The sequence below is a fragment of the Lepisma saccharinum genome, chromosome 1, assembly GCF_977018435.1.
Source record: "Lepisma saccharinum chromosome 1, izLepSacc3.1, whole genome shotgun sequence".
Classification (NCBI taxonomy): Eukaryota; Metazoa; Arthropoda; class Insecta; order Zygentoma; family Lepismatidae; genus Lepisma; species Lepisma saccharinum.
Window position 1 is genome coordinate 122,098,729 of NC_139229.1, and position 144,179 is coordinate 122,242,907.

At 37.4% G+C, this 144,179-nt stretch overlaps 4 protein-coding genes across 6 annotated transcripts; 3 read left to right on the forward strand and 1 right to left on the reverse strand.

Annotated features, from left to right (window-relative positions):
* The first annotated feature begins 12,342 nt into the window (after positions 1-12,342).
* Positions 12,343-37,524, forward strand: LOC145987671 (uncharacterized). Its single transcript, XM_083122204.1, has 8 exons — positions 12,343-12,482; positions 22,538-22,660; positions 27,453-27,704; positions 29,276-29,403; positions 31,166-31,332; positions 32,201-32,280; positions 32,985-33,232; positions 36,705-37,524. The coding sequence occupies exons 2-8, from the start codon at positions 22,538-22,540 to the stop codon at positions 37,093-37,095; spliced, it is 1,389 nt and encodes a 462-aa protein (XP_082978330.1). The 5' UTR covers positions 12,343-12,482; the 3' UTR covers positions 37,096-37,524.
* Positions 37,525-49,602: 12,078 nt separating this feature from the next.
* Positions 49,603-89,144, reverse strand: LOC146000477 (2',5'-phosphodiesterase 12). 3 transcript variants are annotated; one of them, XM_083138155.1, is made up of 10 exons: positions 88,869-89,144; positions 86,784-86,815; positions 77,167-78,044; positions 74,722-74,861; positions 70,739-70,901; positions 69,638-69,770; positions 69,013-69,168; positions 55,961-56,081; positions 53,650-53,801; positions 49,603-49,847 (listed from the first exon to the last, which is right to left on the reverse strand). In XM_083138155.1, exons 3-10 carry the CDS (start codon positions 77,967-77,969, stop codon positions 49,713-49,715), a joined length of 1,803 nt encoding a protein of 600 aa, XP_082994281.1. In that variant the 5' UTR covers positions 77,970-78,044; positions 86,784-86,815; positions 88,869-89,144; the 3' UTR covers positions 49,603-49,712. The 3 variants fall into 3 exon arrangements, with proteins under 3 accessions (XP_082994281.1, XP_082994290.1, XP_082994301.1); XM_083138164.1 differs by lacking the exons at positions 86,784-86,815; positions 88,869-89,144 and adding an exon at positions 86,893-87,015; XM_083138175.1 differs by lacking the exons at positions 86,784-86,815; positions 88,869-89,144 and adding an exon at positions 82,281-82,367.
* Positions 89,145-93,276: 4,132 nt separating this feature from the next.
* Positions 93,277-93,762, forward strand: LOC145985434 (zinc finger MYM-type protein 1-like). Its single transcript, XM_083119475.1, has one exon. It carries the CDS (start codon positions 93,277-93,279, stop codon positions 93,760-93,762), a length of 486 nt encoding a protein of 161 aa, XP_082975601.1.
* Positions 93,763-94,383: 621 nt separating this feature from the next.
* On the forward strand, positions 94,384-95,118 carry LOC145985439 (uncharacterized). Its single transcript, XM_083119489.1, has one exon. It carries the CDS (start codon positions 94,384-94,386, stop codon positions 95,116-95,118), a length of 735 nt encoding a protein of 244 aa, XP_082975615.1.
* Positions 95,119-144,179: the final 49,061 nt, after the last annotated feature.

Consider the following 144,179-nt stretch of genomic DNA (forward strand, 5'->3'; position numbering starts at 1 on the left):
ATTCTTCTTTCGTCTGTTCCAGTTCTCTCTAGGTCATTTCTCACAGTCAGTTTTCGTAATTTGAGGTATTTTTGGTTCCGTTCACCTCAACTATTGGGACTCTTAGTGTTTAGCTCTTCCTTTTTGCTAGGAAAACCGATAACGAATTTTATAAAGAAACTGCGTTTCGGTTTTAAAAAATAGACTTTCTGTTGATTGGAATTTTTCAAGTGATGCCCTTCATGGAGCCGCTCTAGGGGTTCACCCATCTTCTAATAAATGGAGGGTAAAGGCGACCAGAGCATGTTGCTGATCACCGACTTATACAAAGATAATTCAAGGTAACTTTAGACATGTATGATAAATTGTTGCATAATGAAAATTATAATATTCTTATTGTTTCAAACATGGAGGTTATGAGTAGAACCCGTGGAGCATACCGCTGTTACGTACTAAACGCAGATCCAACGCGTTTTCCTTGGAACCTTCTACCCTTCCGTGTCTATGATTGAATTCCGATAGTCAAGAGATCAGCTATCGTGACGACGGAACCAAAACCACACGCATCTTTCAGGAACCTTGTTTTTAGAAATAACATTTCTTCCAACAGGAGTGAAATCAAAATGAGGCTTCCAGATTTTCACCAACATGTGAAGGAATACTTTAAAAATTGCGAGGCATTAAATATTCCAGCGTGTTCTTGTCCTTCCCCATCAGAATTTCAAAGGCGGTCGCTTGTCTCCTGTTTGCCACATCCGGAAGTCTTCTGGGGATTCGCGTCCTTCTCTTGATCAAGTGTTGACTCCTTCCACCTTACAATCTCGAAAATACTTCGTGCTTTGCATTAAACCATGAAGCTGCAAAATAATGGAATTTACCTCAAAATGATTCCACGAAGCAACAGCCTTTGTACTATTATTTTAAAACTGTGAACTACTTACATTTATCCAATGATCTTTTGTATGAAACACATGTTCTTCTTTAGGCCTAATCTCAATAAAAATAATACCTAAGGTAGGTAAGCTTCTAGGGCAATTTACAAAATCTCCAATGAGAGATAAATTTATGAAATTTTAAGAAATAACTCCTATAACCAATTAACAACATGTACCATATAAATATTTTGTAAAATTGCTTGTAACTTTTTTTAAAAAAAGAACTACAAAACCGTTACATCTGTTCACAAGGTGGCCCATGGGTACTACGACAGGAAGAGATGGTAAACTTATGTTGCTGTTGCAAACAGAAAGTTAGTTCATTCCGGAATTGTAAAATAATCATTTTATGGAAATATGTTATGTAGAATTCCAGATTTTCACAAACTTCCCCCATCACCACCCAAACCCCACATACATTCACAGGGCTTTATTTCCGGTGGTACGCTGTACCCGTACCTTTTTATAGGTGATCAGTTACTTATGACAATACCACAATATTTTGAGTAGTTCTTGTGATAAACACAAGAACAAACCAACTGGGAGGGAAAAAAAAAAAACACTTTACCTACTTACACGTTATGTATATTACCCGCCCCTCAACACACAGAGAGAGAGAGAGAGAGAGAGAGAAAGAGAGAGAGTGAGAATTTTTTTTAAAAAACATGTCCATGTCAGAACCTACCGATTTTTTTTTCTGGACACACCATGACGTGTTTTAACTTTATACTAACCAACTGTTGATAGTAGATACTTAGCGTTATTGAATACTAACTTCTAACGTTCTGCGCCTTTACTTGTGCAGCATAGGTTCGCTTATACAGATCTTACTATTGCGAACATAAGTGTTGCGGAAATGTATTTCGCGTTACAAGCACAACCACGTACCCAAGATTTGCGTCCGCACATTTCCAAGTTCAACTTCCAATGCGTACAAAATTTAAACACACGGCACGCCATGCCAACGGAGACGTAACTAAAGCAGAGGCTTTTATTGATTAAACATATTTTTTGTGTCTGGTTATTTCACGTCGCTATTCCAACTCAGGTTAAAAGTGGCGATGGGAATGAATGACGATTTTAATTAAACACTTATGCCTATACCGGGACTCAAACTCAGAATTGAAGATTATTATTGTTGTTGTTGATTTGCATTATTTTACTTATCTTTTTGTACCACTTTTGGATAATTTGCAAAGATGGGGATGAGTGATGACATGATGAAATTGATGATTGAATACTCACAAAGAACACGCATGCCCAGGCCGAGATTCGAACCTGGGACCCCTGCCGTCGTAGCGCGCTGTGATAACCAGCCGTCGTAGCGCGCTGTGATAACCACTCCGCCACGTAGATCGGCTCGATAAGCTCCAGTATGTGTAGAGATGGCATAAAGGGGCAAGTTAGACAGTTTCAAATATAACACATTATGATTTGGGGGCGTTATGGTGGTGGTGACGGATTTTCGAGACCCCAATATGTTACGCATAAAGTACGGGCAAAATTTTAATTTTGGTTGAATACCCCATCGTCTAAAATGAGCATCCAACATTTTACTCTGTGTGGAGAGAGAGAGAGAGAGAGAGAGAGAGAGAGAGAGAGAGAGAGAGAGAGAGAGAGAGAGAGAGAGAGAGAGAGAGAGAAATTAAGCATTTTAAGAGATTACATGGAATACCAGAACTATGAAAACATCTGGTCATATGATAAATCTACCAACTAGTAGCTGAAGACTTCTTATGTAGACAGAAGTCTGTCCTGTAATTTGAGGAGTTTTAAAGTTAACTCTATGCACAGAAAAGCTAATCAGGACTGGATCTACAGTTTAAAGTGGGATTCGAACCGCTATGTGCCTCCACCGGAAATCAAATCCGAGACCCTCTAATTGCAAAGCGACGACGTTACCACTACAGTAGGCACAGTGTCCTGTAATGAAAAACTTCCATTCTTTTGTTCCAAGTAATTGCGGAAAAGTTCAGGACTCACTGTCCCCTCAAATACATCACTGGTAATGCTTATTAACAAACACTCAATCAACGATGGAGATTCGAATTTCTATGATGACTTTCTTTGTCTCAGAAGAAGTCTGCAAAAAAGCATTCTAATATTAGGCTGTAGTGCAGACAAATGCTGGCGAGGTACCAGTTTTTTGCAGCTGTATCCGCCCGCATTATTGTCAACTTGAACTCGCACCTATGCAATTACAATTTCACACTTCTAGATAAGTAAGTTATGTCATTTCAGTAAAATGTCATGAATTAGAAGGGGTTTAGGTTGCGACACTCCGGACTGTTAATAGTAGAGGAAACGAACGGGGAAAAAGGGCCTAACCGGAAATAATTGCAACACAAATGTTTTTTGTGCCACATTGTGCGGAATGGTATAGCGAATAATATATTAAAAATCCGCCATCCAAATGTTTGAGGAAAATCTGCCATCTTGGAAAATGACGGCCAAAATTCAACTTAAATATTAAAAAAAAATCTCGAAAACGGTGCATTGTAGACAAAACGTGAAGATAACCAAAATAAAAGTACAGAAAATTTTCTAAATTATGATTTTTGTTTGATAGAGCTACCATAAATCTTAATTGAATTAGAAACATTCAAATGTTTTCTTTAATTTTTAGAATTAGCGTAAAAGTTGGTTTCTGACACAAAAACAGCAAATATGTAAGAAACTATGTAATTTACGTCCTAAAGTCACTGAATCAAATTCATAGCTTATGATTTCCTCTAGAGATTGGGTTTTGATTCGTGCCTTTAGAGTCAGGGGTTGAGGAGATATGGAGTCTAATGCAGAGTCATATGTTTCCCTAAATTTACGTTTTCCATTTCATATGATATTGGTTGATTGATTTGATTGATTTTACTTCGCTTTTTGTGCCACTTTTGGCTAATTTGCGAAGATGGGAACGAGTGGTGATATGATGAAATTGATGAATGGACACTCATAAACATCCATGCCCAGGTCGGGATTCGAATCAGGGACACCTGGCGTTGTAGTGCGATTGTGATATTGGTGAGAACGTAATACATTGGTTTCTGCAGTGTTTCGTTCACGTGGCGTTTGCTACTTACATGTTGTTTTTGTTGTTCAAAAATGTATGCACACAGTAACGGCGATTAGGTGTCTTAACTTAATAAGAGGGGAGGGGTGGGGTGGGGGAGGAGGTGCAAGGATAGTTTACTTTCCACTGACTACAATTAGAAAGAATCGTGTTGAAAATGAAATTCAGACAGATGATTTTTGGCTCAAATCTACTGGTAGACAAGGCTTAGAATTAAAGAGACCATAGTGCGGGGATAAAAAGTGTGTATAGGGGGAGGGGACTGCTCCCCATGCCCCATCCCTAATCGTCGCCACTGTCAATACATTGAACTAATATGATACGGTAAAATACGGTTCTTAAACGGTCACTTTGCCTTAGAGTCCATTTCAGAATTTTTCGTAGATACCTGGTGCTAACATGTTAAATTTCATCTTTTCCTCTACATACAGACTTGCAATTATAGTAGAGCCAGCGTATTTTCGGAACAGCTACGAGATCTTTCACTTCGCCAGTCAGCGAGCCAAAAATTCCACTCGTGAATGCGACGACGTAGCAAGTTGCGCAGAAAGAATGCTCAGAAATCACTTGTGCGTGTAAAGTCGATGTGATAGGATCGGGTGTTTGAGTTTTGCGTTCTTGCCGAGCCATTGTTGTTTTCTACAAATCTTTTGTTGAAGACAGGGTAGAAGTGGTATTTTGAATTACGTTTCACGTGAAGAATATGCCTCCTACACACTCCAAAATATATCGTAGGACACTTCAGGGACAAACGCGTGAAGTTGTCGCGAACGTATTGAAATTTATGCAGGAGGAAGCCGACCAAAAGGATCTGAAGTTGCCTCTGAAGAAAGTGATGGACCGTGTTTGTGCTGCGACTGGTGTCTCTGTAAATACAATAAAATCAATTAAATAGGAGAGTTCACAGGTTAATGCGGGAACATCCTCGTCATATAGCACGCCACGTAGAAATAAAAATCGACCGCGACCATGTACAAATATTGACGATTTCGATATGTGCGTTGTTCGAAGGACAATAAACTAATTTTACACCACAGACAAACAAGTGCCTACAGTAAAATCTGTGCTCGCTAAATTAAAGACTTCAACAGGGTTTAAAGGGCAGGCGTCTAGTTTGTTAAAGATTTTTAGAAAACTCGGGCTCAGGTGGAAGAAAGTGCAGAGTAATAGGCGCATACTTATTGAAAGAAATGATATTCGCAATGCGAGAATAAGTTATCTGCGTGCAATTTGTAGATATCGAAGGGAAGAGCGTCTTACTATTTATTCCGACGAAACATACATTCATAGCTCTCACACAACCTCCAAAGCATGGTGTGACGACACTGTTCTTCATTAGTATGCGACGTTTTTATTAAAATTATACTAAGCTTTATAAAATGATGAAATGGTAAATGAGAACACGAACACGAGCATCTTTCTTTGCAACACATCGATCAGAAAGCTTCAGAAACATGGATTTTCTCAATACGTTTGCACATGTACTTCGCCCCCTTTTAAAAGTAGCGCGTTTTCAGCTATGTTAATAATCATTAAAGGAATGCCTCAATAGAGTCAATACCATTATGACTCACGGCATCCGAAGATCGAGTACCAGGCAGGGATTGAAATTTGCGGTAATTATCGTAAGATATAATGTGTATTTCAGATCTCATTTATTAAGCGCCATTTAATGGAATTATAAGTAATAAAATAATCCGTAATAGAGGCCTCTGGGCCTGCTCTTATCTCTTATGAGTCTTCTATACTGTGGATATTCATATATTCAATAAGTATATATTTATTATTTATGTAATAAATATATAAATATAACAATAAAATAAAATAAGCTATTTAATAATAATTACTATATATATATAGGGGGGAAGAGATTGTGAAAACTGGTTGATGGATTTGAAAACCACACACCCCGCTCCAAAATAAGTTCCGACGTCCCTGCATATGAAATGGAACACGTAAATTTAGGGAAACACATGACTCTGCATTAAACCCCATATCTTCTCACCCCTGACTCTAAAGGCACGAATCAAAAACCAATCTCTAGAGGAAATCATAAGCTATGAATTTGATTCAGTGACTTTAGGACGTAAATTACATAGTTTCTTACATATTTGCTGTTTTTGTGTCAGAAACCAACTTTTACGCTAATTCTAAAAATTAAAGAAAATATTTAAATGTTTCTAATTCAATTAAGATTTATAGTAGCTCTATCAAACAAAAAACATAAGTTAGCAAATTTTCTGTTCTTTCATTTTGGTTATCTTCACGTTTTGTCTACAATGCACCGTTTTCGAGATATTCATTTTTTTTAATATTTAAGTTGAATTTTGGCCGCCATTTTCCAAGATGGCGGATTTTCCCAAAACATTTGGTTGGCGGATTTTTAATAAATTATTAACTATACCATTCCGCACAATGTGGCACAAAAAACATTTGTGTTGCAATTATTTCCGGGTGAAACCGTATATTTCCTCTACTATAAGTGGAATGTGAATGTGAAAGACTAAAATAAAAAGAAGTGGCATAAAATATGCATATCAGTATTAAAAACAGTACTGACAATGATAGAAATGCTGCCTCGAGTTATATTATTCTTTTTTGTTTCTTCTTCTTTTGGAATATTTTAAAACTGAATCAATTATGTTTTCCTGCACAGAAGTGGAATATATATATGTCTCAAAAACACCTCCAACCATTTTATTTAAATTGACATTTGTGTACCTCTGTCATTTATACTGAATGGAACATTTGGTTTCCTTGCTTATTGTTTTATATGATCAAAGACGAATTAAATAACTTTTCCCGTAAGCTTCGAGACCAAAACACCAAGTTTTCCAGTTTGATAGCTATGCTAACTACTGACCATGCATGCATTGGAAGTAAGTGACTAATTAGGCGTCAATTTGTAACCTATATTTTACTGATGATCATTTGTCATCTCCAAAGAAGAATTCATTGATTGATTTGCTTTATTTTACTTCGCTTTTTGTGACACTTTTGGCTAATTTGCGAAGATGGGGATGAGTGATGACATGATGAAATTGATGAATTGACCCTAACAAACATCCATGCCCAGGCCGGGATTGGAACCCGGGACCCCTGGCGTCGTAGCCCGACGTGCTAACCACTCCGCCACGGGGGCCGGCTGCAAAGATGAAGGCGGAAAGTAAGGAACGCACCTGTAACGAAATGGAATGAAAACTAGTATTTACGGAGTTACAGGATGTTTTAGACTGACTTCATGTATAGCGAACAAAATTACGTTGCCCGCGAACTAAACGCAGACATTTATTTCCGAAAGAGAAGAAAGAGGATCTAAGGAAGAAGTCATGAAGAAACTCGACCATTAATAGTCGAATTGATTAGTGTTCGTGATTTTTAAGTGGTGCGTTATTACAAGCTAGCTTGGTGTATATTAAACAAGAAAAGACGACCTCTGAAGGTTGACAGTAGGATAATATAAAAGGAATTCGGTCCTAAAGAATTTATATAAATCAGATACTGATTTCCAATTGAAGGACTCGGGTGTAAAACATGGTAAGTGACATTTTGTTGATTTCTGAGTTCATTAAGAAAGAAGATTATTAGAAGCTATCCTGTAGATAAATTGTTGTGTTTACCGATTTCAGAAGGCTTCACTGAGTCCAATGCAAATTGTATGATAGGGCAATTTCACTCGAAAATTGAAAGATGGCACATTTTACTTTGTAACTCAAAAATAACCAAAATGTCACTTACCATGTTTTACACCCGAACCCTTCAATTATTGTTTGCAACAACCATTATTCCTTTCTCAATAATAGAAACAGAAATCTGACTAAACCTGCGTACATGATCATCTTTGTAAACCACAAGCGCCAGGAATTAGGCCTTTGACATTTTTCTCTAAATTAAAGAAAAATCAAGTCCCTTCACTGGCGTTTTCGTTCAAACGCAAATGTAACAAAAATCGGTTAAAAAAACAACAACCAACTACTATTGTTACAAATTGTACCAGTATCATGACATTCAGGTTCATGTTTTGGTAAAATTCTACGAACACTTAACTGTACAGAATCTCTCCAAAGACCTTCCAATTCCTTTGAACAACCTTGACCCCATTCTAACATTTATATTGACTAGGCCCACAGACAGATGAAATTGTATAGCTTAAATTTATCATGAACGTTGACTTCATTTCGCTTCAAGCTTTTATGAATACTATACTAACCAAAAATATTATGAAAAATGTATAGTCTTTACCTCACCTCCAACAAGTATATTCAGGGGGTAAACTTAATTCCCCATTCTAATGTTCAGCGCTTTCCTGAAGCACATAGTAGTTAGGATCGCACTTTAAATTTTAGGGCCATAAAGTGGGCTTGAAATGAACTTCCTTCTAATGTCGAATGCACGCTGGTCAAATCTGGAAGCGACCCAACGAATGCCATGTCCTTGTGATCAAATCAAAATTAAGATTGATTTGTTCTTTTTCACTTTACTTTTCTGCTAGTTTTGGTCAATGGTGTAGATAACGAATGGCGATAGGATGAAATTGATGAAAGCACAATCACAAACACACATTGACAGGACACAATATAAACATCATAGAGGATTATAATGGATGTGAGTCCAGACGCAAAATGCAGTCCAGTTCAGGTTATACTATAGCCAGTGGCGTAGCATGGGCATTTCGGGTGGGAACGCCAAGTCCGAAGGAAAGGTCGGCCCTTTTTTGGTTAATAATTTACTTATGGAATTAGTCGCCACAGGTGTTGTTTATTTGCCTGAGGTCAGCTGGGTTTGCAATAAAGTATCATCATCCATGCAGTTTTTAGCTAGAAAATTAGATATCTCACTATGCAACAAATGTTTTGAACTCTGGTGTTTTATACCTTTCGGCATGACACAAATCATTATAAAACCTACCTGAATCACAAGCCTCTGGACAACAGTAGACGTCATTGTTGTGAATGATCCAACTAATGATTGATTTGGTTTATTTTACTTCGCTTTTCTACCACTTTTGGTTAATCGCGAATATGAATATGAGTGATGATGATATTGATGAAGGGACACACACAAAGAACACCCGTGCTCACCCCGGGATTCTAATCAGGGGCCTCTGTCGTCTTGGCGCGCTGTGCAAAACACTCTGACACGGAGGTGGGCGAATGATCCAACTATCGTACACTCTACTGACGTAACAGTGCCGATTAGTAATTCAGACCACTGTTTATTACATCTTGAGAATGTTGATAAACATTTTAAAATAATTTTGTCCAGAGACCATTCGATGTTAAGAGTTTTCAAATGAATGCTAAACATTTCCATTGACACAATATTAAGCAGTTACATAATAACGAAAAAATAATAACCCGCAAAACTATTATTTTTTTTTATTAAGTGGTAGAGCAGCAACAGGCTGAACTTCTACCACGAGGACTTCAGCAACTTATTTGACAAAAACTGTGTTGATCTTTTAGTTTGTAATGCACATCGCTGTTCGTGCGATAAATTATACAATGCAGTGGCCATTAAGAAGTGCTATATTTCAGTTTGGTAAAGTTACGTCAGTCAATATTGCGTATTGTAGCAACACATAGCACGAGTGGCACGAGCGCGAAGAACCGGGTAGGAATTCTTCCGCTGTCGTCTGCTTCAGAAGGCAGGAATGGTCACGTGAACCAATCACGTAGCCCACTGCTCCATACGCGGGCGTAAGAGAGAGAATTTGGGCGCGTGCTGTACAGATCCAAGCTTTCCCTTCAGATAGACAGCAAGGAATATAGGGTCCTGTACGCCGAACCTGCTCGGCGTCCAGCCAGGAAAGGCATTGAAAAAAATGCTAGAACGAGTGTTGTTAGTGGAGCGTTGCAAGCGGATCGCGAGAAATAGCTATTATAATGCCATGAAGGTCAGACATATGTGAAATTAGTCAAGATTTACTTTATATTTACAGCATTTACGCATTTTTTAAATATTAAATCTGGGAACGCCGGGCGTACGGGCGTACTATAACGCTACGCCACTGACTATAGCATACCTTGGTCCCGGATCAGAATCCCCACCTGGGCATGGGTGTTCCTTGAGAGTGTCCTTTCAGCAATTCCACCCAATCATCGCTCATCCCCACCGTTGCGATTAGCCAAAGTGGAAGATAAGCGACTTAAATAACAAGAACACAAATACAAAATTAAGAATCGGTTTCAAACATACAATTCTTAGTCAGTGTATTCACATTTCTTTAGTATTTGTCTCTTACGAACATCCCTAGTACTGACATATTGCGCATTTTGGCTATGTTTAAAAATAAATGTTCCACCATACCCTGGGCTTTGTCCATGTGTTCTTAAGTTCTGGAACATCACAACTGGATTAAAGAATTTTTTTGCAAAGAAATTGGCTCTTCGGGACTCGCGTTCAATTTGATTTCCCAGCGGAGCCTTTCCGCCACAACAACGCAGTAATTTGATCATCAGCATATTTCAAGACCCAACAGCATCAAAGGACTTCGAGGAAATTTTAGCTTACTTCAATCAGCAACGCTCCCTCGGAGACTTTGAAAATATTTTCAGCGGGACGAGAGAAAAACAGTTGGAGCTCAGTCAGTTAATAAAAGATTGGGTCGAATTATGGGGTTCATATAAATGTTGTTCTTATTTCTTCTTTTATTTCATATTGAGGATTATTCTAATGAGAATGAGATCAAACCATACCCAACCAAGAATATATGCATATCTATATAACAACCCCTGCCTGTCTACAAGTTGACACTAAGTTTGCTGTGTGTCTAATTGGCGGCAAGGTTAATATATCACTAGAATGTGAAACCATGGAAGATTCTTGAGAAAATACAGTATGAGACGACGGTGTCGCAATATGCAGATATTAAACATCAGAATGTGAAAAACAATCAAACGGTTCGACGGCAACTTTATGTTGCAAAACCATGCACAAGTAACAGGCTTTTGCGATTAGTCGAAACTCATGAAGTTATTTAATCAATTCATCAAATTACATTGCTTATCAGTTTGAAAGAACCTGACACCAGGGACTGTGCATTTGTGTACTTGTGTACTGAAGTGTGTTCCGTTGTCTGACATTTTTTCTATCTGCATATTGCAACACTAGCTCATAGATTTCGTATTAGTTTCATGGATAAATCCACCTACTACCGCCGTTACGGCATCGCGAAGAAAACAATCCATCTACCCTACCTCTATATTTATAATAAACCTGTATGTATATGTTAATTACTAGTGGAAACTATGTTGGTAGAACACAAATTCAGTTTGTCGCAGAGTGGGTATCGCAAAAAGTACTGACAACGACGCATCTTATTTTCTGTATTCCATAACATTCTGCTGGCTACCCAATACAATATGTAATTTTACACATGGTTCTTTAAGTGGAGCAATTATTCCAATTGTTCACTGACGGGAACTGTGAGACTGAACCTATGTGAGAAGCTAGAGTAACAGACTTTTTATACGGGCAACCTCATACAGATAAAAAAAAATTGAAGAAAAAGTAAGTATCCTATTTCTCGTTATTTAGCATTGATTGATTGATTGATTTGGTGTTTTAAGTCCACTTTGTGCACAGTAAGGCTAATCGGGACTGGACCTACAGTTTAAAGTGGGATCCGAATAACTTGTGCCTCCACCGGGAATCGAACCCGGAACCCCTTGATTACAAGGCGACGACGATACCACTGCGCCATCGGAGAGGCCCTATTTAGCATTGAAACGAAGATATAAAACTATATTTCTATCAGATTTTTTTTAAAATTCGTATGCATATGCACATATGTTAATTAACGAATAAGCATTAAAAAAAGGCATGTTTTTGTTGTCATAAGAGGTCATTTAAATATGAACGATATGAAAGTTCGTAATGAGAATTACGTGAAAGATGTGCAAGGGGAAAACTCATGTTCAGTTCAATAAATTTTCTAATCTATCTTCGTTTTGTGCAAGCAAGCATCGTGCTGGAAACCTGTATTTGACAATGTTAGTTAAGCGTTGGATACGTACATGACATTCAACAGCGTTATTATCTATCTTAACAGAAAATATTTTAACCTCAAAGCTGACCTACAGCCAAAAAGGTGTGCTTCTCTTCTTCAAAAATGATTCAGACTTTGTTATAAATCTTGTACGTATATTGTAGTTCAAGAAGATTCTGCAGGACTCGTTCGGTTGACTGTCATGCCATCTAGTGGAATGAGCGGAATTCATTAGGTGAGCACTGTGCACAACGAAAGCATTGGCGCTGCCAATGAACATGCTTCATCAGGTTGTGGCCTAAACTTAGTACATATATCTTAATCTGAAGAATAATTGACGGGGTTATTTCAATTGTAGTACGTTTATTTATAGCTAGTGGTTGCTGTAAAGGATTCTAAAGAGGTTGAATTTCTTTAAATTGTGATATGCAGTACTTTATGAAAACAAAATACAAAAGGGATTTATGGTCACTAGTCTGAACGTTATATTCTTCACTGGCAAATTGCAAAGGTCTGTTTTTTATTTCATTTATTGAACAAAGAAATGCCTTAGCTTCTTTTTAAGTGTTTGGTTAAAGCGAGATGTTCACATGTGTAAGATAGCTCTAACTTTCATCAAATGGGACGGGAATTATTTCCTTCATCGCGATATTATAACGTAATTTAGCGTTTATCGAGAACGAGTAACATCTGGGACATTCTTTTAAGATGCAATTCAACTAAAACAACATTAAGGCAAAATCTAACATGTAATTATGACGCATCATTCATCTGATGCAACAAAATAACAAAACGTCAGTTCGTTATGGGGGGAATTGATTCTTATTTCTTGTACAACGCAAGAACAAGATGTTACATGCGACAACAATCTACAGAATAATCGGAACTCACTTTAAAAGAGGTTTCGCATTTACACATTTTGATTTTTTAAGGTTCTTCACGGATTTTTATTTGGAAATTTTGATTTTCTCTAAATTTCGGTAGGGGCTGTAACCCCATCACCCACCCCTCCATGTACGTCAGTGTTAAATGAACATGTATTTTTTTGTGTGAACAATGAGAATTAACTAAAGAAAGTTCTTTGTTCGTTGTAAGCGCCTAATGTAGTATAGACAAAGGCTAGGCGGACAATAATACAGTCACCAGTCCACCTTCCCATTGTTTACCGTAGCTCGTTTGAATGTCTCTCTTTAAAATGTGTCACCTTGTTGACTAGACAATTATTCAAACGACAATAAGCTTAACTATTGTAAAATATTTTGTTGGTAAGAACAGCGAGACAATCGAAATGTGAAATATCGGGGACATTTATGCGGGGAAGAAGCCGGAAAAATTCCAACCAATTCCGGGAATCGAACCCGTGTGGTTCTCAGACGCTCTACCGACCAGACCACCGCAGCTCCTTGGATGAGTTCCATACTTTCATTATTTCAATTTATTTTAATATATTTTCTTGTTTTTATGGATTTTCTTCACCCTTAAAATGTCTCAGCTCGTTGACCAGACAATTATTTCGTAACAAAGAAACAAAAAAATGCTCCCAGGATTTGATAAAAATCGAATGACTAGAAATTAATTTCATTCTATTGCTTTCATAAATACTATATTTATGTAGATCTCTACTACTTAATAGTAGTAATTCAGCTAATTAATTAATTATGAGTATTATTATTTAATTAAAGTATAATACAACAATGGTAGTGTGAATATGGAGAAAGATTTAGAAATACCCCCCTTGATAGAATCCTGCGTACCCTACTGGTTCTCAGAATAAAATATGCTTTTTACATTGTGCATTGATGTGATTCGTCCAGTCCAATGTATCGTTAACAATCAACCCAAGATTTTTTGCTGACTTCTTACATGGGATGGTTACACTATAAATTTTAAGTTCAATTCGTTCAACAATAGATTTTTTTGAGATTGCTTCGTTCCAATTAGCATATACAGTGATTTTTCAGGTTTACCTTAAGTCCATTTGATGTACACCATGTGTAAATATTATTTAAATCGGTGTTGAGGGAGGAAATGTTACTTTCTAGGGCTGTACGTCTAGTCGAAAAATACAGTTGTGTATCATCTGCATAGAAATGTGGTGTGAAAAATTGTGTAGAGAGTGAAAAGGAGTGATCCTAAAATTGATCCTTGTGGAACCCCTGTTTTTAAAACTACAGCTTCGGAGATCTGCGAGGGTGAATTTTGAAGGAATGTTCTCTGTTTTCTATTAAGTAAATAAGATTCAAACCACCTTACGGCTACACATCAAATTTATAGTACTGGATTTTAACAAATCGTGTTGGGACTGTGTTGAAAGCTTTACTAGAATCCAGTAATACGAGAAGTGTAGAACTACGATAGTCAATTTCGCAAAGGATATCATCTGTAACTTTTGTTAACGCTGTTGCTGTGCTATGCCGTGCACGGAAACCAGACTGAACTGTAAGTAACAGTGGCGCAGGAACGGGGGAGGGGACAGGGGTACAATGTACCCCCTAAATTTTTGAAGGTGGGACTGTACCCCCTAAATCCGTAAATCTAATTGTACCCCTTGTACCCCCCTTAGATAATTTGACAGACGCAAGGTGCTACTGTTAAAATAACCTATTTTCAATTATCTCAATAAAAAAGTTTAAATTGTATATAACTTATAACCATTATTTTCCTTACCACAGAAATTGAAACCATTGTAAACTTATTTTACTACATTGTGCTTGCTATGATTTAGTTCATTGACCTGTGTTCTTGGAAACTTCTTTAAGGAGATGAAAATTGTTTGAAATGTGTGTGAAACAGTGGAATCAGGTAAAGTTTAGCCTACTCTCAGAAAATCACTCTCCATGTGAATGCTCTTTTTCTTAAGGGGGTAAACGTTCCTTAAGAAACGGTCGCGTCGATTCGAAGATAAGATATAAATCTTAGTCAGAAGAGTATATGACTGACCTCCTTTTCTTTTGAATTTTTCAAATGGAATTTTCCGAAACGAAATACTTACACAAACGAGACTAAAGACGACTGATCAACTTGGAGGGTACAATCTACTCCTGTACCTCACTCATAATTTTCATGTCTTTGTAAGAGGGTATTTAGAAAACTATACTTAAACCTATATACCTAGTATTAAGAGATTTGTTGAAAATACAGATGTTACTAAGACAAGAAAAATCTGTTTTCTCTCAAATTTCAAGACGAGAATGAAATGAATCTCTACAAAATCAAAGCGAGACGATACTTGATGTAAGAGACGATCTCTTTGGAAACTCAGGTTATCATGTTTGAAGAAATTGCTTAAAATAAATTTAAAATGCTATCTCGATTTCAGACATACCAAGTGTATCTATATCTAATTTAATTTTCAAATTAGCCGTGTATTTTATTTATTGTAATTGCAAAGTAAATCCAGTATTGACAATTGCAAGCCTGTGCTGCCCATTTTAGTCTATTCAGGATAAAATTCCGTATTTCGATGGTTCGCAGTGTCGAAACAAGATGTAAAGCAGAAAAACGTTATCAACTAAAGTTTTTGCTTTAATGAGATATTGTACGTTGTGAGAGTGGTAACACAATGTACATGTTGCTTATACTAAACATTTCGTGGGTCAGGACGAGACACCTCACCTTGTAACTAAGGGGTCCCACATGCACACACAGTGCTTTGGATTCCACTTTAAACTGTAGATCCAGTCCCGATTAGCCTATCTGAGCATGAAGTGAATCTAGAAAAAGTTTTATTAACTTCTGATCAGAAACCGAGACAAGAATAAGCACAAACAAGAACGAGAAGGACCTCACCACACAGGAGACGAAATGAGGCTGTGACAATTCTCGACACGTCTCATCGCGATATCATTCCTATGTGAAATGAAATGCTTCCTACACATTAAAACGGTGAGAGGGAGGAAGGAGGACTTATTTTTACCTATGTATTAGGTATACTTAGAATTAGACACTAATTGCTTAAAATCTAATTTGATATACAATGAAACACAAACACAACGCCATTTTAAGTTAAACCCTAAAGTCAAACTGTAAGAAAATCAGATGAATGTACGAGAGAAATCAGAATCACTGCAGGTTCTATGGTTTGCCAGTTTGCTTGTCAAGGTCACTGTGATGCTTGGACTTGATCCAACTTCTTGCAAATTTTTCTGCATGAAAACAATGCACTGGGGGTCTATTTATTGAAAGGAAAAGTAGGTTTAAAACTTCTAAATGATTTCTCTAATCAGTTAAGTTAGGTTTATTGCATTGAACCCGCTTTCACATTCAGTTGATTTTGGATTGGATTCACAAGGTCTTTGAGTGAGATGGGAATGTTTGATTGATTGATTTGGTTTATTTTACTTCGCATTTCTGCCACTTTTGGCTAATTACGAAGATGAGGATGAGTGATGATTATGATGAAATTGATGAAGAGACACTCATAAATAACACCCATGTCCAGGCCGGGATTCAAACCCTGAACCTCTGTCATCGTAGCCCGCGCTATGCTAACCACTCCGCCACGGAGGACGAAGAATTGGCATATCACCCTAAACCACACGCATGTACGTACATTCTACATTTAATACCACTACATATGAAAATAAACCTTGGCTGGCTCTTCATATTGTCCACCAAAGATTGAAATGAAAGAAACTTTCGAGCGTATGGTTTTCCTTGCTTGCTCCGAGATCTGAAGGATTTCGGTTTTGTATGTGTAATAATAGTACTTTCAGTGCTTGAACAGCGTCATTAGGTACAGCTAATTATATTACAAATAAATGCTTTGCCATGAATTTTTTAAAGATATTTTTATATGTAGGCATGGGACATTAAAATGATCTGAACTGAAGTGGAACTCTATAAGTATGATTTCTGTATTCAATAATATGGTTTCTATATCCAGTAGGTGGGAGATGATTATTCCTGATTGGAATGGCTCAAGATAGGGGGGGGGGGAGGAATCTTCCTCACACCCTTTAAATCGCAACCTGCATTAAAATGAATAGATGTATCTTTGTTCGCAGTTTTCACATTTCGAACTCCTGATTTTCCGTTCTATTAAATTCAAAATGAGCCCAGAAAAAGGTTCAGAGCTTTATATGTTCCGGAATTATTATCCGATCTTAAATTATCATAAATTCTAAGAAAAACAAAGAAATAAAAATTATTTGTTCAAATTTAGCATTAAATAACAGGAAATCCGTGTGTGCTGTTATAAAATGCAATATTTCCCATGCCTTCACATTATACAGGAATGGGAACCTGTATAATGTATATATGGGAGGCTGAATTTTGTACCCCCCCCCCCAAATGAAAAACGTCCCTGCGCCAGTGGTAAGTAACAAGTTGTTCGTGTCAACATAATATATTAGTTGTGAAAATCCAATTTTTTCTAGTACTTTAGAGAGTACTGGCAATAGGCTTATAGGCCTTAAGTCATCGAAAGAACTGATCTCCTGTTTCTTTTGAAGAGGCAAGACTCGCGCTTCTTTCCACTTTTCTGGGAATATACCTTTAGACCAGGGGCGGCCGGTCATAAGGACGATACGGACGCCGCACTGCCGTGTGCAACCGCAAGTGAACAAACATTACATTAACATTTATATGTTAGCTTTTACATTGTCTGAATTGCAAATATTCCATTGCTTATAGATCGTTGGTTAGTCGGTTCTGTATTCATTCTTCCGCGACAATTGCAAAGTTTGCACGCCACCGTGCGGGGGAATACGGAACTTCGAGAGAAATCTGGCGGGGCGCCGTCCTCCCACTTTACGAGACGTAGAGCATTCTCAGTCGCGGTCGCGAGGGGTAAAAGGCGAGGAAACTGAGGGAATAACACGCGCGGGATCTCTGGCTGGGAGGACGGAGGGTTTGTCGTCCGAAACCCACCCCCTAGGCAAAACTGGCTCTCTCTTCGGAGAACGGTAAACAATGAAGAGTTGCCAGAAGCAATGAAGTTAACGTAAGAAAGAAAATTACCAACCGTCGAAAAAAATTATTCTGTATTCCATAATCTAATTCGTTTATGACAAGAGTAGAGAAATAAATAACGCAATTTCCAACGAGGAAAGAAAATGTCGCTGACTGAAAAAGTACAGACTCTTGCATGATTTTTGTTATTTATCGTCGCTTTTTGCTATTTTTCGGTAATCACGACGATGAGGATGGGTGATGATGGTATAATGAAATTGATGGAGGGACACTCACAAAGAACACACATACCCATGCCGGGATTCGAACCCAGGAGCCCTGGCTTTGTAATCCGGTATGCTAGCCACGGATGTCGGCTATAGATTCTTGTTACACGCAAAATTATCGTGTAGCTATATGCGTTGTATTTTTTCTGAATTTAGTGAAAAGTACATTTGGATTACAATGATGTGGAGTACATCATGTAGATTTAAATACATGTTTTGATTAGCACCTTTGAAAAAATTCCTGATAATGTGACAAAGTTCTCCAATTTCTTTTCAAGGCGGATGTTAAATAAATTAAAAACTCGTCATTTAAACTCACCAAGAGTCACTACAGGAACCTGTAAATTACAAATTTCTTAAAATTTGGCAAAATTGTCTGGCAACCCCGAAACAATAAAACGACTCTTCGTTTTCCATGGAAAAGTGAAGTGAAGCTTTTTCGGTAGTTGTGCATTTGTCGCGATGAACAGTGTGGAGAAATTGTTGGTGCGAAGTTTTTCTACCAGAAGTCAGAAGTATGGATGAAAAAATAAACAAAAAATCTAGTCCGAATTTGAATCTAGAACAAGTGTCAAAGAAGGGAGGTCGTGAGTTCACTTGCAAATTTCGCGTTGAAGGACAGAAGGATGAATTTCAGTTACAAGCATGTCTGAAGATTTCTGGTAAGTTTGAAGTTTTTACTTTAGAGCTTCTGGTAAAGCAGATATCACCTTTCCAGTGAGATATTTATTTTGGTGCCCTATTTCACATATCAATTAGTCATGTTGGACAGGAGACATTTTCTGTGTAACTTTTTACTAGAAATTTTCACGATCAATTCATGTAAATATTCGTCATTGTGTTTATCAAGTTGTGTAAAAATTAATATCCCTTCTTCTGTTAAACGACTAAATATCTTAGAATTCTATTTCTTCTTCCATCTTCTTCGCATTACTGTTAAATAATTATTAATTTAAAACGTGTAAAACATGATATTCGGTAAACAGGAACGTATCAATTTCTTATCACGTTGGCTGTTATACGAAATTCATAATTTAAACTCGCATTACTAGTAGAGCAAATTTGTGCCGGCCCCCGTGGCGGAGTGGTTAGCACATCGCGCTACGACGCCAGGGATCCCGTGTTCGAATCCCGGCCTGGGCATGGATTTTGTGAGTGTCCATTCATCAAATTCATCATATCACTCATCCCCATCTTCGCAAATTAGCCAAATGTGGCACAAAAGGCGAAGTAAAATAAAGCAAATCAATAGAGCAAATTTGTGTGCTATCGCCCCTCCACTTTGGATCACCACGAGCCGCCACTGCTTTAGACAAAGAATAATTGATAAGGTGAGTTAATGGAGTCAGTACATATGGTAGTGTAATCTTTAACATATTTTATGCCGTCCGCTCCAACACTGTTTGATTTAATGTTATGTACTGCTTTATACACATCAATTTCGGCTACTGTGTTAAAACAAAATAATTTAGTTTCATCAGTATTGCTACGACTTTCAAAGTACAGTAGAACGTCATTTATCCGCACACTGAAAAAAGTAAGATTCAACGAGTGTTTTCTCATTTACTCATGTCTTTTGTTTTCTTGTACACTACTGTGTACTGTATGTGCTTTTCTTTGTTAAATACGTACGTATAAAAATAAACCTGTACTGTACGTGTTTTTCTTTGTTAAATAAAACACATGTTTGATTATGCGCAAAAATCGTTATCCGCATAACCTTCGGTCAAAATTAATGTGGATAAACGACGTTCTACTGTACTCTATTTGTTGTGTTTTTAATTCATTGGAAGTGCTAGATAGATTGCTAATTTACCCAAAATGATTATCAAGAGCATCGAGTTCGTGTGCTGTGCTCACAAGCGAGGATAAGTTCATATTGACATTCTTATTACACAGCACGCCCCACTATTTTAGTTCACGCCACGTTTCCTTCGTATTTAATTGAATAGCGCCAAATTTAAAAGATAAATTAAAATATGACTTTCTTTCCTGTCGGATAACGGTGGTCGTAAAATTTCGGAGTTCTTTGTAGTGATTCCAATCGGTAACGTTGTTTTCGAAGGTGCATGGCAATCAAATAAACGTACGATATTGGAGCTAAAAAAGTCTACTTTTTCATCAATGGTACAGAGTGATTGCAGTGTTTCCCACTGAACGTTTGTTCTGTCTTCGGCAAAGTTGTCTATATCGAAAGAGGAGAAGCTTCTGTAATTCAAATATTTTCTCTCATTAGCGGGTTTCTCATAAACTAAGTCGATGTACGTGACACAATGATCCGATTTACCGATAGGCACCGTAACGTCGGTTGCATGCATGCTGGTAACATCATCTATTACTATAATATCTAACAGCGTTTCACTAGTTTCAGTTATGTGCGTTGGTTTAGTTACAACTTGTGTTAGCCCGAAGGAAGATATTATCGATTTTAGAAACAGTGTTTCTGATTTATTCGGTTGTAAAAAATCGTAATTTAAATCACCGAGCAACAAGAATCTATCGACGGACAGTCAGATATCACCTCCTCAAGGACCGATAGTTTAGAGTACGCTACATTGGGTGCCCTATAAACAGCGAACATTCCAAGTCGTACATTTTTGTAATATAATAAGAAACTTAACGTTTCGACATCATCGGTGTTCACTCCGATCTCTATTTTCTATAGCTTTAACCCATATTTGTAATACACAATAATTCCACCTCTTGTTACTTCTGCTTTGTGTGATTACTTCGTAGCCCGACAGGCTAAATGCAGACTGTGGTATGGAATAGTTTATCCAACCTTCCGTGATTACGCATACATCTAAATCCATCTTACGTATTACATAATTTTGATGGGAACGGAGTCTCCAGTTCAAAATGTGATCCGTTCCGTTCGATTTCGACCCCTGACTACAACATTAGCAACTAAGCTCTCGGAGACGCTCCTGACTGCCATAGTGACTTGTCGTGACCACCAACTTGTTTGTTTGGCTTTACTCCATTTTACGCATTAAGGCAACTCGAGACTAAAAATGCACCTTACAATTGGAAGCACCCATCTTGTTGTTTTGTTTTACTTCACCTTTACATATTAAGGCTCATTGATAGGCACGACCTTGTTTGTGTACTTGCTATTTTTATTGATTACGGCGAATCGGAGCAAGATTCACACTTTCGACCGTGAAAAGCACTGCGCAAGTTCATATTAGGTAGGTGGAAAGATTCTAAACAGTAATGATGAAACATTATAATGTTTGCTATCAAAAAAATAAACATAAATAACTGTCTTCTCGTAAAACAGCACTTTTTGACTTGAATGCTTTTTCCAGAATCCATCCTTGTGACGTAATAAACCACCGTCATCGTCACTTGGAAGCAACAGCTCATGTTGACCATGCAATCAGAAGGTTCACGTGCAATATCAAGAAATGATAATGACAAACATCCATTTGTTTAGTGTAAACTGAAAATTTCGGAGGGCACTCGAGCCCTCTGAGCTCCATTCTGGATCCGGTTCTGGAAATCTTTCGTACGAAAAGAGAAGTTAAATAAATCAAATATTATCCACAGAAACAAGACGGTTATTTCAAAAGCATGCACTTACCTCTAAATATCTTTGCAAAAATCTTTCTCAAGTGATTCGTTTCGAACCTTCTACACAATTAAAAATGACTTTGATTAATTAATTATCGGCAAGAATTCCAGATTTGTTGGTAGCAACATGTGTCGACGATCAATTTAGTTGCGAAGTCTCTGCACCTACATACATTACAATATTCAAGGACATCTCTAGAGGGACAAGGTAACCTAACAGTCATTTGACAACTTTCTGCACTGAAATTAAATTGTTGAAAAGTCGCATTATCCGAAAGACGGCAAAAATATAACACATAAATTACTGGGCAAATACGAACTATGAAATATTGTTGAAGCTTTCAACAGGTTAAGGCCATTTTGAGACTTCACTGAAGATTTCGTTCAAGAGTTGTATGGAGGAATTTTATACTGTGCGATTTAATGCTATGCGTTCTCGAAATTTTTCATCATTGCAAAACTTGTCTAATGGGAAAATTGGAAATGTAAACAAGGGGTGGTTTACACCAAATGCTACTTTTCACTTCTCATATTCAGTGCTCGAAGTAAGGGTGGATGGTGTCCTCCAGCTAGTAAAATTTTCGCAAAGCATACCTCCAGTTGTCTCATTGTCCCAATGTTAAACCAGGAGCGTTCCCCAGCTAAAAGGCTAGACCAACATTCCTCAGAAAATATGGTTTACAATAGGTACGACGAGATTTTTAATGTCAATTTTATGCACAGAAAGGCTTCGTATATGCAAGACTATATATGATTTTTTTTTTTTTTTAAATTGGAAATACTAATACTTCTGATCACATTTCAATTCCAGATGCAAGACTTTCCTCAAGAAGTGTTTGACTTTGAAAGGAGCAATCCTCAGAGATCCGACCCAGACATGCTTAACTTTGAACGTAGATTCAGGGAAAGACTACACGAGCTCTCTCTTAAACGTGTGAGTTGAATTTGAATACTACCGGCAATTAGGTGAAGGTAAGCAAGTATTCAACTGACTGGAGGAAGAACGTTTCCGCCACTGTTAAATTATAAATGCTGGAACATTGGCGCACGCAGGTGGGAACTGATGAGGCTACAGCCTCTCTCGAAATTTTGAGAAAATTAAGATGTTCAAAAGATAATTAGTTATGAACTCGAAAGGAAACGAAAGATGTAACTGCAACCCCCTTCAAACGACCAGTACTACCATTTTCGTCATGGAGTATAATTTTAATAGAGGAAAAAGATCCAAGTATACGAAATGTGTATTATTTTTTTAAAATTTTATTGTGTAACCCGCCCTTTACACCTTTACAATTCTGCGTACGCCAGTGTGCTTGAGGATTGTTGTGGCTTTTGACTTTTGGTCAAGCAATCAATGTTGAATAAAGAATTGTTTCAAATACAGTACATGCGCACACTATGCAATTCTTACATTCATCTCTATGAGGCGATGTTAAGGATATTTGAATGAGATATCCAATCCTCATGAAACTTGACACTTATAGCAATTTATGTGCATAATAGATACATTTCCTTAAAACGACTTTTGCAGGCAAGAAATTTAGAACGGTGGAACCAGTGTTAAGTACCATTATTGCATTGAATTTCACGAGATAGGATCACTTAAAAAATCACCAGTCACAGAGAATAAATGGCGGACTGGTTAGCACAGTGTGTTACGATGCCAAGGGTCCCGGGTTCGAATCCCGACCTGATCATGAGTGTTCTTTGTGAGTGGCCCTTCATCAATTTCATCATTCATCTTCGCGAATAGCCAAAAGTGGCAGAAAAGAGACATAAAATAAACCAAATCAATAAAAAACCGGTGGGAAAAATCTCGCACCAGCATGAACGTTTTACATACCTGCAAATCTGAAAAATCCAAATTGGGTCGTTCGAAATCGAAACTCCGTCCTCCTTGCCGCAATCTTGTATCGGCCATGGCTGGCTGTAAAACCTTAATGGAAATGTTCAGGCGTGGAAATTTTCACCTCCTGTAGTCACCAGTGTTCTATGAAGGACCTTCCGTCATCTCACATTCGTCAGGTCGTGGGTCGGGAAATCTGGATGTATCATGGAAATTCTTCGCCGGGAAACGTGGCGCATTTGGCAGACTCATAAGTCCCGTTTGGTAGAATTCGACTTCGAAGGAAGCATCAGATAGTGCTCGGAGAATCAATTTGTGCAGAAGTATCCGCCCTCGCAGTCACTAAATCATTCTTCGCAAATAATACCACTTAATCGAAAGTAAAGGAACCAAGCACTTCTTTCCTTGTCTACGTAGTCTGCGTCAGTTGCTCATTCTTATCGGACAAAAGACCCAATTTCTTACGGTGTTGGTTTTGAGGTTTTTCTGCGATGACCTGCTGGAGGTTTGTACCGTAACGTAGTTGTGGCGAAAGTTGAGGTAAATGCAAAACTACACAAGAAAACACCGCTACAGTATACATAGTACATTAAAAAAAAAAAGAATCAAGTTTTTGATATTTATTATAGAGCTGCAAAACTATTTTGAGATCTCTGTATGGAGGTCATTCCATGTCAAATCATGCAACCATTTACCCAACCAACTCAGATTCATTCAAATTTGATACCTTTGTTCCTCATGTAGTCATCACCCCCCCCCCCCCACACACACACACACAAATTGGTTTTGGAGATACAGGGTGTAAAATTTGTCAAAACAGAAATCGGGCAAAATATTGGACACTCCCATTCATTATTTCAAGAGGTTACCAGATACCAGATAGATTACATACTGGTACAAGAAAGATTTCGAAATTGTTTGAAAAATGCGAAGACATTGCCAGGAGCTGACATTAATTCAGACCACATCTTGCTAATAGGAGAAATCAATCTTACATTGAAGAAGATAACCCAAAACCAGGTGAGCAAGAAACCCCACTTAGAGAAGCTAAGGGAAGAAGACGAAAGACAAAAATTTGCAGAACATTTCCAAGGAAACTATAATAAGTTTAAAGCTAGTTGTAACAATAAGGATGAGATGTGGGATGGAATAAAAAGCTGCTTACAGAAGGCAGTGGATGAAACAATAGGCTACAGGGAAAGGAAAAGTGCAAAGAAACCATGGACTACTGAAAGTATGCTGGAAAAAATGGAGGAACGGAGAAAATGGAAGAATGTAAATACAGAAGAGGGAAGACATAATTACAAGATACTGAATAACCAGCTAAGAAGAGAAACTGACAGGGCAAAAGAACAATGGATGAAACAAAAATGTGAAGAAATTGAAGAACTGGAAAAGAGAGGAAGGTATGACTTGATGTATCGTGAAGTAAACTGCTCGGGCTTCCAAAAGAAGAAATGGAAAACAATGTGGATGATAGAAGACGAGGAAGGATGTGAAATCACAGACAAAAAAGGAATATCGAATGTGTGGGGAAAGTACGTTGAAGAGCTCTACCAGAAAGAGAATCGCCCAGACAGTCTGAATGTAGAAAATGAAGACGACGTGCCTGACGATGAGAAAGGATACTATATCCTGAATGAAGAATTTGAGCAAGCACTCAAAGAAATGAGGAATGGGAAAGCAATGGGCACTGATGAAATTCCTGTTGAACTTATCAAATGCCTGGGAGATGGAAAAAGAGAAATACTGCACTTATGCAATGAAATCTATGAGAAAGGGGATTGGCCACAAGATTTCACGGAGACTGTTTTGGTACCTCTGCAGAAGAAAAGCAATGCCAGAAAATGTTCTGAGTACAGGACAATCAGCTTGATATCTCACTCGGCAAAAATTCTTCTAAGAATTCTGAACAGACGCCTATACTCGAAGGTCAGTGGCGAGTTAGAGGAAGAACAGTTTGGTTTCAGGAAAGGAAGAGGTACAAGGGATGCAATTGGTTTACTGAGGACCATTGGGGAAAGATATTTAGAGAAAGGAAAGGAGGTGTTTGTAGTATTTGTAGACCTGGAGAAAGCCTTTGATAGAGTGAATTGGGTTAAACTTTTAGAAATTCTGAAGAAAATTGGTGTAGATTGGAAAGAGAGAAGACTTCTAAGCAACTTATACATGAATCAACGAGTTAAAGTGAGAACAGGAGACGAAATGACAGAAGGCTGTGAAATTGGAAGAGGAGTACGACAAGGATGCTGCCTATCGCCTACTTTGTTTAATATTTATTTAGAAGATATAGTGAAAACTTGTTTCCAGGGCACAGGTGGTGTCAAATTAGGAGGAAGAAGAATAAACTGCATAAGATTTGCTGATGACATGGCATTATTCGCTGAAGATGAAATAACCATAAATAGTATGTTAGAAGAGTTAAACAGCAGCTGTGAGCAGTATGGGATGAAGATTAATGTAAAGAAGACAAAGGCAATGGTTATAGGACGGAAACCAAGGAATATTAATGTGAGAGCAAACAGTGAAAGAATCCAGCAAGTGAATAGCTTCAAGTACCTCAGATGCACTATAAGCAGTGACATGAGCTGCAACCAAGAAGTGAAAATGAGAATCGCAATAGCAAAAGAAGCTTTCAATAGAAGAAAAAATGTTTTTTGTGGACCCATGGACATAGGTCTAAGGAAGAGATTAGTGAAATGTTTTGTGTGGAGTGTAGCACTATATGGTGGAGAAACCTGGACGTTGAGAAGAAATGAAGAGAAACGACTCGAAGCTTTTGAAATGTGGACATGGCGAAAAATGGAGCGTGTAAAATGGACGGACAAGGTAAGAAACGAAGCCGTACTGAAAAGAGTTGGTGAAAAAAGATCTATACTGGAGACCATCAAGAAGAGGAAAAGAAACTGGTTAGGACACTGTCTAAGAAGAAACTGCCTGCTAAGAGATGCCTTGGAGGGAATGGCTGAAGGAAGAAAAGTCCGTGGAAGAAAGAGATATCAGCTTATGGATGATATTAAATTAACTGGGTCGTATGCTATTACGAAGCGTAAGGCAGAGAACAGGGAAAGCTGGAGATTGCAGTGAAAAACCTGCCAATTAGGCAGAAAACAATGAATGAATGACCTCTGTGGCAGAGTGGTTAGCACAGCATGCTACAAAAGTCCTTGGCGTTTGTGTTGGATAACAATTTACAAATAACTTCCAAGTCAACACAACACCACTTTGCTCATTTCAGGGAAAGGCACGTTGACATCCTTAAGGATTATTTTTTGGTAGTTTCATTGTATCATTTACGTTATGAGTGATTCTATAATATTCACTAAAACTTGTTCATTTTACAACCCATAATATTACAAATTTGTTCAATGAAATACATGAAATTTATGCACACTGGAAAACTATATCAAAGCTTCCGCATAGCCAAATGGTTATTAGCTACATTTGAGACTGAAGCGACAAGCACCACGTGACACATGCTGCTTGGGAACGAGTCAATCAGCGGCAACAATTCACCTGCAGCAGCATGAAAGGCTCGAGCAGGCGTTTGATTGGGGAAATACTCAAGCCACACATGTTGCCCGTCGTTCTGGATTGAATTCTTTCTTGGAGATTTCAATCGACGGGACTAAGTACAGATTTTGGTGAAATTCTCTTGCCCCTGCTTGGAGGAAATGTCGATATCCTCCATTACACCCATTTAATATGCACATCCAAACAGGATAAAGTCGAAAACATTGGCAATGTGTTGTTCACATGCCATTAAATGAAAAGCCACTTGGACAGGCCTTAGCCTTCAAAAGGCTGTAGAGATGAAGAGTTTAGTTTGAAAACTATATTCTATTTTTTCATGTTTTAGCTTGTCTTTTCTTTTTTGCAGCGACTGCTCGAGGAAAGCAGAGAACAGTTAGAGCAAGCACTTCTTTCTAAACACGAGATTGAAAAAGCATTGGATAAAGAAAAGCGACAACTGCAACACTTACAGCTGCAGTTCGAGCAGGCTCTGTCAGCAGCTAGAAGATGTGAAAAGGAACTGGGAGAGACACGGAATGTTGCTACCACTCACAGATTACAACTTGAAGCTACTGTTAGGGAAAGAGATGAACTCAAAGATCGTGCTAGGCAATGTCAGGTATATCAAACTTAATTAAATGAAATATCTTTCATAAAGTTTCAAAGTGATTGGTAACTAATAATGTGTTTGCAGAATATCCAGTGAACATGTATTGAGTTGTCATTCGCGAAGAACCAAAGTCTGCATCATGATTTGGGTGAACAGCCATTTTTGATGGCGCAAAATTTGCCTCAGTAAAAATGTTTTTACTACAAACTTTGTCCGTAAAGTTTCAAGACAGTCTATAATTGGAAGTAGAATTAGAATTAATTAGAAATCAGTCTCGTGGCAGGTGGTATGGTTTATTGCAGATCTTGAAAGTGCTCCCGAGAAATTCAACCAGGTGGCAGGGCAGTGTATATTAACACAGGTGTCTTCACTGCGGCAGTATTGTTTTCTTGGTGATGATAGAGCATTGGATGTGAAAATTGAGCAGCGTTGAACATACAAGTTTTGTGTAAAGTTGGGAAAGACAGCCACGTAAACCTGCAACCTTATTGAGCAGGTGTATGGTGAGCAGTCATTATCAAGAGCACGAGTGTTTGAGAGTCACAAGAAGAGAGTCTGGTGGAGGATGAGCCTCGCTCCCAGCAGCCATCAACAACTATGACAGCATGCCTCAGGAAGAAGCAATAAACCAAACTCTCTATATGAGAGCATTGAAGTGTTTGTGGGAGGTAATTAGGCGATGACTACCTGACCTATGGGCTTCAGGACAATGTTTGACAACATGCGACAACACCCTGCTGTGTGTCCAGAAATTTATGGCAAAACACAACATTACAGCTTTCCACACCCTTCATACTCCCCTGATATATCTCTGTGTGATACGTTCCTCTTTTCATTGCTAAAAAGGGCATGGTTGAAGGGGACATGACAGATGTTGCAACTATCCAGTCGGCTGCAACAACCGAGCTACACAACACCCCAGAAGAGACTTTTTCTGTATACAGGCTGCAGAAGCGTTGGCAGATGTGTGTCAATTCCAGAGGGGACCACTTTGAAAATATCCAGGACAAATAATTGTTGAGTACAATATCTTCGTAGTTATTTTACCAGTCTTGGAACTTTCTGGACAAAGGTTGTATACTTGACACAGAAATCCACTCAACATTTCTATGCCCTTGGTAGAACTTCCTTAATCACAGCTGATAGATCGCTGATACTCAGTTTTTCATTTAGGATGCTTTTTATTTAACTTTGCATAAAAGTTTAACACAAACCCTTATGATTTTTCTTCTTTTGTGCACATTTACTTAGACTTATTCCATAATTTAACTACAAAATGTAATGTACAAATGTGTACAGATATACATTTGGAATAATAGTGATCAAAGAAACTTAATCATTTTTCAAGGTACATATGGGATTGGTTGTAACTGTGTTACAAGATCCACCCATTTTGTGACAATCTTGCCCCTAGTGTAGTTGCCATTCTTATCCTTACATTGTTTTAATATATGGAAGTACACATGATCATATAGGTATATATATGGCTGATAATTTTATTAAAGATAAAATTGTTACATCAAAAGTTCACATTAAATATAAAAGTGTTAATCATTTCTTTTCTGTTTCCTTTTGAGCAGAAGGAGAATGTTCAACTAAAATGTAAAGTAGAAGAACTGGAAGGACAACTGAAATGCCATGTAGCATATCAAGAGAGTAGCAGTGTTCTTCAGGGAAAAGTCAGACAGACGTTTGAGGATGTCAAAAGGTACTAATATCTTTAGAATACTATAGACATGTATGAAATAAAACACAGTGGAACCCCAATTTTACATCTGTCCCTGTTATACGTTCAATCTTCATGGTTCCAACATAGCAAAATGTTAGAAAATCTTCCCAGAATTTACATTTTCCTGCATTTTAAGCTTTTTCAGCCTGTTTTGGGAATAATGTCAAATCATGGTTCCCTTGTACTTGGTTCTTCAAACCTTGGATAAAATAATAATTCCATGTAACCTATGAAAAATATATGTTAATTGACTGCCAATTATGCAACTCACAATTAACCTAGATAGAAAGGATATGGCATAAAATAACCAAAACATAAATGTAATTTTCTCGTTTGTGAATTACATTTTAACATAACAAATATTAGAAGAGATAGTCAAAATGTTAGCCTGTACTTTTGCTGATAAAAACTATCGAGTTAATTATGCATGCAAAAAAGTATGAAAGAATATACAAGGGGAATTCAATATATAACCAGAATTTTGCAATAAAATCTCCTGTAATAGGTCCACAATCACAAAACTTCATACGCTTGTTCTAGGAAGTACCCTTTTATTAACAGCAGAAGCCCCGTACATTGGCATCATGGCGACCCTCACAGAGTGTACGAAAGCAGAGATGAGATCAGTGATACGTTTTCTACATTTTGAGGGTGTAAACCCGGTTGAAATTTATCGACGAATGACTATAATTTATGGTGATAAGTGCTTGGCTAAATGCCAAGTGTACGAGTGGGTGAATAAGTTCAAAAGCGGTGTGACAAGTGTGGAAGACAAACGTGTTGGCCGATCGGTCACGGTTACGACTGAAGGCATGTGGAACGCTGTTGAAGCAGTTATTCGTGAAGATAGCCGCAACACTGTAGCTGAGATAGCAACAGCAATGGAGATTAGTGTTGGATCAGTATACAAGATCATCCACGACAAGATGGGTCCCATGACATCTGATGCAAGATTTGAAAAACAGACATTTGGATGCCTGTCAACACCTTCTGGAACGCTATAGAGCTGAGTTGGACGACTTCATTGGTCGAATAGTTACTGGGGATGAGTCTTGGATCCATTCTTTCACCCTGAAAGCAAGAGAGCCAGCATGGACATCCATCCTCTCCTAGGTCCAAGAAAGTGAGATCACAGCCATCTGCTGGAAAAGTTATGTTGAGTATTCTTTGGGACAGGAATGGTGTCATTCTTGAAGATTACGTTACCAAAGGTACGACAGTGAACAGTGAATCATATAGTGCTTTACTGCGGGATCGTTTGAAGCCAGCAATAAGAAGAAAACGTCCTGGACTTGTCTCGAAATGAATTTGCTTGCAACACGACAACGCCTATCCACATACTGCTGCGACTGTTCAAACCATTGAGGACTTACGTATGGAAGTTATATAGCACATCCCCCTTATTCACAGGACTTAGCACCCAGTGATTATTGGCTCTTTGGACCTCTCAAGGAGGCTCTTTCTTGGAAACACTTTCCATCTCATCAAGAAGTTCAAAGGGCAACACATTCCTGGTTGACTTTTTTACAAGGGCATTAACTCACTGGTGGACCGTTGGCAGAAGTGTATCGATAGAAAAGGGGGCTACTTCGAAAAATACCATAAATGCAACAACTCTGTTCAACGGTGAGTGACGTTATTACAAAATTCTGGTTATATATTGAATGCACCTTGTATTTTTCTTACATAAAAAAAATGATAACTTTTGTGTTTTAAAATCAGAGCAATGAATATTTTGTAGCAAAGTACAGCTGTTAGAGCAAGATCAGAGGCATCTGATGAGAACTGTGGAGTCAGCTAGGCAGCTAGGTTCTCGCTTGGAGCTTGCCACTCGCCACTTTAGATGTGTCCAAAAAAATTCAAGGAAAACCAGAGATCAACATGAGCAGGATGTTGTTAATCTCAGAGGTAAGTAGTATATTTATGGCACGGTAGCTACAAAAAAATCTGTTAAATTTTTGGAGCTATGGATCAATGAAAATCTAGGCGAGAATCACAAATCAATTAACTGACAGGTCAACTACATAAAATTATGCTGTTGAGATAACAAAGGCTGCAACAAGTTTCTTTCAATCCATGTTAACCTGCAGAATTATATTCTAAGGAAATTCATTCATAGAGCAGTAGGCAGATCTTTAACATAGTAGAGGGAGTTGTATGAATCATGATGGGGCAAGAACAATTGAAGAATGTAGCAAGCTCTTCAGGGAAGTCAGTATCTTGCCACTACCATACCTATTAGAGTGCTGCATGGGACCACTTTTGCTCGCTCATAGTCGATCGAATCTCCCATGATCGAAGAATCAAATATCATTTGAGTGTGACAATAATCGTAGAAATATGTATGTAAAAATCCACCCTGGTAGATTCAGCCCATAATCATTTATTCATTTTCATGTATCGCTATGTATTGGTAAGATAGACTAAATTCAATTTAACATGGAGATGATGACTACGTTCACTTAAGTTTCAATTTCACTCCATCTTTCACCTCATGATTCATATTTGAGGGCCCACTACCAGATAAATTATGGTTATACGTGTAGTACTGGGCTTCGAGTGTATACAGATTGTATTGCCTGTTCACGCGTTGTTCGCTCGAGCGAAAAAGTTATAAATTCCGTATGCTATCTAGCATCATCCGTGCAAACTATTTGCTGCTCGAGCGAAAAACGGTCATTGCAGCACTCTAATGCCTTACAAATATCATCACTAGTGCACACACACATTTTTGGGGTTCTATTACAATACTTTTCCTGACTTTTTCTTTTTACAGCTAAGCATGATATGCTACAACATAATATGCAACAAAAGGGAGAGAAAGAAAATGAAGAACCACCTCAACATGTCAAAGAGGTATGCATATATTTATATTTTAGTAAAACTATATTAGTGACTCATTTCAAAAACTGCTTGAAGTCGGTACAATTTTAAACAATAGTTTAAAGTTACAGGCATTAGACTAATATAAATTTAAAATGCATGCAAGTACTATTAAAAATACAACAAAGAAAAATATTAGAGTATATAAAATTAATAAAAAAATTCTGGTGATATTAATGATTGCATGCCTCCCATGTCGGGAGATGCATGCTTGAATACTGCCAGTATGGTGCCACGCCACTTTCCACTATGTCGCTTGTTCTGATTGATGGTGAAAAGCATGGGAAACAGCCATTTTGCTTCCGTACGTGTTTTCTTCCCTTTTTTAAAACAGTATTATTACTAAAGAAACCCAACCTGGTAATTTGTATTTGCACCTGTTGAAGTACAAGGGTTATATGCAGCGACATAGTGAAAAAGAAAAAAAATATATATTCCTATCTGCCCAGCTGAAAATATCTTATTGGTTTCAATTCAAAATCATTTTAAAAATTTTCCTGGATTTTAAGTTTTTTTCACCTTGATACCTTGAAAACCTTAAGTTGAGGTTCCACTGTACATATTAAATGTTGGTAAATATTTAAGTTTATGTATTTATCACTGTAAGGGCATCATTGCGGACTGACATGCATTTTTGTGAGGCAAACACAAATCTGACAAAAAAAATCCCTTTCCAGTGGAAAGCATCCCTTCGAGAGATGGAGGCTCGCCAGCAGGCAGAAACCGAAGGCTCTGCAAGACTTGCAGAAGCACTGAACGAAGCACTGCAAGCCCAGCTGCGCTTCCAGAGCTTTGAGGAGGAGGCTCGAAAGGAAACCGAAAAGCTGCGGATTGAGCTGGAGAATAAACAGAAATATGCACTTGCTCTTGAATGTAAGGACAGGACTTATGAGAACAACGTACACAACCTTGAAGAGAAAATAAGGTAAATATACACATAATTTACTGGCAATAAGTCTAAAATGGGACGTTGATATTGGAAAGTAGCACATGAGGAGACTTGAAATTTTCTGAAGTTGAAGACCTACTAAATGATAATTGAAAGTTACACAAATTACTTTGATGTTATGTGGCAGTAAAACAAACAAACAAACATCAACACACACTTATTTTCCAATATCTTCAAAACTACAAACATGGTCATTTGATAGAACTGTGCATTTAAAATGATATCATTCTTCTCAATCAACCTGTTTGTTTATTTCTAGTAAACAACTGAACATAATTCATACCTGTTAATTTCTCAAACTTCTAGAGATACAAATATATAATTTAGTAAAGTGAAACCTATATCTTACCGTGATATAAATAGACCTCGGATTTTTAGGTTCTAAAAAATGTGCTTTTAGATTCCTAAAATAGGCTCTAAAAATTCTAAAATTGATTCGAAAAATCCTGAAGTACGTTAAAAATAACTTCAAATAGTTAAAAATTCCTGAAAAATGCTGATTAGGTATAGTCACCTATATCCTGAAATCCACACTATCTTGCATAACGTTATGTGTGTTGCCTAACCCTACGGCGATGGCAGAACTTACCATTGGAAATTTGCTACTAAAATCCACTCTTCGCCATATAGTTAGGCAACAATCCTTTTTCTCCGCAATTTTGTCTGTGAGGATCATCTTATATGCTGAAAATAATCTTTCAGCAAAAACATAGTCAGTGGTGCAAACTTCAATGTTGAATGTTAGTTTGCTAGAAAACACCGAAGTGACGCGAAAGTGAGCAAGACCACACAGATCAGACCACGTTGGATTGTACTACGATGTACAGGTAACAGTGGTACCAGACATTTTGTTTTATTCAGAGCAGAGCTTTGAAAAATCACCAAGGATTTGGAGGAAGGGAAATAGACAGAGAGTACGTTTCAAACACGTAGGTCATTGAATTTTTTCGTGACCAAACAAAGCAAATGTCTCTGTGTAACATAAAAATTCTGTAAAACCTTTAAAAATATATAAAAACCTAAAAAAAAAAGGCTTCACAAAAACCTAAAATAGGTTCTAACAAGTGAAATAGTTTTTTTTAGGCACTATAAAACTTCATCAGTTGGTGCGTTTTTTAATCAAACGTTGACATAACTTATTATTTCTTACATACCTGTAAAGGAAAAAATAGGTTAAAAACCTAAAATCCGACGTCTAGATATAAAGAATCCTAATCAGTACATCCATCTGTCTATTTGGGCCAAACAATCAAAAGTGATCAATTCATATTTTGAGCCTCCAATGTCTCAGAATCAACTAAATATATAAACATGCAAGTTGTCATTGGTCTGTTAAGAGTTAAATGGAATCCCGTGAGACACTTCTCAGATATTTTAACCTAACAACTCTCAACAACAGATGCATCATGCACCAGCTCATTTTCCTCCAAAAAGTCCTAAATAATCACATTGAAGCTCCCTTCGCCCTGTTACAGCTTGATTTCTACATCCCCTCAACCAAATTACGACCAAGGACGCAACTCTTCAGCCTCCAACGAAGTAGAACCAACGCACTGGCAATACCCTCAATTTGGAACATGTGCAAAACATTTAATGATATGTATAATTAAAAGTGAAAACAGTGTGGACCTATTTTGCCCAACCCCAATATTGAAAAGGAAAACATTAAAGTTACATAAATTACGAAAGAACCCAAGACCTGTATGTTTATTAAATGTGTTTTCTGTCTATATATTTTATTCTATTACACTGATCTGTGCAATTACTTAATAATGTTATCTCAACTATTGTATAATGAACGCAATAACTGGGTATTATTATTGCGTTCAATTTCTGAAATAAATAAATAAACAATGAAACCATTTGCCACCAACTGATTAGTCACAATGTACAACATCCATGAAATTTCGTGGACTGAAGGAAGTACCAAATTTCCGTAAAATCAAATATTTCAAATATTGATTGTTAGGTTGGCGTTTTAAGTCCACTTTATGCACAGTAAGGCTAATCGGGACTGGACCTACAGTTTAAAGTGGGATTCGAACCACTATGTGCCTCCACCAGCTATCGACCCCTCGATTCCACGGCGACAACACTACCACTGCGCGATCGGGAGGTCTTATATTGACTGTTCTATGTGTCTGTGTCTTTCAGTGGAAGTCAAACACTTGACAGTGACAATCAATAGTATAATCCTATCATTAATAAATAAATAAAGAATATTATATTTTATGGGGTTAAATGCCAACACATCTTAATTTGTCTATTACAAAACTGTGAGAAATATAAATATAAAATGTTGTATGATAGAAGCCTATTCAAATGCTAGATTATTATATGCTAATCCTGTTTCAAATTGGTAAAATATTGTCTACATTTTGTCATGTGAGCACCAGCGGGATGTAACTCCAATTTATCAAATTTACAGGAGAGAGGAAATAATGTATTCTTTGGAAGATGTCTGGCTCTTAAAAAGAGTCAGTAAATTGGGGATACACAACTCGAACTTACTATTAATGATTAAATGATTAGAAGTGGAGATACGTTGATCTGACTCCAAATAAAGATCTTCCGAGAAGTTTATTTAAACAAAATTGAAAAACCCCACTTTTGGAGTTAGGTTCTTCTGGTTCTCATATGACGATTTATCAAAGTACTTCTTTATTATGCTAAAAATACCATATTTTCAAGTTTCTTTAATTATTAAAGGAATTTCTATGTTGTCTGTTAATTGTAATTAGTATTCACAAGTTAAAATAAGGTTCACACACCTGTTACGTTCCCCGGAATATTCTCAAAGGATCAACTTACGTTTATTCCTCCACGGCGATCATGAGACTTATCAGCCTACATTAAAGTCCTCAGGTAGTGGGAAATCAGATAAGGATATGTTAACGTAAACCTTACTAACTCTCGCACACACAAAATATATTTAGATGTCAGTTAATGTTAATATATAACACTTGCACTCACAATTAAACTACTTCTTATTACAAACAAAATTGTATTAAGATCATAATACTTCTTCACTACACAAATTAACACATTCACATTTACAAAATCACTTCCATTATTCCAGCAACATCCATAATATCTCTCTCCTAACAACTCACAATCGAATGTTTTAAGGTTAGTCCATAACCATAACAGACTACTCATTTGAACAAAACAAATTACGTCATCACAGACAATTAACATCTTAAACATATTAAACACTTAAAATGATACAATAAGTGGGTGCGTATCACACTGTAGATATAACTTTCACAATTTGAAGTTCCACAGCAAAAACAGATCCAATTGTTGTCATTCTTTAACACGTCATGCAAGTGGTGGTGAATTGTGAATAATTGAAAATTTGGAAACTGGATCCACAGATATAGAGGGATTACTGTAATCATCATAGTCTTAAACATAGCACCTTCATTTTACACTCTTATCTTTACAGATTGCTTGAGGAGCAACTGCAGAAACCGACAATGGTTGATTCTGAAGTTCAGGCAGACTTGTCATTGTCTGAAACAAAACTATGTATAGAAGTGAAGAGCCAAGAAGAAGAAGCAGCAGGAGTAGAAGAAGAAGAAGCAGAAGAAAAGCCACAGCTGATTCAGCCAGATGTTTCTGTCTTAGATCAGAAATTTCCAACAGACTATGAGGATGAATTAGAACTCATGATTGAAGATGAGTGCATCGAAGCTAAGGAAACTAGAAGAGAGTGGAAAGAAACAGATAGCAACATGTGGAAGAGACTGGCACCGATACTGGAATTAAATAGTCCTGGAGCTACTCTGGGAATTCAAACCTCTGCAACAAAAGCTGGAGCAGACGCTGAAGAGTAAATACTACAAGTATTCACTTTATCTGTTCACCCTATTGTTTCAAGCCTTGAAACTATTGCAACCATTGCTGCAACAGAATTATATGGACATCATGCTTCATATTCATTTGAGCGTTAATGACTGTTGTTCTTCACTGTTCACATTTCTTCTTCAGATGATTACATTTTATTAATCATTTGTTTAATACTTAAAAAGGTTTCACAAAAAATATTAACTATTATTTTATTTCATGGCAACAGCATGATTTTTGTGTAGTGTTAATGTAATGTTGAGCCTAACTTGAAGGCTTGTTAACTTCACATTTATATTTCAATTTTATCTTTATACATTGTAGTAATACCTTTCAAGCCTTCAATAGGGATTCAAAATAACTAAAATACCAACTTATGGAATATACAACATGGAATGCCAAGTATTAATCTCTACTAAAGGAACATACTTTGTATTTAGTATTTCAAATTGATACATTATAACCATTGTTTTATTTTCATGTGTGTGTACAGTTACTGTGTATTTATAATACACACAAAATAAACTTTTTTCTGTTTCAATTCAAATTCTATGTCAATAATTTAATGTAGCAACATGACCACAATTACAATTTTTATCTTATATGGGTGTGTTCCGAAAATCTTACCAGAACAAACAAATTCAACGAACATAACTGGGCTCGTGTACCTGGTGAAAACAGTTATTTTACAAACTTATGGGACGCTCTAGACAAAAGTGCAGGTGCAGTGTTTTGTTCAGAGAAAGCTTCCTCATGGCGTCCAGTGGAAGGCATGTCCTGGCAGCAATAAACTCTACTGAGGACGCTGTCATTCATATTAATCACATTGTAAGAATAGTTAAGGCACACTCATCTTGTGCATGTTGCTTCATATTGCTCTCTGTTAAAATTATAATACATTTTCTGAACTAGTGCAGTTTGAAGCCATCATGCACAAACGTTGTCTGCAAGTAGCAGACGATTCTCACCGAACAAAACAGTATCCTGGCCCGTGCGTTTGGTGAATCTCGTTCTTGCACAAAACGCACAGAAAGCGACTTTTGGGACAGCATAACGAACCTCACGAGACTTTCAGAATGGGCACTATGTGTGTATTGCTTGCATTGTGGAATAAATTCTCTTAAAGTTTACAGTTGTTCCAAGCATATAAACACAATTTTTATATTACATGTGTCCTCGTGAAATGTAACATAAAAAAAAGATCAAATAATTGTGAACCTTTGTCTGAAGAAGACCCTGTTAGAGGGTGGAAAGGTTACGTTTTAGTGTATAAAATCTTTTCTACAATAAATTGTGCCTTGGTCAGATTTTGAATGTTTTATAAAAAAAAAATGTGTTACCTGCAAACTACAAGATAAATAATTCTACAATGATATTGTTGACTTATTTGTGAAACATTTTCCAAACACTGTACCTCCATCTCAACAAGGTATTCACAAGCTGAATAAAAGGTCTGAAGGGACTGTGTCAGGAGCGTATTTCTTCACTCAGGCAGGCCTATATCTCTCACTACAGAAGAAAATATATAAGTTGTAGTGCATGCCTTGTAGAGTCGCAAACAAAATCAACATGAAAAGGATCTCAGAACAGCCTACAAAGAATGAAGAAAAAGTTGTTTAAGCAACTTTAGTGCAAGGCCTAAGTGAAGATGATCCTGTTTATATTAATAATGCATTTCCTTCAACTGACTTATGGGCCACCCTGCATTTTACCTCATCTAGATCCTATGTGATGGCCAAATAAATTGGATTATCAGCACCGAATGGCAAGATATCAATGTAAAAATTAATGTTCCTCTTTCATCCCCTCTTTAGTAGGATAAAATGAAATAAGTGAATTATCAGCATGGAGATAATGGTTGAAATACATCTTTTGAGTACTGTTCATTACATTGGTTACAATTTATTTAACTGTACCTCTTGAATTTTTTCTGATTCTTCCGTATCAATCCCTAGGATTGTATGTTTATTTTATTAAGTCTCTCTGAACGCTTCATGTTGACCAGGGCATTCACTTGTTTTTCTCAGCTGTCTCAAGCCTCTTAGGCATGTTTACAATGCATTGTGTTGTGCCATGCAAACCTCCTGAGTATTCAGGAAGCAGGTAATACTTCTGGGTTTGGTGTCAGCGGTTTGCATGGTAACAATTATAATAAACACGATTCGGCGATTCGGCATCGAGGAAGAGCTCGATGGCCAGGGAATATAGAGGTGAGACAAGCTGGGAAGTGGCTGGACTTTGGGAATTGAGTTGGTAGAGAGAGGAGGTCAGCAAGACAGGAGGTCGATAGTGGAAGCACGCTTTGGTCAACAAGTTAGAAGCTTACAGAGGACTTCGCTATTTTCATCCAGCTCAGAGACTTCAGTTAGACAGGTAATTATCCTACACCCAGCCATGATACAGGTTCAACGGTTCACAAAATCCAACGAGTTGCCATTGTCTTTTCAGTAGTTTAATTCCTTTTGTGTAATTTGTACCTTTCGCATGCCAAGCAATAACTCGTCATGTCAATGACGAGTGGTCTCATCAAGAGGATGAATGATGAGTAGTTTACATCACCCCATCAATTAACTGGTTCAGATCCCTTCATTCTATAGAATGACACGTGGATGGAGGTGCTTAGGGCTTTCATCCATTTTTTCGGAAATGCGATGAGAAAAGAGGTTTCAACAACCAGTTTAAATTTAAACCCCACCCAAAATTTTGACACGTGGTGGATTTGCTAGGGCTTCTCATGCATTTTTTCGGAAATGCGATGAGAAAAAAGTTTGTAACCAGTTTAGAATTATTCCCCACCCCAAATTTTGACACGTAGTGGAGTGCTAGTTCATTACCCACCCCAAAATTTTGCTCATTAGTTTAGTTTTTTTTTGGTATGTCCTTGCCAAAATTATTTTTGAAAATACATAGGGCTTAAAGTTTTTTCTTTGCATTAATGGGGGGGACAAGAATTTATATATGCCATGATAGATGTTTAGTCTAACATGAGGATGAATGCGATGAAATTTATCGACTTCGAGTCTGGGTCGGTAATCAGCGAAATGTAAGAATGCGGAGGAACTGCGCCCTAGCTCCGTCGCGGTTACCCGCGTCGGGCTGGCGCTTTTGTATCAGGAGCGTCCGGCATTCCGCGTGGCGGAAGGTTCGATGTCGGGTTTCAGGCAGCCACATTTTTGCCAGAAATGCGGTCGGCCAGGGACGTCTGTGGACGTTTCCCTATCAATCTGCTCCTGGTAGCTCTGTGGTTCACTCACGAACCCGGTACCATGGTTATGACAAATTCCCACCTGAGAAAATTTTACCATCCAGAATTTTAAATAAGGAATAAGGGAAAGGCATTTAGATTTGAAGATTTCTTGCATTGACAGTGATTTTAGAATTTTTTTTATATGATTTTGAATACGAAAATTATTACAACGTTGGTTATGAGGATGCAGTAAGCTACAGTGAACAGTAAACGATTTTACCCTTAATATTTTAATTAATTAACAACGTGGATTAAAAGTGGATTTTAAAGTTATTTATGAATGAGGAAAATAAATTAGTGCCACCGAGTCAGAGTCAATCAGCACTATGTGCATTTTTACGAGTCATGGCACAGAGTATGCTTGTTTGAGTCAATCTATTGTTATTATTATTATTATTAATTGAAATTTCTAAAAAGTTTAATTTAAATTTGGTTTAAAACTGACCGTAACTTGTAAATGATTTAGAATGCTTGAACTATAACTGCTAAGATTATTGCAACGAGGATATCACATTTTTATACATATATAGTTTTGGGAACGAATAAGGCCCCGAGGACCACTCATTTATATTCTTAATGACTGAAGTCTCCTAGCACCTCATGAAGGGAGCTTAGATTAAGGAGATAGTCAAGTTTATACGAGATAGTCACTTGCCTTACGTTACCTTAACTTACGCATGCATTGCCTGAAAATTTTAATTCATGTTAATATGTAAAGAAACGAAACGCCAATTATATTCCTCGACACGCATGTACAAGGTTTGTACCGTGATTTAGGGTATAAACCGCCCGATTAATTAAAAGTTCTAGTTGAGAAGTAATAGATGTATTATTAGGCTGCAGTGACGAGAGATGTCCGTTCACAGGTAAGCAGTAGTGACGAGAATGAATGAATCCGTACACATATATACATGTACTTATATGCTTTAAGCAAAGTTAGGCACAGCCAACTTATTTTGAATAACTAGAAGAGAATTATGAGAGCATTACACGGCGTGGACGTTTCTCACATATTAACGAGATTTTATTGTTAGTTTATATTTATATATTTTTTTTTCCTGTCCGAAACATTGTTTCGTTTGACAGTTGAATATTTATCCTTAGCACGTTGTAGCTTCGAATGTTAAAAACTTTAAAATGCAGATTGTTTTGAAATCTTAAATATAAATATTGCAAGTTTGCTCCAAGTTACGGCATTTATTAAAGTGAAACAGGTCTAATATTTTAAATCCACTCGCGTGACATAATAATAATTTATAATAAAATAGCACTAATAATATTAACAATTAAAAGCAGACTTATTATTTAATAAAGTGCTTTAGGCACAAAAGTTTTTTGCAGTATGTAACAATACTAGCTCAGCGAATACATCACTAGAATTTTATAGTTACTCTTCAGAAGAAGGTATATGATTATATTAGCAAAGTTTATTTTTAAGCGCCAGTTATGAGAATATTTATATTATATGAATATGTAGACGTCGACGTCAAGATTTTATTGCGCTCCACTAACAAGTATTTTCCTTCGGATATTGGATAGCTACCGATAATCCTGGAAATCCATTCTGCCATCGCAGAATGATAATGATTAAACCACAACGGTTTTAGTTTAAAGCTTTGCCACAATAATATGCTAAGCATATTTTAGAATGAGTAGAGAGAATTAAAGATTCTTCAAGTTTTAGTGATGTTAGTATTTTAATGCATTTAAAGATCGCATAAATAATAATTATTATTTTATTTCAGGTAGTCAGGAGTAAATCAGACTCAATTTTTCTTTACCTTGTACCTTAGTACAGTTCGTTTAATTTTAAGTATTTAAACATAAGGTTAACACCTGAAATTAAATAAGTTTGCAGTAAAATTTAAAATAAGATAAGTTAAACAGTGCTAATAAATTTAGAGAATAAATAAATTATATTAAATAAATAAATTACGCAGATAATTTGAGCCTAGAGTCAGAACTAATTAAAAGTTGAGTTAAAATATTTACTACTTAGACTAGGCAGGCTTAAAGTACGTATTAGCTTTGAAGAACTGTTTGTTTTGATTGCCTAAGCAACATGAAAATCATTGCGATTTTAGTTATTTTAAACGGATTTCTTCCATACGTAAAAGCTTCTAATTTTATTTATCTGTTGAACAAGTCCTTTGACTATCCTTATAATATAATTACAATTTTATTATTAACAACATTTATTATTAGTATTTTTATAATTTTCATAATCTGTTATTTTCAATGTCAGCGCAAGAAATCTATTACTTATGACCATGAGTGTACCAACGAATTACCGTTAAGCAAACTTAATAATGATTCACCGCCCATTGATCAGGTTTACGACGATGTTGCACCGATTGTTGAAGTGGTATCATTAAAAACGAGTCACCCGCCAATTCCCCCTCCACTCCCTCAGTCCATTATTATTCAACCTAGGGTACAACAAGAAGTTCAAGATTTATCCAGAAATAGTTTAGTCACTAAAGACGACAGTATAGATGTGCCGAAGAATATTTTATCCGTTAAAGATAGAGTTCAAAAATTTGCCGTAAGCAAGGGTCCTAATTTTGTTCAAAACAGTCGCAAAATGGAAAGTGAATTGCCTATTTCATCCTGTGTTCAGCCAGTTGTAAAAATTAAAGAGTCATTTGCTAATCAGTCACCCGTAAAAATCGAGAAAGTTTCAAGTGTTACTTTAATAGCAGAAAGTAAGCCAAATTTTCAGGTTCCCGAACCTGTTGTATCGTTTACAGACCATATTTTCTACGACTTCATGTTCGACTAGAATTTTATATTAATTACGATTCAAATTTTAAGTATAATTCATTTTTTACGTTTTATTGTACCTTATGCAAGGTTTTATTAGTCATTTAGTTTGCTAACAGCTTCCCAACTGTTGTTATTTTACCAGTACGGAAGTGTTCTAGTAACACGCTGTCGCAAGTGCAACGAAGTTTTCTCTCTTTCCATCCAATTTATTACGTCATTTCAAAGTCCTTGACTTTATTTCGAACTCCCGCAGCGCTTACTAGACTTTGTTCGTAGTAATTTAAAGTTTTGTAAACAGTTACGCGTCATTCAATGTATCAGCGAATCATGGCGTTGCATTTTTCTTCCTCCGTTCCTTTGCTCGCTGCTCGAAGCAGCGACCTTTTCCCCTCCACCTCTCCGACGGCACCCGAACGTACCCGAAGTCGCCGAGCACGGCAGCGAACTTGCAAGAGCTTTCGTTGTCGCCATAGAGAAATTTTCAGTTACGTCCAGCGACCACAAATGCAACCTTGCACAATTTAGAATGTCTAGTATCAGCGAATTCCTTTTCTGCACTCAAGCTCTCTTCCGAGTACTTTGAACACGCTGGAAGCTCGGAAAACACTTACCATAAGCGTTGCATATTTTTTTTTGAGTTAGTGGCGTTCGTTCAGTAAAATTTTAGGGAATCAGCTTAGTTACGCATATAGCCATCAGAATTTGATTTTTACGATAGAAGTTCATGTAACCAATGTTAGGGATATTTTGTTCTATATAGATAAATTTTTCCGTAAAACGTCGCATTTATGCACTTCAGACTAATCACGACCAATAATTTTACAAAAGGAACAACACGACAAATTTTTGCGTTTTTCTCGCAAAATTTTCCCGTTTTTTATAGAGATATTTATAGTAAGTAAGTTTTTTGGGAAATCGACGCATTTTTTCATTAAAATCAGGATAAAGTCAAACGAAATTTTGATAAAATCAGGAAATTTCTACAAAAGGGCAATTTTAGCACTTTATGCACTTAGAGTAATCAAGATTATTAGCAACATGCCAGGCTAAGCCTCGGTGATTGGCACAGGCATGTGCAGCAAAAGTCGCCACGGCATCGTTAGCCTTTCCAAATTTAAACAATGTGGTTTACCACAAATGTTATAATTTGAGAAATTATTATTATTAATATTTATTATTAGGAAATTTAGCTCACTTACCCAATTTGCACCTTATTCGACAAGGCAGCAATAAATTCATTACTTCTTACTGATTAACTTCATGTTAATGTTAGTACAGTAGGTAATATTAGTAATTTGTATTTATATTTTAATATAGTGCATAACTATTCTCTATTTATTTTGTTTAAACATACCTAAGGAATTGACACACCATTCTTATGTGAGTCAAGTATACTTTTCCGCGGCAGGTCTGTTTACACGACCAAGTGATTTGAGGTATACGGCGGACTCAAGAAGTTTTGAGTGGTTAAATTTCTTTTGTTTAAAGAAAATTTGAAATTGAGAAAGTTTTATTATTTTTATTGTGTTTCAAATTTGAATTTCACCTTTTTAATTCCCTGATGCTATATTTGTTACCACCTGGAGTTTCAACAAAAGTCAGAAGTAGCTTTTACTGAATATTTTGTTTTACATTGCATATTTATGAACCACGGCAAATTGCACCGGCCTATTGTTTATTAGGAGGCCATTAGAGGCTTGTCAAAGCAACCTCTTAATGACACTAATAGCTTGCTTTGCGCAACACAAATTTTATTTATTTATTTTAAGGGTTCACACCATAATAATTTTTTTATAATTTTCAACAGAATTTAGAACATGCTTGCAACACTTATTTTTGGTTAAGAATTTTACATTTTGTAGTTTTGAAGTGAAGTCTATTACTGACAATAAATTATTAGAGCAGCGCAGTAATAATTAATAGGTTAAGGCAACACATTAATCATGGACATTAATATTTTAAATTACGGTTGGATATTTTATTTAAATTTTCCTTATTTATTTTCAAAGAGTTATGGCAATTATTTTATTTATTTATTTAATTTATTTTATTTTGATGAGACAATTTAATTTGATTTTAAAGAAAAGGCAGTGGAAATTAGTTGGTTTTGTGTACATGCATACTTGAATTATATATACCCATCCTATTACAATTTCCTTTCTTTGTCATAATTTTTCCTTTTAACCTAACCTGTCTATACGGAGCACCATGGACAAGCAATGCCTACACCATCCATGGGCATTTTTCGTGACGGACATCCGCAGGCAGTCTATTACCAGGCAGAAAGACTGATTAATATTCTACGAGGGAGACATGCAGATATTTTAAGTACTATTTCAAGAAGAGACTCGTCACCACCAATTTGAGGGAGACATGCAGACATTTCTACTTATTACTACACGGAGACTACCTTACAGGAAGGATGTAGTCAACCATACATTTCCCAGTATAGCGGACTGCACATTATCAACAACACCTAGTGATGGAGCTAGATACAATTTCCCTCCACACTGCAGTTCAAACAACAACTTTTCCCCATCTCCCAAGTTCTACGGGTAATTTACTACATTTTTACATTGCCCCAATGCAGTCAAGACGACAAGCAATCCAGAAAGAAGAGGAAGCAGAGAAAACATACATTCTACAAACAGCAGTTCTGGTCACAAACAATAATTACAGAATTGTGCTACAGTGTTTCTACACATACACATGCGAGCTCCTATCATGTGTATCTATTTGGTTATTTAACATGCATTATGGGAAACAATACTTTTCCATAGCCCTTATATACATTTTCAGTTTTGTGCCATGCATGAGAACCAGTTTCATATGCATTCAAGTTTACATTATACTACAAGGAAGCGACAAGCACCAGTGGCGTCAAGTGACCAGTGTTAGCATCAATTAGTGCATAATTTTTTTTACGATGAAATTTTGCACTTTGAATAATAAACGGACATGCAAGCAATACAAATAACATAATTATAGCACTTTCGAACATTTTAGAAAGCATGCTTTAGTGCCAATATTTTATGCATATGTTTGTCGCATGCAGTTATTATCGTTATATTTTTTCTTCTTCTCACCAACATGGAATATTCAAAGCGACACATTTGTTCGCAGAACATTGTTTTTGATATTTATAACTCAAGCACATAGTTGTGTTACTTGCAAGATTAATAATTTTTGTGTGCAGTCATACAAAGGTAATCACCAAGCCAGATATATGTATACAGTGTACAGTTTAATGTAGAAAAGAAAATTGAATGCTATAATTAAGTTTTACCAGCGACAGTTTTCAGTGTAACTCACTATATGCATTTGAATATTGTATAATAATACATTGGAATGTGCAACACAGCCATGCAAGTTTATATATTTGGCGATGTTAGGAGTGCAGTGCTACGTAGTTCGTAAAACATACGCACTTTTGATATGATCAGGTTTTTACACGGACAAAACAGTGAGATGTGACAATGTTTTACATGCTTACTTACGTGTACTTACTTGTGCACCTTTTTAAGGTATTTTTTGTTTTAAAGAGTTTATATCGAGCGGCAATATAAACAAACATTGTGAATTCCGTTCTATCTTGCAAAGACGCTCCGCTCCAGCCGTTGGCTTCGCGGAACACACAGAGTCGTTACCGCGTGGCGAGGCATCACAGACTCTTGACTAGGAGCAAATGGATGAGCAATTATACATAATAAACAGTACGTACGCACAAATGTGGTACATTAAGAGTTTTTCGCTTAACGACACGAACTTTTGTGATTTCTAGTCCTATAATAGTATATATTATTGTTTTTTACATCGTATAAACATACGAATTTGTTAGTATTAAGGGTATTATTCATTATAAAGTTTAGGGAATAAAAATATTTTTCCTTCAGGCTACGGCAAACAAGGGAAAGTTATGTTATGGTGTATTTCTTTTGTATATTTGGGTTTTTTAAGAAAATATATGGAATTAGCGAACCTGAGTCATGTCAAGCTTTGCGATTTGACTTTTAAATTTTCAAAGGAGAAAATTTTCCTAGAAGGCGCGAACGTATCAATCCCTAGGATTGTATGTTTATTTTATTAAGTCTCTCTGAACGCTTCATGTTGACCAGGGCATTCACTTTTTTTTCTCAGCTGTCTCAAGCCTCTTAGGCATGTTTACAATGCATTGTGTTGTGCCACGCAAACCTCCTGAGTATTCAGGAAGCAGGTAATACTTCTGGGTTTGGTGTCAGCGGTTTGCATGGTAGCAATTATAATAAACACGATTCGGCGTCGAGGAAGAGCTCGATGGCCAGGGAATATAGAGGTGAGACAAGCTGGGAAGTGGCTGGACTTTGGGAATTGAGTTGGTAGAGAGAGGAGGTCAGCAAGACAGGAGGTCGATAGTGGAAGCACGCTTTGGTCAACAAGTTAGAAGCTTACAGAGGACTTCGCTATTTTCATCCAGCTCAGAGACTTCAGTTAGACAGGTAATTATCCTACACCCAGCCATGATACAGGTTCAACGGTTCACAAAATCCAACGAGTTGCCATTGTCTTTTCAGTAGTTTAATTCCTTTTGTGTAATTTGTACCTTTCGCATGCCAAGCAATAACTCGTCATGTCAATGACGAGTGGTCTCATCAAGAGGATGAATGATGAGTAGTTTACATCACCCCATCAGCTAACTGGTTAACCTGCTAGATACTTTTAAGATCCCACGAACTTTAAGGTTCGTTACGCTTCAATGCAAAGCTGGTTGGCAGCACCTCTTAAAAGGGTGCTGAATGAAGAGGTTAAGTTTATGAAATTAACTTATATTAGAACACTTTTATCATGTTATTTTCGGACTCTACTTTATGAACTTTAGCTTTAAAAAAATATGCAAAATAAAATTATATAAAAAAATACTTCTGGAAGAAATCCAAGTTCTACCAAACTTTGTTTCCTACGCAGCAAAGAATGTAGTGACAGCAAGTTTTGACAGATCAAGCATGTAGAATTTTATCCTTATACCTTATTTGCAACAATACTAAATACAATAATCCTATCCTTCTTTTGACAAAAAATTTCCCAAAAAAAGTATTTCACACACACCATGTGACCAAATGAAGATGACCAGTTCCAGTTCTCTTCAATGTTCATTTCATTAGATAATGACAACTTACAGTGTGTGTTCAAGTCCACTGAAATCTCAGATACAGTGGCGAACAATCAGATTGAAAGAGGGGCTAGCAGGAGCTACAAAACACTCACCATCCCCTCATATTTCAACACTATAAGCATATGCATATATGCATGACACACTATGTTTTTATTTCACACTCACTATTTTGACAAAAATTCTCACTTCCAGCTGACCACCCATCCTAGACAAGGGTAGCGTGCGTTTCACTGGCTACAAGGTATGTTCGACACTGCTCAGATAGGTTAACAGGAATGAATCTACAGTTTAAAGTTGGATCCGAACCACTGTGCAATGTGCATCCAAGGATCAAACCCAGGTGCCCTTGATTACAAGGTGACAGCAATTGAATTCGTCAAGATTGCACAGCAGTTATGAGGTTAATTTTGGTCATGAGTTGGTTAGTCATGGCATTTTTTTTATTGTATTAGTGATGTAATTTCTAGACATTTAAAATTTTAAACAATTTTGTTACATGTAAATTTGGCTGAATTTTCTGTATCAAATACTGAATGGCTGGATTTATTTCTCTATTAACAGTTGCTGAGATTGAGAATGTGTGGGGCTCTACCATCACATCCCCTAACTGTGCCTTCATGGCATGGTGCTTTATGCATGGGAACTTTACCTTTATTAATAGTTGCCAAATGACCTGCATGTTTGTTCAAATTAGATATTGTTTGCAAAAATTTAAATACTTTGAAAATGTATAGCAACTGTGAAATATTGTGTGTAAAAAACAATAATATGGGCAACTGTATGTACACTCAAAGTGGAACAATGATTTGACATATTCCCATATTATACATTTAACCTTCCTAGTCCCAACAAAAATATAACATTTACTGTGATTTATTTTACCCAACTGTAGATCTTAATCCATGTAAATACGGAGAAACTAGTACTCACTTTTATCCGCGAAACTGTTTTTTCTTCTTTTTCGATTAATTTCAGTGGCCACTGCCACCATCCTCGTTGGAACTTGCTGCGCTGTTGCTTGGCGTGCGTCTTGGTGCATCGTCTGCTATTTCCGGGCAATAACTGCTGTAGTAGTGGAATCCAAGTGTGGTGCGCTTGCCCGCTATCGATGTTTAGTTCGTGCGGGAAGTGCATTATGGCATGCGTTTCCTTGATTTTGGTGTCTATGAGCATGTGGGCAGTGTGTTTGACTCGAACCTTTTGAATTTTATGGCACACTGCCCTCACAGCTTCGCAGATAAAAGTGAGTACTAGTTTCTCCGTATTTATATACTACCGCATCTCTCTTTTCCCAATTATGAATTAATCCATGTAGTTAAAAAAAAAGAAAAAATATAGGCTCCAGAGTGGGTGTTTATTGTTATTACAATTATTTTATTTTCTATTTCAATGTAACCCAGTCTAAAACAAGTATCATACCAAGTGTCTCTTTCCATGCACAAAATTCAATCTGAAGCATCTGTTGCAGTATTTGCTTTCCAGCTGAGATCAGCAATCAAAGCAAGGTGATCTGAAGGAGATACTACGCTAGGTAGTGCCGTGTGTTGCTGTAATTCTTCCGTGGATGGCAAAGGAACCACCTGGGAAAGAAAAATATATACAGTATATATATTTCAAATCTAAATTTCACTTGGAAAATCTTAATCTAAAAGGAAGAAAACTTGGGTGGATGAATTACGATATTTTGTTGGCAGCTGTAGAACCTTATAAAAAGCAATCATATAATTCCTGTTTCAAAACCAATGCTTGAAAATTGTAACAATTAAAAGTGTTCACAATATTGATTATATACAGTGTGTACATAAACTCCGGACCCACTTTGAAAAATTTATTGTCAAAATGTTAGCACTATCAAGTAACAAAGTAGATTATTTGAGTAAAGTTGATTTTTTTTTTTTTGTATTGCAGGTGTTTCTAGTAGTTCCATTTTCTGCCGCCGCTAGAGTGTGCCAGATTCATCATGGCGGTTTCTCAACCTGAAAAGGCCTTTTGTGTGCTACAATTTGAGAAATAAAAAAGTGCTACATATGTCCAACAAAAATTTAGTACCAAGTATGGGAAAGAACCTCCTACCAGAAAGGTGATCCTCAATTGGTATTGAAAATCTGTTAACACTGGGTGCTTGTGCGCGAAGAAAGGAAGTGGTAGGCCAGGCATGAGTGAAGGTGATGAAGTGGTCCCCTAGGTCCCCCGATATCACCCCCTGCGATTTATTTTATGGGGATGTGTGAAGAACCTTGTATATGTCCCTCCTCTTCCACGTGATGTTGTGGAACATAGGGGGAGAATTGAGCAAGCAACAGCCACGGTTACAGAGGACATGTTGAGCCGTGTTTGGCATGGAGTTTGATTACCATGTAGACATTTGTCGGGTCACCCACGGTTCCCACATAGAGCATTTGTAACCTAATTGCCATGTAAAAAAAACTTTCATGTATTCTCTACAATATTTTGTATTCCTGATGGTGATAAATTTCATAGGTTGTTGGAAATAAATTTTTCAAAGTGGGTCCTGAGTTTATGTACTGTATTAGTGTGTAAGTATTGCAGTCCAATTATAAGCATCAATTTTTCCGATTTTTGCTTCAAATGATTAAAAATTACATCAGAATATGAAAATACCTCTTATGTAATAACAGAGTACAGGTTTTGCAGAAATCTACTGGTATAAAGTAAGTGGAGATTTCAATTTTTGTATAATTTCCAGGATAATTAGGCTCCGTGAAAGTGTTGCATGGGATTTTTGCAGACCCTGTGAAAGACTAAAGTGCCTGACAAGTGTAGACTGGAATCAGTAAATAAACTCAAACCAGTGCCTTCTCATACTGATACCATTTGTATCAGCTGAGCCTGTATATCGGTACCAGCTCATCCCTAGTTAAGTACTGAAGATAAGACATGTCAGGAAAAAGAATATAAAATATGTTGAAGCATAAGAAAAATACCACAGGGAACAGATACTACAGAATGTTCATTGCTTATCAAGTATGGAAGAGTTATTTGGTTTCAGCTAGATTGGACCCATCTTACAAGCACCATGTGGCAGCAATTAACACACCAATTCTTCAAAAATACACATGATATTTCAGTTCTGTCTTTTCTTTCACTTATATACTGGATAGGTGCATAAGTTCATAGCATTTTATAACATACGTTAACAGGAATACAATAAATAATTAACACACGTACACAGGTGGTAAGATGAAACATTGTTATTGTAGTCTAACAACACACAGTCACAACAACTCTCACTCAGTCAGTAATGTAGTGGCCTCCATTGTCAATGACCATCTGCCAAAGTTGGGGAGGAGGTCGATGCTTCGCCTGTAGAACTGCTGTGATTTCAGTATATGGCATTAGCCCAGTACACAGAACAAATTGTTTTTGAGTTGAAGAAATCAGTTAGCCACGTTTCAAGAGCAGCTTAATTAGGAAAGACTTCCTACTGCCACACTTGATCCTCGGTTAAACTCGAAGAGCAGAATGTGCCGGAAATGTTCAACTTTGTCCACTTTGACACTCCATCTTGTTTCATCCGCAAAATAGACAAAATGTGCTCAAAATTAGAATACACAGTGTTTTCACTAACACAAAACTACAACTAAGTAATAACAATGGAATAACGGACAAGGAACTCTTGGCAACGCAGTGTTGCCAACCCATAACAAAATGGTACGAACTTATGCAGCACCGACCCAATACATATGAAAGTATTCACTCTTCTCTCCACCCCAAAGGAACCTGTCACACCTCAAACCTCATCTATATCCTCACATGCAACGTATGTGGTGGATTCTACCTGGGACAAACATCCACAGCCCTCAATCTCAGAATCAACACCCACCGCTATCCGCTACTCCACCCAAAAATTTGGGACTTTACTGTTACTATTCATACCAACTACCACAATATTCCCTTCAAGGACTGCTTTCAGATGTCGATCATCCACCAACACTTCAGTACGGAAGAAAGCATACAGGTTTGTCCAGATAGAAACCGAACTTTCAAATTTGCCCACCAATGAAGCAATCTGTGTAGGTCAACTTACTAGCGCCACATAGAAGGACCTGCCATTGAGTGCACTACCATTGAGTGCACTAGTCTAGACTGTTTAGTTTTCATCCTGTGAGCAGTTTAGTGAAGTTGTGTTGCATGACTGCAGTGATTTTCTGATACACAGAAAATGATTATACTCAAAGAGCAACGCAAGTGCATGAAATTTTGTTTCAAATTGCGCAAGACATTTACAGAAACTCTCAAAATGTTGCAAGAAGAGTATGGGGAAAATGTATGAGCCAGATACAATGTTATGAGTGGTTCAAAGCAGACAGAACATCCACTGAAAAGAATGCAAAGCTTGGACGGCCATCAACATCGTGTGATGACGTGCATGTTGAGCAGGCAAGTACATGCTGTGGTGTGGTAAAATCGTCGGTTGACCATCCGTGAAATAGCAGAAGAAGTGGTAATAAGCAAAACGTCGCGTCACACGATTTTGGGGGAAAAACTCAACATGCATAGGGTTACTGCCAAATTTCTTCCACAGTTGCTGACAGATGAACAAAAAGAAACACGTGTTGACATCAGCAAAGATCTTTTGAACCGAGCAAATGAGGACGATGGCAAAATGTCATAACAGGTGATGAGACCTGGGTCTTCGGCTATGACATTAAAACCAAAAAACCAAAGCACAGTCATCAATCACAGTAGTTGGGCAAATCATCGCTGAGACTGAAAAAGGCATGGCTAAGCCGCTACAATGTCAAAGTGATGCTGCTTGTGTTTTTTGATTATCATGGTGTTGTGCATTATGAGTATGCCTCATATGATCACAACATCAACGAATAGTTTTATTTGGAACTTATGCAGCATTTGAGGGATGCTGTTAGGAAAGGCCTGCAGCGTGGGCAAATGGAACATGGATGCTGCACCATGACAATGCTCAAACACATTCGGTGCTCCTAATTCAAGAGTTTCTCGCCAAGCACAACACACGTGTTGTATCCCACCCCATTTTTTCTGATTTGACACATGCAGACTTCTTTTAGTTCCTCAGGTTAAAATTCACACTGATAGAACATCATTTCCAGTCCATAGAGAGATTAAGGAAAATTAACTCCAGGACCTGCAGGCAGGCTATTCCTCAAAATGCATTAGTGGAAGAAGCACTGAAGACCTGTATTAGCAGAGGAGGACACTACTTTGCAGGTGATAAATCCAATTAAGCTGTGTACAAGGTAAATAAATTTATTTTGAAAAAGTTCAGTTTCTTTTTGGATAACTAATTTAGAATAACTTTGTATATATACACAAAATACACAATAATAAAATAACAATGCAAATTTGAATCTGATGCTAGGCAGTACACATAAAGTAACTGACCTGTTTAACCTCAAGACTGTCTGTCTGGTAGAATATATAGTCTAAACAGCCTGCAAATCCAACAGTGAAATTTGTGCATTCAGGTGTCCCACAGGCACTTGCAAGCTGGAATTGATGAGCAAATGACAATCCTTTCACAGCCTCCTCTTTATCTGAAATGAAAGGAAGGAAAAAAAATGTTTTTCAGATTTAGAATATATTCAATTCACACTGATAGAAAAGAATAAATAATAAATAAGTAAAAATCTAACATGCTGGAATGGTCCAGATTTACATTGTTATATCCTAACTTAGAATCAAGGTTTCACTTTTGGATATTCAATAACAGCAGCAATTATTATAACATAAATGGAGTGAATAAATAGGTTCACATATGCCTTGCACCTTCAATTCACTTGCATATGTCAACCAACTTGAAGTGTGTTTTTGTGTGGTTCATAAAACACACATAACTGTAACGTAAGACTTACTTCTAAATATCTAAGATGTGTAACATTTCTTGAAACACATAATTATTGATAGTTAGTTATGACCAAACACATTACAGAAACCTGGCTGTATGGTAACTTGGTGTTAGGGCATCTCTGGAATCATCATAGTACAGTGTGTTTTAAAAGTCATGCAGGAATCTAAAAAGCTATAACTTTAAAGTAATAGGTTTATTACAACAAAATACTGTTTTTATATACAGAGGAATATTTAAGATTTTGTTCTGCCCACACTGCTGAATGACGTGTATGCCAGTGATCACATGATTCCAAGATGGCGTCGATGCAAGAAAAAGCTCAGTTTGTGTTATGGGACCAAGTTAAAATCTTATGTGTTGGTTCGGAGAAGGTTCCAAACAATGTTTGGAAAAACACCTCCACCGGAGACAAGTACCCAGAGATGGTACGAAAAGTTTAAGGCTACGGGAAGCACAGATGATTTGCCACGTAGAGCACCATCAAAACACAATTCTCGAATTCAAACAAAGATTGCAAGAGTGTTTGGGTGTGAATGGTGCCCAGCTGGAGATCTGATGATGAACCAAACCACATCAAACATTAATTTTAAAGTTTCCTCTGTGTAACAAACAATATTTTGTTGTAATAAACCTATTACTTGAAATATTATAGGTTTTTACAATCCTGCTGGACTTTAAAAACACATTGTATATACAACTATCAGTGTGTATATAACAGTTGGGCTGAAAAGTTCGTAGGCTAACATAGTAAAAAATATTTTTTTGACAAAATTCGATTTTATTATTCAATATAGTTGCCTTCGAGGACGACACATCGATTATAGCGGTCATACAATTTGTCGATGCCATTTTTATAGTACGATTTCTCTTTAGCCTCAAAATAGGCCTCAGTTTCGGCGATTACCTCTTCATCAGTGCTAAATTTCTTTCCAGCGAGCATTCTTTTAAGGTCTGCAAACAGGAAAAAGTCACTGGGGGCCAGATCTGGAGAATATGGTGGATGGGGAAGCAATTCGTAGTCTAATTCATATAATTTTGCCATCGTTTTCATTGATTTGTGACACGGTGCATTGTCTTGATGAAACAGCACTTTTTTCTTCTTCAAATGGGGCTGTTTTTTCGTGATTTCATCCTTTAAACGCTCCAACAACGCTATGTAATAATCTCAGCTATCTCGATCAACTTCACTTTACGATCATTTAAAATTATTTTGTGGACTTTTTTGATGTTTTCGTCGGTAACAGCCTCTTTGGGGCGTCCACTGCGTGCATCGTCTTCGATGCTCATTTCGCCTCGTTTAAATTTAGCAAACCACTTCTCAACGGTTGATTTTCCTGGTGCAGAGTCCGAATAATGTTTATCAAGCCAAGCCTTGGCTTCAACAGTATTTTTTTTCGCCAAAAAGCAATGCTTTATTAACACACGAAATTCTTTTTTATCCATTTTTTCACAATAACAAAAGGTGCTTCACTCACAATGCTATATCTCACGAACTAATTATCCGGCAGCTGTGAAATTTATACACGTATCTTTTGAAGGTTAGTACTAAGTAAAAATCACATGGATTTAATTCTAGTAACGCCATCTATGAGTCAGCCTACGAACTTTTCAGCCCAACTGTTACAGCTATCAGTGGAAGTTATGGTGAAGCTCTCAAGATCTTGGTAGCTCAGTTGAATAGGTACTGAAATGGTATGTCTGCAAACCAGGCATAATTTCTGAAAAAGTTACAATTTTCACCAACTTTCATTAAGTTACATTTTATTTTAGCATACAGCGACTTTCTGATCCACTTTTTATGTGGAATTTACAACGAAAAAATGTATCGAAATGCATAATACTTACTGCTACTAAAATCCATATGGCCTTCAGGTATATGCTGCGTTGTCATGAGCTGATATACTCCAAACTCTGGTGTGCTGTTGAAATCTCCACACAAAATCAAAGACAATCTTTTGTTGGGATTCTGAATAACAATAACAAGAAGCAAGGAAGATGTAATTTTCCATTGAAAGAGACCACATGGGAACAAGAATAACAAAAAAACAGATTGGAAAACATTTATTCATACTCAAGGTTATGGCACCCAGTTCTTTGACAGTTTAGCCATCTGTGTCTCAGCAAAGCAGAACATTAAATAATCTTACATGGAAAAGTCAGTAAATAGTTCATAAAGTTTATGATTTCTTATAGTGGCAGTAAATCATTTTGAAAGTTTGGCTAGATATTTCCTGTGTGCGAGCAGATCAGTATCTAAAATGGCAACCATGCTCAAGCAATGTACAATCAAAGAACAATGTACTGGTGTGCCTTTTTGTTGTTGGAAAGAGACTTTCTGCAGAGGGCTTTCATTTTTTAAAAAAATGCCTCCTGTTTACGATGAGAAGCGTATGTAATTGGAAGTGGTGCACAATTGGGTTGATAAATTCACTCATTGATGCTCAAAAGCTACCAATGAAGACTCAGGGTTGCTATGATTTTTTGATTATGAAATTCCCTGACATTTCCAGGTTTTCCAGTTCAAAAATGACATTTTTCCAGACATGTTTATCATCATGATTTTTGCTTTTGAACCTTGTGTTTTTCAATATAATATATAATCTGTTAATTATTATGCATACTCACTTTCACAACTCTCTTTTTTTTTCTTTTATAGGAAATTTCATTCTACACACACGCAAGAACACCTCTAAAATTACAATCTGCATAAAATGTATTGGGTGCTACAATCACGTGCATCTAGCTTTCAGGCTAAGGTAACACCTAACTAACTCTCTAGCCTTCTTAAGCCTGAAGGTTCATGGTTGCAGCAACACAGGCCTTCCATCTGTCCCTATCCTGAGCAAGATCTATACTCTTTTCCATCCCTACCGATTTCCTTTAGGTCCATCTCAACATTGTCCCTCCATCTTCGTCTTGGCTTCCCTACAGGTCTCTTACCATCAGGTTTCCCAATAAGAATCCTGTGAACTCCTCTTTCCTCTCCCATTCGTGCCACATGGCCTGCCCACCTAAGTCTTCTTGATTTAATTATTCTAATAATATCTGGACATGAATACAAATTATGTAGTTCTAAATTATGTAACCTTCTCCACTCACCTGTCTCCTCATCAATTTTAGGTCCAAATATTTTCCTAAGGACCTTATTTCACCATAACAGATCTCCACAATATAAAAACAACAGAAAAAGTTCATAAACCATACACAATTTTTCATTTTCAGACTCCACTAACCACACCATCTCCTCCATACCCATACTTCACCCACTGTCAAAGAAAACCATGCTATCATCCAACAGAAACCAGCACTGAACCTGGACAATGGACAGGCACACCCGACTTGGCACCCTGTCCTCAGAAAGATCCCCGACCTGAAAAAGAAAAGATGTGGTGCACATACTTGACCTCCCCCCCCCCCCCAGCCATGTGGGAAACAGGAACGGCACCATGCCAAGCAGCACAGCCCAGCCCCCCAACCACCAACTGGCAACGCCACCTGACAACAGTGTAACGTGTAGCAGTGTTCACGTTACAAGGATGTATATAAACTTAATATTTTCCTTTGTTTGGTATTTATAATTTTTGGGTGTTAATGGTTAATTACCAAGAAAAGTGGAACCCACCTCGTATATAGAGTATACATCCAGATGTTAAATATAAGTTCAAAGAGTTTGTTTCTTTCTGCCAACAAGCTGAGCTGGAATTTCATTATCGGGGACAACAATGCGAGAAAACAATCGCTATTGTGTAGAAGCCCGGCAGACTCAACTTTATGTAAACGTTGAAACCGGGGAAAAGACGAAAGATTAGTCTGTCTTCCCCACGCTATATCTGTCGTGTCCCTTGGCGGACAATAATTTAACTAATATCATATTAATCCCTGATTCTTTTACTGCAAGACGGTGTAATCAGAATTTAGTTACGATAAGGTAGAAGAAAGTTATGCCCGCGCAAGACAAAACCTGTATTTAAAAAAAAAATGTTTGCTTAACATTTTAACGTTGTAAGTTTTCTTTCTTTTCTTTGTTGTCTTTTCGCGTGGCCGTTGCAGGGAGAGAGGGGAGTTGGAAGAAGCCATACTCCCTAGTCAAATTAAATGCTGAGTGTAACAATTAAAATTATATTGCATATTTAATATTCACAAAAGGGTAAAAATAATAATTTCTGTATGTAGCTAATTATGTTCCTCTTTGATATTTTATTAATATGTATTTTATTGTAATGTAAAATTGAGGTTAAGATAAAAGTTGGTAAATCCTTCACGGCACCGAGAAATCCTATATAAGCAACAAAGCTCGGTGGCCCGTGGCCTTTTGTATTCGAACTCCAGATAAATACGGAACTTGTATTACCGTCTTTTCTTTTCGCACCCGTATTTCTGCGTTTACTTCCACGTCGCTACTAGGAATTAGTTTATTCTGGATTATCGTTAGGACAATTACTTAGCTCTTCTGGTCAGAAGGCTTATGTTCTTTAGGTTCTATGCTCCTGGTCAGGAGATATAATTGAGAGGATTGTGATTGTCGTAGGATACACCAGAATTCGGGATCGGTCGATAGACTGTTAGTAGTCAATGTTTGTGTCCCTGGTCAGGGATCACCTATTCTTATTCTGTGGTCACGGATTAATTTTCAGTTCTCTGGTCAGAGGCTGAAAAGAGAAAAGGAAGTTGGGTACTTAACTGAATATCGACAGAACCTAGTGGGAAAAAGGATTGTCGATTGCTTATAGAATCTTGGTCAAGATCTATAAGTACATTGAGAACCTTTGACCTAGAATTACAAGGGACCTTACATCGAGGATTGAAGCAGCCGGAATAACCCGAACCTTGAGCCGAGGAGACTCAAGCCCCGAAGCGATACTGAGTGTGAAGCCGAGGCTCTATAGACCCATCGAACCAAGTACGATCCAGGGTGGATCCTTACAAGTGGCGCTGCAACGTTTGGGGCTCGAAGTATATATCCGGTGGTTCTTCTGAAATTACGAAACATCGAGATGGCAACAAGAAAGTCTAAACGCAATTCATTGCCGACGATTGTAGAGGAAGACGGAAATTTGCACTTTGATTGTTGCTCCAATCAAGATGAAGATAAGGGGGCATTTCGGTGCATTTCCTGCAGCCAGTGGAAGCATATCGTTTGTGAATTTGAGGCTGAATCCGTGGAAGGGCAAAATTTAGATGCCGTCCGGTGTAAAGGTTGCCAGGGCGATGACGATGAGAATAAGGAACCTGCTATTGAACTTCCTCCGTGGTTGACAGTTTGGTCCGAAATGGAAGAAAAGAAAAGAAGGAAAGAAAAAGCCGCAGAAGAAAGAAAGTGACGTGAAGAGAAAGCAGAAGAGAAAGCAGAAGAAGAAAGGAAACGTCAAATAGAAAAGGCTGCAGAGGTGAAAGCTCGGAAGGCGGAAGAGAAAGCTAAAAAAATCGCTGAAGAGAACAGGTGCAACAGTTCTGGAGTATATTAAGAGAAGAGAAAGCAGAAGAAGAAAGAAAGCGACAAGAAGAGAAAGCCAAAGAAGAAATAAAATGACAAGAAGAGAAAGCAGAAGAAGAAAGAAAGCGACAAGAAGAGAAAGCCGAAGAAGAAATAAAACGACGAGAAGAGAAAGCAGAAGAAGAAAGAAAGTGACAAGAAGAGAAAGCAGAAGAAGAAAGAAAGCGACAAGAAGAGAAAGCCGAAGAAGAAATAAAACGACAAGAAGAAAAAGCAGAAGAAGAAAGAAAGCGACAAGAAGAGAAAGCCGAAGAAGAAATAAAACGACGAGAAGAGAAAGCAGAAGAAAGAAAGCGACAAGAAAAGAAAGCAGAAGAAGAAAGAAAGCGACAAGAGGAGAAAGTCGAAGAAGAAAGAAAGCGACAAGAAGAGAAAGTCGAAGAAGAAAGAAAGCGACAAGAAGAAAAAGCAGAAGAAGAAAGAAAACGACAAGCTGACAGATCTGAAAATGAAGAACGGTGGAAACAGCTGCATGAAACTCTAAGCAAGGAACAGTCCCAAAATAATGAGAAGTGGGAGGTACTCCACACAACGCTTACAGTTGAGCGAGAGCGTGAAATAGAAGGAATTACTCGTTCCATGGACACTCTGGGAGTGAGTGTAACCGAGATTAAGGAACAGATGACTGCTTATCTAGGGAAAAATGAGGAAGTAAGTTCTAAGGTTGCTGAGTGCTTTGAGAGGTTAGAGAATTTTGGTGAAGAACTACGTCAAGGAGAGAGTAAGGTTTCCTCTTTCTGTGAAGAGATAAATACTAGTATTTCCAGCTTCCGTGAAGAAGTAACCCACAATATAACCAGCGTTCGTGATGAAGTGGATAACATTGCAAAGAATAACACTTGTGTGGCCACCGAGTTACGTCAGCTGAAATTAAACGTGGAACAAAACATAAGCTCCCTGAGAGGCAGGCTTCAAGGACTTCACATAGATCCATCTCAGCAGGAAACCGCTGTTAAGTCTCCTTATGGCTTTGATAACCATCAGTCAGCTGGAGAGACGTCAGATTACGTTGAGTGTGAGGGTGCACGCGGATCTCCGAGTAAGAGAAAGATCTCGAGGAAGAATAATGTTAGGCCCACAGTGGAAGATCTAATTGTTCGAGGTATGGAAGAAAGAATTAATCACAGTAAAGTTGTGACCTCCATTGGAAACTCTGATGCTGGTAGGTTTGGGAAAGCCTCGAAGACAGAAAAAAATCGGAAGAGACCTTCTTGTGATTCCTCTTCCGAGGACGAAAGACCACTGACAAGGATTCGTCGGAAGAGGCGGAAACCCAGAAAGAACTCAACTCCATCTTCAGATTCGGAATTAGATAAAAAAATCGGAGGACGATATGTCAAATTACCTCGAATATCTGACTTAAATCAACTCCCTAAGTTCAGTGGTAACATTGAAGCTCAAAGTGCACAGAAGTATTTGAAGGAACTAAATGTTAACTTTGAGCTTATGCAAGTTCCAGAGAAATATCGTCTCCAGTTACTATCCAGATTGTTTACCGGACAAGCCGAGCATTGGTTCCAGGCCCATTACGAAGAGTTTAGGGACTACAATGGATTTTGTAAAAAGTTTACTGCTACATTTGCTTCAGAGGAAGCAAAACAAAGACAATTGGACGTCTTGAGAAATAGAAAGTACACTAAAGGCTCCAATCAAACCATGGAAGAGTATGCGTGGGGAATTTATGCTGGGTTTAAGAATCTTTCTCCAGTACTCATAGAAAGTGAGGTCTTGAATTTGATAATTAAACAGATGTCTTATAAAGTCAGACAACTTTGCCTCGATAACCCACCAAAGACAATGGAAGAGTTAGCGGCATTCCTGAAGAGATATGAAGTGAATGAGGAGGCCGAAAGCTGGAGAGCAGATTGGTTCAAGAGAAATGAAGCTGGGAACAGTAATAATGGAAGGTTTAGAAATCAACAACCCATGCAGAGAAATACAGCAGTGAGACAAGTCGTCCGAGAAACCCACGGACCTGCGGGAAGAAATATTAACAACAACGTCCGTAACCGAGAGGAACCAAGGACAGGTAATAATGGTTACCGTCAAACTAGGGAGTTTAGAGGAAGGACGTGGTATAGAAGTCGTCCTAATAGACAAGAACCAAGATCTGATCCCGAGACGAGAGCACCAGAAGGAGGTTACGTCGAGAGAAGAAGAAACTCAGCATCTCCTCCTCGAAGAAGAGTCTACAATTCTCCTAACCGGCAATTCGTGACTTCAGGATCTCAGACATATGAATCAGAGTTACCGAGGACCTTTGAGCAACAACAAGCTGTTGATCAGACTCGTCAGTTCTATTGGAGCGCTCCAGTGGTTCCCTCTAACCAAGATTTAAATGGGAATCTTGCTTAAGTTCCGTTCCGCTTGGGCAAGGAAGTAGTAAGGAACGAATAATATCCAATGGCGAAACTTTTAACAGGGCTTACGAAATCCATTACAGCTACTCCTTAACCAAAGTAGAAGAGAAAGCTGTGGAGGAAGGGATTAAGAGGTCTGTTGAATTAACTACTTTCCATAGTACGCCCAAAGTTAAAGCTCAAGTTGCAGACATTCCTGTCGTTTGCTTACTCGACACTGGGAGCGAGGCTTCGTTGTTAAATTTCGACATTTGGATGGAACTACTTGAGAAGTACAGGGGAATGAAACTACAGAAGGATCCAGAAATTCGAATAGTTGGAGTAACCGGTTCGAATCGGATAAGGATTTGTGGGAGAAGGAATATTAGCATTAAATTTAAAGACCAAGAATTGAACACTGAAGTATTTGTGATAAAGAAGTTAGGTGTTGATGTTTTACTGGGCATGCCGTTTCTTAAGCCCTATGGAGCCAATATATGTTTGTTGGAGAACGAGTTGACACTGCAAAGTAGCTGCACCCCGCTCACTGTTAATATAGATTACGACGGAGGCAAGGAAGCCAGAGTAAACGTCGCTGTGTTGGATAAGTGGAGTGCCAGTGAAGATAAAATTTGGGAAAAGGTTGAGGAAAGTCAGTTCTTGTCCAAGAGTGAACAGGATAGTTTGTTCCATTTGCTTATGAAATATCACCATGTATTTTCAGAAAGACCTGGCTGTGCTAGAGACGTTCAGTGTGAGATATGGTTGAAGGATTTAGAGCCAGTGTTTAGGAAGCCTTATCCGATCCCTGTTGCCAAGCGTGAAGCTTTAGAAAAGGAACTAAATCTATGGAAGGAATGGGGAGTCATTCAACCTTCGAATTCTGCCTATTTGAATCCTTTAATTGTAGTGGATAAACCTCAAGGACAAATACGCCCGTGCATTGATTTTCGCCAGCTCAACAACAAAATGATAGTTCCAAGAAGTTCCGTCGAACCCATCCATGAGTCTTTGCAACGTTTCCGAGGATCCAGGTACTTTTCCAGCTTGGATCTCGCGTCTGGCTACCTTCAGGTAAAAATACACCCTAGCCACAGAAAATACACCGCTTTTTCTTATCGAGGTCGCTTATATGAATTTACTCGGATGCCTTTTGGACTTTCGAATGCGGTCAGCACTTTTGTCTCAGTCATGCACAAATATTTTGGTCCAGAGAGTGAGGAGTATCTGACCGTGTATCTGGATGATTTACTTGTTCACTCCAAGACGCTCCTAGAGCATTTACAGCATTTACAATTGGTCATAGAACGATTGAGAGAATGTGGAATGACCATTAAATTAAGGAAATGTGAATTTGTCAAAAAGGAGATTCGCTTTTTAGGGCATATAGTATCAGGAGAGGAAGTAAAACCTGACCCCGCTGGCAATGAAGCCATTTTGAGATTTCCTCGACCGACTTGTAGGAAGGACCTCCGGAAGTTCTTAGGTCTTGCTAATTGGAGAAGAAAATTTTACCCTGGATTAGCACAGGATGTAGAACCCTTAAGTCACCTCCTAAGGAAGGATGTTAAGTGGAGCTGGGGTGAAGAGGAAGAACAGGCGTTCCAGAAAATTAAGATTACGTTAGTTACTACTGGTGCATTGTCTCAGCCAGACTTTAATTTAAGCTTTTGTCTACAGTGCGACGCCTCTGCTAAAGGGCTAGGCTGCATATTGTTCCAAGAACCAGAGGGTGGCGAGAAAATTGTAAATGTTATCCAATATGCAAGTCGAAAACTGAGGAACAATGAGAGACATTATTCCATCCATGAACTGGAGTGTCTGAGTATCATTTTTGGTGTGGAGAAATTTTCAGTTTACCTAAAAGGCCAAACATTTAAAATATACTCAGACCACAAGGGACTCGTCTGGTTAAAAAACTCTCAGGATCTTAATAGCAGGTTAACTAGATGGGCTTTGAAACTACAGGCTTACCAATTCCAGATTATTTACGTCAGAGGAAAGGATAATGAGATAGCTGACACTCTTTCCCGGTATCCTGTGTCCGATTCACCAGAAGGAGATATTCCGAAGACACTTTTTAAGGTGAACTATATTTGGCAAGAACGGGAAGAAACTGAGGAACTGGAGAAGTGGATTGAAGCTCAGAGGGAGGACTTGTTTTGTCAAAGCATCTTGAGCATCTTGGAAGCTCCAGAAGAGACTGATACCATTACTCAAGGTAGAACTAGGAAGAATTATTGTCTACATGGAGGTTTATTGTTCAGAAGAGTTCAGGGTGAATCCATTATTTGGAAGCTTTGTGTGCCGGCAATATTTGTTTCCCAGATACTTAGAGAAAATCACGATAACCTAGGACACTTTGGCATTACAAAAACCAAAGCTAAAATAAAATATAGATATTTTTGGCCCAAACTATCCGGAGATGTTATTCGGTATGTTAAGGACTGTGAGATGTGTGCCAAGACAAAAATGGATAAGATAGGAATCCTGAGAGAGAAGCTTCACATTTCACCCAAGGATCCTCATGAGATGCTGTCTATTGATATTATAGGCCAGCTACCAACTTCCCATGGGTTCTCCTACATTTTTACCGCCGTTGACATTGGCACGAAATTCGTTTCGGCCTATCCTCTGAGGAGAGCTACATCTCAGGAGATCGTGAACTTATTGGAGAAGACGTATTTTGCTCACTACCCTAGAGTAAAAGTCATCCTCTCAGACCGAGGTACCCAGTTCACTTCGACAACCTGGAGCGACTATATGAGAAGGAAGGGCATTACTCATGTCTGCACTACAGCCTATCATCCCAGCAGTAATGTGGTAGAGAGAATTAACCAAGAAGTCGTCCGTCTTTTGCGGCTGTTTTGCTACAGAGAGCATACTCGTTGGGCCACCTTCATCAATGATGTGGTTTGGTTATTGAACAATTCCGTCTCCTCTGTTATGGGATATGCTCCTTCTGAACTTTTCTTCAATAGAACCATCCCGGAGGAACCTCATGAAAGGTTTTATTGGCCTGTACCACAGGATGAGAAGACGACTTGGGCCTTTAAATTATATCAAGCTCAAGGGAGAGAAAAAGCCCAACAGAAGAAGAGAAAAGTGAAGAATCAAGGACAAGCATTGATCTTGAAGGAAGGAGATCTGGTTCTAGTAAAGAACCGTAAGCTGAGCTCCAGTCGTCGCCAAACCATCTCCAAACTCTTCGAGGTGTACGTCGATCCATACATCGCTACCCAGATGAGGGACAACTCCGCACTTCTCCTGCAGCCGTCTACAAAGGAGCCTGTAGATCGGGTTAACTACCAGAACCTAAAGAAGTTCACCTGCTCCCAGGAACGACGGAGAGAAATCCTCGGAGAAAGCCAGATTTCTTGTGACTAGTGTGGAACGTCAAGAGTTGTCAGTGAATTGTTTATGAACATTAAGTGAAGTTTTGAAAATTTTCACAATTTTTCTGTGAAAGAGAAAATTGTTCAAATTTTCTCGTAGGAAGCGGGGCAATTGTAACGTGTAGCAGTGTTCACGTTACAAGGATGTATATAAACTTAATATTTTCCTTTGTTTGGTATTTATAATTTTTGGGTGTTAATGGTTAATTACCAAGAAAAGTGGAACCCACCTCGTATATAGAGTATACATCCAGATGTTAAATATAAGTTCAAAGAGTTTGTTTCTTTCTGCCAACAAGCTGAGCTGGAATTTCATTATCGGGGACAACAATGCGAGAAAACAATCGCTATTGTGTAGAAGCCCGGCAGACTCAACTTTATGTAAACGTTGAAACCGGGGAAAAGACGAAAGATTAGTCTGTCTTCCCCACGCTATATCTGTCGTGTCCCTTGGCGGACAATAATTTAACTAATATCATATTAATCCCTGATTCTTTTACTGCAAGACGGTGTAATCAGAATTTAGTTACGATAAGGTAGAAGAAAGTTATGCCCGCGCAAGACAAAACCTGTATTTAAAAAAAAATGTTTGCTTAACATTTTAACGTTGTAAGTTTTCTTTCTTTTCTTTGTTGTCTTTTCGCGTGGCCGTTGCAGGGAGAGAGGGGAGTTGGAAGAAGCCATACTCCCTAGTCAAATTAAATGCTGAGTGTAACAATTAAAATTATATTGCATATTTAATATTCACAAAAGGGTAAAAATAATAATTTCTGTATGTAGCTAATTATGTTCCTCTTTGATATTTTATTAATATGTATTTTATTGTAATGTAAAATTGAGGTTAAGATAAAAGTTGGTAAATCCTTCACGGCACCGAGAAATCCTATATAAGCAACAAAGCTCGGTGGCCCGTGGCCTTTTGTATTCGAACTCCAGATAAATACAGAACTTGTATTACCGTCTTTTCTTTTCGCACCCGTATTTCTGCGTTTACTTCCACGTCGCTACTAGGAATTAGTTTATTCTGGATTATCGTTAGGACAATTACTTAGCTCTTCTGGTCAGAAGGCTTATGTTCTTTAGGTTCTATGCTCCTGGTCAGGAGATATAATTGAGAGGATTGTGATTGTCGTAGGATACACCAGAATTCGGGATCGGTCGATAGACTGTTAGTAGTCAATGTTTGTGTCCCTGGTCAGGGATCACCTTTTCTTATTCTGTGGTCACGGATTAATTTTCAGTTCTCTGGTCAGAGGCTGAAAAGAGAAAAGGAAGTTGGGTACTTAACTGAATATCGACAGAACCTAGTGGGAAAAAGGATTGTCGATTGCTTATAGAATCTTGGTCAAGATCTATAAGTACATTGAGAACCTTTGACCTAGAATTACAAGGGACCTTACATCGAGGATTGAAGCAGCCGGAATAACCCGAACCTTGAGCCGAGGAGACTCAAGCCCCGAAGCGATACTGAGTGTGAAGCCGAGGCTCTATAGACCCATCGAACCAAGTACGATCCAGGGTGGATCCTTACAACAGGAAGCAGACGATGCAAACCAGGATGCGTGTGCCAGCGCTGCTGAATGGGAGAAATCGCAACTACCGCCGCCCGGGAACAAACAATGAAGTGACGCGGTACCATCTCTGCTTCAAATGCTGTACCCTTTTGTGAATATAGGCAGTGGATCTTTGAAATTAATAGGATTTAACCATTAAATTGTGCAATGCGGAAGTGCACAATTTTCTAAATTTCACGTAAGTAAGATTTATAGTGTCGTAGAATATGCTGCTTTTTTGCTTACATTTATAAGTACACAGCATCTGGAGAAATTTTTGTTGCACATAGGAATTCTATAGGAAATGCCAACAAGACTAAGATCTATAACATAATAGACGATAATCTCATCTTCACCAACCTTTCAGTTAATTATGATCATATTGTCAATGTACTTTAGTTATCAATCAGATATCTGGATTGCGAGTTTTACTTTGATATTCTTTCTAATACCTAGTATTTTAAAGTGAAAATTTATTACAGAAATTTGAAGGAACCATAATTTTGCACAAGAGTGAGAATCATAAGGACAAAAGAAACAAGTTTCTAAACTGAATCCTTCTTGGGAGTGGAATCACAAGAACCAAATTCAGAAGTGGAAGTGAACTGCTTGTTCATTTTGCAACTTTTTCTCTTGCAGACTCCAAAATGCATCTAAATTCTAGACGCTGTGCAAAATTCCCTGATTTTTCCCTGACATCTCCCTGTTTTTCAAGATGCTCTAAGACTGTTGTGGTCATTCTGCAAGAGTGTAATGGAAGCAAGTATGCAGAGAATGGAGATGAAAAAAAAAAAATGTGCTCATGATGCATGGCAAGGTGATGCAGAGGTTGAGCATGAAATGGGAATTTGACTGAGACAACAGACAAGGCACATTTGAGCTTCAGATATAAAGACACTGGTAAACAGTGTCGTAGGGTAATACATTAAGAAATATCTGTAATAAAAAAGGGTTTCCAAGTTAGTATATGTTTTAGTAACTCTATTGTAGTTATTTGCAATCTATTTACAGACTTCCACTTATAATACATTTCTGGCCTCATTTCTAAGTGTGACATACCTAATTAACAATCCGTCTTGTACAGTCACAGGTACTTCTGGCTTGTAACAATCTAACTGAAAGTCAATGCGATTGTAACAACCCAGAATTGTCCATGACTTCATTTCCAGATCCATCACATTACAAATTTTTCAAAAATATTCTCTTTAGAAATGTACGGTTTTCTTCCTTTCTGAAACAATTTCAGGCACTAAGGTATGTTTTTTTTTTTTTAATTGCAAGTAACTGAACTTGGATTTTTCAGGGGGTTAAGATCATTTCAGAAAACCTGTTAGTAGGAAAAGAAAATGTGAAATGTTTACAAACAATAAAACTTTCTTTCCATGTCATACAATGTAGGGTATTTTCTTCTGGAGACATATTTACAAAGTGACAAAATGTATTAAGAGTTTCAAAAATACTAATATTATTTTTTAACTATGAACGGCAACCACCATTTCTATTGTGGCATGACTATTCTCTGACATTCTGATGCCCCAAACAGGCAACTTTTTAATGGCTACAAATACAACAGTGGAACCTTGATTCTACATTTTTCAGGGAACCCAGGTGAAGGAACTTAAAATGCAGGAAAATGAAAAATATGGTAAAATTTTACAATTTGTTTTTTCATTGGGATCATGAAAACTGAATGTATATCCCGGAAGGTATATTTAAATATAGATATATTTTTTTTACTTCACTTTTTGTGCCACTTTTGGCTAATTTACGAAGATGGGGTTGAGTGATGATATGATGAAATTGATGAATGGATACACAAACGTCAATGGCCAGGCCGGGATTTGAACCCGGGCCCCTGGCATCGTAGGCCGATGTGCCAACCACTCCACCATGGGGCCAGCTTATATTTAAATATGTATGAATATATAATCATAACTAAACTTTTTTTTTAGTTCTAATACTTAACTTTGCACTTATGCTACCACAACAAATTGATTTACGAGAAGAATAAATTTTATTTTTTCCAGAAAAAATGTAAAGAATGTGATACACATGACAGTTTAAATGTTCATAAAAATATTTGTGAAAAATGCATACTAAAAATATAGCTGTATACCTTTGAAAGCTGCATTGCTATAACTTGCTCCAGGTATAATAATGCCATACCAGCTTGTGTAAGTCTGATATGGTCAGCATCTGGGTGGAAGTATAAGTGGGTTATTCCAACAACCAACAATTCTGTTGGATTATCAAGTGACTCCAAAACAACAGACTGAAAAAAAAAGTGTATTATTTACTATTCCCACAATACAGTTCCTCAGAAGAGAAGGAAGTAACAAGCTCATACTAAAAGGTACTGAAGAGAATAAAGAAAAAAAAATACTCTTTACTTTTGCACAAATCTAAGTAGCAAGAATGATGATGCCCAAAGTATTAAAAAAAAACTAGGAACAAATTAGAAAATACATGCCTATGCAATATTTTGTTTTACCTTTTACTAATCTGAATAGTTTTGCATAGGTGGTTAGAAACATTTCCCGGTTCTGTAATTTGAAAATGGTAGGGCAATTCACAAAAATCACTTACAGTCAGTCACATGCAATTGTGGTGCAAATTGAAAAGATCACAGTAAAGAATTTTTAAAAAGAAACTGACATGGAATGACCTACGTACGATAAAGAATATTCCTGTTCATGTCAGAACAAATATTCTTTTTTCATAAAGAACGCATCACATCTTACTTGTACTGAAGTAGTTCTGTCCTGCAGCCGTTTCACAAGGGCTTCGTTACCTTGAACTTGGGACCAAATTGTTGCAAACAGAGGATTTGTGCTCAGTTCTTCAGCCAGGATAATATTGGAAGACTCGACTAACCTGAAATGCACACACCAATGAACATGTTTACCTAGCTCAGGCACTTATCACTTACAACAATACTTCAAATGGATTATATCATCATCATAAATATTACATCAAAATACAGACTATTTGCAATGTGTTGCACAAAATACAAGGAAAGGTAAATTACACACTTTTATCAAATACTTTATAAACTTTATATGATTTCCTACATAAATCACTATCATCATATTCAAAATATATGAATAACTGAATATACTCTAGCCGAGTAATGTCCCATGCCCAGAAATCAATATAGGGAAGAAAAATCAATTAGGAAATGTTACATGTTGCCTTCAGAAGTTGGCAACCTGAAATGACAATTATACATAATATTTTGCAATTTCTCTTGTATGTAGATATTGCTTGCATTGTAGAATTATTCGCTAGTCGATATAATCCAAAATTAGAAAATGAAATGCTGGTGTGTGTGTGTGGATAGAGAGAACTGCCCTTGTGCTACTAGAGGGACATCAAGAATGCATTTGTGTAACTGTTGTTTTATCACCAATGAACAGAGTATTGTAAAGCAATTTCTTTGAGTATATTCTTTATGAGTAACAATGAAAAAATAAAACTATTCTAATAACTATGACAAGTCTAAAGATTGAGCATATACATCTTCCACCAACAAGATAGCGGAAAAAGCATTAAGAGCCTACTGTGAACATAATTTGTCCTAATTTGATACCTGTCCATTTTTACCTGTGGGATTACTTCGGGCTTCAGGAGTATGTGTAGGAAATGTGAAGTTAGCTCATGTCCTGTCATCACACCAAGCAACACATTAAAAAATATTTTGTAGTTGTTGAAATGCAGCATAGATCCGAGTTCTGGGACACACTACATTTAACTTTGTCATTGACTGTGCTTTTTTGTTTGCGTGGTTGTTTCTTATAGTGAAAGTAATGCTAACCTAAAATGAGAAGGCAAGAAAATTATACCTGAATCTATCTGTTCGAAATAAGCATGCCAGTCCTTCAGAAACTTGACCACCTTTCTTGTCAAATATTCCATCATATCCAAGGACAGACAGCACAGGTATTAAATCAAAATTAAATACCTTGGAGTCAACTTCCTGCAGACATATAATATCTGCATTGTAACCTACAACAGAAGAGAAAAAACAAGTTTTTTACATATGGTTTGAGATGCTATTGTGGGCAACTTAAGAATACAAATTTTGATTCCATGTCTGTTACATACTATAACATGTATATTATTTTATTATGCATGGTGAACTGGCAGTTACGGCCAAGTGCATTATTCTGTGCATAGCAACTATTATGCACCTTGTTTATGTAATTCTCACACCAACGAAATATACAAAAAAAAATCTGATACGATTAAAAATTCCATTTCCTATATCTCTATATCTCTTTTATCTGATTTATCCAAATCACTTATTTGGATTTTATATGGATACGCACGCAAATGTCAAATTGAAATATAAGGAGAACATAAAGTGTAAAAGTGTAAGAATCAAGATTTAGTAGTGTTGTGTATCGTATTACACTGGAACTGGAAAAGTGAAAAAAACAACAACTGAAATCCTACAAAAACAGGAACATTGGCCGAAGTCGACAGTGTTTTGTTTGACAGGGTCAGAGAAAGAAGAACAACCTTGTTTATGTGTAACTTGAATCCACCTTGTTATCAGTTTAAATATACTTATTCATGAAGTTCCATGCTTGACATGTGTATTTATGTTTACGTCAGGAACATTAAGACATAAAAAAAAAACGGCGATGAGGATTAAACAAGATAAATAATTAGTACTGTAAGTAGAATTATAGTAACTAAGTCCAAGTTGAGCCAGTATGGAAAAACGCATAAGTTTTATAACTGCTTTTGAGGCTTATGACCGAAGCCAGGATATAAATTCATATATTAAAACATTCAAGGCTTTTATTGAAGCCAATGATATAGAAGAAAGGAAACAAGTGTTTACTCTCATTTCTGTAATCTGTAGTTTACCATATCAAGAGCTGGAACACAGATTAAGTCCAAAGGATCCACAAGATTGCACCTTGGAAGAAACTCCTTACTACGTTGAAAAAAATATATGCTGCAGAAATTAATAAATGGATTCAACGATTTGCTCTTATGCAATTAAAGCAAAAGCAAGGCAAGACAGCTACAACGTACATAAATCGTTTGAAAGTTGCTTCAATAACATGTGAATTTACGACACATGAATTAGACACTCATCTTAGAGAAAAACTCGTGTTTGAACTACCCGACAGAATTCTAAAAGACAGATTATTGTCAGACATGCCCAGCACATTCAAAAAGGTTTGTGATGTAGTACTCCAACATGAGATAATTCGCACACATAAAAATTAAGTCAACCAAAATACATTTTTTGTACGTGCAAGGAAACAGGTACAAGGCTCATGTACAATTCAGTACAAACAATTTGTTTGCTCATTTTTCAAAGAATCAACAAGACAGCACAAGAGAATCAAGATACGGAACACATAATTCATATAAAGACATGTCAAAATCTAAACCTAATTCTGCAAAATTTGTATCACGGCAAAATCAGGCAAATGATATAAAATGTAAGTGCTGTGCAAGGTTAGGTTGTACATTCAAAGAGAACTGTCCGGCATTCAATGCTATTTGCAGCTTCTGTAAGATGAAAGGACATTTCTCGGCTGCATGTTTCGAAAGAAATACACAATGAAAAGGGCCAGCAGTCAAATTATCTACTATGTATAAGGGAAATAGTGAAATGAGGAACTGTAATTTGGATGCCAAAGGCAATGGTTATGGAGAACACAATTCTCAAAACAGCTTATTCTCTGGGCAACAAGATAATCCATATACCTTCTTAACCACAAATACGCAACAAATGTTGCACAATAAAAAACAAAAAAACAAATCTACTTCTACTTTTCAACATGCACCTGATCAAAATTCATTGCAAAATGAACGTTAACCCTTGTACATTGATTTTACAATACAAGACCAATTGTTAGAAGCTATTGTCGATTCTGGTAGCTTTGCAAATTTAATTTCCAAAGATTTGTTAACTAATCTTATTGGCAACTTCACACTGAGTCCGTTATTAAATTCATACACGTCGATATCAGGTGAAAAGTTGTGTTTATTAGGACAATTGAGCTTACAACTTTACAATCATGGCAAAATGTACAAGATGCCCTTTCTTGTTGGAGATAATATCAACACAAATATATTAATTAGTAGAGCAAATTTCTAAATGCGTTTCCTGAAACTGATTACATTCAAAAGGAAGATTCTCCACATGTTTGTTTAGGTCTGGAACCGAAAGAATCACTACCAGATGCTGATTCGGAAACTCAGCGTTCAGGCATAATCAATACTCCAAAGGTACATCAGCAAAAGATTGATGAAATAGGAGAAAATTCTAGAACAATAAATGTGCTAATACCTTTACAAAAGAATGTCAGGCCTGTGTTCAGGAAAGTGTACAGAATAGCATATTCATTACAAGATCAAATAAAACTAGAAATAGATAATATGTGTAAGCAAAATATTATAGCTCCTAAAGAACATTCAGATTGGGGTCCCACCCCCTTCATGCCGAATTATTTACTCCAATTATTTTGGTCTGAAGATTACGGAACAATATCATACAGACATATTTAAGCAATATATGGTTACTTTAGGTATTGTTTACATTATATACATTTACATGCATGTTACTTTGACATTGACTGACATAACATTTTATGTAACTGATAATTTATGATGTTGCAAAGTTATTGCATCAAACTTATTCATAAATTCCTCATCTGGTACCCCTTTTAAAATATCAGACTTAGGATGATTAATGTTTGCACACCACGCCCCCTCGTTCAATTTAATTCTAAAGGCATAAGAGGCAGTGTCTCATTTCAACCTCATCGCCACGATCACCCACAGGCAGGTAGAGAAACTGTACATAATAATCATAACTAAAAATCATTAATTAGTCAATCAAACAAAACGATCCCCCCTTCATTATTGTGTGAAGATATATAGAATTGGTAACTAAACTATACAATTTTGTCCCACTTGTATTATGAATCCCCCTGTGGGCACAAATGATTTTCATATAAAAAGAACAAAATTGAAAGAAATGAGCATATTGGTTGATATGGTTGAAAAAACAAAAAGAAAGCATACATTAATGCATTTTGCCAAGCTTTTTCAAGTAGTTTATCAGCTGCTTTTTGAAAAGACACACAGTACTGCATTGATGAGGTCAACCATTTATGAAATCAACTGTCGCTTGACTTGTCACTTTAATACTAATAATTTTTCTCATTTTCTTGGTGTAGTGAAATATCATATCCTTTGTGAGAAAGTAATTTTTTCCTTAATTATGTATTTTAGTAATCAGTTATTAATGTTTTAATTTTTTTTAAAAATAATCGCACTCTAGTTACCATACAATTAACATTAATAGATACAATTTCACTATGAAGCATGTACCAGAATATAATTTATTTCCGATAATAAAGATAAAACCAATTAGTAGGTACTCCAGCATATCAACTGATAACTGCATATTCTATGTTAGTTTATTGGTCAAATTTTGAATAATTCTGCAGATTTGATATTTCTAGTCTGGTTTTGAGTATTTTGTTTCTGTTCTCATGGAATATAAAAGTGAAACTCAAGTGTCTGAACCGATACCATGCAAATAACTTTACTACTTCCCATTGATACCGAAATTAAAGTTGTTCAGAGTGTTATTAATTTTATTCATTATTGTTTTATATTTATCTACCAATCTACCTGAGTGGATTGCTACATATTTTTCTACACAATACATGAAAATATATCACTATAGACTTTTATCTCATTGCTACAAATAACTAGTTTGTGTTGCTTGTACAATCTACTCCTTTCCATTAACAGTGTGTATTCAAAATTTAATTATCTAAAAACTTACCTATCAACTCCTTTAGTACGAGCTGCTTCCTATAATCCACCGCAAGGGCATATGGTGGACAGTATGGATAAAGAACAGTTCTTGAGAAATCTGAATCAGCATAAAGATCGGCCAGGATATTGTATGTCATAATTCGAAAGCTGAAACAGACAAGTAAGAAGTTTTAGAAAGCTTGCTTCACACAAAAAGCAGTTTTACACACCACAAGATTCACAACAGCATGTTTGTAATATAGCAAATTGTGTTAGAAAAGAAATTGAGTAAAAGGTTCCAAGCCGTAAGTGAGTACCTAAACTAAACTAAACGTCGTGGCGTAACAGCCTCGAAGAGACAGGGCCTGCCAAAGTGGCTTTCCATTGGGTGACGCATGGTCAGCGCATTGGATCCCATGGCCGCTGTTTTTCTGGCTCTTGTGAACGGAGCCCGCTTCTTCTTGAAGCAGCTTCCCAATTGTTCTCGTGATGCTGGGTCAATGCCAAAATTTTGAGGGCAGCCACTGGGAATCGAAACTGGGACCGCTCGCACCAAAGGCACAAGTGCTAACAACTTGGCTACGTGAAAGCCCAAGTGAATACCTGAACATATAAAAATACATAATTATAGGATTTTGTAAGCTCTTTTCTCCAAAATGTGAGCATCAAAACTCATATGTTCAAACATTTAATGTCTTCTCATATCATTCAAAATCTGCAATATCCAGTGCTCGAAAAATCTTCTTCAGAGCTAGGCGCCAGCTCTGAAAATCAGGCACCAGAAAACCACTTACTAGCAATTGTGGATACTATAAGAAGCTGAGCCAGTGCCTGTGGCAGAGTGGTTAGCACATCGCTCTACGATGCTAGGGGTCCCGGTTTTGAATCCTGGACTGGGCTTCGATGTTTCTGAGTGTTTGTTCATCAATTTCATCATTCATTACCATCTTTGTAAATTAGCTAAAAGTGGCACGAAAAGCAAAGTAAAATGAAGCAAATCAATCAATCTATAAGAAGCTGAGCATCACCGTATTCAAAACATCGCTAAATCATGTGAGAAAGCGGGAAGTGGGGGGTAGGGGACGAAGAGTAAAAAATTGTTACTGATTCTATGGAATGTTCACAATGTTGATAAAAAAATCACTTGCTAGCTTACTCTGTACTGCAATTTGAACTTAGAATCTTCAAAGTTTCGTACATTGAAACTTAAAAAATGGCAATATTACAGAAAGAGATCACAGTCGCCAAGCTGAAATTTTTAGTCGCCATGGCGACCTGGCGACTGGAATTTTTCGAGGCCTGGCAATATCTTCCAATTATTTTTAGCTATAAAATTCTACACTTTCTTCTTTGAATTTTCTCTTTACCAGAACAATTCATAGCAGTTATGGAGGGAAAAGTAATGTTTATATACTCTGTATTCATGAAGTGCAGAAAATATGGTTTAACGTATCTCACTAAATGGTGCAAAACATCTTAAACACAGAAACTGAAAAGTAGGACAGGTATTACTCCATCATGTAATATTAACACCAGGAAAACCAAGTTACAGCTTTTTTTACTGCCAAATCAATAATTTTACAGTATTTTTGGTTCCAGTTCCGATTGTTTTATGATTTCTTTCAAATTCTCCTAGCAGGAAAACAAATTTTCATATAATTTTGGCAATCATTGTCACACAAAATTTGAACCTTCCTTGAACTCAGAACTGTTTGGATTTAGAAAAAAAGTTATTTATGTTGAAAAAATAGAACTTAAAAATTATCTTGTGCAAGCATGCAATGGACAATGTATTTTCAATTGACAAGTGACTGTAAGTATCGGAGGCTAGTGGGAATTAATGTACAAGTAAATCGGAACCTTAGTAGAATGCATTTAGGTACTTTATTTTAATGCTAAGAGAACCAAACCTGGAACTACGAAGGTATGTATTGACCAAAATCTTAAGTAATTGCTAAAACTCAGCAGTATGTGTTAACAGAAGTAAATCGAAATCGAACCATGTTAAAATTGCATTCGTAGCATGATGGAATCACAATAAAACAAAAGGAATTTGAGCCGTATTTTCATACGATACAGTTGACAAGGTGCTAATAAGTAGATGACATACTCAACCCTGATTTTTCTTTTCTTTTTCTTTATTTTTATGTTTGGATGTAATCTTTGGCCAAATTTGTATTGTAAAATTAGCATGGTTCTGTACAGAACACACACTATGGATTCTTCATGTATGTACATATTGCTTACATTGAGGATTTTTCCTCCATTTTTTCTTTTTTTTTATGGTTCTCATAAGCAAGTACCCAATTCTCTTATGTAACATTTCAGGATAATTCATGCTCCCTTCTTGCAATAAAAAAAAAATGTGTCTACTTGCTTGTAACAACCATAAATTAGAAATTAAAGCATCCAGAAAAAAAAAATGGGTACAATACTATCTCATTATGCAATTTCAATTAATAATAATAATCACCTCTTTCCAAGCAGCTTCTCACTGGTGAATACATGTCGGGTTTCAAAAGGACATTTCCCTGGGCCTGCCTGAACAGGCGATGAAGAAACTGTTTCAACCGATGGGCCTTTCCTTGTACCTTTCCCAGGAATACATACAAGCTTCAACTGACATCCAATGTCTTCAACTGCTGGGGTATAAAAAAAATCAGAACCAACTTTAATCCACTGCACTTGTCCTGAAGAACCCGGAGCATCTTGATTCTCACTTACGCCTCTAAACCATTCAAAAGCACTGTCCTTTTTATCAGCAAACTCCATTTCTAATTTGCATGGGTAAACAGGGAACCCTGCCAAAATACTATTTGGGAGGGTAACAAGAGTAATCCAGGGAGGGTTGATGTCCACAATGTATTCGTTTTCTAAAATTTTTAACACCACATTTTGCGACAAAAGAAGGTCCTTACACAGTGCTTCTTTGGGAACAGATTCTCCATTCTTCAGCAAATCGGCTGTCACCACAGGATTTATATCTTCTTGGTCTTCCTTCTTCTTCTTCTTCTTCCTATTATGCTTCTTCTTCACGGTCTTCTCAACATTGCTTGATATTCTACTCAGGAATTCCTGGACACTCTCTGTAACATTGCGGTTGAAGTTAAATCTTCGACTTATATTCAGGTCTGACTTTTCAAATAAAAATGAAAAATCGAAATGTGTATTTCCCTCACAGTACCTCAATACTGCTCTCTGCATTTTACAGCAATTGTGATAAGCTATGATTTGTGCAAATTTTGGTATTACAATTTGTCCTGTTCTTTGTAACATCACTAAATGCAGTCATTCCCTATATTTATCTACAATATCTTGTTAACGCATCAGACTCTCTTCCACTGCAGTTTCCTACAAAGAAAAATAATAATAATATTAAGAGTGAACATTTAAGTTTCCTACAAAACAAACTATCTCAGCACAAACACAAAAAATTACAGTGAAGTATTTTTAAACATGTAGCAGATTGTTTCTGGAAGGATACTGTTACAGATGTACAAATATGTCTCAAGTACGAGGGTTGTCCCAAACGTTCATGGCATGTTGAACATTATGAAAAAAGTTTTGCTTACTTTTTCAACGTATTCCTTTACGAGTTCCACACACTTCATCCAACCCAACAGCATTCCAATGCATTTATGCTCTCCCCATACAAGAATTTATGATAGGTGTAAAAATACAGGCTAACAGCATCTATGGCATTGATATCCTGACTTGAAATGGTGCCAGGCAGGTAATTGTTTTACGTTTGGAAATAGAAGAAAGGCTGAGGGGGTCAGACAGGGTTAATTAGGGGATTGCAGTACAAACTGAAACCCCCCTCTCATGAATTGCAGCCATTGCAATGGGAGAGCTGTGACTTTAAACATTGTCCTGAGGACACAGAACCTTTTTGGAAAACTTCTCTCTTCTCTTTTCCTTGATAACCACTCACAGTCACTTCACAAGGTTAGCATCACTTTCCCTGTGGAAGGAACAGCCTCCGTCTTCTTTGGAGGGGGAGAACTGGAGTGCAAAAAGTGAGGGAGTAACTGCCCCCCACCCCACCCATTCGCTGCCACTGTCTACCTATCAAGACAGTAACACAGTAATTTTGAATGTTAATAAAATTGTGCTTCTTGGTGACACATGATCAGACATTTATTGATAACTGCAGGGTGGCAGATGCTAAAAGAAAAAGTTGATTTATTGTTGATTTATTGATTTGGTGTTTTAAGTCCACTTTATGCACAGTAAGGCTAATCGGAACTGGACCTACAGTTTAAAGTGAGATCCGAACCACTATATGCCTCCATCGGGTATCGAACCCGGGACCCCTTGATTACACTGTGCCATCAGGGAGGCCAAAAAAAAAAAAAAAAAAAGTTGAGATATCTTATATTTACTGGAAAATTTAAGAAGGATTTTGCACTTGTGTCGAGTTGGGTTGTGCACCATGAAATGTACTCCACAGTTAATCCAAATTAAGTTCACTATCACATAAAATTGTCTCTGTCATGACAACGAACCAGGGTTGGCATTTTGCCTGTTTTTCTTTTTCAGATAAAACCCAAAAAAAAACCACGTAAAACTGTTTCTTTTTTTTTTTTCAGGTTATGTTTATAAATATATCTATTTTAAAAATGAAATACATTTTCTCCTGATATTAATATATTGGAACATTCAATTTGTATTGTTTTAGTTCACTGAATCAAGAACTATTTAATATTTTCTGTTAACATAGTTAAGAATTGACAATCAAGGTCTCACACCTTTGACATTATTAAGGGGAGGAGTTACAGTTACGCACCAATTGTGCAATTATTTCAATATCGCCCAAATGGACAATGCTACTAAAAAATACTGGGTGTATTCAAGAGTATGCATTTCTCTCCATGTTGCAAGTGGAAGCATTTTTTTATGTTGATTATTAAGCTGGACACGATGTTTGAAATAGATGATGAATAAGAATTTTCAGAATCCCATGTATTCCTTATGGGGAATCAACTTCAACATCAAGTTATGGCTAATCAAATGGATGTTTAGACTTTTCTGCAGGTCAAATGCATGTTCAAACTGCCCTCTTCCCTTGATATATTTTTCTATTTCATCGGAAGTTTGATATTCCCAAGAGAACAAATCAAATAATACTCCCATAAGCCCAATGCATTTCTCCTTGCCTACTATGGCCATCCTGGCAGTATTGCCAAACCGGATGTGCATAAAATAGCTAAATTTCACCTTAGAGTTAAAACTGACTTTCAAGGAGCTAAATTTACGAATGCTTGCTAAGTGCTTCATAGGGTGATGTTAGTTGTCAAAGGTGTGGGGTGCTGCTATTACCGTTAACCCTAAATTGATGACAATTTATTCTTAGTTCTCACCATCTAGATCCGGCTGCATCACCCATCTCAAATAATCCACCGCTGAACGTTTAAAATAAAAAATAATGGATTCCCTGATAACAATATTATGTCAATTTCATGTCAACACTGAGCTATAAAGAAAGTAGCTGGGGATATAAGAGGGGATGGGGCAACACAGCCAATATTACAATATTACGTCACGTGCAAAATGTACAACCATGGCAAAAGTTGTTCTATGTGGGCCGGAACCATCATAGTGGGGCATGGGGGCAGGTGCCCCACCAGTTCATAGCCAAACGAGCATGCGAAAGAGCCAGATGTGGCTCTAAGAGCGCTAAGTTGGCAACACTGCCACAGGGGGGGAGAGAGCTCCGTGAAAACCGTTCCGCATGCCCTTAAACTAAAAACATACATAGCCAGTGCCACAACAGACCATTGAGGGGCCAGGCCTACCTACCGACTGCAACCTGCACTCCTGCCTGATCCTACCCTGAAGTGGGAGATCGTCCAACCAGTTACGGGGTAACATGTGGTCAGCATGACAAACCCCCAGTCCTCCTTGTAGCTTTTCATGACCGGGTTACACTACTCATTCATAGTTCCCAAATTTAATCATGATTTTGAGTGTTCACCAGTCTCATCCACAGGCCGAAATCTCAGGCAAAAAGTTGTTACATTTCTCCTGGGTGTATTTAGTTGGGACATGTATTTCAGCTCAAAAACTCTAAATTTGCTACAGCTATTGTGGTCTCAAAATTGGTGTCACTCCCCGACCCTTCCTAAACCACACACTATATTACAGAGTTGTTATTAAAAACTACAAGCTCAAGTAATGTCCTAACACTGTCTTAGTGAAGGGTATTGGAAAGAAAACAGAACATTTGCAGACATACTAAATTTTGAGAAATGAAATGAATCATTTGAAAAGTGTTAGATTTAATTACGACAATTAACTTTATTCTACTTTCATGTTATTTTAATGTACTCAATTCTCCTTTGTAATGTTTTATATATTGTACCTAGGTAAGAGGTGATCATCACAGGTGAAACTAAGTGGCTTTCCCAAATACGTCAGTGACTGATATCTAAAGTGCTACCAGATTTGAAAATTATAAGTTGTTCCTTCAATGTTTTATCTAAATATTTCAGACCCTTTAGATTTTTTGTTTCTTGGATATATGTTCGCATTATTTCTCCTAAAAGTCCATTTGCATGATTTGAGAAAAATATCCTGAAAAAACCCACTGTGACTTGTATCACATTAAATATTTTAAGTATTGACTTCCAAGCCTTTATTTTACTAGTTTTCTCCAACTGTTGACAATTCTAGAACCTCTCAATTATTTAAAGCAATAATTTACAATATTTTCAGAAAAAAAAAATTGAATGGGTCTTCGGTGGGTTTTTCGCATGGGGAAAACTGGGCTGGGCCCACCTGAGTCAACCCTGCAACGAACAGGGGTTGTACAAATATAAGATTTTTCCGCAAACATTTAATCTTTCTATATAGGTGATTCCTGCATTAAGGGACATACATTGTATACAAAATGTCAGGAATAAAAATATTACCAAAAATCTGTGGAAAATAGCTTTCTAACCACTGAAGTATTCATTGAGGTAATTGAAAAAAACAGCACTCCCAATTTTTTAATAGAAAAATCTGTTGTCTACAGAACTGACCTAATAATCGATAGGTGGGTCATGCAGGGATGTTTCATCTTTGTAAGTTGATGTGGAGAGGGGAGATATGTGCACAATTTATAAAAATACACTTCTCCAAAACTTCAGCTTAGAAAGCCACAAGCGACAACTAATAGCAGCTTGGAAATATGTGCTAACAGCACCAAACCTGACTTGCCTAACCTACTTACCAATAGCAAGGATAAACATGTGCATAGGTTAGGCAGGCTAGGTTTAATGTTGTTAGAATGTATCTAGCCATGGACAAAGACATTGACCACAACACTACATCAAGTGATTTGCTAAACATCATCAAATTGCAAAGTAGAGTGTATTATTTGTATTAGATTTTGTGTCTCTATTGAAAAGTATTCAAATGAACAAATCTTATCGCTCAATAACGGGCAATAGTTTTACTGCTTACAAAGAAGACAGCATCTTACATCAGGAAATGTGCATTTGCGTTCTTGATTTCATGTGTTCAGTTTCTGACATTTCTTTCCTATCTGCAATATGCAACAATAGCGTATAGATTTGGAATTTGTTTCATAGATAAATTCACCTGTAATTGTTGTTTCGTCATCATGAGGAAAATATCGATTGGCCCAACTTCTATACTTCTAACAACCTTGCAGAAAACCTCCTCGCACCACACATAGATGGCAGCGGCAATCAGTATCCAAGGCAATAGTGAACGAATAGCTCCTAGCATAAGATTATATGAAAGGTAAAAATAGTTCTCCACAAAACCTGCAGTAATCACTGACTGTGAAGCATGTGTGTGTACAGACATGAATAGAAATCGAACCATGTTAAAAATGGGCTTACGTTTTTGTAAAGTAGGTGCACATACGAGCAATGTTGTTAATATTATTACTAATATTTTTAGCAATTAGTTCGGAATTGAACTATCAGAAACTTCGTCAAATCCTATAGTTAGGCTATTTAGGCCTTAGTTCCTGGGACAAGTTGTGGACCCTTCCTACAGGAATCACTATTTAATTTATATTAGCATTTAAGTAACATACCCAATCCATGTATTCTCCTTGCCACGTCTACGCGATCTCACCTCACCCTTCTTCCTGCCGAAACCTCGACACGTGGCTCCATTGACAGTCAAAATCTTGCCACATCTATTCGCGCTTCTCGGGTGTCAGCAGCCAACCCTCCTCTGGGTATGGTCACTGCATCGCCCAGCGGCATGTTGTGGGGAGGGATGAAGACAGGCTCGTAGCGAGGAGTAGGAGAGGGGGCTGCCAAAAAGGATGCTGTAGAATGCTTTTTTTTTAATGGCAGCAAAGTCAGGTTATGAGATGGAGATATTTACAATTAGGAGATGTATATTCTGGTTACACACTGCTAAAATGTTGTTTCCCAAATTAGTAGTAATAGTAAGTTTTACAATTCTTTAAATATAACCTTTATTGAAATATTTCTTGAAGCTTTCTTGGCAGCGAATAATGAATAGGTTTCACGGGCAATCAGCCAGGTGATTTTCGGATAAGCTTCCTAGCTTTCGAGAGCTAACGTCACTCTCATCTTCAGGGATTGAAGTGCAGAGACAAATGACAATGACCACACGGCCTCCAAAGCTCTCCACCGTTTTGAGTGGGGCCCCATCTCATCTCAAATGGCACTGCAGTGTGATGGCAACCTCTCTTGGGCCCTACAACCTGCGAGGCAGGTACAGTATAACTCTAGAGAGCCCTCCTTCATGCCGTTAGTAATGTTGTTAACTACTTGAAAGCACACCTAGTGTGTGTTGCAAACCAGACTTCTGCCTTTTGGCACTTTTGGGGATATCTCATCGAGAAGAAAAGGAAGGAAGAAGTAAGAAAAATGAGGGGGGGTATAAGGTAATTTTTCGTATTTGAAGGAGAAAAAACCTGCCTTAGGGACAGAAAAAAGTTTCCAGTCTATTTTAATTGGTGTGTATGTAATCTTGGAAAAAGGGGAGGGGTTGTTTGCATGTATTAATAAAAATAAAAAGGGCTGGGCGGGGGATGCTGGGGATCAGGTTCCTTTCCAGACTCTTCTGCACCATCAACGATCACCCACGGACGGAAGAAAGTCTCCATTTTCACTGCACGGCCTAACAAACACAACTAAATAGTGACCAGAAGTGGACATTCATTCACTTTGGGCTGAGGGTGGTGGTGTGTGTTGCAAGGCGTGCTGTCAATAATGATTCGACTGTGAAACATTCAGAATGCTTGGAAGTCAGATGCTTTTCATTTCTCATTCACTCATAAACATTCTCTTTCACTTCGCTTTATAATAAATACAAGTACGTTAAAATAATAATATATTTTTAAAAATGATGTAATTAAACATATTTGTGGCTGACACATTTTAAAGCAGAAGTAACATCCGTGAATTACTTTTTCACAGTGTATAATAATAATATATTTAATAATTTTATTTCTGTTCAGTAGACTTTTCATAGTCTTCACTATTGGGCGACGTTAATAGCCATTTCTATCTAACCTCGATGATGTGGATGTGTGGTGATTGATTATATGAAAGTTAGGAAAGGGACACCCAGGCCAGTATTTGAACCCAGAAACCCTGGCATCGTAGCATTACTGTACATTACCGCCCTGAATTTTTTCACCCCTGCCTCAACATAAATTACCAATTTAACTTTCTGATATTGAAGAATAATACATTTGGGTATTAGTGACTGATTTGACAGCAATTAGTGCCAGAATGTAAGTTATATAGCTATTGTATTCCTTAGGTAATTCATCTACAAAAAATATTATAAATGTGAACATATGTGTGAAGATATTAATTTCACTTGTCGTACTGTCAAAAATATGCACAAAAAATAACCTTTTACGATATATTGGGTTGGCCCATAAGTCCTGGCGTTTTTTTTAAGTGAAAATTTTGCATGAAAAATAAAATGTGTTGGCAATGCGTTTTATGTTATTCGATAGAGAATTATGTGCTCTACAAAATAGTGTTTAGTTTTTTTTATGCTGATATACTTTTTGTTCTTTTCAGGTCATTAAAATACAGTATCAAGTCGACAAAAAATAGCATTTTCGACACCTTCTGCTGTTTGCGTTTAATCGAGGTGAAAAAGCCACAGAAGCTGCTTGAGAGATTTGTGAAGTGTATGGCGAAGAAGCGATGCCTCTTAGGATGGCTCAAAATTGGTTTAAGCTATTCAAAGACGGCAATTTCGACCTCAAAGATATGCATCGCACCGGACGCTCCGTTCAGTTCGATGAGGAGAGACTGAATCAGCTTATTCACGAAGATCCATGCCAAACGACGACGAGGGAATTGGCAGAGATAATGGAATGCTCCCACAGTACTGGAGCGTCATCTTCACTCGATGGGCAAGGTTCAAAAGTTGGGCACATGGGTTCCACATGCTTTGAACGACAACAACAGAAATCAACGAGCCACGATCTCCGCCGGTTTGCTGGGCCGTCATCGGTTAACTCATCAACACAAGCAGAGATTCCTCTACCGAATTGTTACCGGCGATGAAAAATGGTGCCTGTACGTCAATATGAAGCAGTGTAATGAATGGCTTAGCCCCGACAAATGGGCGACACCGCGGGCAAAACAAGGTGTCAAAAATGCTCTTTTTTGTCGACTTGACACTCCATTTTAATGACCTGAAAAGAACAGAAAGTATATCAGCATAAAAAAACTAAACACACTATTTTGTAGAGCACATAATTCTCTATCGAATAACATAAAACGCATTGCCAACACATTTTATTTTTCACGCAAAATTTTCACTTAAAAAAAATGCCAGGACTTATGGGCCAACCCAATATTTGGCAACTAGTAAGTGCAATTTAACTACAGAAAGCAAAAAGTGTTCAAAAATATTTTTAGTTTTTCTAATTCTAATAGAAGACTGCACGTCACTCGCCATAACGCTCCTTTTGAGGTACATCAGGCAGACTGCACTTGGCAATAAAAAAAGCTTCACTCCTTACACACGATAAGCTGGCGAGAAACTGATGCTGTGAGGAGGGTCAAGGACACTATTGCATAAGGTTGACGGAAGGTGGCGACACTAGCTTGAACGAAAGGCGGCAATCTGAAACTTCCAGAACCTCAAGCGGACTGTGAGACCGCACCTCACAAGTTAAGGTTTAAGATTTAGGTTCAACCCCCCTTAGCCTTTTTGGGAATAAAGTGAACGGTATAGTTTACTATCCTTCGGACAGATTTCTTCATTTCTACAGAAGAAACTACTTACCGTAATAAGTTCCTGTAGTATTGTCTAACATCTGGAAGGTGTTTTGTGTGATGTGGGAATGTTTCATAGCGGAAATTCAACCATTGACGCATAGCCCCACGAACCATTCATGCCACTCTCCCCCCACAAACCATTTCCGGTAAGGTTAGGTTAGGTAGGGTCACAATAGTTAAAAATTGGTTTAAAAAAAAATATGCGTAGCACCACACACCATTCTCGCATAGCCTCACAAACCATTTGCGGAAACGTATGTTCTTCAGTTGCAAAAACACTTTTTTTTAAAAAAAAAAAATGATCAAAAAAACGTGAATACACGTTAAAAAATGATCCGTGAAGTAGATAGGTAAGTACAAATGTCAAAAATTGACGAAACTCAGAAGTTATAGGTGTCCGAAGGATAGTAAACATTTACCAAGTGAACTTTATAAAATCAATCTTCCGTTGAACTATAATTAATAGACGTAATGAATTCCGAAAACATCCGAGATTTGATCAAATTGTCCTTTGTTCGAGATGTTACTGGCACTGGTATTGATTGAAGGGACTGAACTGAATATTTTGCTACCCTTGAAAAAATAAAAAGTCAAACGAAAGGGAAGAACGCCCGCCTCCCTCCTCTGTTTAAGTGGGGGGGGGGGGAGAGTGGGTGGTCGGACGCTTGGTAACTCTGAACTAGCCTTCCTTTGTCGGTGCGTAATATACCCAAGATTTATGGTTGTGATTTTGCCTCCGATGGGGGGCATGGCAAACAGAATAGTTGAGCCTTGTACTTTAACGTGCGTGTGTGGAAAGGTTACTTTGGTAGTGTTTCCAATATATGATTGGCATACTTACGTCCTTGTGAAGCAGGTGCACATCTAAGCAATGTTATCGAATTAAAATTTCGGTAACCACCAAACGTCTCTAATTCCCTTATTTTCGTATTTTTAACATTGATACTTACATATTCTGCATTCGTGAGGATTCTTCTATTTCGCGTTTCGTTTTTTGCAGGCAAATAATCTCAATTTTCGAAATATGGAGTATTTTCATTTTCTTCGCTTTTGCTTGCGTTACACGCGATATGGCCATGATATGGCGGAGAAATCTTGACTAGCGTAGTCCATGATCAGTGGTTATGCAGTGTTGCGACCTTCTTCATAGCAAAATATCTAGGTACTAGTATGGAGAATACGTAAGTATGAATGTGGAAAATACGAAAATAAGGGAATTAGAGACGTTTGGTGGTTACTGAAATTTTAATGATATGGATAACAACATAGGCCTTTAGCCTAAAAATAAACTTCAGTCCGCTGACGTCAGAACGCAAGGTAGCAAGAGTGTTGTGCGATAAGTGATTGAAATAAAACAAAGCAACTGAAACCATTGGCGCGTGGATAGGTTAGTAGGGCCACGCAAAGGTTTCAATAGTGAAAAAGATAGCCCCACGAACCATTGGCGCTAGCCCCACGAACCATTGGCGCGTGGATCGAGTTAGTAGGGCCACGCAAAGGTTTCAATAGTTAAAAATATAGCCCCACGAACCATTGGCGCGTGGATAGGTTAGTAGGGCCACGCAAAGGTTTCAATAGTGAAAAAGATAGCCCCACGAACCATTGGCGCTAGTCCCACGAACCATTGGCGCGTGGATAGAGTTAGTAGGGCCACGCAAAGGTTTCAATAGTTAAAAATATAGCCCCACGAACCATTGGCGCGTGGATAGGTTAGTAGGGCCACACAAAGGTTTCAATAGTGAAAAAGATAGCCTCACGAACCATTGGCGCTAGCCCCACGAACCATTGGCGCTAGCCCCACAAACCACTGGCGCGTGGATAGGTTAGTAGGGCCACGCAAAGGTTTCAATAGTGAAAAAGATAGCCCCACGAACCATTGGCGCTAGCCCCACGAACCATTGGCGCGTGGATAGGTTAGTAGGGCCACGCAAAGGTTTCAATAGTTAAAAATATAGCCCCACGAACCATTGGCGCTAGCCCCACAAACCACTGGGGCGTGGATAGGTTAGTAGGGCCACGCAAAGGTTTCAATAGTGAAAAAGATAGCCCCACGAACCATTGGCGCTAGCCCCACAAACCATTGGCGCTAGCCACACGAACCATTGGCGCGTGGATAGGTTAGTAGGGCCACGCAAAGGTTTCAATAGTTAAAAATTGGTTTCGAAAAAATATTCGTAGCCCCACACACCATTCTCGGATAGCCCCACGAACCATTGGCGCTAGCCCCACGAACCATTGGCGCTAGCCCCACGAACGATTCACGGATAGCCCCACGAACCATTCACGGATAGCCCCACGAACCATTCACGGATAGCCCCACGAACCATTCACGGATAGCCCCACGAACCATTCATAAATAGCCCCACAAACCATTCACGGATAGCCCCACGAACCATTCATGGATAGCCCCACGAACCATTCACGGATAGCCCCATGAACCATTCACGGATAGCCCCACGAACCATACATAAATAGCCCACGAACCATTCATAAATAGCCTTAGAGATACTGGGCGAAAGGGGGGGTTATAGCCCCCATCAACCTCACATTGAGCACGCCACTGATCCTGTGCACGTCATGTTGTCGCAAGTTCGTAATCATAAATGATGAACAGTAACTCACGTTTATTTACGTTCTAGAACTGTTACACAGTTACAAAACCGCGTATTTGGAAACACTGACCGGTTGTTACGTCATGAAACGCTCGCAAATATTTGGTTCACGTAGTAGACGGACAGCAAGGGAACAGCTTTCGTGCATCGGAATGAAATTAATGTCGAAAATTACATGATTTACTGCCAAAAAAAATTCAACGAGGGAAAAACAAAATTCCAAGACCTTCCTAAAGTATAAATAAACGCATTTCGGTAAGTAATTTCTCCTGTAAAATTGAAATAAGACGTTTTGGGGAAACGTAAATTTTACCGTTATCGATATTATGAACTGGTAGAAACATCTGTACAAAATTACTATTTTCCAAAGGTACTGAAGTCATGCCATTTATTGGGGAGACGACGGTAAGGTAAAAGTAAACGTAAACCAATTGTCCATCCCCATGTTCATTCACTTTGTTTTTGGCAATATGAGAATCGTGAAATGAAATACACCAGAGAACATCATCAGCGCCATTTCTTTCCTTGACACAGAAAGATGCAGGATAAAAATCAAGGAACGTATAAAATGTTTTTTGATAAAAATGTGAACACAAGTAGCAACGATGGACAATTTGCCTATTGTAGAGAACTACACATCTCTTCATAAATGAGAAATTCTACATGACAAGCAAACTAAACTTTTATCCGTATTGCGTGTTATGAATGATTGATTGATTGATTTGAAAGTTCACTTTATGCACCGGTGGCTCAGTCGGTAACGCGTCTGACTACCATGCTCAAGGTCCCGGGTTCGATCCCCGGCCGGTTCAAATCCGGGAACTTTTCTAACGATGGAAGCGGCCCCGGCGCCCACCCAGCGTCGAATAACATGGGTACCTGGGGGAAACCCTGGGGGGTAAAGGCGGTCAGGGGCGTGATGCTGATCACATCACCCCCACTCACGACCGGATCAAGAAAGTGTGGGGCGTTACCCCCACACCCCCTATACGCCTTCATGGCGTAGTGCTAATCACAGGGGAACACTTTACCTTTTTTTACCTTTTTACTTTATGCACAGCATTGCAAATCGGGACTGGACCTATAGTTTAAAGTGGGACCCGAACCACTATGTGCCTCCACCGGGTATCGAACCCTGGACACCTTGCGTATCATGGCGCAACCACGATTTTTTGTCTGGGATGGGGGGCAATTAACAGGATAAACGTACCAACAACAATAATGGTATTATTACTATTAATACCAGAGCCGGATTAAGGTGGGTGCTATTGATGCTGCAGCATAAGGCCCAATCCTGAAATAGGCCCAGATGAAAACAGACGAGAATTTTCCGAAAGCTGAACAGTTTTCTTTTGCTACAATAACCTGAAAATAAATCTTAGAATGAAATTTGGAGCCCCAATTTCGGACGCCTAGACCATCATCCCCTAGAGCTAGAAGGCCACTCCCTTGTCACGTGACGTCACGCTGATCCGACCCTTCCAGCACTAGCCAGAGCTGTTCGTTTCTCAGCAGTTCACGATATTGCTTCTACAGCGGGAAAGAATTACTGCGTAATGTTGAGCAGAATGTTGTTAAACAAGAATAGCAAATAAGGATGTACAAATCTGCTGAAAGTCAATTATTTTAATATACTAAAATATAAAGTAATATATACATTGTACTAGATAAGTTCGAACATCTAATTTTTTCTTCCAAATGAAGTGATTTACATTTATGTACGCACAATCCTTTGCATTTTGATCTTAGCATTGAAACACATTAGAAAGAAAAATATTAATAGATAAAATTTAGGAGGATATACAGATTTTCAGCCAAAGATTAATTGATTGATTGATTGATTTAGTTTATTTTACTTCGCGTTTTGTGCCTCTTGGCTAATTTGCGAAGATGGGGATGAGTGATGAAATGATGAAATTGATGAATGGACATTCACAAACAACCAAACCCGACCGGGATTCGAACCCGGGACCCTTGGCGTCGCAGCGCGATGTGCTAACCACTCGGCCACAGGGTCGGGCAGCCAGCCAAAGATTAATTTAAACAAGTTAAGGCATGTATATTTATTCATTCATTGTCGTTGACACATTTAACCTGGAAAGGCAGCAAACAGACAGAAAAATCTTGTTTTTAAAGAAAAAAAGAAAATCGTGCACAGTGTAATTACTATAGGTTACACTTTTCTTAACCTAGCTGCAATGCATGGCTCTATCTTATTCACTGACCAAGTCATTCATGTGTCACTTGGATTCACACCGCCCTGGTTGACTTTATATTCCATTCTAAATCTACCGCCTTAAAATTTTAAAACCACTAAAAATATAAAATCATTCTGAAATGTCATTACCTCAAAACGTCTGATGGAAATTAAAACACCAAGAACACAAGTTTCATGAGCTCATTCTCAAATTTACTGGCAAAAACGCATAATGTAAGTAAGCTGCAATTACATCAAAACTAAGCAGATTAAATAAAAAATAAATCACCTCTAAGCAAAATGTTAGAATCTCAGAATAATCTCACGCAAGCTCTCGGTTTTTTCATAGTTTGAAATGAATGTCTTTCTCGGTTTCGTATCGAGTGGAAAATGCTTGTCTCGTTCTCGGTTTTTTCGTAGTTTGAAATGAATGTTTTTCTCGGTTTCGTATCGAGTGGAAAATGCTTGTCTCGTTCTCGGTTTTTCATAGTTTCAAATGAATGTCTTTCTCGGTTTCATATAGAGTTGAAAATGTTTGTCTCGTTCTCTGTTTTTTCATAGTTTGAAATGAATGTCTTTCTCGGTTTCGTATCGAGTGGAAAATGTTTGTCTCGTTCTCGTTTTTTTCATAGTTTAAAATGAATGTATTTCTCGGTTTCGTATCAAGTTGAAAATGTTTGTCTCGTTCTCGATTTTTTCATAGTTTGAAACGAATGTCTTTCTCGGTTTCGCATCGAGATGAAAATGTTTGTCTCGTTCTCGGTTTTTTCATAGTTTGAAATGAATGTTTCACTCTCGATTTAGTCTTGAAATGCAATTGTTTGTCTCGTTCTCCGTTTCTTTTCGCACTGCAAAAATGTTGAGGCGTTTTCGGTTTCGCCACGAGTTTGAAATGAATGTCTCGTCATAAGGTCTCGTTCTCGGTTTCTTCTCGAATTGGAAAAGTTTGACTTGTTGTTGGCTTCGTAAACACTTCTGCTTGTTTGTTGATATATCTCATCAATTCACTGTTTGCTCTCATCATCGTGATTAACCTAGAGAGTCTGAAAAGCAACGTAGCATTTTTATAAAGTACAAAATTATTCTAGATTGTCTTTATTGTTATAAGCTTACCCAACTAAATATTGGAAGGAAGAGAAAAAAATATCAAGGGTGATTTTCAGTTTACTTAAGTTAAGCATAATGTAGTGTAAAGTATGTGCAAGTGGAGGAATATCATAAAGAGAACTACGTCTAGAGAAAAGTAGTATTGTCTATAAGAATGAATAGAACATAGATTCATGTCTAGTTAATTACTCATGTAATAATTTTAAACGAAGGAGAGGGATTGCTAGCTGTTTGGGAGTATACAAAGGCAACTTGAAAACGCCATTTCAAACAAAAACATGCATCTTACAGCTACTTGAAATTACCTTGGAAGCTTTTGTTGGTGAAAAATATTTCCTGTGGATAGCTCTAATCCATTTTTCTCGGCTTTCTGGATGGTTTGGAAACGAAAACACTGTCACTGTTGACTCATTGTCGTAATTGCCTTTACAATATGGCACACAACTACGAAATGGCATGATGCCATCAAAAGTTTACTTCTTGTACAAAAAAAAAAAAAAAAAAAAAACAGAACCCCCCCCCACTAAACCACTAAATCTAAGACGAAAGCACATCCACCTGTAAAAGCACACGTTCACAGTACACAGCTAGAAGCTCAACTAAGTAGCATTTTTGCAGGGTGTGGAGAATTTCCACCCTCCTTTCCTTGACCCCCAAGGTTCTGCCTGTTACTACGTCACGAGGGGAGGTTGTTGACCGAAATGGCCTTGAGTTTCAGGGGGTGATGCCTAGACACCGCGTTACTTATTACACAGTTACTATAATTCTTTGCACTGTGACGTAACTATAACGTCGTTGTGTTTATTGTTCACTGAAGATTCCAAGTTAATGCTATCAATTTTAGGTTAAACAGTTTACTTAGTAATTTAGCTGCGTTTTTTGCAATATCTTGGCGATTGTTGCCACTTTATTATTGTTCGGTAAGTGCGATGTAGTAAATTTTTCACCTTGAAAGTTAGTCGTACAGAAAAAATCGACGGTATTTCATTGTTAGGTTTTGACGTGACCTCACATTGTAATATTGTTCGTACTGTTTCGCGCACGCTCACTATGGCGTCTCAACTCAGTGGGTGGGATAAAGCAAAATAGAAAAGGAAACAAGCCACAGAACAAGAAAAGCTCTTGGCGAAAATTCCAAAATTGAGTTCATACTTCGGGGTACGAACATCTTCGTCTCAATCGTCTGCATCGGATGCGATTGCAAGTTCGAGTGGCTGGAGGATTTTACCAATGCTTTGGGACAGTAGGGGTGACACTCGAGAATATTGGGCCAAGAAAGGTCCAAAAGACTGCCAACACACTGAATCGAAGTTTGAAGAAGGTGCCAGACAATACCCAGGCGAGTCGTTCCAACGTCGATGCACAAAGACTTTCTTCGTGCGTACGCATCCGCTCAATGGCGAAAACTCCTATAGACAATGGTTGTGCTACTCGCCTTCGACAGCAGCGATTGTCATCGCGAGGCTATGTTGTCCTTTGTGACCCGACAGAGGGAAGCCGGTCGTGTTGACTACCCAGCCGCTAAACAGGTTGAGGAAGAGCTGTGTTACTGGCGCCAGATTGTGAAGCGGCTCATCGACACACTGATATTCCTAGCTGAGCATGGTCTTGCTATAAGGGGTGCCGATGATATCATAGGTTCCGTTCATAATGGTAACTACCTTGGCATCATTGAGCTGATGGCGAAGTATGATACTCTGCTGGCTAGCCATATTAGAAACTATGCCAACCACGGGAAAGATCACGTTTCCTATTTGTCATCCACAATATGCGATGAACTGGTGAAGCTCATGGGACGAAAGGTGCAGGACACCATCCTGAAAGAAGCCAAGGAGGCGAAGTATTTCTCTGTCTCCATGGACTCGACACCTGACGTATCACGTTCTGCCCCATGGTCCAGTTGAACGGGTCCTGACAATCATCCCTATGATGAGACACACGGCGGAACAGATGGCTAGCATACTTCTGAACTTTCTGATGGAAAAAGGCTTGGATATTACTAACTGCAGAGGCCAGTCGTATGACAATGCGTCAAACATGTCAGGACGGTACAATGGTGTACAGTCAATTGTGAAGCGAGAATGTAAAGAGGCCGCTTTTATTCCATGCTTCAACCACAGCCTAAACCTGGTAGGACATCAGGCTGTTGAAAGCTGCAGTGGCTGAACCCAGTTTTTAAATTTTTTTATTTTGTCAATGGACTATATGTTTTTCTGTCTCTCTGAACATATCGCTGGCAGCAAGTAAAGAATCGCTGCAGGATGACGCTCAAAGGTTTGCCTGGAATAAGATGGTGTGAATGTGCAGATGCTGTTAAGGCGCTGTTAGAAGGGTGGAAGAGCATTTAGGAAGTCCTGGATGAGCTTTTGGCAGATAAGGAGCAGAAGGCAGATACGAGAAACCAGAGCGCGGGATTTTCACGCAGGATAAACGAACTTGAGACAGCAGTTATGGCGACTGCCTGGAACGATATCCTTGGCCGTCTCAACAGTACGAGCATTAGCCTCCAACATCCTGCATTCAGAATGAATACAGCAACTGGCTTGATGACATCAATGGTCGACACGGTTCAGTTTGCACGGGATAGATTTGATGTGTATGAGCAGATGCCGACCAAAAAGGTCCAACACGGCGAATGCAAAGATGAGCAGCGTCGAGGCCGTAAGCGAAAGCGAATGCCTGATGAAGGAGCTGCAAACGTAGCAGATCTCAGCCAAAGGGAAACGTTCAAAACTCAGACGTATCTGGTCATGATCGACAGTCTGTTAGCTGAACTGGAAAAGCGGATGAAGGCATATGACGATATTTGTAAAACATTCAGATTTCTCTCAGAGCTAACGTCATTGAGCATTGAGCAGATCGAGGACAAAGCAAAGAATCTCGTTTCCTCGTATCCAGATGACTTGGAAGACACACTGGCAGCTGAGCTGGTACAGTTTGCTGCATTTATGCGCATTCAAAAACGGGTGACTGTGAACGAATCAGCAGAACTTACCATGTACAGGCATCTTTCTCAGACATTTCCAAACGTCGAGATTGCGTTGCGCATCTATCTGTGCATGATGGTGTCCAATACCTCCGGCGAACAGAGCTTCTCAAAGTTGGGAATAGTCAAAGGAGAGCTGCGGTCTTCAATGGGGCAGGAAAGGCTAAGCATGCTGGCGCTTATGAGCATTGAGCATGAACTGCTGCGCAGCCTTGACTTCACTGACACGATCGAAGAATTCGCGCTTGCTAAGGCTCGAAAAACAGCAATATAAGTAAGCAGCACTAGCGCACCGCTCATAATCATTTCATCGTACATTATCATAATCACAAAAATAATAATAAAAAACTTAAAAAAAAGAAAAACATTAACATAGAAGAGCAAAATATACAGGGTGTCATTTTAATGGCGCCCACGGACCACGGAAACGTATAGAGGACATCAAAACAAACAACTTTTCTCCGTAACATTTTTCTCGTTGGTGCGTCGTTTCGGCGCTACAGTCGTTCAAAAAAGCCAGTTTTGCCGCCTGCATGCTGGCAACCACACACAACATTTGATTGCATTGGTGACATCATATCTCATCGTGAAGCGATGCGTTCCAGGGTTGCCAGGAACACACATACTCTGTGAAAAATGACATAGCTACAATCAGCCACATTATGTACCGTAACACAAAACGAGAAAGCACGTTCTGTAATCTAACAGGAAGTAAACAAACGATACGAAAAATAGTAGAAAGAAAATAGAATTCAAGTGGAAGTGGTCATATCGAATTTTGTCTCAGCTTACATGTCAAATATTTGCAAATCTAGTTACCAAGTTGGCATCTACAATTTAGTCTAGCCACTTCGTTCTTCTGATACTAGTTGTCTGTGACACATTGAACAGATGACAAAATAGAAATGAAAGAACTCAAAATTCCAAAAGGTAAGCAACAGATAATATAATGTATATTCAGAGCATTATGAGGCAAGTGGCAAAAATGATTGAAAATACAGGGATATAAGTAGTAGTAATACAAGCTCTCCGACGACTGTGTTTATCTATGCATCCGATACACATGTAATAGTTTGCAAATGTGAACAGGACAGTATATTCGTTACTGATTCATCATTACGTTGTTACTGTGGTTGCACTTGTTTTAGCCGTAATGTAACAACGTGAACCTCGGATACTTCCGTTATCAGCACGAAAGTACCGCATGGCATCTGGACACAAACCTGTAGATATCAACCTGAGCAACGAGATTTGCAAATATTTGACATATAGTTGGGGGTAAACAGCCACGTGTGAGCTGTAAGTCCAATAAAATTTATTGTTGTTGATATTTTAGATGTAGGTGAGACAAAATCCAACATTGACATTTCATTTTGAATACGTTTTTTTACCATTTCTCATATCATTGATTCACTTCGCCCTTCCCCTGAGATGACTGCTGATCTTCTGGCTGGTAGGCTATGATGTTCGGTCTTCTGGACGCGTTTCTCGCTTTGTTTTACAGCTAATAATGTGGTTGGTAGTTTGTCATTTTTCACAAAATTTGTGTGTTCCTTGCAACCCTGCCGTGCGCTGTTTCGCCGCAGGATATGACGTCACAGGTACGATTAAATGTTGTGTTGTGTTGCCAGCATCCAGGCGGCAAAACGGTCTTTTTTGAACAGCTGTAGCGTCGAATCGACGCACCAACGAGAAAAATGTTACTGGGAAAAGTTGTTTGTTTTGATGTCCTCTATACGAATCTGTGGTCCGTGGGCGCCAATAAAATGACACCCTGTATATACGTTACTCATAGTACGTAAGTGCGCATCAGGCCCAATTTCGTCTTAATCCGGCCCTGATTACTACTACTAGTGGTAGTAGTAGTAGTATCAAAAACGTTATTATCCTCATAAGTTCGTGGTGCAAGGGGTACTCCTTCCACGTAGTGCACCCAATAGTCAACCTCACTTCCACGTAGTACACCCTGGACTGCAGACCAACGAGGCTCTGGCGACTGGCCCCATGGTCAGTATAATTTTCTTTGTGTTGTCCTGTGTTTTGTCCTTATTTGTGCTGAGTGCTCCTTTACAGCCTCAGCTTTTAACGAAAGTCAGAAGATTTTAATATTTTATGATTTTAGTTATGCAACGTTAGAGTTGTTATGTGTAACAATAAGGAGCTGGACCCCGTATAATGTGACGGGTGCAAAATAGCCTTTGTGCTGACGCATCCAAAATTTTAAATTCAAATTCAAAATTCAAAATTCCTCATAACTTCGTTGCTAAAGCATTTGTTTGGAACAAACGATTTGAAATATTTTTTCAACACCGTCAATTTCACATTAGCTAATAATGGAAAACAAGCACACAAACTGTATTTTTGAATGGCAGAGAATGAATGACAAATGCATTCTGAACATAATTATTTTTGTACATATAAATGTATAACTTTCATGTGGAAGATATGTGTTACACATATGCAACATAGAGCGACAAATAAGAAAACACATAGCTATGCAACATGCTAAAATTAATTGTGTACATATTGAATGTTTATTGAATACATATATACAACACATATTATTTAAATACATTACATTACAGAACACAATAATAATGCGAGTGAAGCGAGCAAGATAAACTTTAGATCCAATTCTTGCAATTGAAAACAATATTGATTTAATAAGGCACAAATAATTTCACTGGACACTATGGCATTCTCTCTTTTACAAGTTTTTTAATTTATCGCGGGTTCGAATCCTGGCCTGGGCATGGGTATTTGTGTGTGTCCATTCATCAATTTCATCATATCATCACTCATCTCCATCTTCGCAAATTAGCCAAAAGTGGCACAAAAAGCGAAGTAAAATAAATCAAATCAAAATCAATTTTTTTCATTTAGATGGCCGACTCCCGCCGCCCCTAGCTACGGCTCTGAACTTGACGAAACCGAGAAAAGCAAGTATTGCAAGCGAAGCGAACAAGAAAATTTTACGAAATGTATTTTAATACGCATAAAATTTGAAATCGAAGGGTCCAATAGATCCTCTGTGCCCCCTGTAGTTGCCCTTGGCCGTCAATGTTTGCCCCCCCCCCAGAATTGACTTCTGTCGAAGCTTGGAGGGCGGGGCAATGCCCCCCCTGTGGTTGCGTCTCTGTTGCGTATTATGAATGATTGATTGATTGACTTGGTGTTTTAAGTCAGTAAGGCTAATCGGGACTGGACCTACAGTTTGAAGTGGGATCCGAACCACTATGTGCCTCCACCGAGTATCGAACCCGGGATCCCTTGAGTATTATGAATGATACGTGTCTTAGTATCAAGCCGTATCCGTATGATTTTTTTAAAAAAATTAACAAAACACGTCTAATTTTGTTCCACATTGTCTCGTGAAGACAGTGAAAAAAACATATTTCCACAGATTTCAGAAAAATCTCCAAAATGAATTAGGAGTTTGGATTAGAAAAGTAGTTAAAATATAATTGATGAGGCCGAGAATTGTTGCTAATTATATTGTTATTATTGCGTCTCGAAACCATCACCAGATTACAGCCCGGACGAATATACATGTGTGTGATAAGTGCCTATGTTTTAAAGCTCTATTTGTAATTTTTTTGTTTTAAGTTCTTTAAATCCACTTTATGCACAGAAAGCCGACCCCCGTGGCAGAGTGGTTAGCACAACATGCTACGATGCCAGGGGTCCCGGGTTCGAATCCTGGCTTGGGCATGGATGTTTGTGAGTATCCATTCATCAATTTCATCATATCATCACTCATCCCCATTTTCGCAAATTAGCCAAAAGTGGCACAAAAAGCGAAGTAAAATCAAGCAAATCAATCATTTATGCACATAATGGCTAATCGGTACTGGGCTTACAGTTTAAAGTGTACCTCCACCGGCTATCGAACCCGGGACCGCTTGTTACAAGTCGACGACGTTACAACCGCCATCGGGGAGGCCCGTTATACCGTTATCAACGACAACAAAAAGGTATAAAAAGGTACAAAGGAACCTCCGGTCGTACGCAGGGCCTTTCTTTCTCAATGGGCTATCAAGGACGATCCGTTCGATTCTGTAACTCTATATCAGATCTAAACTAGCCCCTGTGCAGAAAGAGAGTTTTAAGAAATGCTAATCATTGTGTTGCTTTCATTGCGAAATTTGTGTACTTCTATGCTCCAGTAATTGCAAATAAATTGAGGGTGGGGAAAGATTGACATAAACAATGCGTAAATATATATCTTTAAGGCTCCTTTAGGAGAATTTTGGAGGACATAAACTGCCCCCTCCCCCCAAAGTCGCCGCTTATGCAAGCGAAATCACTAACTTTCCTTAAAAAAAAACAAAAAAAAACATGAGCTTTTGGCAAGGAAATATTGTAGAAAATTATAGCCTTAACGTATGCACTGCCATCATTTATAGCACGAATCAATTCTGTTAGGTTTCTACGAAAGACCGACTTCTGTCCGATGATGCCCATATCCGTATCAAGTTACGCTGAATATGATACGTTGCGTCCCCACCTATAACCAATCAGGATACAAACATGATAGTGATATTGATACACGTGTGGACGCAGCATTACGGTTCTTTTCATACCTCCTAGGTTAACCTAATGAAATGGTCGATGGAACAAACATAACGTTACATTCATGTCTTACCCACAGAGGCAGGGAAGTGCGGGGGCAAAAAAGTTTGCCAAAGTTTGTGTCAACTTAATTTTGTACTCAGAGGGGCTAATCGGGACAGAAGCGCTCTGTGTTCATGGCATATTTTTTGCCTTTCATGACCTCCTGAGACTCAAAAGGTACGAAATGAGCTTAAATATCTACGTATCGTGTTTGTATCACGATCAGCTTAGTGTGGACGGACGCCGTATCATATCAAAGAACAGAACAGTGGCAGGTACTAGAAGAAAACTGACACTCAACAAACGACAAAACATTTATCTTCTAGATATATAAAAATGGATGTATGTGTGTGTGTATTAGAGTGCTGGCTGCATCGAGACTTCTTTACTCGATCGTCTAATAGTTCGCACGGATGACGCTACAAGACTTACGGAATGGACAGTTTCTTCGCTCGAGCGAAAAACGCTCGAACAGGCAAAGGATCGGTATACTAGAAGCCCAGTAGTTCACGTAAAACCGTAATTTGTCTGTGGCAGTAGGTCTTCAAATATGCTTCGTGAAGTGAAAGACTCAGTGAAATTGAAACTAAAGTGAACACAGTCAACATCTTCAAGTTAAATTGTAATTTAGCCTATCTTGCCAATACATAGCAATATATGAAAATGGATAGATGATTATGGGCTGAAACTACCAGCATGAATTTTACATTTGTACGATTCTTGTCACATTGAGATGATATTTGATGTTCTATATATTCGAGCGAATCTCGCTCGAGCGTGGGAGATTCGATCGAGTTTGAGCGAACGAAAGTGGTCCAATGCAGTACTCTAGAGTGTATGTATGTTTGTTCCGGCATAACTCTCGAACGCCTGGCGCAATTTCAACCAAACTTGGTACACGTATGACTTGCAATCTGGAAAGAAATATTGTGCGGGTAAGACATCCCTGGCACCCCTAGGGGTGGGGGTGGGAAGGGGGTGACATATAAAAATAATCGAAAACGACCGATATTACTGTGGAATCCATAGTTTTCGGGGTCGCTAAGATGAATAGTAACACTCCCAATGCCGTTCAACTCCAAGTTCATCCTAGTTAGAATTCATTATTTTCTTGTCTAATAGAAGATTGGGATAAATAAATACCCGGGCAACGCCGGGCAATCAGCTAGTATTCTATAACTGTAACCAGCGGCGGCTCTAAGGGGAGAGCCGCTATGCCATGGCGCTAACCTCAGAGAAAGAAAAAGAACTTGCTTTGCCAAAATATAGTTAAATTAATACATTTACGAACGAGGAGATTCGAATCTCGTAAGCGTTCGAGCTTACAGCCACCTCAATTCCTGCACCACATCCCCGCTCTTCTCTCACTTGCTCTGGGCCAGTATAGTCTGGCCTGTGCGCAGAGGCATGCGCGGAGGCATGAAAAAGTCTCCGCAGGAAACGAGCGAGGAGGTGATAGCCCAGTCGTAGCCATAAGACAACCAGCCGTGCCAGCTCACGTGTTGGCACGACTCGAGAGCTTTCGCATTGTGTTGACATAGTTGAAAACTTCCCAGAGAAGTGACTAATCCTGACCGATTTGTAATACTCGTTGGAGAAGTAATTCGCGAGAAAGATACTTTCCTGCATACTTGGCAAGAACGAACGTAATATCTTCCCCAAATTTATATAACCATTTAGATAGATGCCTCTAAAGAGCCATCCAGACTTTTTTGTTATCGATTTCTTCCTTAAGGAAAGATATATCCTTTGCTCTCACGCACACAGACACTCGTGTGTTGCAACTGACGTTGACAACATTGAAGACATTTACTGTACAAATATCAAATATCAAATATCAAAGGGAATTCACATCACCAGGGGATTTTTTACTTTAATATTTGTAAAAAATCACACGGAAAATCTATCAGCATAAGAATTTCACTTGGAGATATAATTCAATTTCTTGCATTGAATTCTAAAAATTGTAGATCTACAGTTTATTTAGCAGATAATCATATTTCAGTTGTTAGTAACACCGATTGTGGATGTACCTCTGCCGTGCTGGGGTTGCAAATTATAAACAAAGCAAGGCGAGAATACCGTGATCGACTCGGTGTCTCTAATTGTTCAGTGTTTTTCTTTTTAGTGAAGTGAAAGTGTCCGATGGTGCGTGAAAGGAAGGGTAGTTAGTAAAGATGAGTCAGATTAGAGCATTATTACATACACCGTTTTCCAAGGTACTATACGATATTAAATTAAAAGTTAAACAACTTGGCTGTCCCACGCCAGATTTAAACATCAATTCTATTTAAAAATATCAAAGAAATGGTAAAGGCGTCGAAATTTTAATAGTCGCATTTATTTCCTAGAAACTCTGGCCGACCTCCGCACAGCATGCTACGCCGCCAGGGATTGGGTTCGAATCTCGGCCTGGGCATCGGTGTTCTTTGTGAGTGTTCACTCATCCTTATCTTCGCGATTAGCCAAAAATGGTACAAATGCGAAGTAAAATAAACCAATCTTAGGAACTCTGAATTTTTGTCTGCAATTTTAGTAAACGAAGTTCCATTAAAATGACCTCTTTCATTAGATTTCTATGACATATGCTAGCGAAAATTTTTCGATTTCTTGATCACGTTGGCACTACCCATCATACTAGTTGCCAGCCGCCACTGACTGTAACTATTGGTATTTTATTACTATCTTCAAATTATTATTATTATTATTATTTTACTTAAAGCACATACAAAGGCAACCTTATGTTAACATTCACATTTGTATTTTTTCCCTCAGTATTTCTCTACTCATATTTTTTACATTTGTATTTTTTATTTCTTTAGTACTTTTTTCTCTTACATTTATATTATTTTATGACAAATATCGTATTACTATAATGAGTATGTTCGTAATTGTAGGCGTATGTGAAATTCTTTATTTCTCCTTAGTTTAATCATTATTTCTATCTGTATTTATGTATTATATTAATATATTTTCTTATGTACTTGAAACAATGGTTTACGTTCAATAAAAATACGAACAGGTGGTGTAATTTTCCTTCTTCAAACTTCAAACGCTGGAATTGTGTTGTGATAGAGCTTCAAAAGAAGAAATGGTGTTGGCGTTCTCGCATTAAGTAAAGACAATATGAAAGCTGTGTTGACAAAACATTTAACTTTCATTACAGCCTGCTCGATGGCCGAGTGCGTTAAGTTGTCGACTTAAGTTGTCCACGGCGAGTACCATATCCATGCTCATCATAACTGCCAACGCGAATGTTCGATATGCTGGCTTCCCTATAGTGTGGTGGCTAACGTTGTCGCATTGTAATTCAGGTATCCTGGGCTCCATTCCCAGTGGCAGTATATTACACAGCCCATCCAAAGATTTGCGATCTGTCTCGTTGTTCATTTATTCCTTCTCTCACACTACATCAAACATTACATCTCCAACCTCTAATTCCACAACATAACGATAACAATAAATGCAAAGTATCCTAATTACTCGTCTTGTCACGAAATTTGTAGACAAATAGTCGCATCATAATCTAATCTAATTAAACAGATTCAGCTTTAAATCTTTAAACTCCAAATTCAATTCATTTAATCGTAATTAATACTTCCTCACCAACCTATTTATCTTTTATTTTCCATATTGATTTGTTGTTTAAAGTCCACTTTATGCACATTAAGGCTAATCGGGACTGGACCTACAGTATAAAGTGGGATCCGAACCACTATGTGCCTCCAACGGGAATCGAACCCGGGACCCCTTGATTACAAGGCGCCGACGCTACCACTGCGCCATCGGGAAGGCCTTTTCTTTCCCATATTACTCTTACACCACCCAACTAATAATAATGATAATAATAATAAATACAAATTACTATATAAACCAAACCTGCCCTGGAAACCAGAACAAGCTTGGTCAGAAATCATATTCTATCATTATTCTATTACTATTGTAATTAAATTATTTTGACACAATAAAGTTTACACAAACAAAATAAACGGAGGAACCGTCATTCAATGGAACTGACGTCCTGGTTTATACTTAAAGGCATCAGGACATAAGCACCTACCCCTGAAAGTAGGAGGGTGGAGGCGGGCTTTCTTTGGGGGTTCTCCCCTTTATTCTTGTCTGGCATAGGATGCAAAGCTTCTGTCTTTTCTCACTTTCTTTCTTTATCTCTCCTTTCCATTGTTCTCTCTAATTTCTTTCTCTGTTCATCTATACTTCTTCCTTTCTTTCCCTCTAAATTATCTTTTCTCCCTCCCTTCTTCTCTCTAATTGTCATCCCCTAGATCTCTCCTCTGCTTCCTTATCATTATTTCTGTTTCTCTTTCTCTCTGTGTTTATCCTTTCCTCGGAAAATTTCTCTTGTCTAGTCTTACGGCAAGCGGTCTACATGCTGGCAAGGAAAGTGGGGAGCGGGGAATACAATACAACCAGGCATGTATCTATAAATACATTTCGGAGGGTCCGACCAAGAGCTCAATAATAATAATAATAATAATAATAATAATAATAATAATATAAAGTTATAAGAATTGAATTAAAATAATATTAATTAAATATGCAAATAATTAATATTGTGTAAAACTATGGTAAAATAATAGAAGTATAACAGTACGTATTCATTATCTAGCTTACGTATAGGTGGGTTTCATGCAGGGAGGATTGATTTAAATCACTATAATTTATAGAATAATGTACATAAGGATTTTGTAGATATCAGAAACACTTTTGGTGAAAGTACATTACTCTCGTAATCATTTAATGGTGTTTATTAGGCTCTAAGATAGGAAAATAAAGGAAATAAAATATATGTACTGATGGTGTGAAGTTCATACGAAAGGAAATGTAAACACAGGATTTCTTTTGATTTAAAATTCAATAATTTTATGGGCAAGGATAGCAAACATTTTGTGTAGAAAAATATACATAATACTAATCATGTTGAACCATAAATAGTGTCAATATCATTAAACTAAATAAACATGACAGCTGATATTTTTCGAACTATCATTCAAAAAATCTCCAAAATTCAGGTACAAAAACTATAAAAATATTTAAGTTAATATTTTAAGTTACAATTATAGAGTACAGTGGGATCCATGAGTATTACCGTGCAAATTGTCCATCAACATGTTCGTTCACTTTATTTGACCCAATAAGAAAGAGCTTCAAGAATTAAAAGAAAACTCAAAACAATCTGTTTACAACTTTTGCACCAGCAGACATAATAATCCATCGCTTAAAAACACATAGGATGTAAAAGAGAAATTAATGAAGATAGTCATGGACAATTTGCCGAGCAATACTAGTGGATCCCACTGTACATCAAGAATGTAGTTTCACTGGAAGGAAAGTTACTGAAATTATTATTAATTTCATTAACAAATTCAACAAACATTTCCATAGTAGTTACAGTATGAGAAACAGAAAAATGTATGTTTACGTATATTTTTAATTTGCTTTAATCAAACTGTTCAAATATTTTACAGGGCAATTTACTGGAAAAAGCCTTTCTATAAAAAACATATGCATGGTGCCAAAAACCATGCAAGCAATTTTAAACATGTTTTTTTTTTAAAAAAAATCGATTTAAAGAAAAACATCCGATTTAAATAAAAAAAACAAAAAAAAATGTTGTTTTTTTAAAAAAAAAATCATTATTTTTATCCACCCTGGTTTCATGTGACGTCAGGATTCGCACATCTTTGCGGTCAATTTTGTCTGTCGTCTGCAAAGAAATATCCACCGTTGCATGTGTGCCAACAGTGCGTTTGCTGTTAGTGCTGTGTAAAATGTCGGTAACATTGCATACAATTAATGACATTGTTGTGCCCTCTGGAAAGAGCGGTAATTTTTCAAATGTTCAAAATCTTTGCGCAGTCGATAGAAAAAGATATGAAGGAAAATGAAGATCTTTTGCGATGTAGATCCATATGAACTGGACGATAACGAAATGAAAAGGGGCGTAATAGTTTGGCTAACTACAGTTCACAATGAGTTTAATTACTTGACCCAGCTACCTGGAATCAATTTGTTTTCGTATTTATTATTGGTTCCGATTCTGCTTGAAATATTTACATCCGGCACATGTTATCTGTATAGACTTTGCCATTATCGTCGCTGTTTCCTTTCAACGTCACGTTTGTTGAAGAGCTGTAATTTAAAATGTTGAGATGCTCGAAAACAGTAGTTTCACTCCTTGCTTTAATAATCTGGGATATACCAACCTCCGATTCCAGAGGTCCCGGGTTCGAATTCCGGCCTGGGCGTGGGTGTTCTTTGTTAGTGTCCCTTCATCATATCATCACTCATACTCAACTTCACGATTAGCCAAAAGTGGCAGAAAAGCGAAGTAACATGAACCAAATCAATCAATCAATTTGGTGTATTTTGATATATCATTCATATGTTTTAACCAAAAAGTGCTTTTTTTTCTGACAGTACGCAACTGTAGAACACAGCCTACTACCGGAACTTTTCTCATGGATCGGATAACAATTCATAACAGTTTGTGTTAACGAAAGAAATGTAAATAATCAAGTACAAACGTACAATTATCAAGATTAATTTAACTTTCATTTTTGTCGCCAAACTTACCGGAATGTCAGCATTGTTACCAAAAAACAAACAAACAAGGAAACGCTACTTGCAAGTATGATTAAACACACCAGTCCGATCTATTTGTACTGAAAGTCACAGAGAAAGGTGATATATGATCTTGCCTGAGAGGAAATGTTAACTGCATACTCTGTAATATTTGCTTTGTTCATTAATGTTTGCACGATTTATTCTCACCAACCAGAGACAGACAGCGTCTTTTGATTAATAATTCTCGAGTTCTTACACATTCTGTGCCTTGAAGCGCACCTTCTGTTCTTTCTCGGAATATTCAAGAATAAATGTGAGTTTCTGTTTAAACAACCGAATACTGCACAATGACTATAATAAATAACGTTCAAATGTACCGCCCGCTGGCTTAAATTCCGTATGTTTACAAGAATTGACTGGCCTCCATCATGGCTACTCGATCCCACAATGAAACAGTTCTTGACGTAGGTGAAACACATTTATAGTTAAGATCGTCAAAATTTGTATAAAAACAATTGCCCTGGCAAGGAAATTAATGTCAAATAGATAAAGAATTGAATATTTATTGAATAACAAAGAAAGGAGATTCAATTCAGGAAGATTAAAGTTCGTGATTAATATTTTATGCATATTACCATAAGTAATAGTGCGCATAAATCCTTGGAACTTTCCCTTAAAGTGGTATGATCCCAATTTCTCGCCTTCCAATAAGTTCGGCTGTAATGAATAACCATCGATTATGTAACAAATGCTAAAAAAAAGTATATTTTCATTATTTAAATAGGGTACTTGGTAAGTCTTTCGGGGGGGGGGTCTGGACCCCCTTAAATGCGTGCTTGGCTACAGACCAACCAAAAAAAGCGGTGGCGCCGAGAATTACGACGTCGCGGGAGGAGGTGCTGCACGCACCTCGTTATACAGGCTGCTGCGTTTCTTATCACGCTGGATTGGTCGCTTCCCCGCTCCCCACTTACCTTGCCAGCATGTAGGCCGCCCGCCGTAAGACTGGACAAGAGCTATAAATGAATGAAACAACAATAACATTGCGGCGATTGGAAGCCAACACCGGGAGAAAAAGACAGTTTTCTCTCTCTTTGTAGACAAGGATTAGCATTAAGATGCTATAGTGTAGGGGCAAAAACTGTCCAAAAATAGAGGTGGTTGCAACTGACCCCCTCGAAACCCTAACCGCCGCCACTGTTAATTGGGTATGTTCATTCATGTTCTCTAACGGCAGCCTTATAAAGTTTGTGTAGTGACTTGAGACCGTAATGTATTTTACGTTACGAAGAATTCAGAAAAAAGTATCATCTAGATTTAAACTGAGCGGTAACACTCCGATATCGCCCGTACAGATTTCTTCAGATTTACAGGAGAAACTACTTACTGAAATCACTTTCTGTAGCATTGTCGAAGTTCTTGGAGGTATTTTCTTTCGCGGAAACTGAAAACTTCACCATAGAATGCTGCAGAACATGAAATAATCACTTGTTACGTAAGGAACTTGCATCTTCTGTAACATTAGGCCGTTGTTTCCATTATGTACGTGCAGATGGCGCGAGCGTCGAAAGTCACGCGGTCTCGCCAGTGTTTCCAAACGTGCCTTTTTCTTACGAGAATTTTTTTTTAACTATGCTTACCTAACCTAATCCAACCTAACCTAACCTTGCCGGAAATGGTCCGTGGGGCTATCGTGAATGGTTTTTGGGGCTATCCGTCAATGGTTTGTGATGACATAATGAACACGAAAGTAGGTATTTTTCGGTTAAGAAGGTTGAAACACTGCATACCCACTCAAAATCGACAAAACACAAGCACGACGCGCGATGATCCATGACGAGTGCACGCCATATTGTCTGTTACCCAAGCATAACAAGGAAGGCAAATAATGACTCGTAATATGAAAAATTGACACTATTTTGTGGAAAAAGACATAACTACACCTTAAAGAATCTTCCGCAATGCAGAATAGGTAAGTATCAATGCTAAAATTAAGGAAATAAACGAGTGAGAGGTGTTCGGGCCTTATCGGATAAGTACCAAATGAGCCTCATCAGAAAGATAATGAAAGTGTGTGAACAAACGCAAATAGTTTCCTAACGAATTGTACATAATATGCCCACTAGAAGAACAATTAATATTGTTAAATAATAATACATGTGAACGAAGACTTTTCTGTTGGTAAATAAATCTAACATGAAATTTTGGTACAAAAAAGGAGATATTCTTACCTGTCTCTTATTCGTTCGGCTCGGCTATAGAACTCTGGGTTTGTGGTTTCCAACTGATATTTATAACCAAGCTTCTTCCTTAATTCTTTTATCCGCGCCCCTCAGCAGCTCCTACGGGCGTTAGATAACCTCGATTTATAGCCTAGATATTTCCGGGGGCTGGCTCCCCCGCGAGAGATTCTTAAGATTTGAGAAAATAGCGTATTCGATATACAAAGAAAAATTACTTGCAAAGGAGTTTGTAGCTGAAGGAAACTATAACGTCAAATGAGACCAGAAAAACGCTTGCTTTTACACAATGCTAAAAAGCGTATTGTTTTTAAATTTGAAGGAAAGAATAATGGTGTAATGAGGTGAAATTTACATAATTGACAATCAATACTTTCCATCCAAACAGTTAGTGGCTAGGGACGTTTCAATAAGATTTTTTTTCCATTCAGTTCTGTTTAATGACTTTTAAATGTACAAGAAGTATAATTTGAATTCCCGCATGTACTACTTAAGAAGTAGTCACAGAAATATTCAAAGTGGGCCTTCCCGATGGCGTGGTCATAGCCTTGTAATCAAGGGGTTCCAGGTTTGATGCCCAGTGGAGGCACATAGTGGTTCAGATTCCACTTTAAACTGTAGGTACAGTCCTGATATCTCTGCATAAAGTGGACTTAAAACAAGAATTCAAATCAATTCTGAAAACGTGAAACTCCATGTGGTATATATTACGCGAGTATATATAATAATAAAAATAAAAATAACGAAATGATCACCAGAGTAAATGTCTCCTCCTAATATTATTTTTTGGCGTTCTGGGGGCTGTGAAGTATATACGGATTTTGGATAGTTTTAAACAGGCTTATAAAGTACAGTGATTTTCTTAGCAATTGTAACGAGTATATTAAAAAGAAGAAGTAGATAAACTAGGTTACTTAAAAAATAAATTTCGAAATACTCTTAAGTAACTTTGTGGTGGAAAAAAAATACTTTAATATGTTCGAAAGTGAGCAAGATTAATTTATTACTTCACCGAAATATATCAACTCGCTCTAAGTTTGATTTATTTTTTAAAAAAATTTGATTTGCTTTATTTTACTTCGCTTTATGTGCCAGTTTTGGCTAATTTGCGAAGATGGAGATGAGTGATGACATGATAAAATTGATGAATGGACACTCACAAACATCCACGCCAGGTCGGGATTTGAACCCGGAAACCCTAGCGTCGTAGCGCTATGTGCTAACCACTACGCCACGGGGGCCGGCTACTCGCTCTACGTAAATGAAATACTACATTGTAAATTTAATTCACATAATGTAACTAATTACTTTCAAGAAGATGCATTTATCAAAGCATTAAATGAAAACCACCCAAGACGTTCGTCTTAAACATGAGTCTCGCCTTAGTGAAGAGACCATCTTGCGGGAATAATTTAAGTGAAGCTTAAATGGACGACTTAAATTGGCTTGGAGCCAAGATGAGATGTCTGTGCAGTAACTTGGGGAACGTTCTTGTTTATTTCCCAGAACCTGGATTAGAGGGTGCTTTGCAATATTTTCCACACAGATAAGGTCTGTTTTGAGCTTAGAATTATGACTAGTTTAAGAGAGCAAGTAAGGCCGCCCCTGCAATTAAAAGCCTTTATCTTAATAGATTGCTAAGACTGGTCTTAACCTCCACTAACTAATTAGGAACAATATGCGCATCAGGGAGAGGAGGGGGGGATTCTTCTTCAAGTTGGTTGGCCACCCGATTATAGGAGCTGGATATTTTTCTCTCAATCTTTTGCCCCCTATTCTTTTTTCTTTCACAACATGCCGAGGATCAATATTTGACTTTCTAGGAGAAACAGGATTAGATAGTGATATTAAGTTAAGTATTATACAGGGTGAGTCTAAAGTGGAGTAATATCATAATAGAATCGAAGTGTGTGGTGCAGGGAAAAATTGGCCATGATGGAAGCATGTCTTAGCTAAGGGTAAACATCTTGGTGAGTATCAATCAGAAATATTTCTCTGAGAATACCTTTCGTCACGAATCAGAACTAAGTTCAAAAGTTTGAGGTAGAAAATGCTACTCACAGCATGCGTGCAAAATGCCTAGAAGTTTCTTTCTTACTGTGAATGTTGTCTATACCATAACTGACCATCAATTTTATGCCTAAAGTTACTGAATGAAGTTACGAAAAATGCAGCAACTAACTTGATATAAATATGTGATAAATTAAAATACAGTTTTCCACTTTATGTTTTCTTTGTCAGAGCTGGAATGGAGAAAATAAAACGAGTAAAAGAGATACATATTTGGTAAAGAAAAGGGCAAGAGAATGATACATAGAATATGCAAGAGAATGCCATTTGAAAGGAAAATTAAGAAGTTAATGAAGTCAGAGATGCAAAGAAATGTACACATCTGCATAGGAATACGTAGATCTTGCACTTTTTGTTAGTGATTTCAGTTCCAACTCCATTTCAACAATTTGTTTTCTTTTAATAAAATTACTATTAAAAATGAAAATATAAAATAAATATTAAAATAACACGGTTTCTCATTTGGAAATAATTCAATTCCAATAGGTACTATTCACATATAATTCTCGCCGGACGCCAAGGGTCCCGGGTTCGAATTCTGCTCGGCAGTGACGTGCACTGAGGAGTAGCTAGTCTAGCAGAGATAGATCAATCAATCTCACATCCCGAATTATATTCAAATCACAATATTTATTGTCTTGTTAAAGCCACCACAGCTCATATGTAACACCTTTTTTCCACGCTCTTCTCGTCATCGGTGTTCTCCGCGGGCAAAGCTGGCTGGATACCCTAGCTCGCTCTTCTTCAGCCAGGCCAGTTTCCAGGTAGAAACGGCCGGCCCAAGGAAAAGGAAGATTTCTACCTCTACCTCCCTTGCCCCCACGCCCCCTGCTGCAATGGTTGAAAGCCCAGGCTTTCAGGTCCCCTAGTCTATCTCCTATAGGACAGATAGGGGATTTGTTTCTCATAATTTTTTGTAAATCCTATAAAGAACACAGGGTAAAATTTTCTGCAGTACTTATGTTCTCTGTATTTACACAACCTTTTACACGTTGTACAATATGTGCGTATGTGTAATATGGGATGTAGTTTTATTATTTATGAAATGGGAACGTGTTATGTGCAGACAATAATGTTATGCTTTCTTTCTTTTCCAAATATGAAATATATAATGATTAAATTACAAATATGTGCTCAGGCTCTCTCTGACTCTCGTTTTAGTAGTGTTTTATTTAAATATACTACTCTTGGTCTCTAACAGTCATAAATACGGATGTATTTATTTGGGCAAGAGAACGCGTGTTCATGTTGTTGTTGGTTTGGTTTATATTACTTCGCTTTTCTGCCATATTTGGTTATCGCGAAAATGAGGATTGAGTGATGATATAATGAAATTGTTGAATGGACCTCATATGAACAATCCAGGCCAGGATTCGAACCCGTGCTGATGTGCATTCTTGTCCTATGTATTGCAGTGAATAATGAAATAATTTGGAATGAAAAATTTATCTCAGAACTCAAAAAGTCAAATGAATATCATTGAAGAAACTACAAAAAAGTGTGTTGTGTTTTGTTACCTGTCACCAAATGAACCAAGCGTGCGGGAGTGGTTATCACAGCGCACTACGACACCAGGAGTTCCGGGTTCGAACCCCGACCCGGGCATGGGCGTTCCCTGAGCTCGTCGCTTCATCAATTTCATCGTATCATCTTCGCAATTAACCAAATGTGACAAAAAAGCGACGCTAAGTAACAAAAATGAAATCAAATCATTGATTGATTTCTCAATTTGGTTTATTTTACTTCGCTTTTCCGCCACCTTTGGTACGACAAAATTGATGAAAGGACACACACACAAAGAATACAAATGGTCAATCCGAGATTCGAACCCAAGATCTCTGGCTTAGAGTCAAATCAAATAGTTATTTATTTTCGAATGTGGGTGGGAGTTACGTGTACTTTTTTCTAGTACTCATTCATAATTTTGCAATATTTTCCTGTTACTGATATTCTTCTTTTTTGTAGGAATACTGGTCCTAAAGGGAGGAGGGGTGTGACCCACACCAACCCCCCCCCTATTGAGCATGACACTGACTGCTACCCCAAGTGTCGACGTCATCGCACGTCACTGCTGCTCGGGCTTGTTTGTTTGTGAATGTCCATTCATCAATTTCATCATTTCATCACTCATCCCCATCTTCGCAAATTAGCCACGAGGCACAAAACGTGAAGTAAAATAAACTAAATCAATCAATCAATCACATATAATTCTCAAATATCTCATTAGATTTAACATTTTATCGGAGTTTATCGTGAACTAATGCCTATTCTTCGAAAGTCATCTAGCTTTTTTAAAAACGTGGTATTTAGCTATGTATTGCTAGATCTTTATTAAGTAAGAATTCGAACATTCGTAATTCACTCTTTTTTCCCAAACCAACATTCAAATCTTATAGTATTTAGACCCTTTCAGAAATGATTGATTGATTTGTTTATTTTTCTTCGCTTTTCAGCCACTTTTGTCTAATCGATGCGAAGATAAGGATGAGTGATGGATGATATGATGAAATTGATGAAGGGACACTCACAAATAACATTGAACCCGGGACACCTGGCGTCGTAGTGCGGTATGCTAACCACTCCGCCACGGAGGTCGTCTAAATCTTAGAAATTATCAAGAAATTAACTACCTCTACATGTTGAACATTTTTGTGAGTGAAGGAGTTCCAGTAAACAATGAATTTTCATAAGAAATTTGTATGGTATAGTCGCATTAAGATCTACTCGTCCGATACGTATGAGTGTGCTTTGTTCCTTTCATTTTGGATGTGAAGTAGCTAATGAAGGAGATATTTTTCAGACGTATCAAAAGACGCAAGCTTCTCAGAAATAATAAACACAATATATTCGGCTGGTGCTCTGTTGTTGGGCTAAAGCTGAATCGATTATGTAATCTATCCTCCTCTTGGGACACGTGTATTATTTCTTACTTCAGATTTCGACAAAGCTTGAAATGCATGCAAGATACCCTGGAAGTGAAACTCTATATATTTCTTCTTAAGGTTCCTTCTTGAAACGTTTCCGAGCCGAGAATAAAATACTGAACCATATCCCAAAGAGTTGAGCGTCATATGAAGTTCCCGCTCCACGCCGTGAAAAATATCTGTCGCGGATCAGCCCTGCATATCTGTCCCCTTGGCAGGGAGAAAAGGGCTGCTGGAGGAAATATGAGGAAGGGCTCAATGAAGCACTGCCGCTATTATTCCCGAGCGGAAGGATTACAGCTGATAAAACATGATCCTGACACAAAGCGTGGAACTCGCAGAGCCTGAGCACGCTTCCTGGTGGGACTCGCTTAGTAGTAATCCGCTGCCTCTGCTGAAAAAGTAGGCCGCAGGTAGGGAAAAGAATGGACCGGCTTAATCATAAAAGTGCTTAACTCTATACTCCTCCATACTTAGCGATAAATATCGTTTTTAAATTGAAATGTGGGAGGGAAAAGTGTTTCTGCGCTTTGGATGCTCTTAGTGAATTTAAATTTGCTACAAGGAATTTATGGTTAGCAGTTCTCACTTCAATATCTGCTAATGATCCCATTAGTCTTGCAGAATTCATCGGTACAAGAATGACATGTTTCCAATTCTTACTCCCAATATTCCAGAATGAACATTTGAAAACACACACAATTTAATTGATAGTAGAAACACAAGCCTGAACGGCCATTATTTGAATTAAACTTCTTACTGTTGGATGGGTGTCAGTGATGAGCCGTATACGTCTACATGTGCGTTAAACCGACAAAATTAGGTTTCAAACAGCTTTAGGATTGAACTTACACGAAAATGAAGGAGACGAACGCCTCTCTCTTTAAATTCTAGCTCATTTTCACATATCAAATGCCAACCTTTCCATTTGAAAAACGGAAGTTGACTCCAAGAGTGGCGGACTTCAAGACTGCTGCCATGATGTTTCCCCACTTCCCTATATCATGTTTCATTCGTGTTTCACCATCCGTATTTGTTATGATAGTGGGGCTGTCCGTCACACCTTTCGAAACTCTCTACCAATTTTGAACATACAAGACAAATTTCTCATCAGACGAAACAGGCATGAGCGTCAAATCCATGAGAGTAGCCTCCTCTCAAATCCAGTCCATCCCCCCCGGCAGGGACCCAATATAATCAATGCAATGGCCCTTTTCTTTCTCTTTTCTATTTCATAATTTTGGCAGCTGCTATATAATAACCTTTACTGTTCATTACCTTTTTCATATATATTTTTGCACATAGTCTTATGTCCATCACTCCAGTGCACTTTGCTTCTGTAATTTCTCCTCCATGTTCTTTTATGCAGGTTTACTGTTCAAATATCTTTCCTTCTATTCTTTTCCATCTTTTTCCATTGCAATGTATTCCTAGTATTCCTACGTAGCTAATATTACACACTGAACCTCTTCCTTTTCTTAATCTGAGGTAATACATCCTTTACATGGAATCATAAATCAAATCACTGTAAATAATTATGTTCTTTCTGAACCCTCTGCTACTTTCCTCCAGTTACTGCATATCAAATTTACAAAATCCATCCTAGTCTTATCATTATTCACCGTCACTCAAATCTGGCTTAAAATTATTATTCAACGTTAAAGTTGCTTCTTTACTTTCCATTACATTTCTATAAGCAACCTGAAAATTGTAAAACATTTACCCTCCATTGGAGGCAGTTGCCCCCAACTTTTTTTCCACTTTTGGCCCCGCACTATGCTAAACCTTATCTACCAAAGGCAGGTAAACTCTCTTTGACCCCCCCCCCCTTATTCCCAGTTTTGGAACTCAATCGCCGTCGCTACTGTAAACTAATATTATACACATAATATGAAGCAGGACTTCGATATGAATTGATTGATATAATTATTTAATACAAGAAAATTAATTTAATTTTCGGAAACGGGTTTGCTGACGTCGATCCAAGAGCCAGCGCAACCTTAAGCAGATTTTGGCCCAGAGTCTAAAATTTAAAAATTGTTAGTTTTCCTTGTCTTGAAAAATTATAGTTATCATCAATGTGTGTGGAAAATATGTACACACACAAATAAATCCGTTCTCATCATTAGGTGTTGTCTGTGCTATTTCGTAGTCAGTGTCTAGAAAATATTTATGCTGATTATTGCCATTTGTGGTTTCATATTCCAGAAATGTAAGCCCTCTTCCAAGTATCTTGAGTTTCCGTCGTTCCCCATAAAAATGGCCTCCGTCTCGTGTGTCTGAAACTACTCGTGAAAGCAGCTGTCACCTCAAGATCAACAGTAATTATCGTCCCCTCACCGAAGGCGTGGAACTCGAGAAACAAATACGCTCTTTGGGAGAAGGCATCAGTGCGGTAAGCGAGAAAGATGAAAGCTTACATCTCTCGGTGCATACCACTTGTGCGCCATTCAAAATTAGATCCGTCATCAAAACGTGCCCCTGGAGTAGGTGAGAAAATAGAAAATCTTTATCTTCCCCTGCTTCCGTTTCCCTCGTGTTTCGTAAATCCGAGATTAAAAGCGTAAACGATAATGAAACAATAATTGTGTCGATATTTTGCTGTCAGTATTCAGTTGTAGATTCACGGAAATGAGTGTTTCTCGTGTGCTCTGGATGGGGAGGCAACTTGTCAAACAAGGGCTGCGCGGGAAGAGGTGACGTCATAAAGCATTCTGCTGTTCTAGACGCATATTGCTGCTCAACGTTCCTGCATTTGTGCGTGGAAATCCAAGAGATTTGCACGTTAAGCATCTCTTAACATAATAAGCCTTACCCTCTTCCGCCTTTTCATGGTGCACAGGTAATCTTTCGCTACTTGCGAAATAACACAAATTTGCATGTAGATTGACTGAACAAATTGAAATTCTTCCTTAAAGCTACGAAAGGAAATGCATATAACACCTCAGAATTTCACTAGATGGATAATTTTGCCATTATAAGAAGAATTGCAACTTTTAGCATGAACAGTGAACCTCAGAATACGTAAAACTGATTATATCTTAGTTATGATTTTGCAGAATTACCTATATATCTTAATACTAATTGATTGCAACACCTGCTCTGCACCGCTATATCACTGTACAGCTATCGGCAATAAAGATAGGAGGGCCTCCCCAATGGCGCAGTGGTAGAGTCGTCGCCCAGTAATCAAGGGGTCCCGGGTTCGTACCCAGTGGAGGCACATAGTGGTTCGGATCCCACTTTAAACTGTAGGTCCCGATTGGCCATACTGTGCATAAAGTGCGTAAAACACCAACTCAATCAATCAATAAAGATAGGACACGCATAAGAACTTTCTATTGAAAAATTGCTATTGAAGTCGACTCATCGCCGTATGGTTAGGCAACACGCATAACGCAGGGAAGCCAGTATTACAGGATCTAGGTGTCCATTTTAATTACCGGTGCATTCAATTGTCTATGCGCACAGCCGCCATGTTTGAAGGCAGTTTTATTCGTCGTTTGCAAGGAAATATCCACCACGTAGCGTTCGTTATATCTGCACCAGCTGCACGTTTGTTTTAAATCATGGATGTCTGTGTTAGAATCTCCCGCCCGCCAGCTTGAATTCCGCAATCTTACAAGAACTGGCCTCAATCATGGCTGTTCGAAGCCACAATACAACAGTTTGTGACGTAGGTGAAGCACACCTATACTATTAATTGCAACATTCCTGCAATGGGAAATCAGTGTACGTATTCCTTTATTATCATATGAAGGATTTCAATTAGTGCATTCATCTGTCTATGGTGGGGGAGGGGTCAGACAAAAACATCTCTTGAAACTTCGACATTTCTAAAACTGATAATTCAATTCAAGGTCTCTAAAAATCAGGTTATAAATAATGCATATGTTATAAATATTCTTGACTAATCAATGCATTTGTCTGATTCAATCAATAATTGAAGTAATGGATATATATTCATTAATCAGAAAGAGGTTCTGACGCATTCAAAGATAACAGTTGATACACTGAAACACCTGTACTATTATATTGTATCGCGACATAAATGAACTTAATCGATCAGTTCTTTCAAATATCTGTCAAGTTTCCGTTTAGTGTTAGCGAAATCGTGGAAACCGATATATCGTGGCCACATGTAAAAGGCTGTATCAACTGTCTCTTTTTCCATAATATGCACGTTTTCTTTCTTTAAGTTTACGATACATTTTTCAATAATTTCCCGAAAAGATAGATTGGTGTATTGATAATATAAAAGTTAACAGATTTTGTGAGAATTTTAATGAATACATCGCTTGTCTTAATTTAGTTTTCAAACTTATTTCCTTGAATATTGCATTAGCATTCTGAAAAATCTGCAGTGCTGAATTCGTGACATCCTTATCGCGAATTGAATAACAATGAGTGAAAAAAATTATATTGAAAATGCTTACCATAAATGACGAAAAATAGATTTATGAATTAAATCACAAAGACAATCTGCCCGTCAGCAAGACTGTCCCATGACGTCAGCAGTTCCATTTGAATGATATAGACGGACGATAGAAATAAAATGTACGATTTATAAAGATGAGATTAAAAAGCATAGTTTAGAATAGGTTGTACATTTATTGCTCCTTGCACCTACGTATTGAATCAGAAGAGTATTCGTGCTCATCTTATAGTAGGAAGTAGATTTTAATATCCCATTAAAATCTTTTTTAGTGTCGAAATAAAACCAGCGCTTCATAGGCACTCCTTCGACAAGCTCTCTCTACTGAGTCATTAAAGTTACGCAATTATTATTTCAATTTATTTTTCTCATTTGTTACATAGTTAATATTCAATCAACATTGTCATTTAATTTGTAATATAATTTATTGTTCCCTAATGTAATAAATGACATACGCTAGCAAAGTTATTACATTTCCGCAATTCTCAGTTACAATGAATATTAATCTTTTTCTGAAGGACAATAAAAAATTAATATCACCTAAATAATTCTTATATCTAAAGAAAAAAGTCAAGAATAATTTATTTGCGCCATAAAATTCCCTTTCATTTTTCCTTACTGTTTCACTAAGCGATATTAGCATTGACAAAGAATCGTGGTAAGGTGGGACAAAATATTTTCAGGTGAAGTCTGATTAAAAGATCAATAATTGCCAGAGATATATGCGCACACCCCAACGCTTCTAACATTCCACCGAAATTTTCGCATAACTCCAATAACATTTTTCATGAAGTCCAAATTTATTTGTATCTAAATCTATCCTTACAACCTGCCCCCTCCCCGCAGATTCTTGAGCATGTCGGTATACACAGTAAACTGAGCGTGTTCATTAAGCTTTCATTTTTCAAATAAAAAATATTGTCAATTTTTCAAAATGTGTTACATGAATGACGTTTGTACGAATATTTACCCGTCAAGTAATTTTTCAAATAGAACTGAAGAATAAATGTTGAATTGCAATTCCATGTAAACGTTAAACTTGATTGCGAATTCAATGTTTACAAATGCTTGCCGTTGCCCAACTTTTGTAAATGTATTTTTGTGTGATGAAAATCGTTCATGGACGGGTAGCTGAAAAGAACTAAATCAAACACCATTTATTTTTCCTTTCTGAAAAAGCTGTGATGCACCAACTGCTCCCCCTTCTATTTTAACCACTCGATCTGTCTCTGCGAGAGTGGTTGCTTTCATTCCATTACACTTCCTCGCCCCATAAGGGAGAGGTCGCGCAATTTGTTCCATTCCCTCTGTATGTCGTTGTACGCAAATTGACAGCAATGGAGACTGTTGTTTCACTTCAGTGAAAACAAGTGCGTAATATCCATTACCAATTAATTACAGCCATTAAACAACGTTCTGTGAGATCGGAGTATTCCAAAAATTCGTTTGTGATGCATTTTCTGCGTTTTAACTGTTGGTTGCGTTTTGTTCTGGTATTGACTGCCTAAACGAGAGAGAAAATACAACATTCAAGTTTTTGCGTGGCTTCTGTGCAAACGATGCTGCATGTGGGCGGCGCTAAGAGTGGACCATGGACAACCAACAAGAAAGGTGCTACACCTGCTAGCAAATCCTTTATTGAAATTACAAATTTGTGATAAGTCGAAACATCCATAAAAATCTTTCATGTTAAAATCTTATCTTACAATAATAGTTTTTCTTTTTCATTTCGTGTGAAATTTCCTATTTTTTCAACGAAAATGCAAATTAAATTTAGAATAAGATTCCTATTTCTAAAGTTACTACAAAGTTTACTTAATATGCTTATTAAGCTCCTTGTGGGTCATGGATCAGGACAACGCTCACGGAATCCAAGAGTTCTAGTTGGAATAATTGTATCTTACATATTTTTAAAATCGCATTTGGATAATTATGTGTCCATTTAAGCAGCCTTCCTTTCCATTTAAGAAAATGAAGCTTGCTCAAACATGGCCACCATGCTAGGAACATAAGATACCTCAAGCCAACCAATATGGTTTAGTACCCAATATGGCCCATTTGCTGTTCCCAAGTAGTTACAAGGTAAATTCAACAGATGACGCGATTGAACCCGTTGACTGAACCTATGGTGCAGCAACTTGAGGTCAAAGAAGCGAAATAGCTGGTGATTGTGTTCTACTTGATCTAATAGTGCATAGTCAATTTATTACTTACTTCCAAGTGATGGGTATTTATATCTCTAGGAAATATTATGGTAGCTCATAATTTGTACTTTACAAAAATGTATTTAGTTTAGACTTTAATCTAAGGTACTGTTTATAACGATGGAAAAAGAACACTAAGTAAGGTGTACTCAATATCGTCTACATAGGAATATATCGTGAAAGACATGCACAAATGTGACATTTGTTACTCTTATGTTCACGTAGTGCGTGTGGAACTCACTAAGGATGATAAAGCACCTTTGCCAAGACTGTGATGTGTAATCCATGGTCTTATGGTAGCAAATTGTGACATGCCACTCCATTGTCTATTGGCTTGTAGACAATGTCATTTCTCATACTTTCAAATGAACTGAAAATAAAATGGGGTTTCCATTTAAAAAAAACTAAGTTTGTGTTGAAAATCGTACTTCCTTGCGTAGTTGAACGTATTGTGTCCACTAATTTCATGAGCCCCTCTCATACCTATATATCTGCGAAAATAGTTTTTCAATATTTATTGTTGTGCACGAAATATTTCCGGTGGTAATTTTAGGTGACTCACCCGGTATATAAAAATGGATGCATGTGCGTTTATGTGTATATCTGTGTGTTTGTTTGTTCCGGCATAACTCTCGAGCGCCTGGAGCGATTTCAACCAAATTTGGTACACATATGACTTGCAACCTGGAAAGAAATACTGTGGGGGTAAGACATCCCTAGCACCTATAAGGGGGTAGGAGGGAGTGACATGCAAAAATAATCGAAAACGACCGATATTAGTGTTGAATCCATAGTTTGCGGGGTCTCTAAGAACAATAGTGACACTCCCAATGCCTTTCAACTCCAAGATCATCACCTATCGGGAAGGGGGATGAGAGGGGGGTGAAAATTAAAATGTCAAAAATTATCAACATTAGTGTCGAAGCCATAGTTTTCGCAGTTACTAAGCTAATTGGTGACATTCACGATGACCAAACTTGTTACACATGTGACTTACAATCTGGAAAGAAATACTGTGCAGGTAAGACACCCCTGGCACCCATAGGGGAGGGGGTGGGAAGGGGGTGACATGTAAAAAATTATCGAAAATTACCAATATTAGTGTGGAATCCATAGTTTTCGGGGTCGCTAAGATCAATAGTGACACTAATGCACTCCTGGCACCACTAGGGGTGGGGTGGGAAGGGGGTGACATATAAAACAACCGATTTCAGTGTGGAATCCATAGTTTTCGGGGTCGCTAAGATGAATGGTGACACTCCCAATACCGTTCTACTCCAAGTTCATAGTTAGAATTCATTATATTCCTGTCTAATAGAAGATTGGGATAAATAAATACCCGGGCAACGCCAGGCAATCAGCTAGTAGTATATAGAAAAAGATATATATGTATGATCTATGATATAGTTATATAATATTTGTGTGGCTATTTGTATAGGTTCTTAGGTATCTTAGATTGTCTTAGTTGTGTATAGTTTTGGTATAACTAATAGAATCCTTAGATTCCTATGTTATGAATTCTATTGTGAAGAAGATTTATTTTAGCCTGGTTTAATATACCTGCTATTGGTTGGATATTTTGAAGCTAACTAGAGTAGAGAGATAGGAGTTGGAATGTAGTTGATGTTATTCTTCTTTAAGTCTTCTTCTTATTCCTCTTCTCATCTTCACTTCTCCTCCCTCTTCTTCTTTCTTCTTGCGAAGATTGATGAGCGAGGTGTATCTGCCTTAAATCATTCCTTCGTTCCTCTTCTTTTCTTCAATTTTCCTTATGTCCTTCATATCCTTCTTCTCTCAACTTATTCTGACCTTTTATTTCTTCATTTTTTATTTTGTTTTCTTCTACCTACACTCTATCTCGGGAATCTCTGGAGCAAGGGTGCATGCACATAAAGGTAGGCAAGGGGAGAAAGCCAGCGGGCGGAGCGAAGCAGTACACGATGCTGCTAAGGCTCGTAATTACAGTCGCTTTTCCCCTTTCCAAGCAATCCCGTTCCCTCGTACGAGTTCATTGGTCGAGATATTTTGAGTCACTACTTGCGCACATACTTGATATAGTTCGTTCGTTGCAGATATTCTCATCGAAGATATCCATACAAGTGTGAAAGCTAGCCACACGAAAATTGATGCGAATGCCCGAGAAGGAATTCTATGCTGATGTATTTTTTTACATTTTGGCATTTTATGCAAATAGCCTTATGCACATTAAGGCTAATGGGAACTGGACCTACAGTTTAAAGTGGGACTCGAACCACTATGTGCCTCCACCGAGTATCGAACCCGGGACCCCTTGATTACAAGGCCACGACGCTACGCCATCGGAGAGGCCCAGGAATTTTCGAAAACTGCTTTGCTAGGAGTCAGTTACAAGTCCAGCTGAGCCTTAATGCTGTATCCTATTTCACTTTACTCACTTTGTTGATCGCAATTAAAATCTTTAGTTATTACTTAAGTGTCGATATCTTTAAAGAAACAATAACTAACACGAATTGTAGTGAAGATTAGATTTAGACGGATCTTTTTTCTGGTACTTTAAAATATCATTTGAATTATTTGCTCTTCATTTAAAAAAACCTCCGTACATAGTTTAGTGTTAGTTTAAGAGTGGTGGGTTGGTTAGATTTTATATACAAGAAGTTCCGGGCGTGTCAAAGTGATAGCACGACAATAATTTCAGTTGTAACTCTTACGCCAAATTATACTGCTGAAAAGATAAAGGTAAGTCACTATAATAATCAACTGAAGAAACCATAAGCAAGAATTTATTGAAACAACAAAAGGAAAGAAAGCGTACATATAGATTAATACGTTCTTGATCTCACAGCATAGAAGAAAGTACTTGCAGCAGTGACATCTCTCTCCAATTTTTTTCTCTTGTTGTCTTTCCTTGAATATTAAGGAATACGATTTTCTTTCGTGCAGCGTAGTTAGCTATATTTTAAAATATTTATACTACATTTCAAAAACCTATTTCTTTCATTCCGTGACCCTCTGATGAGGAAATCAAAGATGATATTTTGTTTACTGCGTCCTAAGCCTCGAGACCAGAACTGTCTGCATTTAAAGTAAGAAATGTTTCAAAATATGAAGTTTTGAGCTTAACTGAGGAAATGCACGAAAAAATCCTATGGAACTTTTGATATTAGGAGGGTTCTGCGGAATGTCAGACAGGCATATTCGGGAAACTTCGGTTAAGTTCTTGGTTGTTAACACATTTCTGCAATCCCGAAAAGTAGCGGGGAAGCACATTTCACACCCTGCAACTGCCTCTGCTCGGTGTTTTTAGCGATCCAATCACAGTCCGAGGCCCCCGTCTCGCCATTGGGTGCTTTCCGCGGTAATGGAAGCAGGCAAAGGGCGCCGTTTCTCCCGAAGGACGCCCTCGTTCCGGTCTTTGTGCCGGATCGTTCAGGTTCCGGCAACTGCTCAAAATTCTTTGTGGGAGAGGAAAATCCTGCTCTCCCTGCAGGAACGGAAGGAGAGAAATCTTTGACGGCTATTTATGGAAGAACTTCCCCGTGTTCTGTTAGAACAAGAAAATTTTCCTCGTAGCTCTATTTGGATTCTGTGGAGCAGAATAGACTAGGTTACTAACAAGCTGACGATTCTGCCTGTATGGCATAGAGTCCACTTTCTGCAAAGAAAGGCTATTCGGGACTGGACCTACAGTTTGAAGTGGGATCCGAACCACTAATTGCCTCCATCGGAAAGGACGTATTTAGGGGGGTCCAGGGGTCTGGACCCCCCGAAAGACTTATCAAGTACTAAAATTAAATAATGAAAATATAATTGTTTTAGCATTTGTTATGTAATCGATGGTTATTTTTTCCATCGACATTTTTTGGAAGGGAAGGAAATGGGATCATATGGCTTTGAAGGACATAAAATCAGGAACTTTATTTTTCGCCAATTCGATCTAACTCCTTTTTGTTATTCAATAACTATCAATTATTTATCTATTTTACATTAATTTCCTTGCCAGGGCAATTGTTTTTATACAAATTTTGGCGATATTACCCACACATAAGCTGGATAATGAATACGTGCTGTTATGTATCTATTCTTTTGCCATCATTTTACCTATTCATGTAATAATAACAATACAATATTAATAAATTTACATATTTAATTAATATTATTTTAATTTGAGTAAATATGATTATCCTAATTTATTATTATCATTATTATTGAGATACTTGGTCGGACCCCCCCGAAATATATTTCTAGATGCGTGGCTGTCCATCGGGTATCGAATCCGGAACTCCTTGATTACAAGACGACGACCTTACTACTGCGCTACAGAGATAGCCTCTTCCTGGATGGTAAACTTCATTGCAACGATAATATCTTGTAGTGGCAATGAAAATATTTATGAGTATCTTGTTGGTAAATATTACCACGCCTAATGTTTGTTTTACAAAACCAGTGGATATGTAGGTACAAGTGAAAAATGACTCCTTGCCTACCATGTTAGTAATTTATTTTTCAACTTTTTTGCATATGCCACACTTTTTCTCTATCTCTCTTTTTAAAACGATTAGAGTATGTTGTACTTTAGTCGAGTGCGAAGCAAATATCTTCAATTGGTCAGTGTTGGTTTCAGCCTCAGAGCTTAAATTGGGAGTCCGATGGCTTCAAACGTAGAGCAGATTGTCAACTGAATTTATGCTGCAAAAGTTCGTCACAAGAAATACAGGGTGTCATTTACTTGAAAAATCCCAGGGAGCAACACTAGAGGCTCGTGGGATTGTGTCGCTCACATCCAACATCCGCCTTTAATGTATCTCATTTCCCTGAGCAAATCCAAACGGTTGGTTCTTCATCTGTTCGTGATATGATCTTTCTAGGTTGAAGTATTGAAGTAGAATGAGAACCCGTGAAAAGTAAGGAAAGTAGAAGCTTCCTGAAAAAAAGGAATAATTGTCTTCTACCGCTCACGTTCCATCGATTCTCTTAGGAAGGAATTTTAACAAAGCTTCTGCTCGTCAGCCGGAAGCAATTAAGGAAAGTAGCGACACCTTGCGGAGGGATTGGAAATCTGCGATTCAAGCGATGCTTTGTTTGAAATGAGAGGAGGATAGCAGGCGAAGGAAACGAAAGAGGAGAGATCTGTTTAGACCAGCGGTTCTCCAACTCTTTTCTCATTGTACCCTTTAGTCGTAACGTCTAATGTACCCCACCCACGAATCGTAGGTTTTGGGGCGTTTTTGATATATTGGAGGCGTCTATCTGCAATAGAGCAAAATTGCATTCGGGCTGTATGTGTAAAGATGGTAAACAAATCCTCATTAGAATTTATGTTTATTTTATTGGGTGCTCCTACATTTACAACCTTTATGATTAGTTACAAAAATAAAAATGTGAAACACATGTGTGCTAAGAAGTATATAAAATACTATACATATTTCTTTCCAGAGTCATTGAAAAGTAGTAAAAAGAAAAATAAGTTTGTAAACAAACTCTAAAGCACATTTATTTAGTTCATATTGTAAATCTTCAGAGTTCCTAGTGAGAAGGATGTGCCTGCACAGCCTGACAGTTTCTTGATGGCTGGTTGTGCACTTGAAACTTTCAAGTGGAGATTCGGCTCCAGATTTAGTATATTTTGGCACTAAACTTTACCAACATTGTACCCAGTCGTACTCGTGATATGTTTATAACTTTAACAAATGTTTGTGGGTTTTTGATTTGAAGAATGAAATGGATAGAGATTTCGAACGAGTATTTTATTTCAAAACATATGAAAGAAAGATAAGAGTGTCAGTGAGAAAATCAGCCTTATTTTCCTGTTGAGTGTTAAAGCTTTGAAGTCTGAAACAATGAAGTCTGCTCTACACATCTGCAGCAAAATGTTGTCGTGAGGGTATTCTCAACATTTTTCTTCCGAGTTGATCGCGTACCCCCTTCAAGTAGTACCACAGTTTGAGAACCATTGGTTTAGACCATTAGAAATAGGTAGAAAGTAGTTGGACGTTCATGTTCAACTATTTATGTATCCGCATACACATGCTAAATTCATTGATTTGATTTTTTTGAGTTCGAAGTAAAAAAGAACACGAATAAACTAAAGTAGGGGATCTAGAAACGTTATTGATCACATCACATATGTGTAGGGGACAGCAAATGTGGCAAGTTGTGAACTTTAAGTTGTCGAGGAAACTTCTGTTCCGGTTTTGCGAAGGTTTTTCGTTTGGTTGGTAAAACCATCTTACCATCAGGTTTTGCTGGAAGAACCCTGTACACCTCTTCCATGCGTGCTACAAGACTAGCCCAACGAAGTCTTCGTGATTTAATTATTCTAATAATACCAGGAAATGAATATAGATTACGCAGTTCAATGTTCTGAAACCTTCTCTACTCACCTGTTATTTCACTTATCTATTCCAAATATATATACGTATCTCAAGATTTTGTTTCTAAAAATTCTCAACGTGTGCTCCTCTTTTAGTATAATTGATCACGTTTCATGTACATATAAAACTACAGGCAAAATTAGTGATTTGTATGTTTTAACCCTTGGATTCTTTCGTGTTAGTCGACAGGATAAAAGTTTACGAATATAAGGTAGCTTTGAATCTCCTATTTAACTTTAATTTTTAATTTCTACTATCACTCCTACCTATCTGAATTTAGAAACACTCAAATAGGATGTTATCTATAATTAGATTTTATTAGTTGGAACTTAGTTTCGACGAAAGGGTTCGATACCCGGTGGGTATACAGAGTACAGTGGTTCGGATCTCGCTTTAAACTGTAGGTCCAGCCTCGATTAGTCTATCAAACAATCAAACAGAGTTAGTTTCGACACATCAACATTTTCGTTTCCCTTTGATAATTTCAAAATTTTTCCCCTTCCTTGCTGCATTTAGAAGTATTTTAGTATTATTCTTAAATGTATTTACCTCATTCCCTTCTTTAGTTTCTTTTACATTTCTAACAGCAAATTCTAAAGCTAAATTAAAAAATAAAAGCGATAAAGCAGACGAGCAGTTACCTATACGGATTTTACTTTTTTCATTTAGGCATACTCTTGTCACATGAAAAAGTACGTACAGTAGCTTAGGTATTTCAAACTCAATATCACTAACCTACATCTTTTAATCATATACTTTTTCTGATTCAGTGCATTCACTAGCTGACATGTTACATATATAGATAGCCACATTAAAATAGTCATCAATAATTTCATTAGAATATGGGATTAGTCTTAAAAGATGTTAGGTAATATGTTATATGATATTGAGAGATGAGAAACTCCAGGTAGGAATACTTATTTTATCGCCATTTTTAACTTGACTTACATCACTTTATTTCTGTTGTCCTTATTGGAACATAAGGCATCAACAAAGCACTGCCATCTAGCCATGTTAATGTCCATCCTTTTTATTTCATTCCATATCTTTGTTTCTCCCATTGCCTCAGCATGAAAAATATATTCACCTTATCTGTCCAGATCTTCTTTTACATCTGTCCCTTAGAAACAACTCTTCGATTGATTGATTGATTGATTTGCTTTATTTAACTTCGCTTTTTGTGCTACTTTTGGCTAATTTTCGAAGATGGGGATGAGTGATGATATGATGAAATTGATGAATGGACACTCAAAAACATCCATGCCCAGATCGAGATTCGAACCCGGGACTCCTGGCGTCGTAGCGTGATATGCTAAACACTCCGCAACGGGGGAATACTCTGCGAGTAATGGCATTTTCTCACTGTAATATCAAATATAGCTTGAATATATAGGGTTATTCAAAAATAACTCCCTGGTTTCGTGATTTTATTGTGGGAAGGTTACGGAACATCGTCATTATATGAGTGATGTCCAGAAGCTTTTCTTGAAATAGTTTTCCACGCTTCACCGCTAGGAGTGTGCAATGCAACATGGCTCCATACAGATAATGATGATATGCTCCATATGTTCCCCAAAATAAATTCACGAAACCAGGGAGTTCCTTTTAAATAACCCTACCTATATGTTAATCAGACATGTGTATATAAGAGTCTTCAATGATAATACAGTGGGAGAGAACACTACAGGAAGGTTGTTCCTGGAAATTATATGCTACTGCTTTTTGAAACATCATGAGTAGTTAAGATGATAATAGAAGCATTTCCGAAACTTTATGTCGCTCGCTACTAGAATTCAAATGGTCCCTCCTCCTTTGGGTAACACGTGTCATAGATATTTTACCAATAATAAGGAAGGTTTATGGCGTCTGGCGTCTGATGGCTCCTGTGGCCAATTAGGCAACCCTATCATAGTAAAGACCTCTTCCATGTGTTATAACATCGACCCCAACGCAGAATATTTTGCAAGGCAAAATTCTTCTGCACTTAGTTTGTCTTTTAAGCATGAAAGAAGGAAGAAACGATGATCAAGACATTTTGGAAAATAAAAAATATATATAAATGGAGTTTTAAAATGCCTCTTCATTAATACAGAGCTTCATGATGATTTTAAATATAGAGGATATTAAAATTATTTTGAAACGACATTCAAGTTTATGTTAATACTTTAATGAAATGGTAAATGAACTATTTGATGAAATGACTAGTACCTAAGTGGATTGAAATTGTTAGTGAAAGATATATAAAAGCGATGTTGAAAGTCAATAGGTTTCTAATGAAATTGTATTGGAGTTCAAAGATCACATGGTCCTTTCAAGCTTCAGCCTGTTTGAATTTTGTCTGAAGTGCCATGAGAAGTTTCATCACATTAATTTGAAATATGTCATGATTGTATAATATATTTCTTTTGTTACCAGATAAACCTTTCCTTCCATTCAGTTATATGTATAGGATGACTTGCCCCAACATCAGAAATATACATATTGTAAGTTATTATTATTAAAAATAATGTAATTGTAATTGGCCAATGAAAGCAATTTACGAAAAAGATGTTTTTGTAGATATCAACCATAATGATTTTTTCATCATAATTATATTTTGTAGCTTGACTGCACAACTAAACTATTTGTAAAAATTCATTACAAAATACGCGTATAATATCGAACAACGAATAGCTAAGATCTAAAGGTAGCTGCAGACAAATTGAAACTGTTTGCTTCTGAGAACTACACGTGCAATAACGTTATTCATAATCAGGAAATCATTTTTTCATCCATCGTCTAGAAATGCTACGATCTCGCTGAAAACCAATATCAGATCACTGTATTAAATTATCTAACAACTACAGGAAAATCAGCTCAAGAGTTTCAAATTGGAGTCAGTCAAGGAGTTAATTTCAATGCTACTCCAAGTCCTTGACAATGAATAGAAAGTTTTAGTGGCACACTGTGTAACATAAGAGAGACCCTGAAACTAATATTTCGCTTGTTAATTTCCGAAAATGTTATCTAGATAGTATGTAACAAAATGATGTCCTAAATGAAAATTATGTCCTTTAGTTCGCCACTGTTACCTGTTTGGAGAGGAAAAAGACTGGCCAGTGATTTTCTTTTGAACGTCAGCACTAGAACACCGAATCCGGTTTCCAAGTACAGTGATGCTACTGTGAGAAAAGCGAGTTTCCTTAAGAATTATAAATCATGGTAGTAAATATATTAATCAGCCACTTGCGATTATTGCGTACACAACCGAATTCTGAGTACAGAGATCGTCATTTGTTGTAGCTGTGAGATTTTTATCATCTAGTTCACAGTTCTTTTATAGCCACGCAATCATGAACCCATCGGCTCAAATTGCATTACAATTACATAACTTTACAAGAAAGAATTACAAATGGGTCAATGGGCATCTGATGGGCGCATGATTGCGTGGCTATAAAACAACTGTGAACTAGATGAGAAAATCTCACAGCTACAACAAAATACCATGGGGGATGGGTATGTGGGGCTGTATGAGTGCCAATGGTGTTGGGGATGTGTGTTTCATTGATGTACAATGGACCACACACGTTACATCAACATTTTTAAGGTGCACCTATCCAACTCAGTGAACATTATGGGGTTTACTGGTGACTACATGTTCACCCAGGACAATGACCCGAATCAATCAACTATCCTATCCTATCAACCCGAAATTTTATTTCTTCCACTGTTATTGTATAGATCCTGAAGCTGAGGGAAACATGTTGCTACTGATAAGCCAAGTGTAGAATTGGAAATGGAAAGAGAAATCATGAGAGTCATGACATATGATAACTTATTCCGACAAGAAGTAAGACATAAAGTAATTATAGGTGATGATACAAACAATTATGATGTACGTACAAGGCAAACCGTATGCTGACCAGGTAAAAAACCATACAAATAAATGTCAAAAGAGTGAAGTAGATACAAGAAAGAGGGATGTTGAAGGAACTAGCATAACAGTAGAATACAGATTTGAACCCATGTGACTGGGGTGAATAAAAATCAGATACATATTTGGAAAATGTATTTTGAATAAGAGTTCCTCCAGAAGGCCACAAAGACTATTTCTAATTTTAAAAAAATCGAAGCAATTTCAGGCAAAATTCATATCTGCGAATAGAGAATCATAATGTAAAAATTTTCAGGGAGAATCAAGTAAAGATACTCTAAGCAAATTACAAGCCAACCAAATAACAAATAAATGGAAATTCTACAGAAACTGTAATTGAGCCAAGGAATATTGAGGAAGATGTGAATAGTACAAACAGAAGCGTGCAGGTGATGAACAGCGGAATGTATAAGAATGAAGAACAGAAAAAAATGTGTATTTTCCTCACATGTCTTCTCAGAAGGATCTTATATATTACTTGTTACAATTAATGGCCAGACTTACGGGGACATTAACTACAAAACTCTAACTTGATAAGCATAAGAGAATATTAACAGAAATAAATGACCAGGTGCAGAAAATCATTGAAGATTTAGAATTTCTTGTGTGGAAGACAAATAGTGGAGAACATTCGTGGGGGTACACTGGAATGTAAGATAACTGAGAGCAAGAAATAAAACATGGTGAAATTAATAGACGAATATAAATCTGAAATTTTGTGTTTAACGGAAATCTCTGGGAACTCATCAAGTATAAATTATTTCAAAGTAAACCATTATCGCATGTGTCATTAAGAGATTAAAGAGGATAGTAAAGGAGTCGCAATTATGATTCACGATATATTCCATTTGAACCTATATCTTATACATTGTCCATATATGATACATACAATATATATATATATATATATATATATATATATATATTAATATGTGTGTGTGTGTGTATATGTATATACCAAACCTACAGGTACAGAGTCACATAAACTAGCGACAAATACATTATCGCAAATGTTTCAATTCATAGAAAAACCTCTTATAATAGCAGGGGATTTCAACTGCCATCACACAATATGGGGATATCAGGAAGAAGATAAATGGGAAAATTGTTAGTAGAATGTATGGGATTGTGCAATTTTAGTGTAATTAATGACGGGTTGGCATCGTATAGGAAGATTTGGTATCCGAACAACAGCTATAGATTTGACGTTAATGTCAGAAGATATATGTGGACAATTTCATTGGGAAACAGGTAGTAATCAAGGAACCAGTGACCATTATCCATGTTTCTTCTATGCTGATAGCAATACAGTGAGATCTTTTACCACTCCGCTCAGAAAATGGAAACTTAACGTTGATGACTGGAACAAATATTCTAAATTACTTACAACCTTATTAAAAATACAGATTTAAATAATCTTGATAAGAATACATATGATTATTTTGTAGATTCTGTGAGTAAAGCTATGGACGGATCACGTACAAGGGCAAAAGAGGAAGTTCTAAAAATATATCCAATAGTACACTGGTGGAATAAAGATTGACAGAAATATAAAATACAAGGAATCGAAGCTAAAAAATTTAAAAGACAACACCAAGTCAAAAAACGTGGATTAAATATAAGAGAGCAATAGCTCAGACTAAGAAAAGGTAGCTATATCAGTGCAAAAATATAATCGTGGGCAAAGAAAGTATTGTAACGACATAAATAATAAAGAGTCTATTAGTGCCGTGTGGGCTAAATTTAAATCGATCCGAAAGCTACATACTGGTCGATTAATACCACTCAAAGAATCTTGGAAGGATGAATTTATTAAGAAGGTAACATGTAATAACAAACATGAACCTGCAGAAGACCCTGATGAAATTTTCTCTTTCAGTTTTAAAGAAAGATTATTTACCAATATCACGATCGATGAAATAAAGGACATAATAATAAAATCCGAGGACACAACTCCAGGAAGAGATGGAATATCATACTCAATGATACAAAATTTGCCGGAATATGGTATAATATATTCCCGCGTAACATTTACAACTACATAATGAAAACAGGAAATGTACCGCAATCGTGGTATACTCAAATCATATAACCAATATTGAAACCTGGGAAAAGCCCACATAGAGACCGTTTTTATAGACCGATAGCTTTGTCTTCAGTACAGGGGAAAAATTTTGAAAAAATAATTCTAATGAGAATAAGTTGGCATGTAGAGGAACAGAGATTATTTTTAAGGCTTCAAGTTAGATTTAGGAAGGGGCATGGGTGTACAGATGCCTTTTCAATGTTATCATCAAAAATTTATGATACAATGAAAGGAAAAAGTAGTCTTATTGCTGCCTTCTTAGATAATAAACGGGCACATGATAATGTTAAAATAAATAAATTATTAAACATACTATAAAAGGTGAAAATACCTTACATGCATCTAAGAATAATTTGGAATCTAATATTAAGGAATCGTTGTTTATACTTTTACTTTCATAATAAAAGTGAGGGGCCTAGATGGATAACAAGGGGACTTCCACAGGGAAGCCCATTAAGCACTTTACTTTTTAATATATAGTTAATGGATGTTCAAAGAATCTGTCTTGAGCCATTTGGATTTATACAATATGCAGACGACTTGTGTATATATGAGAGTGTCATCAAACAAGTAGATGATGGAATCAACAACATCGAAAATAAAATAATAGAGATATAGACATTTCTAGAGAATAGGACTATGAATATATCGTCAGAAAAATTATAGCTGATAATATTTATTTTTAAAAAAAGGAGCACCGAAAAATCTGAATAAATACACAAAAAGTTACACATACCCATAGAAAGTACATTAAAATACTTAAGCGTTATATTTGATAAGAAATGAACATGGAAACCTCATCTAAAAAAGTTAGTTAAACAGGCAAAAGAAATTTACAACGAATTTCCTTCTATGACTACAACATAATGGGGATGTCATCCAAATACCATGATAATTGTTTACAAGAAATATTACAAACTAACAATAGAATACGGAATTATAGTCTATAATACTGTCTGGGAAGGTGTATTACAACCTTTGGAAGTAAGGCAGAGGAGAGTTCATTGGATATGTCTAGGACTGATGAAGAGTACTCCCAATGTTGAATTATAGATGGAGTTATAGGAAAAATAAAATGTCCAGTAAATATCGATTTAAAAGAATGTCAGAAATGAATCATCCATTTAATGACATTCTATTCAACTTGGTTGAATTATATGATACCGGCAAAATTAACAACTGTGAAGATATAGGAAATGTGCAGTAATGCAATAAGTACAATGAAGATCATCATAACCATTTCTACCCTAGATTATCCTACTTGTGAATATAAAGATGTTTATTTTCCTTAAGAATATAGAACATATGATTACAGGAAAGATGGAAGGATTATTATTTTATTTACTGTAACGTGAAAGTTTCCGCACGTTCATGACTTTCTGTAAACTTGGATTTGGGTATGGTTTTCAGAACAGGAAGCACTCAAGGCGCTGTGGATCGATCTTATCTTGCCTGTCTCCAGTTTTACTCCTTCACGTGGTCGGTGCAAGTGTACTAGGAAAAACCATAAACAGGATATGATTGTGGCTCTTGCAATTCCAGGAGTGCTATATGGCCCTGGCGATTCTGGGAATGAACTTTGAAGACAACAGGATGTCATAAGTGCATCTGCTCTAGGAAGGGTGCACCAGATGAGTACCAAAGTACCCATCACCTCCTTCAAAGGTGCAAAGGCACCTGCACATCCTTAATTCCTAGAAAGGACTAACTAAGTACACAAGCCACTCAATGCAAGTGTCCCTAAGGGAGAACTAAAGGTGAGACAAAGGAAATACATGAATATAAAAAGGGAGGATATGTAATTGGGGAGAGCAGTTGATTCTCATAGTCCAGAGAGTCGAGAGTGCAGTCCTGATAATCCAGTCAGCCAGGCGGGTGGTAGTCGACCAACAGATCTGAATTACGGCCGGAGGTGCTGTCCAGTCTCCGACCCAAGATGGCTATCCACCCAGCCAAGTCCAGGCTGTCTTCAGGCACTTAGAAGATGGACAAGGAACTTCACTTCAAGATTACTAAGTATCGCTAATCCACCCTTCTTGCATTTCAGCTCCCTTCCCTTAACACATACTCGTAGGTTGGGATATTCTTCATATATCAGCCACATCTGTTATCTATAATAAACCTTGTCATTGTTAATCATTGCTTATGCGCTTAATTATGTCTACACCTTACAGGTTCTCCTATTTAGTATTACGACTCTACCTAGATAATAATGCATTCTCTTTCAGCTCTAAGCCCAGACGTCTTGAGTTACATAACCCCTAACGGTATGCTTGGGCACAGGCTCGACAACCGTTACATTACACAGATGGATAATAAAGTGATCAAAGTGTATAATGTGCCGTTTATGATGTACAAAAGAAAGAATCAATTATGGTACATTTCTCGGATGATTTTTCAATATTTACTGCTGAGGCTTATGCGATTAACCAAGCACTAATTTATACATATAAATTACAAGAGGAAAATATATTAATATTAACGGATACCAAAAGTGTATAAAATTCAATAGAGTCCAATTACGATTTATTATTTAAATGCTCTCAATACATAATAAGCTGTGTAGAAACTTTACAGAATTTAAGGAACAGAGGAAAGATAATTCATTTAACCTGGGTTAAAGCAGATTATCAAAATATGGGAAACGAAATGGCAGAGACGTATGCAAATTACGGTAGGGAAATTCAACCTGTCCTGGAGCTGAAAACATGGTACACATACCTTTTACCGAAGTTGAAGAGAAAATTGAAGGGAAACTGGAAGGAATGGTGCAAAAGTGAATTTCGAAATGCGGGCAGTTTTTATCAGAGCATAGGCAATTTCAATAGAATGAGGCCAAGTTTACAAAAGTTAAAGGTACAAGGATTGTGATAGTATTGTTAAATCGTATTACATCAAGACATACAACTACTAAAAGTAATTTACAAAGGATTCGGATTGTACAAAACCCAAACTGTATATGTGGCAATAAGGAAGATATACACAATATTATACATTCCCGGCAAAAGAGAATTGCTCCCTAGTGATAAAATCTAATATTCTCTTTCAAGCAGTATGTTTTTTTACGTTATGGTATATGTACCTGCTTTGTTCATTGATTTTCGCTCCACTGCATCAACTTATTTTTCGCACATCACAGAATCAAATGCTCTTTGTTTAGACTTATCTCACTTCAGAAACAGCAAATGTGACTTCTTTCATTTTGTGTTTGATTTGAAGTAATCCCTATCTTATCTTGACGAAAGGATGATAATTACAGGGAGAGTGTTCTTGGTAGCTTCGCACAAATGAGCCAAGCGGTTTAGCAGTTGACAAGTGCCAGTATTTTATCCCCCGAGTCGATATAAATAATGAACATGCAATTGTATTCTACCGCATGAGGTAGGTAATAATCATATTGACGTTCCTGCACAATTTCCTCGATGATTAGTAATCAATGTAGTAACGAATGTTCCCATTTCACAGTATATTATTTCTAAGGAAAAGGACACAAGAATAAACAAGATTGGACACTTAAATGTAAATTTTGCCATGTAAATTTTATGAATACCATTACGTCATAAAGTGTAGCGTCGAGAATCTTCTTCTTCTTTTGATGTCTACAATGTCCCCCGGGTCCATATCCATAGTAACAGTTGAAGTTTTTGCGTGCGATGACGTCAAACTGGTCAAATGAATGTTTGACTTCAATGTGAAGTCACGTGAAGGGCAGAACGACGGTTTTGCAATATGCAGATATTAAACACCAGAACAAGAACAATGTCTATATTAGAATGCGTACTGTAGGCTGTGGAAAAGCTAATGTGTAAGTCACTAGAGTCATGAAACAGTTGGACTGCAACTGCAAGTTACAAGACTATGCACAAGTAACAGGCGATTAGTTCGCGACAAACATGAAACTTATAGTGATTTACTAAACTTCACAAAATCAAATGTAGAGTATTACATTTTGTGTTTATATTATAAAAATATTGAACCGAAAAAATCTTATTGCTCGTTTTTAACATCGCGAAATTAATTTTTATTTTATGTTATGTATAATAAATAATCATCGGTGTATTCAATTTATCTGAAGCCAAAAACTGTAAATGAATTTCCGAAATATTACGAGCTTCAAATCAGCTTCTGTGACGTCACAGGACTAGTCCAGTATACTCAACATTTAACTCAGCGCATTGTAAAAGGGTAATATTTAGTTTTCTGACCTAATCGTGGTTTTTCTTATTAATTCAGAATATTGACTTCACCTCCCAAGAACATTTGAAAATATGTAAATTACATCGATAAACGTTAAATCCAAACTTTACAGTTCTGCATAATCTACCTTTATTTTTCAAATTACTTTAAACTGTATCAAACATTTGAATCTTTCTCTAAATCCTTGAAAAATTCTCAGCGTTCATACTATGTATTAAAAACTCACATGTTCGAGTTCCGTATTTAAGATAATTTTTGAAAATTTAAGGTACATGAGAATTGGGAAAGAGAAAGATTGGAATTCGTTTTAAATAAGCTTGCAAACTTTGAGAACTCAATTCTCGTTTGTAATATGCAGAAATTTTTAATTTTCGATAAATATGGTAAATATTTGGCTGCACAAGTTGGTCATAGGTTGGAGTTCTTTAAAAGCATTTTTCTGATTAAAGATTTTGCGTGCACACATAGGTTCAGGAAAAGAGTGAGAGTATACAAATATGCAACGAACTTGACTAGTCTACTCTAACCTACATGAAACGCCTGGATGATAAGAATACCAAACTTAAATGACCTAACTCAGTGCCCACTAATTCAAGCCTATGGAAAGGGATTTATGATCACACGGAAAATGAAACTGGTTGAGAATACTAATTAAAGCAACTTATTTCAATAAATCCAAAGCAAAAAGCAAAAGAACACAGGAGGCCTCATGTACGTACTATACATCCAGGAGAAGATTGTGATTGTTAAGGCATGTTTTTGGTTCTAAAATCCCTTTAATATTCCTTATCGGTAGGCAAGCCACGTAAAAATCAATAGACAATTCTTGATGCAAGTTGTTTTTCAGTACAAGACAAGTTTTAAGAATATCAGCCAGTATTTCATTAATTCCTGATAACGATAATTTACTTCCAACTGACACAGATGTGTGCCGAAATTTTGTGAGTTAAAATAGATGTATGTATAATGAAAATATAATCACACTCTAAATTGTAATCTAAACTTGGACAAAATTTCGAATTCGAGAGTAGTAATTAATCCATTGAGGATTTTTATATTTTTGTTGTTTCAAGTCCATTTTACGCACGTATGAGCTGATCGGGACTGGATCTAGAATTTAAAGTGGGATCCGAACAACTTGTTACATTTTGAACAGGTTAGGATAGAATGTCTCGTTTTGTTACTCTTCCATGCAGAGCATTAATTAACAAAAAGCAAATAGCTTACACGAAATGCAATAACTAATTGGGCAGAGGTATGAATCATTATTCTTTAAACAGTACATTTTCACTTTAAATCCTTGTCTATAGATTTTCCTTCTTACCATACACCTTAAATGCTACTTTGAGGTAAAGTTTTTAAATAGTTTATTAACATCATCACAATAATGAAAAATATTTTGCTGTTTTTGATAGAGATATTCTACAAAGGTATAAAATAATATCCATTGTTTATATTGAGTAAAAAGGTTCAAAATTATCCACAATATATTTGTGAAATAGGCTATTCAAATGTAATGAAGTCGTAAAACTTCATTGTTGGACATTATATTTATTTGACGTAAAGTTTACCAAAATGCTATACAGCTGGAACATAATAGGCCTATGTTATTGGAAGGAACTGAATATCCTGTATGGCTAGAAAACAAATACGTGTCCTATACACATCTAACTACACAATTTCCGACAACGTGTGCACAAAAATATGGGCATGAAAATTCCAATATTTTTTCTCTCGTGTTAAATAAAGGAATATTAATAGTAATATGGTCGACATCCATGCATGTAATCAACATGCTCAATCATCTAGGTTCGTATTTAGCACTGGTTGAACTTAAACATTTTTGCACTAACATGTAACCAAGATTTGTATTACATACAACACACAAATTTACTTGTAATTGATCAGGATATAATAATTTTTAATTTGCGATTATAATTATTAATCTTACTATGAAATAAATTTACACGACCTGTTTTTGGAATGAATTCAAATATATGTATTTCCCCAAAACATAGGATCACTCTTTTTCACCAGCCTTTTCACTATCGCAGATTCAGGTCTGTAGTATTTCGAAGGCCCGTTTATTGCTTATAACGAAGAAAACATCTTACATCAGGAAATGATCATTCTGTACTCCATTTCGTGTGTTCAGTTTCTGGCATGGTTTTCTATCTGCATAGTGCAACACTAGCGCATAGATTTGGAATTCGTTTCATGGATAAATTCATCTCTTACCGTCGTTTCGTCATCCGAGTAAACAACGGATTGACCCAGCCTTATACTTCTAATAACCTTGCTTTTTCCTTTGGTAAGCGTTTCTGTTATGGGTCATTCCATGTCAAATCATCCAGAATTTTGTGAAAATGTCACCCACCATCCCCGATTTTGATGAAATTCGGTATCCTTATAGAACTTTTGATGCTGATTACAAAAATGACAACTTTTTTAAAATTGGTCAAGGGGTTCAGAAGTTACGCGCTTTTTAAGATCTCCGTGTACGCCACACGCGGCTCCACTTTGAATGACACGCATTAGGTTATAAACGATCGTATCTTCCCTCGGGTTTGCCGTAAAAACTTCAAGTTTGTTTTCCTTTGTTCAGAATAGTATAAGCTTTCATTTAAATAACGTTTCAGATGAATGCATCAGTAAACATGTATTTTTATATATAGTTTTATGTATTTTTTTAGAAAAATAAATGACTAACTTCAAGAGAGAATTTCATGTAATGCCCCCCTTCAATTTTCCCCCAATTTTATATGGAGGTAGCTCAGAGTGTGTACTAATGCCTGATGAAAAAATTGGAATGAGCGGTTCAGAGACAGGGTGATAAAAAAATAATTTGCATAAAATGACATTAAAAGTAAATCTTATTAAAAATGCTTATATATTTAGCACAAAGCCTGAAGTACAATATGTTTCAAGTTACAATATTCAAAATTTATGTTCACTATGTGTGAATGTAAGCATAGGCTTAACCTGGCGGGAGCAAAGGGAAGCACTTGCCCCCTCCAAAATTTATAAGTTAAATATATTTTGTGATTCCCCTGGCACTTGAGGAACAAACGAATAAAGAGTAATAATTGTGATTTTTCAAATGTATTTATCAAATTTATTAAATAATCCTGGACACTATTTTTATGCGATGGAAAACTTTGTGATTATCTCAACCCGAAGATAGTTTCCAAGTGACCCATTAAGATAGTACCTAAAAATTGTACTCTATGCATTGCCAAAATTTCATGTACTATAAATTGTGCCGTTCACATTTTAGATGGATATTTTGACCATTTCAAACACACTAAATTATTTGACTTATCACTAAGTATAGTGGAACCACAAGGAAAGAAACCTGCGCAGACACCATCGCGCTGGCGGGTGGGGGAAAAAGACAAAGGGAAGAAGCCTTCAGAGCGGCCAACGTCAGTGTTGCCAGACCTATTGATTTCTCGGTAGGATTCCATAATAAACTATTGCTATGGCACCTCCGACCATACTTACTTTGCCTCCGACGGCCTGCTCAAAAACAAGTTTCCTGCTCATCTTACTTGAACATGGAGGGGAGAGTGGAACTCCACTCAGGCATGAAAAGTGCTGTTTGAACTGTGAAATTATGCCAAACGATGTGCTAGGACATTATTATTATTTTATTACTATTACTACATTACCATGGGCGTTCGGAAGGGGGGGGGGGCATGGACCCCTGGAAAATGAAAGTCAACCAAAAATTATATATTTTTTACATATAATTTCATTTCAGCTACAATAATGTGTTAATTATTGCATGAATATGATACATTGAAATTTAAGCAATGTTTTTTGAGGGAACAACACTATTATTGGAGAAAATGTGCCTTCTTTGCCCCCCTGGGAAAAAATACCTTCATGGCCCCTGCCTGGAAAAAATCCTGCGGACGTCCATGTACGTACATTACTATTTTTAGATGGTTGTATTTTATCCCACCCGAAAATCTATTTCTATTTTAGTTATTTTACATCGCTTTTGTGCCTCTACGGGTAATTGATTGATTGATTTAGTTTATTTTACTTCGCGTTTTGTGCCTCTTGGCTAATTTGCGAAGATGGGGATGAGTGATGAAATGACGAAATTGATGAATGGACATTCACAAACAACCAAGCCCGACCGGGATTCGAACCCGGGACCCTTGGCGTCGCAGCGCGATGTGCTAACCACTCGGCCACAGAGTCGGGCTCTCTACGGGTAAGTATGGCAATATGGATGAATGAAAAACTGATGAAATGGATGAAGTGACACAAACACAGTGAAACGTCCTTGCCTTACTAAGTAGAAACACTGACTTCGTAGCGTGTGCAAATTATTTTATACAAATATGTGTGTGTTTGTGTCTATTATATATTAAATGCAGCAACATAGAGGCAGCATAACTGACGAATAAAGCATGTGAGTGTTAATAACAAGAAATTTGCTAGAGAACGAAGCGGCATAGTTCAATTACAAAGGAAATAATGCACCCCCTCTCCCGTAGTTGCTTGGAACTTTCATCGGCTTGAAAATACTTAATTTTCTATCCTTAATATACTATTCTATACTTAAATACTTAATTTTCTACAAAATTATATAGCGGCATGGACGTCCAGAAGGAAGTGCAAGGATGGTCGCCACCCACCCTCTCCTCTTCTCTTCTGGAAAATGAATGTTGACATAAAAGTACTTATTATTTCAGACGTATGAGTTGATTTCAGTCCATTTTTATAATAGGGATGTAGGAACGTGATAATTTCAAACTCAAGTGGTGTTTTCTGAGAGGGCAACATTATACGGGGTAATATGCCTCGTTTACCAGCCTGATAAAAATACATTGTTTCCCACTCGCTGGAAAAAATCTGCAGACATCCCCTTGCCCCCCATTGCGCACGCCTATGCCGCCCCCGAGAACGTCGTTCATCCGCTACTATTAGATCATCGGATTTTGTAGCAGATCTTCTGGTTTCCCAAGGAACAATCTCCCGATTTTTTTAAGTCTGACCTGGCAACACTGCCCCAAGCACCGATAACGACAGGGAAGATGCGCGAACGCATTTGAGGGAAGGTTTTTTTCCTTGTGGTCGAGCTATACATATGTCCATCCATTTGTGTTGTTAATGCCCACTGGACACAGCATACTTTTTGGCCAGTAGTGGGAAGTTGATGGACCAAGTGGATGCAAGAATTTAATAACTCCATCGCCATTTTCACGTGGATTTTTGAAGCAACCCTACAAACAATTTTGAGTCACGCACACACATGCTACTACATATCTGTTTACTGTTGGAATTCAGAAAGCCACTTCTTCACCATACAGTTATACAAATTATATTACATCAGAACTTACTATTTTTGCTCTGACTGTTAAACAACTAGTGTTTCGAATTAATTGTTACAAAGTTACAAGTTACAAGTTGGCCGCGGTGGCTAAGTCGGTAACGCGTCTGACTACCATGCTAAAGGTCCCGGGTTGTATCCCCGGCCAGTTCAAATCCGGGAACTTTTCTAACTTTGGAAGCGGCCCCGGCACCCACCCAACGTCGAATAACATGGGTACCTGGGGGAAACCCTGGGGGGTAAAGGCGGTCAGGGGTGTGATGCTGATCACATCACCCCCACTCACGACCGGATCAAGAAAGTGTGGGGCGTTACCCCCACACCCCCTATATGCCTTCATGGCGTGGTGCTATGCACAGGGGGGCACTTTACCTTTTTTTATCTTTAAAGTTACAAGTACAGTAACTTTTTATTTAGGAATTCTAACTGTAACTAGCTACTTTTAAAAGTAAGTACCTGTAGCTTTAACAACGGTAACAGAGTTACTTTTTGCAGTAGGAAAATAGCTAAATTGGACAATTCTGTTCCAGACTATAAAAAACAAATATGTACCTTCTCCAGATGCTACGTGAAAGGATTTTCTTGGAATTGCTGGCAAGGAAGCCATGCTTTGTTGCATGCTAAATTTAGAACATTCACGCTTTACTGTAATTCATTTCTAATTGTATGTGAAAACTCCATTGTTTTTGGTAGACTGCTGCGTTCGTTTGGAATGTTGTTGTCCAGCTAGGAAAACGTCATTGTCGAGGGAGTGGATCTTTGGATATTGTTGATCTTGGAATGGAGGAGAAAGAAATAGGTGCAAGTAGAATCAATGACACCATAATCAAAATAATGTGGTCAGCATACAAATGATTTTTAATTATAACCGTTCAAGAAAAGCTGACTGTGTTTTCCATCATTTATTAGCAGTAATAATGTAAATATATGAATACATATTATGTACTAGAAACATAAGTAAAACACGGAACTCTTTATGATCATTGATTTTGTGTAACATTTACACAAATCAATGATCATTAACAGTACGTTACTGTTACAGTAACTGTAAAAGAAACTCAGTTACTTTCAAAGTACCAGTAATAATAACTGAGTAAATTTTTTAATGATTGACTGTAACTCATTTACTTGTAAAAAGTAACTTACGGAACATGAAAGTTCAAAATAGTGCATACTTCCTGGTACTGTTGTAGTACCTTGCAATCGCTGACACATTGTACTGTGGGTTGTTGTCATTTCACCCTAGATGATTACTAAGAAATTTATGCCTTGAATACTATTTCTACATAATTGCCGTACTTGTTGCTTTATACTATAGATGCCTTTACAAGTATTTTTACTGTTCCAACCATCCCGCCAGAAGGATATATTCTGTGGTATGTAGCAAAAAAGCTCCATTGGAAAAAAAACTTCAATCAGCACAAATGTGTAGTATTAATTCTCACTTCATATTACGTATCCCCATGAAGAGTAGCCAAAAGAGAACTTCCATATTGAGATAAAATGCACAAAAAGAATGTTCTCGAAGATAAATTTGCTAAACTTGGGAATGTAAATAATAATTATATATATAATTATATAATATATATTTTTTTTTAAAAAAATGAAGACTGTTGAAACTAACTTAGATACAGTGGAACCTCGATTTTACGTTATCCAGGAGACCAAGCTGAAAAAAATTAATACGCGGGAAAATGTAAAATCTTAGAAAATTTCTAAACAATTTACTATGTTGGGACCACCAAGATTGAATGCAAAATGAAGGAAAATGTAAAATCGAGGAACTTCAATATGAGTTCCACTGTAATTATTACTTGCAAATTTTAAATTAATCTATAAATTTGGGAGATGGCAAGAGCTTCCCTTTGCCCACGCCAGGTTACGCCTATGCTTACATTCACACATAGTGAACATAAATTTTGAATATTGTATCTTGAAACATATTGTACTTCAGGTTTTGTGCTAATTTTTAAGAAGATTTACTTTTAATGTCATTTTATGCAAATGATTTTTTAATCACCCTGTCTCTGAACCGCTCATCCCAATTTTTTCATCAGGCATTAGTACACACTCTGAGCTACCTCCATATAAAATTGGGGGAAAATTGAAGGGGGGGCATTGCATGAAATTCGCTCTTGAAGTTAGTCATTTATTTTTCTAAAAAAATACATAAAACTATATATAAAAATACATGTTTACTGATGCATTCATCTGAAACGTTATTTAAATGAAAGCTTATACTATTCTGAACAAAGGAAAACAAACTTGAAGTTTCTACGGCAAATCCGAGGGAAGATACGATCGTTTATAACCTAATGCGTGTCATTCAAAGTGGAGCCGCATGTGGCTTACACGGAGATCTTAAAA

Excerpts from the sequence above, each read along its gene's own strand:
- LOC145987671 (XM_083122204.1), top strand. The coding sequence starts at position 22,538 with ATGCAAGACTTTCCTCAAGAAGTGTTTGACTTTGAAAGGAGCAATCCT. Across the intron at positions 32,281-32,984 it reads CACCTCAACATGTCAAAGAG|TGGAAAGCATCCCTTCGAGA; the intron begins GTATGCATATAT and ends ATCCCTTTCCAG. Across the intron at positions 33,233-36,704 it reads AACCTTGAAGAGAAAATAAG|ATTGCTTGAGGAGCAACTGC; the intron begins GTAAATATACAC and ends TTATCTTTACAG.
- LOC145985439 (XM_083119489.1), top strand. The coding sequence starts at position 94,384 with ATGAATACAGCAACTGGCTTGATGACATCAATGGTCGACACGGTTCAG.
- LOC145985434 (XM_083119475.1), top strand. The coding sequence starts at position 93,277 with ATGGTTGTGCTACTCGCCTTCGACAGCAGCGATTGTCATCGCGAGGCT.
- LOC146000477 (XM_083138155.1), bottom strand. The coding sequence starts at position 77,969 with ATGTTACAAAGAACAGGACAAATTGTAATACCAAAATTTGCACAAATC. Across the intron at positions 74,862-77,166 it reads GAGAAGCTGCTTGGAAAGAG|CTTTCGAATTATGACATACA; the intron begins GTGATTATTATT and ends TGTCTGTTTCAG. Across the intron at positions 69,771-70,738 it reads TTTCGAACAGATAGATTCAG|GTTAGTCGAGTCTTCCAATA; the intron begins GTATAATTTTCT and ends TGTGCATTTCAG.